Source organism: Euleptes europaea, chromosome 5, assembly GCF_029931775.1.
Source record: "Euleptes europaea isolate rEulEur1 chromosome 5, rEulEur1.hap1, whole genome shotgun sequence".
Classification (NCBI taxonomy): domain Eukaryota; kingdom Metazoa; phylum Chordata; class Lepidosauria; order Squamata; family Sphaerodactylidae; genus Euleptes; species Euleptes europaea.
Genome location: NC_079316.1, coordinates 91,510,851 through 91,655,029, shown reverse-complemented (window position 1 = coordinate 91,655,029; position 144,179 = coordinate 91,510,851). Strand labels below are relative to the sequence as shown.

Genomic DNA, 144,179 nt, shown 5'->3' with positions numbered 1-144,179 from the left:
ACAGAAGGATTCTCTTAATTCTCTTTATGCCCCAGCACAGTTCTGCTCAAAGCTATGCCCTAGATCAGGGGTAGGCAAACTGCGGCTCGAGAGCCGCATGCAGCTCTTTGGCCCCTTGAGTGCGGTTCTGGGCTGCAGGATCGCGGCCGCCCACCTGAGAGAAGCCACCTTCCCTGGGCGCGGGGGGCTGGCTTCCTTCGGCGGAGGATCGGGGCTGCACGTCGCGGTGGAGGAGAGTCTGGCATCCCTTCCCTGCCCCAGCCAGGCTCTGCATGCACGCAGAAGTCCCTCAAAAGCTATCCACCTTTCCGCCAGCCCAGAGCCGCCACCGTGCCTGGGGGGGGCGGATCTTTGCAACGTGCTGGCCCGAGCACCGGGGAGAAGGAGGGAGGCCCTGATCCAGAACACACACCCCCTCCCCCGCCTTCCTCACCTGCAAGCTCCAGCGTGTCCCCCTCGTGGCCTGCCCTTCCCTTCCGCTGCTGGAGAACACCAGCAAGAGGGGAGGAGGGAGGACACCCCTCCGCCTTCCTCCTCCTCTTCTTCCTCCTCCTCCTCCTCGGAGGCCGAGGCACTGAGGAGGGGCGGAAGGCAGACCGGCCAGGGAGGGAAGGAAGGAAAGAGCCCAGGCGGTGGCGGCGAAAAGGAGGAGGAGGCCGAAAGGCGAGCGAGGGGAGTCCGAGGCGGCCGGAATGCGCCAGGGCAGCTGCCGAGAGGTCAGTGGGGGTCGGGAAGATGCAAGGCCATTGTTCACATTAAGTGTTTGTCAGTCATTGTCATGATTTAATTTTATGGATACCTTACTTACAATTTCATTTTTATCAATCAATAAGATCATTATTAAGTATGATATCAAGTTTTATTCAGTGTACCTATAGTTTAATTAAGACTTAATTAAATTAATTAAAGACTTTAATTAAAACTTTAATTAAAGTTTATTAAGTTAATAAACAGTGTTATAGTTCTTCACACAACGCGTGGTTAAATGGTGGGACTCCCTGCCCCAGTAGGTGGTGATGGCTGCCAACTTGGAGGGCTTTAAGAGGGGAGTGGACCTGTTCATGGAGGAGAGGGCTATCCATGGCTACTAATCAAAATGGATACTAGTCATGATGCATGCCTATTCTCTCCAGGATCAGAGGAGCAGGTCTATTATATCAGGTGCCATGGAACGCAGGCAGGACAATGATGCTGCACTGGTCTTGCTGGTGAGCTTCCTGGAAACACCTGGTTGGCCACTGTGGGAACAGACTGCTGGACTTGAAGGGGCTTGGTCTGATCCAGCATGGCCTTTCTTATGTTCTCATGTGTTTACTGTGTCTGTGAATCTAGAGAAAAGTTTGCTCACATTGTTCACATTAAGTGTTTGTCAGTCATTGTCATGATTTAATTTTATGGATACCTTACTTACTTTTTCCCCTCCTCAGAGGCCATGTCTACCCATTGGCTTTCTTGGCGATAGACCTGGACTCCGAGGAGGGGAAAAAGTCCCCCTTCAGAGGCCAGGCCTACCCATTGGCTTCTATGGGCCTCTGGAGGCCAGGTCTACTGCCAAGAAAGCCAATGGGTAGACCTGGCCTCCCAATGGGACTCAGCCGGAGGCCAGGTCTACCAATAGGCTTTTATGGCTGTAGACCAGGCCTCCAGACGAGGACTCCAGACAGGGAGGGGGAAATGGCAGGGACTTACAATTTAATTTTTATCAATAAATAAGATCACTATTAAGTATGATATCATGTTTTATTCAGTGTACCTATAGTTTAATTAAGACTTAAAACTTTAATTAAAGTTTATTAAATTAATAAATAGCGTAAATAGTATAAACCTATATAGTTTAAATTTAAGAAATTTGGCTCTCAAAAGAAATCTCAATCGTTGTACTGTTGATATTTGGCTCTTTTGACTAATGACTTTGCCGACCCCTGCCCTAGATGTAATTAAAGACAACACAGAATGTCGCAGGATTCCCACTGAAGTGTGAAACCAATAGCAAAACAGAGAGATGATTTCTTGAAGTATCTAGTATAACAGTCCCTGCTCTCTTTAATCATCTCAAAATGATTTCTATCAGGCATTTTTTCTTAAATTGGTGAGATAAAGTAATATAGCAAGTGTGCCCTTGGATTAAAAGAGTTTATTTACACCTCACCTTTCTCACCAGTGAGGACTCAAAGTGGCTCACATCGGTCTCCTCTCCTCCATTCTAACCTCACAATAATTCCCTGTGGCAGGCTGGGGTGAGAATGTCTGACTGGCCCCAAATCTCCCAACAAACATCCATTTCCCAGATCCAACGCTCTGACTAGTATACCACACTGGCTTTATTTCAGTTTTAAGGAGGTTTCTGTGCAGAATGTACCCTGGGTCAGAGATTTACCAAGTGGCGACAGTCCTAACATGGATATTCCTCCATCATCCATCTAAAGCTGTTGTGAGGTACTACAAGAAACTCTGGGCAAGGCAGTGCATAAAAATATTTTTAAAACATACAAATAGATAACTACAACATACTGGGCAGGCATGACTGCCCCATTTATGGATGCATCCCCACATACACACATAATTTCTGAGGAAGAGTCATGTCTGTCATGTTCCACACATGAATAGTACGTAATTCAAGTGTGTGGCTGATGGGGGTGCACACTGCTTTTTAATGCGGTGATGGTTGTCACTACCCAGAAATTGCCTGAATTGTGGTTTTTTACTTTATTGCACATCTTCCTTTTGCCTGGGCAGTCTTTCAGCGAGCTCAATTTTTTTTTTAAATTGCCATCTGGTTTCTGTTCCTCTTTCACTTCTGCTGATTGGAGGATTGGGGGAAAAAAGATCACGGCACACAGATCTCTCACTCTCACCGTTTCAGCCCACACATTCTTGCCACAGTTTTGGAAACTTCAAGCGATCACGAGGAATTCAAAGGCACATTAATCTTCCAATAGCCTTTACCTCCAACAACAATGTTCCGGAAACCAGGAGGTTAAACAAGAGTGTCACTCTGTCCCCAAATATTTATTAAAAATATTTTAACAGTTTTTAACAGTTGTTAGAAAAGCAAAAATGCAGGATGGAATTCGAAAAGCAGATACAATAGGAAGTTAACAGAGGTATAGTTTTATTTTAATAAAATAAATATAAATATTTCCCATGCCTGAAGGACCTTCAAAGCATTAAAATATAACAATCAAAGTATATAAACGTTAAAATATTTGAAGGGATGTCATGTTGATGAGGGAACTAGCTTGTTCTCTGTTGCTCCAGAGACTAGGACACAGAGTAATGGATTTAAACTAAGAGTAAAGCGATTCCACCTAAACATTAGGAAGAACTTTCTGACGGTGAGGGCTGTTCGACAGTGAAGTGCGCTGCCTTGGACGGTGGTAGGGTCCCCGTCTTTGGAGGTCTTTAAGCAGAGGCTGGATGGCCATCTGTCCTAAGTGCTTTGATTGTGGGATCCTGCATGGCAGGGGGTTGGATTGGATGGCCCTTATGGTCTCTTCCAACCATGTGAATTTGTGAACTTGTAAAGGGAAACAAAATATTTTTAAAGTAAATGCTCAATAAAAGCAGAAAAAGAATTCATGTATGCAAATACTCAAAGAGTCTATCTTAGAACTAAGGGAATTAAGACATGCTGAGGCCCTAAGCTATGTTAAGTTTAAGAGGCCCAATAGTAAAAAAAACCCCAAAAGGTAATTTAGTATTTATTTTTTGTATTTAGAGGCATTTCATAATCCAAGGCCCTAAATCATAGCCTACTCAGCTTGCAAGTAAGTCCAGTTCTGCATCCTGGACAAAGGCATGGTTAAACAACAGTGTCTTGACTTGTCATCTAAAAGTAACCAAGGAATGATCTACATTTAGGGTTGCCAACCTCCAGGTGGTACTGGAAATCTCACGCTATTACAGCTGATCTCCAGGCAACAGAGATCAATTCCCCTGGAGAAAATGGACGCTTTGGAAGGTTGACTCCATGGCATTATTCCCCATTGACGTCCCTCCCTCCCCAAACCCTGCTGTCCTCAGGCTCCACCCCCAAAATCTTCAGGTATTTTCCAACCCAAAGCTGGCGACCCTGTCTACATTGTGTGGATGCAACGGTGGCTGAAAAGCATTGCTGGAATCTCAAGTCTGCCTCTGCTGGAGTCTCAAGTTTGCCTCTGCTGATACTCAGACAATTTCATTGCCCCACCTCCCCAGAAACCCAGGGAACCAGTTAAACGGGGTGGGGGGAGGGTATTTCAAAGCAAACATGTCAACTTCCTAAGATAGCTCCTAATTCCAGAGTCTGGCCAGCACTTTCACAAAACCACCAAACATGCAAACAGGAAATTTCCCCAGAACAAACCATTTGGAGCCATCAGTCATCGGTGTGTGTTTTTTAAATCCTCCCCATGTATTGATGTTCCTGCCAATGCTTTCCTTCTTGTTCTGCGGTTGGGTCAGTGACCTGCCCCCTTCTTTGGTAGCAGTTCCCCAATGCATGCTACTGGTTTCATGGACAATCTTCTTTCAGTTTTCTTTATATCCCTGAGAGCTCTTGTACATTATCACCTCCCACCTCTAGATGATGCTTGTAGTTCTCCATGACCCCAGAAAATAAAACAAGTATGCTATTAAAAAGCCAAAGAAGTACATTTGACACGTGCAAGCCAGAGGCTTCATAGTGACAGATAGTTCTCTAAGATGACAGATTTGGTTGTATGCTGCAATCCTTAGACTATGCTTCCCTTTGTATGGTTGCAAGTCTTTGCTCAACCCTGGAGATGGATTAAATGCTGTAAGGCAGGTAGGGTTGCCAGGTGCCTCTTCGCCACCGGTGGGAGTTTTTTGGGGTAGAGCCTGAGTAGGGTGGGGTTTGGGGAGGGGAGGGACTTCAATGCCCTAGAGTCCAATTGCCAAAGCGGCCATTTTCTCCAGGGGAACTCATCTCTATTAGCTGGAGATCAGTTGTAATAGCAGGAGATCTCCAGCTAGTACCTGGAGGTTGGCCACCCTAATTTAGGCAGGGGTTCCCAACATGGTGCCCATGGGCACTATGGTGCCCACCAACACCTTTCCTGATGCCCACCAAGTGTTTTTAGAAAGTGGGTGGGGCCTTCCCAGGAGGGCTTCTGATTGGCCATGGCCAGTCTGATTGGCTGTGCAGATTACAATAATGTTGTTTTGGTGGCAGCTGCCACCACAGTATTGGTTGTATTCTGTCTCTCACGCCTCTTTCCCAGCATATTTTTAAAAATTACTCCTTTTGTCCCCCACACCTGGGCTTCCTGTGTGTGTGTGTGTGGCTCTACCACTGTGGAGCCATTTTGTGGTTGCACCCACCACTTTGAGTAGGGTTGCCAACCTCCAGGTAGTAGTTGGAGATCTCCTGCTATTACAATTGATCTCCAGCCGATAGAGATCAGTCCACCTGGAGAAAATGGCTGCTTTGGCATTGAAGTCCCTCCCCTCCCCAACCCAAACCCCGCCCTCCTCAGGCTCTGCCCCCAAAACCTTCCACCGGTGGCAAAGAGGGACCCGGCAACCTTAACTCTGCGTCAGAATTCGAAAGGTGTCCACGGGCTCAAAAAGGTTAGGGACCACTGCTCTAAGATATGTGGAAGATGTGGGATCTAAATTGGTGCAACAAAACAGGGCCCAACAGGGGCAGCTGAGGACAGATGGACTTTATGAAGGAATAATGGTGCTGATCAAATTTATGGAACACCATTAAAAATGAGAGAAGCCAAACATATATAAATATATCTCTGGGTATCTGTTTTCTTTGGTAAACAAAAGCTTTGCTCTCTCTCTCTCTCAGAATATTTAAAGGCTGCCAGCACCGGGAGGCAGCGATGGTGCCATCTCTGTATCTCTCTGTTTCTTAGATCCAAAGCACCAGGACACGACCTGGGATTCTCTTAATGCAGTGCACATGCATTGCTAAAGATAAAGATGTAATCTTGGGATTTGTGGCCTAGCAACCTTAAATAACAATGGTAGGGCCAATCCCAGGGTTCTTGGCACACGAGGGCAGCCACTTTCAATGACCCCTGTTGTAGTGCTCCACTCTGAGCTCTGGAGCTGCTGGGAAGCCAGAGGGAGGGACCACGGCAGAGTCTGGTGACTGCCTGCTCTCCCTCTCTCCTTCACGGGGGCAGGGTGGGGGGAGTCAGAGTGGGTGAGCCACCCTGCCTGCTATGAAGCCAGAGTGAGGGAGCAGAGGCCGGGAGGGCGGGTCTGGCATCTGCTTGCTCTTCCTTCCTTCCTCCTTTGTAGTAGAAGGTGGGCAGGCTGAGCAGGATGACCTGGGAGGTGGCGCTGGGGCCAGGGACAGCAGCGCTCAATGCTGCTGCCTGCCCCAGCAAGCATCTTTTGTTGCCCCTGGCATCCCCTGCCCTCTGACACTCTAGGCAATTGCCTAGATCTTCCTTATGCACAGGCTGCCTATGGGCATTGGTGTGACATGTAAACAGGATGCTACTACCCTCTATCATATTTTATGCTCTTTTAGACTATAGCTGCTTTGTACTTAGGACATGATGAGGAAGTAGAGTCCATTGGAGGACATGTAGAAATATGCTGAGTTTGGAGGATTGTAAGGCAACCTTTTATAATTAAAGATCCCAACCTTGTCAAAACTCAGAGCAAAAGATTTTTTAAAAGCCAGCATAAGAAAGCCAGTTTGCATAATGCTAGACATCTTAACTATACATCTTAACATTACTCATAATTTATATACTGAATAATAATCCATAATGTTTCTACAGCCCAAACCCTGATTGTTGTGAGTCTGGAATTATTGGCCCACATAAGGTCTCATAATAAGTAATAAATGTACACAGGAGCACCCCAGCGCAAATGTTTTAGTGCACTGACATAAATCTGCATATGGTTCACGCTTGGAATTACTCACAGCTGTTCACCTTTATCATTTCTCTTTCTGTAAGGCATCTGTAAGCAGCACTTTGTTCCCATAAAAATCTTTGCCTGACATTCCCTGCACCCACTGGTTATTCTGTCATCACACTTACCCCTCCAATATACCTTAACTTAAAGATTTCATTTGTTTAAGAGCCTAATATGAAACTGGAGGAGTAAGCTGAAATAGCTAGAAATAAGGGGAAAGCATGTGGAACACAGGTAATAGATCACAGGTATTGCGACTGGTAACTCCTGAGGTTCTTGTACCTTGAACAGAATGGCAGGAGAGAATTTCTGCAACTGCAGATTCTCAAATCAGAATGCTGCATTGACATGAGAAATTGGGCTGTATGAGGTGACATATACCCAAGGTTCTTGAGATATGTTTGGGGTGAAAGAGTTAAATACTCATCCCACCGACCCCACCCCATTTTGCCTCTTGGAAAGCAGAGGGGGAAAGGTGTAATTTGAGCCTTTGAAGGGTAACTCAGATATGCTACACAATCTCCCTTTCAGTCCTCCGCTTTTCCACATCTTTAAAAAGCAAAACTTGGAGCTGCATAAAAATGCTTGCAAACATATGCCAAGCTATCTTAACTATCTATCTGTATATATATTTTTAGACACAAATTGCTACTGAATTTTTAATAACTGTAAATGCAAGATCAGAAGGAACTGAAACAAAGTAAATGGATAGTTCATCCCCATGTGCATCTGTCTCTGTATATTTGCATTACATTGCAGAAGTAAAAGCGAAACCATCCATTTGGTTCCTGTAATTGTTCTTTAATATGCAGCAGTTAGCAGGTGATAATGTTGCACATAATGTCATGAAAAACTTCCTCTACTGACTTCTCATTTTGTGGGTGTGTAAAGTACTGTCAAGTCACAGCTGAGGATCCTGTAGGGCAGTGGTGGCGAACCTATGGCACGCATGCCGGAGGTGACACTCAGAGCCCTCTCTGTGGGCACGTGAGTCGTCGCCCCAGCAGAAATTGCCTGAGTTTGTTCCCCCGGCTGAGGAGGCTGGGGACCAGCAGTGCCTTCCCGGCTCCTCCGGGAAGCGCCGGGCTCCTTCCCAGTGCCTTCTCCGCAGTCGCCGGCTGCGCACTCCAGAAGTGAAGACAACGACGAGCCTTCTGCCGAGGACTGGAAGAGGCGGAGCCGTACGGGGCTGGACCAGGAGTGGGACATCTGGGCGGCCGTCTGCAGCAGGCTGGTTGGTGACTGCAGCACAGGGGGTTGGCGGTGAGGACCGAACGGGGGCCCGCCTGGCGTTTGTGCTGGAGCCAAGCCCTTTGCTTAGCTCGGGTTTCCACTCTGCTCGTTCATACAACCACAGGTGCCTCTGAGTGCGTGCAGAGGGCTGTCCCCACCATCAGCCCCCCCGCATAACAGCCTTTTTTAATTTGTATGAAGATAACGTTGGAAAAAGAACCAAACTGAAGGGGGGGGCTATGCTCCAGCTTCTTTCCTTCCCCCGCTCAGCCGCCCATGCAGGGTTGCCAACCTCCAGGTAGTAGCAGGAGATCTGCTATTTCAGTTCACCTGGAGAAAATGGCTGCTTTGGCAATTGGTCTCTATGGCATTGAAGTCCCTCCCCAAACCCCACCATCCTCAGGCTCCACCCCAGAATCCTCCCACAGGTGGCAAAGAGGGACCTGGCAACCCCTAGTCCCATGTGGACTTCTAGCTGTGTTGGCACTTTGTGATAAATAAGTGGGTTTTGGGTTGCAGTTTGGGCACTCGGTCTCTAAAAGGTTTGCCATCACTGTGAAGGAGCGGACCACTTCCAATAAAAGATTTGTTAACCATATCACTGAGAGATTCTGGCATACTACAATGATTTATATATTGAAAAGATCCGCTTTTTGGCTATAGGACACTCAAAGGGTATACGATAATTAAAAACAATTAATATAAGCACACCACACCTGTTCATCCAGTGCCGGATTTACCTATAAGCTTGGCAAGCTGAAGCCTAAGGCCTCAAAACCTAGGGGGCCTTCGGCCAAAGTATATATTTTTGACACCGTCATAGGCCTTTCTTACACATGCTGTCATAACACACTGTAGTCTCTAAACAGCCCTTCAGTTGTTCCTTGCACTCCATTTCAGAATTCCGGCTTATTCCACAAAAAGGTTTACAAAGTTTGGTTATTGCAAAAGTTTTCCACAGTGTTAATTTTAACATTTATGCTTCCCCCCAATCACTACAGTATTTAACAATAACATCTTATGTCCTTTAGAGGAGGAATTGCAGAATTTTCAACACCAGTCATCATTCTTGGCTTCACTGAATTTTGTTTAAAACACTCATCCATCTTCCTCTAGCCATGATGGTGGGGGGGTTGGGAGGGCCTCACAAGTGGAATAGCCTAGGGCCTCTCTTCATTTAAATCGGGCAGTGTGTTCATCCAAATTTTCTGAAATTCCCCCTCCGAAATCTCTTCTATACTATCAGGTGACCTCCCAAAGCCTTTTAAAAGTATTCATCCTGGCCAGACCAAACACCCACTCCTTGGCAGTTAGGAGGGGAAGGTTCATATGCTTACTTTATTCAGAATGTAATTCACAGTGGGTAGCCGTGTTAGTCTGTCTGCAGTAGTAGAAAAGAGCAAGAGTCCAGTAACACCTTAAAGACTAACAAAAATATTTTCTGGCAGGGTATAAGCTTTGTGAGAAGTGAGCTGTGGCTCAAGAAAACTCATACCCTGCCAGAAAATATTTTTGTTAGTCTTTAAAGTGCTACTGGACTCTTGCTCTTTATTCAGAATGAATCTGTCCCTGTTCCTTAGGCAAGATCGACACAATTGCACATATTCTTTTGGAGTGTCCTTTGTATGCTAATCTCAAGAGGCAGTATATTTTACTGTGTTTGTCAGTTCATTCTGATATATATCCTTATGACCTAGTTACATATCTACTCACTGACAAGGATCCAAGAAGAACTCTAGCAGTTGCAAAACATTTTCTACTCCTTTGTCTGTCGGTTGATAAGTGATTAACAACTATTCACTACTCAAGATTGATGTATCATAGAGCTTTTATTGGATGAAAGGAAAGGAAAGGGAAAAAATGATACAACTCCATCATATATTTTTAAAAACCAGCAGAATCAAGCAGCAGGATTATGAAGAGCCCCCAAACCCACAAACTGAAAAGTGTGTACAGAAAGGTAGATGGGGAAGGGTCTACATAAAAAGCCACAGTGTGGAGCTGCCCTTCTGAATGCGCTGCAATGGGAGGGTGCCCTGGAAGTGAGGGAAACAAAGAGCAACGCTGGCGTCTGGAAGACACACTTTAACAAAGTAGGCTGCATTGCCATATACGATGAAAACAGGCTACATTACTATCCCAGTGAGACTATCCCCATGGAACCCCCAGAACCACCTGGATACTTTTGTAGAGTTGTGCTTTTTTATTTTATTTTGTAGGTCAGAGTTAAGACTCTGGAGCCGTATGTGTGAACACTTGTAGGCTGAGTCAATCCTTTTATCACCGGCTCAGAGGAATGTTCTTATTTGCATGCCTTTGGGCTCTTTCACAAGACCCTCATGGGCTTGTTTTTAAGCATAGCCGTTTCCCCCTGTGCAGGGACTGGATGTACAAATGTAGTTGCATCCATTCCCACACCACAGCCACAAATGAATGGCACACCATTGCCAGCACCAGCTGCTATGGTTTTCTTCATTCAGCAGTTTGAGGGGACACCCTAGATTCGTACGGATGGCTTAAGGAAGGCTGATGCCTGTGGTCAGTTTCTGAAAAATGAACAATTACTTAAAGAAAAGCCGCATAATACTTCAGAACTAACCCAAATGTCACAACAGCATGTAAGCTTTTGAGTTCTCCAGAGCTCTTCATCAGGCCAGATGTTGTATTTGGGGGGGGGGCACAAATAAAAAGGTGATGGTTCAGTCCAAGGTCTTAAGGTCCTGCCTTGCCACTGAAATGTTGATCACATCTGTAGATATGAAATTGTGCCAATGTCAGCTCGCACCCTTGGTCTTCTGGGAAGAAGAATCAAAATATGGAGGCATCATATTGAAAAGACAACCCCCCAGCAGCTGATTAAACATCTAACCCCAGACAAGACACAGAAGTCCATTGTTCACATATTGAGGTTTGTCGTCTCTTTTGCACTCCTATTTCTCTTAAAATTGCTCCAGCAACCTAGTCATAAGCTTTATCTGGCTGCCTTTATAATAACTTGACCTGAAGAGAAGGGGCTGTGGCTCAGATTCAGCCCCTGCATTGGACACATCTGGAGAGCTGCCTGAAAGACCGATTGCCTCACTCAGTATAAGGCACTTTAATAATGTAGCCATTTACGTCTCTGCCAGGAAAAGCCTCACCTTCTACGTTTCTGTGTTTCTGGCTGCTGCTAAAAGGCACAGGAAGAAAGCCAGTACAAAAGGAGGCAGGCAGCAACCAGGGCAGGCTTGGTTTGGATTGTTTACAGCTTCATTCGACTTGACTTAACATAAATAATCTTTTGTATGATTTGACAGCACAGAATACCAAGTCAGTGTCAAAGTCCGCTTCCAGCTTGACCTTTCACTTTTCTTTTTGGGCAATGCCAAGAAAACTGCTGATATTCATAAGCATTCACTATCACAAACCAAAGGCAGAATGAATCCTTTAAACGATACTGCAGATATACAGTGTTGTGTAAATTCAGTCAGTATGACTGGAGCATAAAATAGCAATGTTAAGAAAACACAATTATGCTTTCAGATGTGTGATATATGTTCCAGGCAACAAAAAAGTATCAAGATAAACAAGATTTTTTGGTCTACCTGTTTTCTCCAGGCTGCAGTCATGAATCATAGAGTTGGAAGGGACCACCAGGGTCATCTAGTCCAACCCCCTGCACAATGCAGGAAATTCACAACTACCTCCACCCCCAGTGACCCCCACTACAAGCCGAGAAGATGACCAAGATGCGTTCCCTCTCATCATCTGCTTAAGGTTATAGAATCAGCATTGCTGACAGATGGCCATCTAACCTCTTCTTAAAAACCTTCAGGAAAGGAGAGCTTACCACCTCCCGAGGAAACCTGTTCCACTGAGTAACCGCTCTGTTAGAAAATTCTTCCTAATGTCTAGACGGAAACTCTTTTGATTTAATTTTAACCCGTTGTTTCTGGTCCGACCTTCTGGGGCAACAGAAAACAACTCGGCACCCTCCTCTATGTGACAGCCCTTCAAGTACTTGAAGATGATTATCATATCCCCTCTCAGTCTTCTCCTCTTCAGGCTAAACATACCCAGCTCCTTCAACCTTTCCTCATATGATTTGGTCTCCAGACCCCTCACCATCTTTGTTGCCCTCCTCTGGACACGTTCCAGCTTGTCTACATCTTTCTTAAATTGAACTTGACTTCATGTTGACTCATGGGCAGGAGGGAGAGGAAGGCTAATAAAAGCCCATGGGAGGAATGGGCAGGCACTAATCCAGTTGCCACATTATTGCTGTTTATAAACACACATCATCCATAAGGCCCGGTAAGGATTCTCGGCTTTGTATTCATTGGTGCAGCAAATGAAGAGGCATCAGGAGCAGTCTGGGGAGTAAAAATAGTGAAGGGGCCAGCCAAGTGTTATAGGGTCCACTCAACTCAGCAGTACCAGAACCAGTCATCAACTCACACATTGCTTCCTTCCTCAAAATAGGCAGAAGTGTGGGAGTGGGCAATGGATGAGCTAAAACCAGTCATCATTACCATTGAACGGTCTGAGCCAAGTGGTCCCTGAGGCACTGGCTGAATGGGTGGGGCTTGGGTACCACTGGTTTTCTAAGGTAGTAGTCCATCAGGAAGTTTCCCTATAAATTTAAAGGCCACCCTGACCTGAGAGGCATACACATTGGTAAAGAAGCTGCCACATGGGGAAATTTCTGTGCACATCCCTCGGTCTTTTTTCACCGGACTTTCTTTTCCACCCTGCTCTGCAGTGACTCTGCATTGACTCTTGGAGGTGGTCATTACAAACACCACAGTAGCATGCCACCCCCTTTCATTTTTCTTTACACTTGTACTATAGCTCAATATCAACGCACAAATAATCTTCTTCCCTCTGAAGTCTCACCCTGTTGTCTTGAACTGGTATGCAGAGAATTCACTGTATGGTAGAGTTGAAATGGTCAGGTGGGCAATGAATTCCTGCCTCATTCCAGCCAACTTACAGTTTACAACTTACAACCCTTTTGGGGCAATCTGGACAAAAATTGCCTACACATCAGTGGGGGGGGGGGACAGACTGCTCCAAAATGACAACCACAATTCAACCAACATTAAGCATATTTAGGTCCCTTTGGATTCAAGAGGAGACATGTCTATGAAGTTTTGTATAGTATTGAGACAGAAACTAATGCCCACGTACAAACTTTGGGGAATACACTGTTTCTGTTACTGTAGTACTGGTCTGTGCGCCTCTCACTCTCCTTTAGGCATCAAAATCCTGAATTCTTGACATTTTCTCTCTTTTCCTTCATCAGTAGCTAATGGGGGAAGGTAGTGTAAAGACTTGTGTGCAGATTATATCCATGCATATAGCATGAGAATCAAGGTCTCTGCCCTCCCCCCCTTACTTTGATCATGGTTTAATTACAGATATTTCATTGCATTCCTTTCTTGGATGCCATAATATGTGACAAACTGCGCTGTGGAGCAATGTGTCATTTAAAATTCTGTTGAGCCCAATGTGAGACTGGGGCGTGGAACAGCAATTGTAATCTTTCTTTGTCAGTCTTCCTCAGAGATATATCATGGGCCACGGAGAACACAGACAAACAGCCAAGCCAGAATGGACTGTGGCTGGTGACTTGGCTTTAATGCTCTTTTCTGGTTTCCAAAGACCAAAGTTCAGCTTTATCTTATCATCAGAGACCTCCATGAGGTCATTTTAATCCCATGACCAGCAGGAATGCTATAGATAAAATAAAACCCTCTCTGCAACAATCGCAGGAGACGAATTCAATAGGAAAAGATGCTGGGGCTGCAATGCATTCAGCAGTCACAACAGACGCCCAGGATAGAGATATATTTATCAACTGAAGCTGATTCATTTCGGTGTGCCAAGCCATATGTCATAGAGGAGCAAAGGCAGTAAAAAAAAGTTGGCAACCCCATTCCTTGAAGATAAGAGATTGCTGTGTTAGGCTATGAGGCCAGATAGCAACTCTAGGAATCAGGGAGCTTTCTACAAAAGCCAGTTGGTGATGGAGGCAAGAGGTACTGTGTGCACGAGTTGCCAGCTGATGAGGAAAAAAAGTATGACCTGCTCTTCTGCCTTTACTATTGCCTTGATACAGAGATCAGCAGGTGAATTGTGTTGTAAAAATAAGAATGCTGAGGCCAGAGTTATTATCAACAAAGCTTTATCAAATCTCTTAGTTCCTTTTAAAACAATAAAATCCTATCTCCTTCGTAGTCGACATAGAAAACATTGTTACATTACCAATTAAGGCATGTAGGTGCTGAATAGGGCACGGCACCCACACACTCTCAAGTCAGGCTTTCACTGTCTAGCACAGTGAAAGTAAACAGCCATATACCTAACTTTGTTTCCAGAAAATAAAGCTCATTAACCGGCTCAAACAGAATGACATAATTCAAACTTACATTAACCCTATAATGACTTAATTTAGATCTTGACTATCTCAACAAATTGTTTCATAGCATGGAAAAAACTGCCGGGGTGGATTGGACACTGTGGCCACGAGGAAAAGTCCCAGTGGGCAGATGGCATGGGGAGGCCACCTCTCTCGAGCCCCCTGCTCAACTGGCTGTGGGGGAGAACACTGCCCCAGCTGAGCATAAGCCATTGGCTGCCAGGATGGCACCTCGCCCAAGCAAGTGGAACAGCTGCCATCCAGCCTGTACGACTTGCACAGCTGTGTGACTCACCTGGATAGCAGCAGCCACCTGGTCTTCCCAGGCAGGCAGCCCATGCCAGAGTCGAGCAAGTTGCACACACAGGCCTTCCTCCATCTTTGACGACCCGACATATAGGCCTTGGCAGTAGCAGTGGGGAAGAGCAGGGCTGAAGCACTGCCTGTGAGATCAGCCTAATTGGCAACAGCTGGCTCTGCTACAGCAGCAGGACAAGGTATTTAAGCCATCACTTAGGCTTGGCTGTTGTGCAAGCAACTTGTCACCAATCTCCCTGTGTATGGACCTTGTTTCCTTGCAATACTTCAGATTCCTGGTATCCTGACTTATTGGACTGACCCCGACTCATGCCTTGGACTACCCTTGTTTGTACTGGTATATTGGACTCTGCCTGAACTGTGAAGACCTTGGACTACTTCCCAGACTACGCTTCAAGCCTTTGGCCCTCGCTCTCTGCCTGCAGCATGACAATATATTTTACAGGGTAGGGAGATTCCTACTTCCCTTAATTTTGGCCTGCACCAGTTAAGCAACATTGCACTTTTCACACCAGAAGGGGCTCCCTCTTGGAGTTTTTGGTCAAAAACGCACGATTGCTTTATTCCCTGTTTCAGCCAGGATTCAGCCAGGATCGAAAGCACGTTCGGTGAAATCACATACGTTCGATCCTGGCTGAATCCTGGCTGAAACAGGGAATAATGGAGGCTAAAGCGACATGCGTTTTCACCCATTGTTGTAATGGAATTAAGTGGCCTGGTATTTTTGAGTAGCAAAGCTGAATGTTCATTCAGTCCTTGGCCTTTGCCTCAAGAGGTAGTCAGGCTGCCAATTTTTGAATTAGTTCCTGTGTCTGTTCCTAGAACAGTAGCTTGATCTGCAGCAATTAGCAAGTGGTAATGCAGAGTTCCAAGTCATAGAGAGATGCAGCAGCTGATTGTGGCATATCGGACCTCCTGCTAAAAATGCTGAAGTCATGTTAGTCTTGTAAGAGAAAAAAGACCCAGCTTTGTGGCATTCTAAGGACTAACAGGTTTATAATGGCATTAAAATGACATATTTTATGTATTGTGGTATTATAATGTCATATTATGGTAGATGAAACTGATTCTATACCATAATAAATCTCTTATACTTCAAACTAGGGATTCAGTTCTATCCAAACTGAAAAACAGCCGAATTTAGCCCGATTCGGTGGTTTCTAGTTCAGATAGAACCAAAGTCAAAAAAGGTGGGAAAACGCCGAGCCGAATTCAGTGAGTTCGGGCGGACGCCGGATAAATTCGTACAAATTCGGCGACCCCGAATCAGCATTCTCCCAGGGCGAATAGGTGACCAAGCTGGGTCTTCTTCTGGCCGATCAGTTGTGGATGAGTGTGTGAGCCCGGGCCGCCCAGCGGCCCAGGGAGAGAGAGTGTCTCTGTGTGAGAGAGATCCCCATGCAGTGTGTGTGTGCATGTGCATGGTCCCAGATTGTTGTGTGGCCTGGGGGGGGGGCATTTATGCACGAGAGGTTTTGCTTTGGATTTGCCGCTCTCTAGATGCACATTTTCCCCATCCAAATTCTTAAAACTCAACAATAAGCTCCAATGCAGAGTTTTGAGAATCTGGACAGGGAAAATGTGCACCTAGAGAGCAGCAAATCCAAGGCAAAACCTCCCATGCATAAATGGCCAGAGAGTCTGTGTGTGTGAGTGTGTATTCCTTCCATTTCTGCTGCTCCTGTGCTGATCGTGAGAGATCCTGAGCTGAGCTGACCTGCTGCTGCTTGCTGGAATCAGATTGGATTACTCCTCCTGACCCCTGCTTCTGCTGGAAGAGAAGACATCCACAGTTTTATCCATTTGGGGGCTTTTCTCTATAACCTTTTTTCATGTGTGTGTGTATGTGTGTGTGGGGGATTCTGTGTGGGGGGAGGGAAGGAAGACAAAGGGGGGCTGTTCTGCTGGGGGGGGTTGATTGCCTCTGCGCTAGTGGTTTTTTTTGCTGTTTTCACTGGTTGCCACCTTCGCCTGGAGGTCAGTGTGGGTCGGTGAGTCTCTCTCTCTGGCTGCCCCGTTCTCCTTCTTTTGGAATTTGCGCTTTTTGTCGCGGGGTGTGTGTGTTCTGCTTGGGGGGTTGATTGCCTCTGCGCTAGGGTTTTTTTTTTTTTTTTGCTGTTTTCACTGGTTGCCACCTTTGCCTGGAGGTCAGTGTTGGTCGGTGAGTCTCTCTCTCTGGCTGCCCCATTCTCCTTCGTTTGGAATTTGCGTCTTCTTGTTGCGGGGCGGGGGGTTGATTGTCTCTTTGGGCCGTGTTCATAGAATCCGAGCTGTTGCCTTCTTTTGCACGATAGGGGGGAGCGAATGGCGTGTAGCAGGCGTGCATGTGTGTATGCACCAGTGGTGTCGTGTGCCATACAATGCAGCATCCTGCTTATTCCCCTCTCCCCACCCCCCCGCAGGTGTCCCTGCTCAGGATTTCTCCTTTCCCCTGACAGTGACAGCTCAGCCACATTGTCTCCTCCCTCAACTTCCCCCCCCCCGGTCTTTGTTGTTTTTGGGTGCCCCTGGGGCTGAGGAAGCGGTGACAGGAGGAAGCGAAATGTAGAGGAAAGGGCGGGCAGTCCTGATCCTCCGGCCTGCTTACTTGGAAGTAAGATCCGCGGTGGGGCTTTGTTCCCAAGGTAATTGTAAATTCGGAGCGAATTGTAAACACCTTTTATCACTCTGCAACAATGGGAGGTTTTGCCTTGGATTTGCTGCTCTCTAGATACACATTTCCCCTATCCAAATTTCCAAATCTCAACAATAAGCCCCCCCTGCAGAGTTTTGAGAATTCGGATGGGGGAAATGTGCATCTAGGGAGCAGCAAATCCAAAGCAAAACCTCCCATGCATAAATAGCCAACAACAAACAATGGAAGGTTTTGCCTTGGATTTGCCGCTCTCTAGATGCACATTAAGGATTGCCTGCTCCCATTCATTCCAAAGGGCAGATGGGGGACCCCTTCCAGACCCCATAAGTCGGGACCCCCTGACCCAATCTTCACCAAACTTGGGGGTTCCTGCAAGTAGGGTCCCTCCAAGCTACCCTGAATGTTTGGGACCTCTACCTCAAAAAATGCTTTCCCCAGAGCCGCAGAAAGGCACTAATGTGTTTTTAATGGCTTTAAATGGCTGAATTTATTTGCGAATGCCGAATTTCAAGCCGAATTCCCCAAATCTGAATAGGGGGAGTTCGGAATTCGGCACTTCCTGAATAAAAATGGGCCAAATTTAGCCGAATCCGAATCGAACCAACATTTTTTTTTCAACAACCCTACTTCAAACCAGTACAAGCTTCATTTAAGGGCACAGGAACAGACAAGGTCAGTTTTGTTGTCTGGCCAGTTGGCAACACTATATAAATAAATGTATTTATATATAGTTATTAAAACATTTATATCCTGCCTTTCCTTATTGTTCAAGTCAGCTTACAATGACAGTTAAAAAAGTCCAGAGAATATGCATTTGCCTTTAATAAAACTGACTAAGTGGGTGACTAGGCCAATTCATTTTTCTCTGGCCAATTCATTTTTCAACTCCTCTCCCCTGCCTGGAGTAGAAAGCAGAATGAGGTGGCAGGGTGTTGGGTGGTAGAAGGGGCTGGACAATTTTGGGTGATGGATTCCAGCTCTGATTGTTCATTTGAATAAAAGGTTTCAGGCAAACAGTGTGGTGTGGTGGTTAAGAGCCGCAGGATTCTAATCTGGAGAGCCGGGTTTGATACCCCACTCCTCCACATGAAGCCTGCTTGGTGACCTTGGGCCAGTCACAGTTCTCTCAGAACTCTCTCAGCCCCACCAACCTCACAAGGTGTCTGTTGTAGGGAGGGGAAAGGAAAGTGGATGTAATCTGCTTTGAAACTCCTTAAAGGTAGAGAAAAGCAGGCTATAAAAACCAACTCTTCTTCTTCAAAAGTAGCGCAGCAGGCTAGGGTTGTTAACTCCAGGTCGGGAAATTCCTGGAGATTTGAGGGTGAAACCTGGGGATGGGAGGGACCCTAAACTGGCATAATGCCATAGAATCCACCCTCCAAAGCAGCCATTTTCTCAAGGGGGCAGATCTCTTTAGTCTGGAGATCAGTTATAATTCTGTGAGATCTCCAGGCCCCAACTAGAGGTTGGCCGACCTACAGCAGGGTGAAAAGTTCAGCCCTCTCTCTTTGCTTGCTGTACTGGTTTGCTGTTTGCAGGAAGTTTTTAACAGAAAAATTATCTTCTGTTTTCAGTTTGAAGCTGATCATCTCATTCTCCTGCATGTCTTAACTTGGCCTAGGTTTGTACTGCAGTGTGCTGAGAAGATGGATGAACGAGAAAGAACAGAAAGGGAAAGGGCAGGGCTTTATGTGCCACATTTTACAGTGTGTAAACATTCTCTGGATTGCAGTTGGGCAAGATGGGACACAAAAAGTACTCATCGGCCATTTATGCAAGGGTCAATATTGAAGCTCATTCAAAGCTCTTTTTAAAAATGCGACTTTAAAAATGCCTATTCACGCTCCTGACGCAAAAGGAGAAATTCCATCCACCCCCCACTCGTCTGCTCCTTCGTTCGTTTGCATAGCCATTAGCATGTTCATAGCTAATGCTCCGCTGTTGTTTTGCATGGTCCCCTCTGGTTATTCTTCGCAGCAGAGGCGGAGCAAAGACAAAAGGTCGCGTTAAGTGGGCTCTTTTGTAATGCAAAGCAGGTCTGTGCCGGCTTTGCAGTCACTTCCGGAATGATGGTTCAGCATGCAAAATTCAAAAAAATCTATGGGGCAATTCAGCCTGGAACACGCTGCTAATTACCATGCAAAAATGGCCATCGATATAGCATGTGGTCCAGTTTAGAGATTATTTAATTTAACCATAATAAGGGTGACACATGGTATAAAATGTCTAGAAGGTTACCAACAGTGAGTAGTGGCTAGAAACTGAATGCTCTCAGAAAATGAAATACTTTTTGGTGTGGCACCACTTGTGATAGCAATAGACATGTCAAATCTTTCTGAAATCATATCTTTAACTTGTCTCAACTAACTTTTTTGCACTATGCCTGGTGGTGGTGGAAAGTGTCGCTGCCAAGTTGCAGCTGACTTATGGCAACCCTATGAGGTATTCAAGGCAAGAGATGTTCAGAGGTGGTTTGCCATTGCCTGCCTCTGCGTAGCAACCCTGGAATTCCCTGGTGGTCTCCCATCCAAATACTAACCAAAACAACCCTGCTTAGTTTCCGAGGTCTGACAAGATCAGGCTAGCCTGGGCAATCCAGGTCAGGGCTATGCCTAGATGGTACTTCTCCCAGCAACTGGTGCACTAAACAAAAAAAGCAAGAAACTTAACTCTTGAAAAATTATCAGATCACAGGGAGATTTTAAACTATAATTTGGTTGCATACTACTGTTTAGGCTATAATTCAGAGGTTTTTTTTTTTTTTTTTTTGCTTTTAATGAAGAATCTAGGTGCTCTCATAGCCAGCTTGTTATAGCATTTTCTGTGTACCTCTTTTCAGACGTGATCTGTAGCAGATTCTCCCTCCCCCCCCCATTTACAATATACCTGCAATGCCAGCCATCCACACACCTGGACTGACAAAGCTGTGGGATGTGTAAGATTTTAATTAATTTAATTCTAGCATATTAGAAAAATGTTATTCTTCTATTATATTTGTAAGCTGTGGTTATTTATATAAGTCAGTAAAAAATAGTCCTGTCTAACTTAAACTGAACAAAGCAGGTGATTTTTTTTATCTGGAACAGGGTGGTATAAAAAAACAACATGTGACCACGAAGATGAGATCATAACTGGGATGAACTTAGAAGGAGGAGATATTATAATGGCTCTTGAAATTTGAGGAAACAAAGGGATTCTAAAACGTATAAATATGAGAAACAGGCGGAGCTTGTTAGAGGAAAAGTTTCATTTTGTGGCCTTTGGCTAACATCTTTCCTCTCATTATTTTTTGCTGCAGAAAATAATTAAAAATCTCTTGCTTTCAACCCTGAGGTTGGGTTTCTTTTTATTCAGAATTTAAATCTGTTTAAAGAAATAAATCTTTTTATTTCCAACAAAGCTCTATCAAATCATCCCAGGGCTATGGACACCCTCCTCGCCTCTGTTGTTTTGAAGCTTCTCCTTCTCTAAGTTTAGTTACTTCCTGTTAATTCACACTGGATCTTTTTCCTTTGTGCCATAGCTGATTTGTCTTTTTTATTATCAATTACCAAATGATGATCATGGAAAAATAAAAAGGAGCACACTTTGTAGTCAAAAAGAGAGGCCTTTAAAGGGTTATTTCCCCCTCCCAGTGAAAGGAGTTGATTAAGGATTCACTGAGGAATGGGGCACTGGTACCCTGAGCCAACAGGAAGCGACTAACTAAGAAACTAGGAATGAAGCACCACAAGCAAAATAATATTTAAATATACAATTATGGGAGGGGAATAGAATCTTTGTTGAATGAGTAAAGGGAGCATCATAGTAGGATCTTGACCTTGAGCACAGGCATTGCCAGATGATTATGGAAGACATTGTGCCACCCTTATTTAAACTTGGCTTCAGTAGCACGTTGGAATGTAGAACCACCCTTAACAACCAATTCAAAGTATTCCAACCTCACTGATCCTATTTGTTATCATGGGAATGGACATTTTTTCTTTGCTGTCAAGTCGTAGTCAACCTATGGTGACCCTGTAGGGTTTTCAAGGCAAGATATGTCCAAAAGTGATTTGCCATTGCCTTCCTCTGCATAACGACCCTGAACTTCCTTGGTGGTCTCCCATCCAAATACTAACCAGGGCTAACCCTGCTTAGCTTCCGAGAGCTGCTGAGATAGGCTAGCCTGTAAGGCACATCAATATTATTCTCTCCATTATGTAGATGTGGGATTGCAGCAGAGAGTGCTACTTATCTAAGGCATTTAAGGTGCACATAGCTGAGATGAATTTTGAGCCAAGGACTTCCAGCTAAAAGCTCATACTCTTACCATTTCTTAATGCAGATTTGGCTGTATTTCTCAAACTACCAGTTCTGGAATAAGTTATAAACTCAAATCCTATTAACTTGAATGGAATTTGAACTTGTAAATAAGATCAGGTCTGTAAGATGCTAAAATATGTAGCTACATCTAATATCAGTTAGTTATACAATGAACCGAACACAGCAATTCTGAAAATACATTGCACAATACAGTTTAACTGGAAGGTCCCTACCAGTGAGCTTTTATTGAAGTTTGTGTCAACACCATGTAAGACTCTGATGTGTCTGGATGTCAGCTGACAAAAATCTGAGTCAGGGTGCATGACAGTTTTTGTCCATTTAGAAAATTAATTTTGGGACTGCTTATTCTTTAAAATTGAGAAATTGCAACAGCAGATCTGTTGATGTCCTCATCAGTGTGTAGATGAAAGACTGACAGGAGCCAAAGCTTGTTCCACCATCCCTTTCCCTTGAAGGCATCTGGGAGCTGAGGGAAAGGCAATGGGAAAGGGCTGCCTCTGCTTTTTATACAGAAGGTCCCAGGTTCAATCCCTGGCATCTTCAGTCGATAAAGGATCAGGTAATAGGAAAAGACCTCTACCCAAGACCATGGAGAGCCACTGCCATTATGAATAGACAATACTGACCTTGATAGACCAAGTATAAGGCAGTTTCATGTGTGATATTAACAGAGTAGTAATGGAGTTTATGTAGTGCTGGGGGGCGGGAGGGATGTGATTGACTGAAAGGAGGGGATTTGGCCACTGCTTGGGAGGGGTGATTGTGTTTTCTTTTGTGTGGTATTTTTATTTTAACAAACAAAAATACCACCCCAAAAGCAAACACAAACATCAAAACATTAAAATATAAGCTCAATATAGTAATATATGTGAAACTTGTGATTCAAAATTACCTCTAATATCAACTTCATTGCATTACATTGCTCTTTGTTTACCACCTATTTTTCATATCTATTAACACATTTATTACTTACTTATTACTTAAATCTCTCTCATTTTATCTATATTTAATTCAGTTCTGTTCCAAATCGCTAGGTATGTAACTGGGGGAAAAATCAATTCTGAGATTGGCCTATTGTGTATAATGGGAGGAGGTGATTGCTTGTGGCTGTAGATGGCATTCTGTGCTCAGCTGGGATATTGGGGCAGTGGACGAGGAAGATGTGATACTTCTAGGGGATGTTCTAGGCTGCCTCCCATAGTCTCTATGGTATTTACCATAGAGACCAAGGGAAATTCCTAGAACGGCACTAAGTGGAGGCCATTTTTTTCTCCCACTCTTCAGTACCTCGGGGGTGGGAAATTGGGGCTGAGGGCTAGTAATTCTCTGCCCAGGCAAGTAAATGGGAGGCTTGCTGAAGGACCATCTCTTTCCATATGAACCCCCAAGATAACAAAGGCTTTTGACAGTTGCAGCTATTCATCAAACCAAGAGGAAGTGGCAGGAGCACTTTCTCAGGCAGCTTCATCCCCTTAGAATGCCCCTTCCAGAAAAAGTGAGACAAGCAGGTTCTCTGGCAAATTCTCGTAAGGAATGCAAAATTTGGCCTTTAAAATGTCTTGTTTAAAGCCATGTTAATAAGGTGTCGTGTAAGCGTCCTGTGCAGTATGCCAAGCAGGTCTGAATAGATAAAGTAGAACAGGATAGAGCCGGTATCTGGTCACAACACAGGCCTGCTGAAGAAGACATGCTGCAATTGAAAATACAAACCCAGCAACTGACCAAATATCTCTCTAACACCAAACAAGTCCCTTAAAAAACCAAAGGAGAAACGTGGTAGTCTTCATATGAATAAAACTGGATATTAATTTTAGATCGTGCACTAGATAAAGGTACAATGGAAACCAAGCTGGGGGCAAGAAACCTCATAAGCACTGTCTCTTCCTAAGTGATTTTCCTCTAGCTGTTGCCTTTTGGGGCAGTAAGAGGGCTTGTCCACATGTGCTGTGGTTCTAATCCTAACGGCATGCCACATCCATGGGAACTGAGGAGGACCTGCAACTCAAATGTGATTATGTTACATCTGACACATAAAATGTGAGAAAAGCCTATTTTAAATAAAGGTATTTCCAATAAACAGATGTCGCATTGGTTCAAAATGAATTCTATAGGGAAAGCCATCTAATACCCAGTAAGCTTTATAGCTGAGTGGGGATTTGAACTCGGGTCTTAACTAGTCCTACTCTGACAAACTAAACATATTACTATACCATGCTGGTTCTCACTTCAATTCCATTCTTCCTTTAAGGAGCTCAGGGAGGCTCGCTTGTGCTTCTCAGCTTCCTATTGTGGGACTGCTCTAGACCCCTGCTTAGTTTCAGCAACAGAACTACATGTGCTTTCAGATTATTCTTAGCAATGCTGGCTGTGTGGATGACCTTGACTCCTCCATGATGCCCTCTTCTACGTAAAGCTTGCTCAGTTTGCAGTTGGTGGGTACGCAAGCTCAAATACATAGTTTCCCTGTGGGTTGAACACTCAATGCAATACTATTTGGCAGCACAATACTCCCAAGGCGACCATGCTAGCACAACAGGAAGGATGCTCACATGTTGCATCTGGACCAGCATCTCCATTTCATAGCTACATGCCTACATCAAGCATTATGGCAATGCTTGCCATCAGGTATACCATTAACAGGAACCTGCAGCCAACCACCAGCCACTTGAAAAGTGTATCATACATGTGTTTCCAAATATGTGTTTGTTATAGTTACAGTTTACCTATTTTAGGTGCTTGTGTAAAGCACCTAAGGGTATACATGTGAAATATGCAATGAGTGAAGCAGTCTGCTGGGATCCTTTAATATTCTCAGGAACAACTAAGAGAGATACCAGTGTGGTGTAGTGGTAAAGAGTGGCAGGACTCTAATCTGGAGAACTGGGTTCAATTCCCCACTCCACCTGAAGCCTGCTGGGTGACCTTGGGCCAGTCATTTCTCTCAGAATTCTTTCAGCCCACGCAGAGGCGGGCAATGGCAAACCACCTCCGAACATCCCTTGCCTTGAAAACCCTACAGGGTCGCCATAAGTCAGCTGTGACTTGACGGTGAGCACACACAGCACAAATCAGGGGTGCCTGCACTTGCACAAATACTTGTGGTGGGAAGCAGGAATAGGAATAATGGCATCCACCCACTAGCTCCTACTCACAGCTATTACATTCTGAAAGAAACACATTATTACCAATGATTAATGCATTTGTGACCTCCAGGCTCAGTTTCTATGCCTCAACATATCTGGGACAGAAACCAAAGAAGCTTTAACAGGATAAAAGTGCAGCATAATGGTGTGGTCATCACTCTTTGTTTCACTTCCTAAATTCATACTTTCCCCCTCTTGCCCTTGCAGAAATGGATGAGACAAATTGAAGTTAATTATATTGTGGGGTGACCATTAAGCTCAAGGAACAAAGGTAAACGTGTAATTGGGCTCTGGAACATCTATAATAAGACTGGCAGCAAACTAACCCTTTCCATGCAGCTCATGTTAGCTTTCTTCCCTGGCCCTTTCTCATCCAAGCCATGACTGAAGAAAGAGGAATCAATCAGATGACTTCTAGACTCAGCTCAGGAGGAGGAAGTGGAAAATGGAGAGCAGACCCTAGACAGAAGAGATAGAGACAACAAGCCCTGCTGGGAGGAGCAAAGCTGCTACATGGGAACATGCAGTTCTGCCTAGGAATTATTATAAAGGTTACCTTTGGCCCAGAAATGTATCGCTCATCCTGCCCTAGAGATAACACACAAAAGGCTCTTTCAGCCAATGTGGTCCAGCTCACTGAAGCAAAAACAAAAAAGGCTCTTTGTGTTTAGGGTGATGGCCAGGTCTCCATATTACATAGGAATAGCTGACTTTTAAGAATTAAAAAAAAACTTCCTAGCTGCTCCAGTCGATGATATGTTTGTCTATTCTGACCTCCCCAGTCTACCACTTATGGTGAAATCCCATGCATACCTACTGGGAAAGAAGGCTTCACTGAACTCCAATGGTTGTTGCATACAGTAGTAGCTATTACGTAGTTTGCAATGTGCCATGACCTGGATAGCCCGGACTAGTCTTATCCTGTCACATCTCGGCCGCTAGGCAGGGTTGGCCCTGGCTAGTATTTGGATGGGAGACCTCCAAGGAATGCCAGGGTCATGATGCAGAGGCAGGCATTGGAAAACCACCTCTGAACAACTCTGGCCTTGAAAACCTTGCAGGGTCACCATAGGTCAGCTGTGACTTGATGGCACTTTCCACCACCAGTTTGCATTGTACATAATACTCAGGTTGCAATCCTAAGTGTGCTTAGTGGGGGGTAAGTGTCACCGAGCTCCACGGGACTTATTTCTGACCATACAAGTTTAAGACTGTCTTCTCAGTTGCTTTGAATGAGCAGGCTAGGATTGGGCTGCGTAGCTACAAACTCATGCATCTCCCTGCACTAAAGTCCTACACTAAAGTCTTTACAAACAAATGATGCTCAAGATGACATGTGTGTGTGTGTTAAGTGCCGTCAACTCATGGCGACCCTATGAATCAATGCCCTCTAAAGTGTCCTATCCCTAACAGCCTTGCTCAGATCTTGCAAACTGAGGGCGGTGGCTTCCTTTATTGAGTCAATCCATCTCTCCTCTTTTCCTGCTGCCTTCAACTTTTCCTAGCATGATTGCCTTCTCCAGTGACGCTTGTCTTCTCATAATATGTCCAAAGTATGACAGCCCCAGTTTAGCCATTTTAGCTTCTAGGGTTAGTTCAGGCTTGATTTGAATTAAAACCCACGGATTTATTTGGCAGTCCAGGGTATCCGTCACACTCTCCTCCAACACCACATTTCAAAGGAGTCTACTTTCTTCCTGTCAGCTTTCTTCACTGTCCAGCTCTCACACCCATACATAGTAATAGGGAATATGATGGCATGAATTAACCTGATCTTGGTGGCCAGTGACACATCCTTACACTTAGAACCTTTTCTAGCTCCTTCATGGCTGCCCTTCCCAGTCCCCAATCTCCTTCTGATTCGCTAAGATGACATACACTCTTACTATTAATTGTAGACTGTACATCGCCCTGAACATCATTTCTTTGGAAACACTTCCGAGTTTGGCCAAATGTCACTTGAAGTTGGGCGTGGTTCGCAGCCTTTAAACTACAGCTTAAACTGTGCTTTAGCACTGAGGGGTTCCTAGATTCTCTGAAGCATGACCCTTTTAAATCCTCATGACAAAAAATCTTAGATGAGAAACTGGCGTTGCTGGGCTTCTCGCAGGATATGTTATCAGATCTTGGGAAAACTGGAGCTTTTGCCAAAATTAAAAAGCGTATTAAAGAGCTCGATTATAACAGCACTACTTTTCGTGCTCGTCGCGTCTGTTCATCCCAGTTCTTCGGAATACCCCCTCCACGTGGTCTGCCTGCCTATACATATTATCTGACAACTCCTCGTCTCTGTAGAGCTTTTTGCTTGGCTAGATTGAATGCTAACCCTTCTATGGTAATGCAGGGCAGAATTCTGAATATACCATACTCAGACAGGATCTGCCCTTGCTCTTCTGGCTCTATTGACACATTAGCCCATGCCGCTTTTACGAGGAACTTCAATCGCACTATATTTCCCCCCTTTTAATATACAAATCCAATGCCTCTGTGACTGACATAATGCCTTTTTTACTAAGCGACGGGACCCCAAGGCTACATTGTCAGTGGCAAGATTTGTTTCAGTCCTTATATCCCTCCAACACTAGATATATGCTGCTCAAGATCAATTGATCAAGGAGCTTCTAAGGGATAAAAGGAAAGGAAACACTTCTGAAGAATTTGAAAAAGGAAACCTTATTCGTTCATAATTCACAGTGGGTAGCCGTGTTTGTCTGCAGTAGTAGAAAAGGGTTGGAAATGGAATGTTTTAGTATTAATATCACATCAAATCTCATTTACATTTCTGTATGAAATCATCTTGTAATAATAGAGAATCATTTAATCTTCATCTTCTTTGGTTCTTGTAGGTTATCCGGGTTGTGTAACCGTGGTCTTGGTATTTTCTTTCCTGCTCGGGGGTCGCATAACTAGATTCAGATTCAGATCTGAAGAAGTGAGCTGCGGCTCATGAAAGCTCATACCCTACCAGAAAATATTTTTAATTCACAGAAAATATTTTTGTTAGTCTTTAAGGTGCTACTGGACTCGTGCCCTTTTCTACTAAGGTGCTACTTTAAGGTGCTACTGGACTCGTGCCCTTTTCTACTAAGGTGCTACTTTAAGGTGCTACTGGACTCTTGCCCTTTTCTACTTATTCGTTCAGCACAGTAGAAACAAGACCTTAGATCTGTACCAAAAAAAAAACAACCCACTTTGAGCAATAGGTTCGGGCTGCAGGCTTTCTCCCAAACCCATCTCCATCAATCACAAACTGTTCTCCCCGACCCCCTTTCGCAAGATGAATCAGCGTCAGCCGACCCAGCCAGGAATAGGGCGTGTCGGCGGAAGCGGCACGCATGCGCGAAGAAAGACAGGCTGCGGGGGAGGGAGGGAGGGAGAAGGTCTTAACTTCGGCGCTTGCGCAACAGCAACGGTTTTTGGGGGGAAGGGGCGGGGCGGCCGCGCTCCTCCGCCGGCCCCGCCACTGCGCACGCGCACAAGCGCGTGTTTGTCTGTGGGGCTTGTTATATAGGCGGGCGGGTCAGCTGACGTTCCCGCATTGCAGACGGCGCAGCCAGAGAGAGAGAGAAGCAGGGTCATGGCGCGGTTCGCTTGCTTCCTCCTCGGCTGTTTGGCTGCAGGTGAGGCGGGTCGCTCCTTCCCACCGTGCCCGCAGGCCTAGGCTGCGGTTTGGGTTCCTGCGCAGGAGGCTCCCGGATGTTTCGGCGGGGAGACGGAGCGGGAGAGGCCCTCAGTGGCCTGGGGGGGGGAGGGAGAGCGGGGGAGGTTCGGCGGCGGTTCGGCGGCCCTCCCCCTCCCCGGCGCGTGGAAGGTTCTCGTTCAACTGCCGTGAGGGAGACTTGGCCTAAACCACTTACGCATATGGGGGGGGGGAGTTTTGCCTCGGGTTTGCTGCTCTGTGGACGTACAGTTTCCCCATCTGAATTCTCAAAACTCAAAAGACTGGATTAAAAAAAAAAGATGATTTATACGTTGGGTGTTGTAAATTGATTATTTGGTGGTGTGTTATGTATCATTGTTATGGTTAAATTGATTATTTGGTGTTGTATTATGTATTATGGTTATGGTTAAATTGATTATTTGGTGTTGTATTATGTGTTATGGTTAAATTGATTATTTGGTGTTGTATTATGTATTATTGTTATGGTTAAGCTCAAGACCTTTGGTCGAAGGAGCTAGTAAATAAATGGAAATGGATTAAAAAAAAGATGCTGGAACTGACCGAGATGGCAAAGCTTACAGCATTGATAAATCAGAGTGATAATAAGCAATTTTTGGGGGGAATGGGAGGTATGGAGAATGTACTGTGAAAATTATTTTTTAACGGGACCCTTTAAAGGATACTCTGTGATCTAATCCCTTATTCGTCTAAATTTTTAAAATAGGTATTGTTTTAATAATGTTTGATACGATAAGAGCAGGTTAATTAAAATAACATTGGGATTAGTTCCGTTAGCAAAAGTCTACACAATTTAATGTTAGATGGGAGAGGGGGGAAGTCATTTGATTGGTAAATTAGAAATATTGCTGGGTAAATTAGAAATATTGTTTTTCTTTCTATTATTACTATTATATTTTTTTCTGTTGATATATTAAATGGAAAAATAATAAAAAAAATTATTTTTTAAAAAAGAGAATTCTCAAAACTCTGCATAGGGGCTTATTTTGGAGTTTTGAGAATTCGGATGGGGAAACTGTGCGTCCAGAGAGCGGCAAATCCGAGGCAAAACTCCCCATGCATAAGTGGCCCTAGTCTCTCCCCCCCCCCCCTGCGCATCTCAAAAGGGGTGGCGGTGGGGGAAAACGCAAGTCATTCCCGTGTGAGCTCCGGCGGCGGCCTTGGCAGCATCTTTATTTACTAGCCACGGGGTGTAGCCAGGCTGCCCCCCCGCCTCCCCTTTTTGCTTCCTGCTTCTTAAGAAGTAGAAAAGGGCAAGAGTCCAGTAGCACCTTAAAGACTAACAAAAATATTAAAGACTAAAAAAAATATAAAAGCTCGTACCCTACCACAAAATATTTTTGTTAGTCTTTAAGGTGCTACTGGACTCTTGCCCTTTTCTACTACTGCAGACAGACGTAACACGGCTACCCACTGTGAATTTGCTTCTTAAGAGAAGGGGATTTGACGCCATTGGTGGTCTGGTCGGAAAGCGTGTCCACAGTTTCTAATCCGTTTGCAGATTTCGATCCTTATTTTGCTGTGTTAGAATGAGGTCCAGGTGTCTGTCTCCCTCTTTTTTTTTTTAAACAGGCCTTAGACAGGGGCACGAAGACGATGGCCATCTTTCTACCTTGCTCATTCTAGCATTTCGTGTTCAGTGGCGTGCAGTCTTTTTGCCTGGGAATCATGGTTTCAGCTAAATCTGCTGTCATTGGCTGCCCTCTGTGAATCTGAGGTTCTTTGTTTTAACGCACCCTTTGAATTTGGCAGATGTACAGAATCACAGGACTGGAGGGTATCTAATGAGCCGTTAATTTCAGCTCTCCTGCTAATAGATATACAAACTTTGACCTCTCTTCCTTGCCATGTAGTACAAATAAGTGTTTAGTCAGTGCATCAAAGTGTGTGCATGAAAGGCTTTCTCTGAATGGTGGTGCCTACTGGTGTCTCCAGTACTACTGGGAAGTAGATGCAAAAGACATTTAAGTGAAGTGTCACTGCAGAGCAGTAGCATTGTCTGGCACCTATACCCTTTTATTGCAACCAGATTTGCTTAAGCTACTAGCTCACAACTGTTTTTGTTACTGTATCTGTTCCTGTATTCTTGCACTGCCAATTTCTGGGGGATGTAAGGAACTCTGTTCTAGTTTGCAAAATCTTTCCTGTTGGGATGCAATTCTACACTTCAGATGCAACCATTTCTTTATACAGTAGTTTTATACTGTTTCTGTCCTCCCTGAGACACTTATGGCTAGTTGGAAGGACTGGAATAATCATTTCACTAAAAAGCGAATGTCATATTTTCTTTAAGCTGTGTGGTGAACTCAGGCCCAAGTAGGAACGTAATAACTAGCAATTTGGGATGTTAGTAGGTTGTGCAAATGTCTGTAGAATAAACAACAATGACTTGAAAATATTGTCGAAGGCTTGACTTGCTTCTGAATTCTTCTGGCTTAAATATCCAGATGCTTTTGTATTAATTAAACTGCCTTAGGAATCCAGGCATTTGTTAATATCCTACAGATGAGTTTTCAACTTGCAGAATTACCGTCTCTATGCTGAAAGCATGAATGGGGAAAGTATCTGAAAAGTCTTGTCATAGCATAGCCTTTGGAGATTCTCTAGTATTTATGGCCGCATTGTAATAGTAACATCCAATTTCTTATGACAAAGTCATTACAGCCCTTTATTAAGCCAATGTTGAAAGTTCTGGTTCAGAGTAAAGTGACCTTTTTTTAGGCCCAAGTGCTGAGAAAAATTAATGGTCTGCCTGTTAAGATGGCAGCATGTTGGCAGACAAAACAACAACAATGGGAAGAGATTAGGGTTGTGCTTGGAGCACGCCAGGTGCCAGCAGTGCCACCGTCTCTGGGACTCACTTTGGAGTAGCTGTGCAAATCTGGGAGATCACAAACTTGGGATGTTCCAATACCACCTTTTGCACTGCTTGCCCCAGAAGTTGTGTGAGTGCTTCAGTTTCTTGGGTACAGATATGGCCCTGAGTGCCAAGCAAAATGGGCTGGTGTAGTGCCTTTGGCATGTGTGCTGGAGGTTGTCTATGCCTGTTTCAGAAAGCAGAATTTTTAATTATAGCATATGCTCTGGATCTTGCTTATTTGGGGAATGCTAGCATCTCAGTTGAGCAGAATTTAGGTTAACAATAAGTTCATTTATGCATGGGTTCTTTTACTCATGTTTGCCCCCAGTCTGTCTGGTCTGTCTCAGCTGTTCCTTGGAATTATGCATGAGTTGTCCAACCATTATTGATGACCTTTCTGCCAGCCCTCACAAATCCTGAGACTTCCCGTTCCTCTGTTAACCCGATTCTTCCCTCTCTCCTGAGCTCATCCTGGGTGAAATCCCCATGCTTTAAGGCAAAGTGCGGGACAAGCAAGCTGGGTTTCTCTCACAGCCAGTTACAAAGCAGTGTGTAAAGAGGCAGGAATTCAAATACTTCCTGCTTCCTCAGAGCTCTTTCTGATCCGAAGAAAGGCTTTTTAAAACCAAGGCTTGGATTTCTCTCCCCCCCCCCCCTTTCAGATTGCTCAGTTTTTTGTTCTTAAAATGCTTTTTTATGCAGCCATTGGGTTTGTGTGTGGGGGATTTTCTGTCACTGTAAGATCTACAAAGTAAGCCAATTACAAAGCAGCATTTAAAGGGATGGGGACTTGATTTGAGCTTGGAGACTGCTGGTGCATAGATTCCCAACAGGAAAGTGTGAGTCCAGCGAGCAATGAACCTCAGGTAAAACGTCCATGCATAAACAACCAATAACTTTCTGCCCTGCAGCAACTTGTTAATAAATACTAGGCACTGAAGGTTTGCATTGTACCAAATGTTAAAGATGCAAAACTTGTACATTTGTAAGATATGAGAAGAGAGAAAGATCAAGGATGCGTAAAGCTAGTTACATATGTTATGAAAGGCCCTCCAAAAAACGTCCTGGTCTGAAAAATTGTCTTGTGTGTCAGCCTGTTAGGAAAACAAAGTGTTGGTGGGGTTGGTTCAGAAGGAAGTTTGTGATCGTTTGGGGGACAATAGGCAGGATGGATTTTTGTTGTAGTCATCTGCCAGTGGCCCTTTGAGAGGGACTGTTGTCCAGTTTCTTATGTGCAGTGACTGGCTGTTTTGGCAACTGCCTACAGCACAACTATGTCTTAACACAGGTCTTTATTAATATTCTTTGTCTCTAGAAGCCACCCCAAACAATTTAGGATCCAATTTTTTTTCTGCTTGTTGCTACCATAAAACCTAATCGTAAGCACTGTTCTGTGTAACTTTATCAAAGCTATGACAAAAGGTGTTGTAGTATCTAACCAAATACAAGGTTAGCCATGATTGTCAAGACCTCAACAAATCTAATCTGTAACTGGTAGCCAAACATATTCCAAATTTCTCATAATTTTATTCCTGCTTAAAAAGAATCAATTTAATTGAATATTGGAGCCAGTACTGAAAGCTCCTGGTTAAGGAATGAATTTCTCTGCTGCCTTCAAATCGTGTAAAGATAAGTTTACATATAAGCAGGCACTGATAAGAACTGGCTTAAAAAATAGGCTCAGATCCATATGGATTTTGGTTAACTGAGATGCTGCTTTTCAGGGACTCTGGTAAGCTTGTGAGTAATAGCAAAGGCCCACTCTCTTGTGAATCACTATATAGTGTATGTTCTATTATAAAAGATGTGTCTGAAATCCATTTTCTTCCTCACGAGAGTCCTTTGCTATGAAGGTTCTGGGTTGACTCCAAAGGTTATGTGGAATCACCCAAGTAAGGACTGTAGATGCAGGTAGTTCTAGAGCAGAAGCAGTAACATTTGATAGTATAGAAATACAAGGAAGGGACCAGTAAGTACTTGAGGGGGCATCTCATTTTCTGTGTATTTTGTCCCCGTTATAGTCTCTTTCCCTTCCATGGCAGTCTCCTTATGTGTGTTAAGTGCCGTCAAGTCGCTTCCGACTCACGGCAACCCTATGAATGAAAGTCCTCCAAAATGTCCTATCTTTGACAGCCTTGCTCAGATCTTGCAAAGTCTCCTTATACTCTCCCCCTTTCCTGCTTCTTTCATTTCTTCCTACTTACTGTACCTTTTATCTGCTTCCCTATCTTCGGCTTCCCCTCCTTCCCTCCCCATAGCTGTCTGTCCTTGGGAAAAGCTAAGCTAAGTTGTATGGTGGCCTCCAGCACTGAGGCAAGCTGTGCGTCTAGTGAGTCCCCAGTGGTCACTGTTGCACTTGTCCTGAGTGAATCTTCCATCGGGGGCATGATCGGGGAGAAGGACAGAACAGGGCTGTTCTGGCCTTCAGGTCATAGAAGAGGTCAACCCATGCTTCCCCTCCAATGCCTTTCCTTTACAGAAATCAAGGCTTAGCAATATTGCTGTGGCTGCCTACCAAGCTCCGAAATGGCAATTGAGAACTTAGTGGATATTCTTGTCTTAAAGCTACAGGCATTGGCAGAGAGCCAGTGCACTGGAATGGTTAGTGTCAGACTGTGATCTGGGAGATCCTGGTTTGAATTCCCACTGTGCCATGGAAGCTTGTTAGGTGATCTTGGGCCAGTCACTCTTATCAACCTGCTCTAAGAGGAGTTGTGAGGATAAAATTGAGGAGAGGAAAGTGATGTAAATTGCTTTGAGTCCCCATTGAGGAGAATGGTGGAGTATAAATGAATTGTTTCTGTTATTTTGGGTTTTCAATCCCCTATATAGGATTTTTCTGCAAATTTTGGGACTCCTGTTATCTGTCCCTAGCTCTGTTTTGTGGCTCTCTTCATGCACACGCTGCAGCCTGGGTTGGAATGAGGTAAATGCTATGGAAGATTGTTTTATCCAGGCTCTGTGTTGGGTGAAGATAACCCAGGCTGAGTTACAAGTAGACCATTCTGAAACTATGAAGCATTCTCTGGTGCTTCATAATTTGCACCTAGAGACAGAAAATGGAGGGGGGGGGTTGACACCACATTCTGTCTTGTTTATATCCTGTGTGAGAAGAGAGATGGCTGACTCAAGTCATGTGACTCTGACCTGCAAAAGCTGTAATGCATCATACTGACTTGGGATGGTTATTTTAATATATTCCATTCTGTAAGATATGTGTTCAAATAAGACACATTTAGTAATAAAGCAAATGTAAGGCACAAAGGTGTATTTGCTCTTTATTTCCGGGGACCATTTTTGTGTTGATGGTATGTGTGCCTTTTTTCAGAGGTGGTTTGCCATTGCCTTCGTAAGCATCGTGACCCTGGTATTCCTTACTAGATCAGGCTAGCCTGGGCTATCCAGGTTAGGGTGTGTGTGCCTTCACTGCAGTAAATTTGACTTCTACAAGATACGTCTGGCTTTCTACTCTTTGAGGCTCTGCCAAATCATCCAACTGTTGTGGATTAAGTAAATATTTTATCAAGAAGATGGCTGACAGTTTATATATATACATATTTAAATACCTAGCTTTCAGTTATGTTTTAATGTATATGATTTTGCACCTGCAGAAACCATAAGCAAAGTTATTTGGCTTCTGTTAAAAGCTGCACCCTAAATTCTTACTATACATAACAAGCTCCATTTGGTCTCCCTGAACTTGGCAGAGGCAAAACTTGTCAAGCTGAGTGAGATGTGTCAGGTGTATTTGTAATTGCTGTCTTTGTTTATTTATCTTTTATATTTGTTTTTCCCCTTTTTAAAATAATTTTAAAAAGATATACATAAAGAAAAGACAAAAATGTAATGATAGATGTACACATTAGTTTTTATAAATTGGTTCCAAATATCTAAAAATAAGTCCATGTGCAACTGCCCTCTATATGCCATGCATTCAGATATTGATAGAATTCTAAGATCCTCAATCCATTGATTTACCAGTGGTGGGCTTTTATCTTTATCTTTGTAATATGAGTCTTTTAGCTGTAGTAAGAGCATGGAGGGTCCATTTTCATTGACCATTGGTTAACCTCCAAGAGACAGGCAAATAGTTTAAAAGTACGTAGACATCCTCAAAAATCAGTGAACAGTCTAGTTCAAAATTGATATTAGTAATAACTTCTCAGAAACACCAAATAACTAAACATGCCCAATGCATATGTTTAAGGGACGCGACTGGTGAATTACTATGCCATCAATTAGACAACTCAATCCTTTGCTAAAAATGCTAAGGAATCGCTGTGGTGTCCAGTATATCTTAAACATATTTTTTTTGCTGAATATGTCTCAATTTAAGATCCATGGAGAGAGAAGATAATCAATTGATCCCTCTATCAATCCAAGCCTTCTGTAAAAAGATTTCTTCCCAATGTTTAGATCTGGATTGGCCCATAATGTATGTTTAGCATGTGAAAATGGATCAGATTGATATTATCATGCCATTATACACCATTGTTCTCTAGTTGCAGAAATTGCAAGAGGAATTCAATCTACTCTAGCTTAAGTAGAGCCTAATGACTGTTTAATGTTTTACTATGTTTTAGTTATTTGTGACAGCCAACGGCCATATACAATAAATTTTCTTGGTCTTCGAGCCTAATGCATTCCACTTAGAGAGGGGCACCAGACAAGAGGTCTCCAAAAGAGCCTAAAATGGATAATCCAACTGCAAGGAGTGATCACAATAATTAGTACAAATTAACAAGTATGCCTGATGATAAAACTAAGATCAAGGAAACCAAATCCTTCTTCTTTAAAAGGAAAGTTCATCCTCTTTAAAGAAATCCAAGGTGGTGAGGAACCCCACATGAATTTCCAAAACAATGTATTAATATTATGAATATATCTACAAGGTGTATAGAAAGGAAAGCATGATCATGTACATAATATTCCAAGATAAGTAATGACATCGGAGCACCACAGGCAAATACCATCCATGATTTTTTCTCCCAGTGGTGTCAGCTCAGATTTTGCTGGATTAATTAGTCTCCAAACTTATTAATCGTATCCATTAAAGGAGGAATGGAAGGCTGAGGTTCTGAAATAAATAATAAAAGGTCATCTGCATAAAGAATAGTTTTAAATTCCAAAGAGTTATGTATAAAGCCATGTATATTGTTATTTTATAAGAAGAGAAAGAGGGCAACCCTGTCTAGTACCTCTCTCAAGAGAGAATGGTATGGAAAATATTCCGTTAGTCAGCACCCTGGATCTGGGAGATGGAGAGAGAATTGTAATCCACTTCAGAAACTAGTGAGGAAAACCGAATTTAGTCAATGTAGCAAAGATAAATTTCAGTATTTTTTGTCAAAAGCCTTTTCAGCATAAAGTGAAAGAATAGCAACTTGGATCAGATCTCCTACCATTTAAAGCAATCAAATTAGTGACCATCCTGATGTCATCAGAGCCTTGCCTACCTCATATAAATCCTACCTGATCTACATATACCAAAGTCGTAACAACCTTTTGGAGTCTGTTAGCAAGAATAGCAGTTAATATCTTAGCATCCACATTCATCGAAGAAATAGGCTGAAAATTTGCACACTGAGTGTGGTCTTTGCAGGGTTGAGGAATGACTGTGATATAGGTGTCATGTAATGGCAGTGAGCCAGACTCAAATGTCATTATGCAATTGATAAAGTTTTGGAATTAAGAAATCTGCAAAGGTTTTATACCCTTCTATAGGCAACCCATCTGGTCCTGGAGATGTGTGTGAGACCTTAGTTAAAAAGTGGTGCATATCAAGGGTCTCAATAAATACCAGGAGCACCCTGCGTGATTGTTTCCACGCACAGGCATAAATCTGTACATGGTTTGCATTTAGATTACTGGCATCTAATCTGCTTTATCATTTCCCATTCTGTAAAGCACCTCTAAGCAGCCATTTAGCCTGACATTCCTTTCATATACTGATTATTATAGCATTCCACCTACCCCCCCATATGTTTCTTTTTATTTTTAAAAGAGCCATAGGTTGCAGACGCTTGGGCTATCTAAGCCCTGGCTCAATGCAGGAAATCCAGCATTAGAGCATTGGACTTCTAGTGAGAGAAGAGGTTCCCCGCTCAGTAATTGGCTGTATTGTTTGAATTGCTTTTGCCATTAGAAAACTTATAATGTTCAATAGAGAAGTATCTTCCTATAAATGACATCCATTTGGTTTAGTTCAGCCCCACCTACTTCGCAAGGTGCTTGTTGTGGGGAGAGGAAGGGATCGTGATTTTATCCTGCTTTGAGACTCCTTAAGGTAGAGTAAAGCAGGGTATTAAAAACCAACTCTTCCTCTGCTGTATGAAGTGGCAAACAACAACTTTTTGCTACCTTCCATGTGACAGCCCTTCAGGTATTTGAAGTGAGGATCGTGTCTTCACCTCATTTCTTCTCCGGACTTAGCATGCCTAGTTCCTTCAGCTGTTCTTCGTAGGGCTTGTTTTCCAGATCCCCAGCCATCTTTGTTGCCCTTTTCTGAACCCCATTCCAATTCATCTCTGTTCTTAGCTTCAGGAGTGTTTAGGTCCCATGTGTCTTTATCCATACTAGCATCCTAATCCAACTGTAAATTGCCTGAGTACCTATTTTAACTGGTCAAAGGTTTGAAGCAGAAGGGATTGAAGTCTGTGGCCTACCTTTTGTTGTGAATTATGGAGCATTTGATTTGCAAGTACTTCCACTTGTTTGCTTGTTAGACTTACTTCATTGGTCAGGTGGCAAGCTTAATTTACAGAGGTTACTGTACCTAAAATCCCAGAACTCCTGGCTTACCTGCATTTTACTTTTTCTGGGGTATGAAGCAGCTTTTCAGAAGCAGAGAGATTGCAAAGACAGTCTTTCAGTACAATGAAACAGATTATTCCAGCCTCTGCGTTAGTGTCTTGACTCTCCAAGTTAGAATTTCATCTTTGCATGCAATCAAGATTGGGTTTGATTTTGCCTATAAAAGTTCATCCAGATGTGAAGGCTCAGGGGAAAAAAGGATAAATTAGGAAAAACAGTTCTTATTTTTTTTCTGGTGGAAAAATTTGTGATTTTTTTGTAGCTCTTAAAATTCCTATAAAGTATGTGTTTTTAAATGTTGGAGTGAGTGAAATGTTCTACAGGGTGCAGCAGTTTGAAGCTCTCTTGCTTTAGTACTGGGTGTGTTTTCAATCTTTCTTATAGAAAACAGAGGCATTTATATGTTTATTCCATAAATATGCTGGTGAGTAAAATTTTATGTGCTAAGATATAAACAATTCATATTATTAACTAAGTTATAAACGATGCATACTATATTAAAGCAGCAAAATGGGTTTATATAGATAGGAAAGTAAGCATTGCATGTATTTCAGATTTCCCACACTGTATTTTCCCAGAACAATATTTTTTCTCCTCATGGCTTCAGAATATCTAGAATTTTTACACATGTAGGCCTAGCTGTAAAAGGTAAGGGAAGAGATCCAGGTTTTCTGTGTCCACAGCTTGAGTGTTCAGAAAATCTATCACAACTTCCTTTTGCTTTGAGATTCAGAAAATTTGAAAGATTTGAAGCAGTCTTCAGCCTATGGGTGCTTGTAGCTATGACAAAAATTTCTGTTTTAAGGATCAAGTTGAGAAACGCGGTTTGGTTATTGAAAAGCTGGAGATGTGCTTACTGCTCTCTTGTGAAGACTTGAAGCCTCCTCCCAAGTTTAAAGCTGCATTTGCCTACTGCACAGGGCCACATTGTGGGGATGGGAGCACTAAGATGGAATGGGCAATGAACATAAATGCTCAGATAAAGGGCTGGATGGTTGTTGAGGTATGGTTGGTTGAGGGCTATTTATTCTTAATCTTGCCCTTCCTTCCAGGAGATAGGGGTTTTTACAACAACCCTGTGAGGTAGGAGGGCTGAGTGTGACTGACCCCATGCTAACCAGCAAGGCTTGGGGCAGGATTTGGATTTGAACGCATTTAATTCAGTGTTCTTTCTGCTTTTCTCCTCCACTGAGTGTTCAAGGTGGCTAATGTAATAAGAATTTACAAAAATGCCACTTAAATGAAAATATACAACATCTAGGAATTCTAATCCTGTCTGCAAGTGGCTAGTTCTGCAGCTGTTGTATTTGGCATGAGCATCCTAGTGAACTATAGGATATGGTATGAGGTAATGTTCTGAATTCTGATAAATTGAAGTACTTTTCTAGCATCAGATATTAAGATTATTGCTAGTTTAGTAATTCAGTCACGGTACCTGTGGTAGCACCACTAACTACTCCCTCTAGAGCACTGGTTCCCAACCAGGGATCCATGGACCCCCAGGGGTCCGCGAGAACTAAATTAAGGTCCGCGAAACAAAGTTATAAACCCCTAATAAATTAATATTTTCAATTAAAAGTTCTCTATTATAAAAATATATATATTCAAATATAATTCTAAGTTTAATGTTTAACTAACAGTTATGATTAAAGTTTATTTTCAAATTCCCGGAATTTTTATTTTGAACCTTGGGGTCCCTGCACCGAACAAAAAAGTCCTAGTGGTCCCTGGTCAAAAAAAGGTTGGGAACCACTGCTCTAGAGTCACAGAAGATCTGCAGCAGTATGAACTGGCTGAAACTAGTAACTTGAAACATTGCTTTGACAGCTTCCCATATCATTCTGAGTATTTAATAAACATTGTTCTCCCAAACATAGAGGTTTTCCAAATTCAGATCTTAGAGGTGGTGAGAAACATGCTTTTTAAAAACTTCTTTGTTTGTTGTGCCTTCCTTCTTCTTAGCAGTACAAGAATACAATTTCAGAGGGTAGCTTTGCTAGTATGCAGTAGAACAGCTAGACCCGGGTCTGGTTGCACCACAGAGGCCAACGAGATTTCTGGGGCATGAGCTTTCGCTCCCTTTGTCAGTAGGCATGGGGCTTTCTGATAAAGGGAGCTTTGACTCTTAAAACCTTAGACCCCGAAAATCCTGTTGGTCTCCATGACGGCTACTAGACTTGAACCTAGTTCTAGAGAACAATTATTGACCTATAAAAGTCTGATATAAACCAGCTCCTTTTCTCTAACCTTTCCTTGGTTTCATTGATTCTTGGATTGGTCGCACTGCCTTTGGGCAAAACAAAATCCAGTAACTGTCCCTAGTTTGGTTGCTGCCATAGTGATGTTTGGTTGCTGCCGTAGTGATGTCTTGGTAACAAGCCACAGTTTAACCATCTTTATTTGAGTGCAGCAGCTATTCTTGCCAAATGGCAAACCAAGGTAGATAAAAATCAACAATTTTTTAAAATAAAAAAAATGGATTTTAAAAAATGTTTTTAAAGGGGAAAATCGATCTAAAGATAGTTTAAATAGTTTTCTATTTAAGATGCATTATAGTCCAAATGTTATTCATCATGAATTAAGGATGAGTTTTAAATTATATAGCACAAGACTGTTTCAAATGAGTAATCTGAGCATTTTTAAAAATTCCCACAGCTTTGGCAAATCCCGTCGTATTTCAGAAAGATTGCGCACGAGGCCCTGAAGTATGGTGTGAGAACTTAAAAACAGCATCACATTGTAATGCTGTTAAGCACTGCCAGCAGAATGTCTGGAGCAAGCCTACAGTGGTAAGTGAAGCTGGCAAATGTTGAAAGAGCATATTCAGAACCGTAGCTCATGCAGTCACATGTTGTTCGCATGGAAGGTGAAGAGCTACTGCGACTTGGCCTTTTTACACATGTACGCTAAGCTTGGTGAGTGACTTGAGGAATAAGTACCCAGAGGATTCTGGAAAGCAAGAGCTGGTAGTTGCTAGATAAAGCAGTCCTGTGTGAAAATGAAAGTACATGTCTCTATTGTTTAGCAGTCATAACTTGTCACAACATAAATAATACATACAAGACTGATTTCAGGGGCCCACTACGTTGTTGAACCTTTGGGCACTTTTGGAATTCTGAGAGGAAGTCGTGAGAATAGCCACAAAATGGCTGCCACTGGGACAGGGCCAATCAGAAAAGCTGCTGCTACTAGGCAAGGGTGAAGCGTAAATGTTGGAAGGTTCCAAGCCATTTGCCGTTCCTTGGTGGAAGCAGTGGCTTATAATTGAATATTCCTGGCAGACAGGCAGTGCCTCCCGGGCTTTCCTGAAACCTGTCCTGCACCAAGGAGGAAAGCTTGATCAACTTCTTGCTTTGGGGAAGGTATGGTTTTCATTCCACCAAAAGAAAGAAAGTTTGCTCCCTGTACAGACAGGTGGAGGAGAGGCTTGCAGGCCCAGAGCCGTAAGAAAAATCCATTTATGGACAAGCCAGAGTCATGTGGATGTGACACGATGACTTCAGCACTTCACTAGTTGGTCCTCTGGTTGGAAGCAACACAAGGGGCAGCAAAAGTATGGCCTAAAGTCAACTTGTCTTGCTTTTTAGTTCCTGTTATACTCTTCCTTGCTAGTGAGCAAAAATGTGCAGTCCCCTAAGACCTGCTCCATCTTTCACTTTCAGCCTTGTAAGCTAAACAGTCTTTTAAAAAACAAACTCAGTTGACCAGTCCTCTGTGTACTTATGGTTCTGCCTTTCTACACTGTTTAAAATACAAACAAACCCTGGAACACTGCTTTTGCTCTCCTGTACAAGGGAACATATATCCTGCTGCGGTTAATTATTGTACCTTTTTTTCTTGAAGAGCAGGGAAAAACAAAATTGGCTGAAATCATAATGAAGAGAACACTATAGAGGTGGTGATGTTTACATATCCTCTCTATTGTGCTAAAATGGTGGGTTTTCTTTCTTCAGGAAACCATACCTTGTGAATTGTGCAAAGAAGTTGTAACCGTGGTTGGGAAATTCTTAAAGAATAATGACTCAGAGGTAATAATGGTCTTTTTTTTCTTGAAGTGCACCTTGTTTATTTTGATAAAGAGAAACTACAGTACAACAAAACCTAGAGTTTTACTACATACTAACACATGCTCTTTGAAGCAGAATTTACTGACAATATGTGTAGCATCTCCCTGACCTGGATATGCCAGATTTGCCTAATTTCATCAGCTGTCAGAAGCTAAATCAGGTCGACCCTGGCAAGTATTTGGATGGTAGACCTCCAAAGAATACCAGGGGCATGGCGCAGAGGCAAGTAATGGCAGATCACCTCAGAATGTCTCTTGCCTTGAAAACCCCACCAGAGGTCGCCATAAGTCAGATGTAACTTTATGGTAAAAAACAAACATGCCCCCTCCCCCCTCTCTTCGCCCCCCCCCCCACTGTGCAACTGGGTCTGGTCCAGGGCCAGCACTATGCAAGTAGGCCATAGTTTCCCTGGTAAGAGGCAGGTGGGAAGTGAAAGCTGAAGATGGGGGCAGGTAAAGGTAGGTCAGCAGGTGGGTAGGAAGGAGAGAAGGAAGCAGGAAAAGGAGAGAGACTGAAGTGGTGGAAGGGGAAATGAGATGCCCCCTGCACGTCCATGTGGATCCCTGGCTTGTGATATCCTAACTTTGAAGTACCCTGAGTTTTGGGGTGGATGGTTTAAGACCACAAATCTTACCCTATAGTGCCTCTTAGCTTAAGCTTCCTATTGTATAATAGATATGTGAGAATGTAAAGATGGGTGACCATCAAAAAGGCATTATCTTCCATATCTGTTGATAGGTGAAGACTGGCTCTTTCTGGGGCTATTATACAAATCACACCACACCAAAGGGCACTATAGGGTATTATTATTATTATCATTATTATCCTGCCCTATCCCAGCGTTGGTCCTCACTAAACTTTCTGAAGTTAAAACAGCTTGGGTGAAACCCCACTTCTGGTATACTTACTTGATGGGTGTCTATCAGTTGTCAGTGAAGATTTCTTTCTGAGTATGAAAGGTAGGCCAGTTTGTTCTGGAAGAGTTTGTACTAATTTGTTCTGGAAGAGTTTGTACTAATATGCATATCTTATGTCATAGGAAGAAATCAGTGATTACATGAGTAAGGTCTGTGAGTTTCTTCCTGACCAAGGCCTAGTATCTGAATGTAAGGAGATGGTGGATTCGTACCTGCCGAACATTCTGGACATGATTAAGGGGGAGCTTGTAAGTAGACTACAAAAAACTGAAGCCATTCTGCTTTGAGGAAAAAAATTAGACACGCATAGCATTCATATTTTTGCTTGGCTGGACTGTTTTGCCCTGACCTGGATAGCCCAGACTAGCATAATCTCGTCTGATCTCAGAAGCTAAGCAGGGTCAAGCCAGTATTTGGATGGGAGACCTCCAAGGAATACCAGGGCCGTGAGGCGGAGGCAGGCAATGGCAAATCACCATTGTCTCTTGCCTTGAAAACCCCACCAGGGGTCGCCAGAAGTCAGCTGTGACTAGGCTCAGTTCCTGGGGAGTACTTGGCTGGCTTTTTCTGCATTGGCATAGAAAGTAGGTAAAGACAGAGGAAATTATAATGCCGTCTTTCATTTTTCAGGATAAGCCGGGAGTCGTGTGCAGTGCGCTCACGTTGTGCCAGTCTCTTCAGAAGCACCTGGCATCAGTGAAACTGCAGAAGCAGCTTCAGTCAAACAAGATTCCTGAACTAGACTTCTCTGAACTGGCATCTCCCTTCATAGCTAATGTGCCGCTTCTTCTGTATCCCCAGGACAAGCCCAAAGAAGAGCCTCGGGTGAGAATGTAATGTCTGATCTTGATACCAGGTTATATGCCAGTAGCAATTTCATGAGAATGAACCCAAGCAAATTCTATGCTGGAGCAAAAAAAAAAGGGAATAGAAATTTATATAAAATATACCCAGAGTTCCGACATTGCATAGGATGAGTTAGTGCCACGAAACACAATTTTTCTAGTCAGAGTGTTTGATCTCGAACATTTGAATATGCAATATAAAGCTTTGCTCAAAGCAGGCACTGCGGTGGTTCTGTGTTAAGATTCAGTGGGTTTGCTTCTTGTTACAGGGAAATGGGAATGTATGTAAAGACTGTGTTCAGCTGATAACTGATGTTCAGGAAGCGGTGAAGAGCAATTCAACCTTTGTGCACCTGCTGATTCAGCATGCGCTAGACGAATGTGAACACTTGGAGCCTTCCATGGTTGATCAGGTAATGGACTGGTGACAGACAGATTCAATTGATGTGTCAGTGTGGAAAGTGGGACAGTAACAGATAGCTTGCTCTGTGGAAGGCCGAGGATAGTTTTACTGTTCCACCACTTAGACTAAGTTGTCTTTCTAAGGTCCTTGTGAAGATGGAACATCTCTGGCACAAGTCACACAACAAATAAGCTACAGCTGCCCTAGTTTGTAGCCAAGAGCAGGCTATTGCTTGCAGCTTGGATAAAACAAGGCAGGTTGTGTTATCTCTAAGCTTGAAGGGGAAGCATGTGAGCCTGAGGGTCCCCCAGCTGATTCATCTAATGGCGAACCGCAGCACTGAATCTCATGCCCCTCTTTTGATGGTGACTAAGCTGTCCCGCTTTGCCCCACGAAAAGCCTTATATTTCACAACTGGCATTTCGGAACTACCAGATTTACTTTTGAAGTTGTACAGAGACACACATAATCGTGAGTCAGGTAACTGTGGGTAACAGTGAGGCCAGTGGAACCATGTCATGCATCATGCCCCCCCCCCACACACCCTTGGAACTTACTGCTGCATCCCTGTTCTCAGACACACCAAAAGTTTCCCAGAGGAACAAGTGAGAACACCCAACACCTCAGGTAAAGGCAGTGTTATCACCCCCCAAACATACCCATAGTGCCTAAGGAACCTGATGCTCCCCATCTCCAGAGTGAGTCTTAGGCCAGAGTCTGGAGGAACCATTGGCCAGGAGCCAGGCCCTCCCTCCACCCCAGCAGTGCAGGCGAAGCTGGGTCTTGAAAGGGATAAAGCTGAGCTGCCCCCTTCCCTCCCAGGGTAGGTCCTTTGGCCTGTGGGAAACAGGGTGTGTGTCAGCTAGGGAAGGGGGCTGGTGCGTCAAGGCATGGGAGTACCAAAGGCAAGACTGCCCTGCCTGTTCGACAGATGAGCAGCATAAGGTTGCGCTCTGAGCTGGAGCTGCTGCTGGCCGGTGGGGAGAGCGTTAGCCTGTGGTTATGTAGCCAGCTCCTCCTAAGGGAGAGCTCTACCTGCTTGTCCTGTGGCCAGCGTGGAGTTGGCCAGTCTGGCTGGGAGAGCTGGCAGCAAGGTATTGGTGTCTCTGAGCCTAGCTACCCGTTTTCCAGGTCATTTTGGAGATGGAGAGGCTCCAGGAGATGGGTTTCGCTTGCTCTGTACACAGGGAGCCAGGCTGAAGCTCAGCTGCCTTCAGCAGAGGCTTGTGGTAACTGGCTACAGAGCTCTTTTCTAAGGCAGCTGAGAATGGCCTGGCCTCTTCCATACCTCCTCCTGGTGTGCTGATCTTCTCAGTCACCAGGCTGCTGATGGCTTGCTGAGTCAAGTCAAGTAGCCTTTATTGGCATAAGATAAAGTGTATAAAAGAAAATACATAAAATCCATACCGTACAAGAAACTCCATAGTTTTTACAGTAAAATCAATTTAAGGTGCATTAGACTCGCTGAGTCTCACCTTGCTTAGGACAGGTGAAGATGCCAGTTAAAGATGAGCTGGGTGGCTCTTCGACCCTTAGAAGGCAGCCCTTCCCTGGATGGTTCTTTGTTTTTGCTCTGGCTAGAGGGGTGTTGGTAGTACAGCACAAGCCTGTGCCAGATAAAAAAATCTAGACAAGTGGGGGGGGGGCATACTTGACCCCAAGCACTGAAATTGGGTAATCTGCAGCCTGAACCTTTTCGTGACGGGAGCCTAAGCCTGTTTAAATTCAAGGACAGTCAATCCTGCCTGGGACTGAACTGTTGAAGAAGAATTTAGTACAGAAGGCTGCACTCATGCCACTTCACAAAGCAACAGGTTTTGGGGAACCCTCGACTACTCTGTCCGCTGATGGACAGTGTTCTGAACTCTGCCCCAACAGATAGGTGGACTGTATTAGAGCCAGGTGCTATTGTGGGGCAGACCCCCTAGCTCTGGTCAAGGTCTCTTGTGGACCACCTAACTGCTTGAGTTACCTTGTGCTTGATATTTGCTGTTGCCTGTGGAAATATTTACCAATTATCATATCTTCCTTTTTCCTCCTCCAATAGTGCAAAGATTACATCTCCCAGTATTCAGACCTGGCTATTCAGTTATTTGTGCAGATGGTAAGATGAATATTGCACACATTTTTAATGACTATACCTTGTGTTTTGAAGAGCTGTCTCGGTTAATTAAACTACACGAATGTTGGTACTGTCAGAACTAATATGGGTGACATAATATAGAATTAATATCATTAATTTGAATAATAATTACTCCAGGGGCTAAAATTCTAAACCTTCTGTAGAAGAATCACTTTTTGATACAATACTTCCCCCCTCTCAGATGACTTATTATATAGCCACTTAAATAAAAGACACTCTCACCAGTTGAGAGGCTGTCTCTAGGTATATGGAAGCAAGAATAGACTTCAAAATATGAAGGAAGAAATTGAATAGCATTGAGGTGTTTGGGTTCTCCTATTTTTGTGAGTGTTCTGAGATTCTGTCTGGATTGGCTAAGTGTTCAGTTCATTCTTATTAATGAATGCCTGGTGAGCATGGTCTCTAGTAAGACTTCCTTTCTGCTGTGAAATCTCCTGTGCACCATTTGGTGTGATTGGTTTGTTTCCCATTTCTAACTATTGTCTTCCTTTTTCTCCATTCTGTCAACAGCAGGAACAGGTATGTGAGAGCCTGCTTGTAGAACCTTGCTCTTTTTAACCTGAAAAACTAGTTTAATTTCTGGCTAACATAGGTGTGTGTGTATGTGCGTACGTTTGTGTGTGGTTTGGCAGAGTTCGGCTTTGACAGATACAAGGAATTGAGGGGGGACTGCAAAGATGAACTTTCATTTAAGAGCCTGCTGAAATTTTGCTCTGAGGCTGTTCTGCAGTTTGGAATTAAAAGTTAAGCCTGTAAGGCTACTTAAAAATATCAGCACTCTAAAGTGCCCCAGAAAGGCGGTGAACTTAAAACTCCATGGATAACACTTAGTGAGCAGAGCTTTTTGCACCCACATGATGTAATTTGAGACTATAAAAATGGACTACAATTTCCTGAAGGCCTTGCGTCTGTCATGGTTGTTGCATGTGTTTAGTATTGCTGTAGTTTTACATTAGAGTGCTGGTGGCAGTGCATGAAGCAACGTGGGAGGGGAAAGCAGTTATTGCCTCTGGCATGCCCTTTGCTTTTGCATGAGAAAGTTATTAGCAGGCTGCTTAAAACACTGGAGCTACATACCTCATATGAAGCATGATGCTATGGAAAGCAAAATGCATGCTACGTTTTGACCTCTGACTGTAGCAGGAGAATGGGAAAGCCTGCTTTGAAAAGTGCCTTCAGGGCTAGGCTAGAAGGGAAGCATTTAGAGATTGTTGCTCCTTTCACAAAGGACTTCTGGAAACATCCATGTTTGACTTCTGTTACACTGGAGTGACAAAACTTGGTCGGAAGTTGTTGCATATTTTGGCAACGTACGCTAAAACTACAGAATCCTCTCCTTCTGAAGCATGCTTTTAGAATTGTTTGAGTCTGCGTACCGTTTGGTACTTTCGGTTTGATGTATCTTGAGTAATGCTTTTTCCCCAAGAAAGGAAACAAAAATGTGCATACTTGAGAATGCTAGCAAGAGTCCTGAAAAAGATGGTCTTCAAGAAATATCTGTAATCTCATTCATAATGTCCATCTGATGTTGTAAATCTTCCTTTTAAAATGATTGATTATTAGTACTACTTATATTAATGATATTTAAAGTAAAGTAAGCATAATTAGGCTGAGCATAAAATTTCACATGGGATGCATATCACCTTCAAAGAACAAACTACAAACAAGTGTAGAAATTGAGGATAGCTGGCCATCGTTTAACTGTAACAAAGCAGGGGAAGTAGATTCATTATAAGAGCAAAACCTGCAGCAGCACTCCTATAAACTCAAAACGGCAAAAGTGCTACGAAGTTCATCAGAGCTGTGTGCATAACATATCTCGGGACAGTGCGAGCAGTAGAGAAGTTCTGCTCAGTACTGCTTCAGATTATAGGTTATGCTCCTTTTTGAATATCTTTTGACACAATTTCCCAAATTCTGAAGACTCTGAAAGCCAAAACTGCATTCTAGTACCTGGCTGGATTGTGGTGGTCTCCTGCTATAAAGTACCGTATTTTTCGCTCCATAAGTCGCACTTTTTTCCTCCTCAAAAGTGAGGGGAAATGTCTGTGCGTCTTATGGAGTGAATGTGTGTGTTAACTTACCTTTATCCAGTGGCGGGCTCCCTCGGCGCTGGTGACCTCTCCTCCCCTGCCGATGTCAGCTCCCAGAGCGCTCATTCAAACCGCCCACAGGAAAGCATTACTCAATGCGATTTTCACATTGAGCATCGCGGAAACGCCTCTAGTGGAGCAAATGGCTTTGGATCAGGCCACGGCAGCAGCCTGTCCGCGGGAGAGTCCCGTGGCCCTGCCCGGCGGCCGCCTCTTCCTTCGCCCTCCCCTGCCCAGAAAGCCAGCAGCCCCCCCCCCCGTTCGGAGGCCAAGGCAGCAGCTAAGGGCGCCTTTGGGACGGCTCTCGTGTCTGCGCCAAAAGTCCCGGCGTTTGGGCAAGAGGAGGAGGGGGGAAACAGGCTTTGCGCCGATCCTGTGCACCTGCGCCTCGCCTCCCCTGGCCCTCCGACAGACAGCCGCGGGAGCGAGCCGGGCAGGGCTCGGGCGGTCTCCAAAGAAGGCAGGGAACCTTGAGGGCCTGATCCTCTGGGACGTTCTCCTGCGCAGCTCCCCCACCCGCGCGCTGGCGCAAGAGGCGCTCCCGACGGATGGGGCGCAAAGGCGCGACCTCCGCTCCTGCAAACTCGGGACCTTCCTACTCCCAGCCGATGGACGCCCTCCCTCCCATCCGTTGAGGGAGACTGCGTTTGGCGGGGGGGGGCTGGGCTTTGCTCAGAGGGTTAGGGTCAGGGGCTGGGCTTTGCCGTCGCCCTTCTGCCTCCCCCCCCCGGAAGAGACCCCGCCACCGTTTTCCTTGCTGGGCGAGGGGAGAGCGCCGCCACCTGCGATCCAAGCGGCTGAGTCGACTCTTTGCCACCCCTCCCTTGGAAAGTCTGAACTCCCTCCACACAGAACTGGGGAGGGGGGCGCCGGCAGGGTTGCTCTCTTTCTGCCACTCTCTCCCCCCCCCACCCGCAAGCTTGTGCCTGAGTAAAGGGGGGGGGCTCCACAAAGCAGGGGTTGTTCCACAAGCCGCAGAAGGCCAGCGCCTGCTCCCAAGGGGCTGCTCTCTGGGGCCACCACATGTTGGGCTTTGGGCCGAAACCACGGGAGGTTTTGCTGCCTTGGCTTTGCCACTCTCTAGATTAGTATTTTCCCCATCTGAATTCTCAAAACTGCATGGGGGCTTATTTTTGAGTTTTGAGAATTTGGCTGGGGGAAATGTGCATTTAGAGAGCTGCAAACCCAAGGCAAAACCTCCCCTGTGTTTTCGCCCTTTGACTTCACTGTTAAAAGGTGCTCTCTCTGGTTCTGGCAGTAATGAAGAGGAAGAGTTGGTTTGTCTGTGCCGACTTTCTTTACCACTTAAGGCAGAATCAAAGCGGCTGACAATCACCTTCCCCTCCCCTCCTGTGAGGTAGGTGGGGCTGAGAGAGCTCTAAGAGAGCTGTGACTAGCCCAAGGTCAGCCAGCTGGCTTTGCATGATGGTTCTTAATGCCACTGTTGACTGCTGTTCACTTTACATGGTTGAAATATTCTAATATACCGGTAGCTTATTAAATAGTTTAGTACACTATTTGATTCAGAATATATTTTTTCTTGTTTTCCTCCTCTAAAAACTAGGTGCATCTTATGGTCAGATGCGTCTTATGGAGCGAAAAATACGTGTGTATTGGTAGTTCCCAGGCTTCTGTGTAAACCAAGAAAAGTGGGGCCTTTCTGATAAGAGTGAAGCTCATTATCTTCATAAAGCATTAAGTGGTTGGGGAGTTATAACGTAGTTCTTGAAGAGTACAGTATATATTATAACTTCCACGCTAGTTGTGATCACCCATGGCTTTAGTATCCAGCTGTATGATTAATATAGGTCTTGGGGCTTCAGCAAGTAACTGGTTTTCTATAAGCATTGCCTTGGCATCATAGAGAACAAGCTGGATTTCCTAGTCCATATGTTCCCATTAAAGGAAAAGAAAGGTACCCCTTTTCCTTTAAAGGGCTGTCAACTCTTCCACCCCCTTTCACACAGCTATGATTCAGATGAGATGCTCTGTGAACCTAATTAAGTGTTAAAAGTTGGAAATCTGAGAACTGTGTGAACAGACTGCTGGACTTGATGGGCCTTGGTCTGATCCAGCAGGGCTTTTCTTATGTTCTTAACTCAGTCTTGTTAACTTAATACTGTACAAACGTTGGGGTTACCGCACTTTGTATTCCCAGCAATGTATTAAGAGTTTGAAAATGTTGTAAAAAACATCGCTTTAAAAGGGTTTTTGGATACCACGGCTTATAAATGGTTGGAAGACGTCTTCACAGCTAAAGGGGCCAAACAAAGTGTGAACAGTATTTTTTATAACGTTTTCAAACTCTTAATACGTCGCTAGGAATACAAGTTCGGTAACCCCCTTTAAATGAAAGTAATGAGGCATGGACAGGTATGATATCTCCTTTGGTTCACAGTTCTGAAGTATGTAGCTTTTAAAATCGCTTGCCTAAATATGTTCTAGGTCAAGCTATACTTCTGCTTTTACTGCACAATTCAGTTGCTTTTGGGAACTCTGTTGTATGTTTGCTTGAGTTGCCACAAGTAGCATAGTCTGAACAGCCTTGGTGGTGGAGTTCTGAAGACTCATCGCTTACATAACGTGGTGGTCAACGCTGAGTGGTCTTCCTTTCCTGTTACCCACATAGGAATAATGTGTACCTGTTTTGTCTGTGTCCCTAGTCACCACAGTCCTTATGTGGCATGGTTGGATTGTGTTCTTCTCTGAAGTCTGTGCCTCTCCAGACACTGGTGCCAGCTAAAGCCATCCATGAAGTAAAGGTAGAACCCCTTGAGGTAAGATGTGTCTTCTAGTAATGTGTATAATTTGGTATGCGTGAGGTAATCTTTTATGGTTTTACTTCTTCCTTTTATCCCTTAGAAGCTCCTTGATCAATTACTTCTATAGAAAGTGGTGGGGCGATCCTTTTCACTGAATGGAGTAGGATTATTGCACAATTAGCTTACTTCAAACTTTGTTTGAATAGTCAAACAAATCTTCAAATCTTCTGTTTAATAGTCATACCATTAGAATGACATGGTGTGTTCCTTCTAACATGATTCTCTCAAGTAGACTTGGATCCCACAATTCATCAGCTGAAGGCACTAGTGGGTGGAGAATGCTCACTATTCTCTCCCCCCTGCCCCGAGTCTCTTTCAACCTCTAGAAGGGTTCTTTGGGGTTGCAGGATGGTTGTAGACAAACACATGGGTTTGATAGAAGGCAATCAGGAGGGTGAGGGTGGCAACATCACACCTCTGTTAGTAGAGCTGTGTTTGCAGAAGGGGCTACTGTGCCTGCCCCATCCCTCTGCCATTGTGGCTGTTTGTCTATGCTGGTTCCACACCACCCGACATAATATTGCCGGAGGTCAGAAGGGACTGCCACAACATAGCAAAAATCACATCTTCTGCTGATTAATTTCCAAAAACCAAGGAAGTATATTTTGAGTCCAGAGGGCCTGCTGCTGAATAGTTGCCTCTCTTCCTCCCCTACCTGTACACAAAGGGAAGCTTTTCTTGATCCTAGTCTGTTTGCAAATATAGGTCCTCCATAGTACCTTAAGAGTCTAATACAAAGCCTTTGGCCTTATACCCTGTATAGCTTTTGCACTACAGAGCTTATCTGCTTAAAGACAAAAGGGGAAATTATGAAAGCTGAGTTTTTGTTCAGAAAACTGAGCCAGGTGCAAGACAATTAAATGTCCTTTCCTGGCAGGCAGTTGTAAACACTCTTCATTGATCACAATAATACAAGTTCTGTTTACTGTGCTTGGTAGTCATACTTTCCCCATGGCTGAGTCCATACAAAAGAAGGGGTTTTCAGTAAAACTCTTAAACTTATAAAAACTGTAATACATCCATACAACAAAAAATCTTAATTGCCCTCTGAGCAACCAGAATAAATATAAAGTAATTAGAAACCGCCAGCAAACAAAAACCCTCAGAACAATGCCAAAAACTGTCATTGCCTTGGTCAAGCATTTTGCTGAAAAAGAGTCTTTACTTTATTGCTTTCAAAGTAACAGATGAAGTCAAAGGCACATCCCTGGGGAGAGAATATTGAAATCTTGGTGTCACTACCAAGAATACCCTGTCTTTAATTGACAAACCACTTGCCAAAGCTCTAGCTGGTGGTGGAGCATGGCCTCTCTGGCTGACCTCGGTGCATGGGTGAGCGTAAGATGCAGAAAGTGATGACTGGGACTAAGATGCCACAGCCAGTTTAAGGCTTTAAAGATTAATCCAGCATTTCGAATTGATCCTAGAAAAAAAAAACAGAAGCCATTTTTAAGCTAGCTGAAGCTGGTCGCATGGTCAAAGGAGCTTGTTCCTGTCGGCAGATGGGCAGTGGCGCTTGGAGCTATAGCTTGCAAGAATTTTCAGAGGCAGCCCTTAAAAACTGTTCCTTCAGAGAAGAATACAGCCCCATCCAGCACAGGCTAAATCTCACTTCTTTGAACAGTTGAAACCCACCCTCATCCAGCCTGTAATTGATTCAGGCATTACTTAAGCAAATGTGCAGCCTCTTTAGGATTAAATGAAATGGGTAGAGCTGGGTATCTGCATGTTGGTGTCCCTGGACCCCCAGAATGCCTGATGCTGCTATTCTGCCATGGCAGCTCCATGTAGATTTGCAGAAGACAGAATCCTGGGGACTCCCCCCCCCCCCCAGCCTGCACTGAAGTGCGCCGGCACTCCTAGCACCAACATGGTTTGTCTCTAAATGGGAACACAATATTAAAGGGCTGAAGTATTTAATGTAAAATAGGAATTAAATACAAACAGGCTTATTTCGATACTTGTGGAGTATTAAAGTCTGATTTAAACAGTTTAAATGTCTATTGCCATATAGACTTTACAGTGTGATGGTATACTTGGGCTAGTGTTGTATTGCATTTCATGTTTTAGTTTTTGAAGGTCTCTCCCGGGTGTAAGTGCTTGGTTAGATGCTAATTCCTTCTTTGTAACTTTGATATGCAGAATAGCCTGAGTCAAGCGGAATCTTTCTCTCTTTGTGACGCTTGTAAGATAATGGTGGAAGAGGTGGCCAGCCTTCTAGAAAGCAATAGGACTGAGGTATGTGTAAAACATCAAACCATCCTTTGGCTAGGGGCAGAAGTGCCTTTTTGCATTAAATATACTGACCACACCTTGCTGTCTAGGGAGCGTATGGCAAATGTTCCACAAAAGCAGTTGCCATTATGAAGGAAGTCTGTCTTCTTGACAGTTACCTTTCTGAGGCAAAGGAACCTTCCACACTGTGCTTTTGAAAGTGTTCTGGCTGTAGGTCTGCAGCCAGTTTTAGGTTGTTTTCAGCTTGGTGCTGTTCTGTCCCTCAAAGCTACTTCAGATGGTTTTTTTTCTTTTTTGTCCTGATAGCTTTTCAGCAAGAAAGCGTAACACCCCCCTTTGCCCCTGATTTTGTACTAATGTGGCTTATTCTCAAGTAACTGTTTACCAGATTGCAGCCTTGAACATATGGAGCTGTCTTATACCGAGATAGGCCACACTGGTCCAGGCAGCCCAGCAATGGCTGCTCAGAACAGTGGTAGGATTACTTAGGAAGCCGTAGGTGACTCGTTAGTGTTCCAAAGCAGATCATTTAACTCCTGACGGGAGGTACACCTTAAGAATGTTTTAGGTTCGTTAAGGTTGTTATACATAGGTAATACTCAGGTATTAGATAACCTTCTTCCATTTTAAGCTTTTATTAAAGCATAGCTATTGCATTCTTAACATTGACTTAAATTGATAGAAAATTATACCACCCATCATTGTTAAATAGATAATTAAAAGAGAGCATTTATGAGACCTTAAAAGTATCTTACCCTAAAGATATGCAGGTCTTGATCAATTCAGCTTCCAATATTTATACGATTTTATCATCTCCTGACAGTAGTTAACTGACCCACTTGATAAGAGTGAAATTCTTAGCTAACTCACTATCTTATAACTTCAAACACCATACAGGGTTATCTATACTTAAAATGTCGTCTTCAAATATAAAAACTATTGGTTCATTCTTGCTACTCTTTATCTTAACAAAGTCTATTGAAAAATAGTGATTACAAGGTTCTCATACATATGAATATCTTTTGGCCGTCAACCAGTACAGCCATCTTTGAATCATACCTTCACTTCCGTGAAGTTGAACATTCTTGCAGTTCTCAGGTGCTTCTGCACCTTGGCCTCAATAAAATATATTGATAATTGGATAGATGGCTTCTAATCTACACAAGGCTGTATAATTGTGTTACTACTTATTCATCTCCAAAGCTATTCTATTTGGGATTTCTGAACTCCCTTTTGGACATCTTTAGCTGGGAAGACTGACTAGTTTTATTTTTGTGCACAGAGACATCTTCCAATTAGTTTGGTCAAGTCTAGCAACACTGTCCCCCCCCCCCCCAAATATTCCTGGCTATATCCATAACAGGATCACAAAACTAGAAATGTCTTAGCCACAGATCATTTCCTGCCCTGCTACCTGGAGGTCCCAGTGCCTGAGCTTAGGAACTTTCTGTATACAAAGCAGGTGTTCTACCCCTAAGTGCCCCCTCTCCCCCAAATTTGGACTCTGAACTCGTGCCAGTAAAATATGCTGGTGTTTAAAGTGCCACAGTATTCCATGTTCTTGGAAACTTGTTTGTCCTGTTCACTCTTGTAATACGTTCTTTTGGACAAGAATTTACACTAAACATTGTACTGGCCTTTTAATAACACGTATATGGTCCATATTTTCAAAGCAGGACATGTATTTTTTAGTATAAACACCACTCCAAATGTAGGTTTTACAGATGTCTTCATTTTGTAAAAAAAATTCATTTACCAGAAAGTTGTTTATGTCACCTCACCATGTTTGAACATGAGTAAATTATCTGCTGACTAAATATTAAGAATTTGAAAAAGCAAGCTGGCCAAGATACAAAATTAGTTGTGGCTTAGAAGTACGTCATTTCAGGTATTCATAAATTTAGACATGACTGAAGATGGTGAGTTTAAATTTGAAGAATAGTTTTCCTAAGGTCCAGCTAGTATAGGAATTATCTTGCAAGTTGTATTATGGTAGGGTTGAGCTCTGCATGAGGCTTTGTAGAAGCCAGTTACTGGCAGGGTTGCCCTGTGTTAACAGTTGGCACTGAACACTTGAATCTCTTGGTCATAATAAAGGGGCAGCACATGTTATGATCCATTATTTATTTATTACATTTTTACCCCACTCTCCCCAACCCGATGGTCGGGCTCAGAGCAGCTGCCATGGAACTTAAAACAGGCATGACTTTGTGAAACCATGGATTGTATCTGTAAGAAATGGCTGATCTTCACTGCCTGTTTTTTAGATGAAGTCGTCGGAATAAAGCCAATCAAGCTTTATTTGTAACATGTAGAGTGTGGCTTTCAAGTGGCCTTTCTTAAAGTGAACCAGTGCTGTTTGACAGCCCCGTGCTCTAAACCATGTATGTGCCCTTTTCCAGTATGTTTAGTTTGCTTTGCTGAGGATTGAAGGGCAGGTGGTGGTGCAGTGATTCCCCTGGGTTCTTGTGTTCTATGCCCTATATTGTGCAGGAAAAATAAAGTCTTCCGTTTCCTTAGATAGCATTAATGTGCCAGGCTTTGTATTCTTTTAGTGGTGTATTTTAATGTACATTAAGCAGCCTTTTGAGTTCCATGTCGAAGGCATTAGAAAAGTGGGATTAAGTTAGATGAGGAGCCGTCTACATTCTGCTTAACATAAGATACAAGAGTAGCTTCTTGACTTTTGCCACGCAAATGGCTTTAGAAATCTGTTTTAACTTGAACAGGACAAATCAGAGGGTGTCCCTTATCAAACTTATAAATATTAAACAAAACACACTTTGTTACTATTTCTCTGTACCAGGAGGAAATGGTACATGGAATGGAGGAAGTCTGTTCAGTGCTACCTGAAAAAATGAGAGATGAGTGCAAGAGCTTTGTGGAAGTCTATGGCAGGGCCATCATTGATATGCTGTTGGAGGCAACTGATCCCAAATTGGTGTGCGTTATGCTGAAGTGTTGTGCAAACAAGGCTATTCCTGCTGGTAAGAATTTAAATAACACAATACAATGGGTTGACTACATTTGGGGGCGGGAGCAGATTTGTGTTGAAATTGTGATCATAACTTGACTTTCTGAATTCTCAGAGATAATTGCTCCAGTGCAAGCCCAGGCTGGTGACGTTTGTGATGTGTGCAAAATGGTTGTAGCCTATTTGGACAAACAACTGGAGAAGAATGCTACGACTGCTGAAATTGAGGCAGCTCTGGAAAAAGTCTGCAGCATGTTGCCACAGTCTTACTGCGACCAGGTAAAATAGTTAATGGAAAGGGTTAAAATGGGTGTGGGTTAAATTGAAGTGCCACTTTGGTAATACAGATCTCAAGGAAATGCCATGTTTAAGTTCACTCTGGGCAGAAACTTGCTGCTAAATGTACTATAACCCCTGCCCAATGTATATCGGTGAAGCTTCGAACACAAACTAGAGTTGGAGTGTGGTATCTAACCTGAGCAAGAGGTGATAATTGCCCAACAGGAATGATCTTTGGCTAGAATTCCTATATCTGAGCAACTAATTTTTAATTATAGTAATATGCTCATGGTAGACTAAGAATAAGACAAGTACAAATAGGATAAGAGAGCATGGAAGTGGGTTTAAAGATGAGTAGCCTAGGCACCTTTATAGCAGTATCTCAGTGAGAGTCCTGGGGCAAAAAAAGTATTGAACAGGTATATTAGAGGTCTCTTTATCAAAAACATTTAACTTTAATTCAAATATGGCTTTATGGAGTGGAGAATTTATTATTATTTGGCAGAATTTATGTTGGTAAGCTTACCTTGCGTACTATATGGCCAAAATCAACCTGCCAACTTCAAAAAATCTGACGGGAGGGGATGAGGCAGTAACTGAAGACATGAAGGGGAGCCAGGCAGTTTGTAGAATGCCTTGTTGGTTTATTTGATTAGCAATATGACTTGGGCAAAAGAGCATTTGACTAGAAAGCCACATTTGCAGCTTTCGATATAGCAACTTGTTTGACCCATTTAACAGTACAAGAAATATAGGGAAATGTTTGCTGTCGTCGCTGAATGGCTGCAGTTCTAAAGTCTCTGAGCAGTTCAGCATCTCCTTTGGGACACAGATATCTGCTGATATCTCCTGACTATAGAACAGCTTGTATGTTTGACTTGGGGGCTGGAAAGCACCTTCTGATTCAGATAACAGAAGTATTTCAAATTTTTCTGTGGGAGGAGTTTTTTTCTAGGAGGAAATGCTGTTTGAAAATCAGACAGATGTGATGCATTCCATGGCTCTGAAGCGTATCATAAGCAGCGGCCCAGTTGTGCATCATGCTGGGAGTGATGTGGAAATGAAGATCTTTTAAGATAGCTTTGGATGTCTCATGCTACACTTTCTCAACAGAGAAGCTAAACGTTCGCTTTGTTGCAGTACTGCGTCTTACACAATCCAGCCAAAACTAATTTCTAAATCTCATTAGTGTGGAAGAGTTTAGCATGTTACATCCTTTACTGAAATCAGTGGGACTTGAATATGGTTCACATCAGCAGGGTGGTATTATGCAACAGCTGGCTCTGGTATTGTTATATTGCCTGTGTCCCATGATGGAGTAGCAGAGGATCCTGTCTCAATCTTTCTCTCCCCCCCCCCCTTAAACAGTGTGATCAGTTCGTGGAGCAGTATGAACCAATGGCTGTGCAGCTTTTGGCAGAAATGATGGATCCTGCTTTTGTGTGTTCTGTAAGTATCACAGCTAGAATGACTATTCATAGACTTCACTCAAAATGGTGGCTATTACATAAATACCAGCACTGCAGTTAAACACAAAATTCCAGTATTTCCAATTTAGTAGTTCTTTATTCAAACAGTTATATGTAGAATAATTTCCTGAAAAGACACAAGGCTACTGTTTTGTGTCATGAAGCTTTTTCGAAATAGAGTGTCAAGGCAAAACTCAAGACTTCTTCCAAGCGAAATTGACATGTTAATGCAGGCGCCGGCTACCTTTTTAAATTAATGAGCCAAAGTGTCAAAATTCAGAGCACGGGGATCAAAGAAGTAGTTTAAGAGCTCATTTACACATCTGAAATTAATTTTTAACTTTACAGATAATTGACACATTTGATAATCCATAAAGCTTCTGCAACTCAAAAACAGGTGATTGGGTGTCCTTTTATTGGGAAATAGCGCACATGAGGTCTCATATAAATGTATCCTGGCTTATCCTGCACCATTAAGTGCTCTGGCAATGTTTACCTTTATCTGTTCCCATTCTGTAAAGCATATCTAAGAAGTTCTTTAGTCCCATAAAAAACCTTTGCTGGTCATTTGGTTCACCTTCCTGGCATCTCACATACCCTTTCAATATACCTTAACCTTAAAAGATTAGATCTTTCTCTTTCAAAGAGCCATTTGGGGTTCCATACTGGCTCTAGAGCCACAGGTGACAGACTTGTGGGCTAATGTTTTGGGGCTCTTGGAAAGAGAGGAAAATGGAAGCCTGTTAACTTTTCTTGAGCACATGGCAGGTTCGTAGTCCATTAAAAATGGGGCCATGTAGCAACTTAAACTAATATACTGAAGCATAACCTTTTCTGATCTAAAACCCACTTTGTTAGGGATTCTATATGATTATTTCTAAGATACTACAAAACACTTTATTTGTATTGGCTGCAACAGACTCAATAGAATTTGTATCTCAGTGAAAAGGTATTTGCATAGTACAGAATCTCCCTCCTGGGAGCTGAGGATGGCATACGTGGTCCTCCCTTCTCCATGTTATTCTAACAGCCCTGTGGAGAGGTGGGTTAAGCTGAGGGTGAGAGTGGTCCAGGGTCACCGGCTAAGCTTTTCCCTTCTTTCATTTTACAGAAACTTGGTGTTTGTGCGGCATCCACACAGCCCCTGTTGGGATCAGAAAAGTGTGTCTGGGGACCTGGCTATTGGTGTAAGAACATGGAGACAGCCGCTAAGTGCAATGTAAGTACACTGGGTTTCTCACGTTTTGCAGAGAGCCAATGTCTCTGGCTTCTGTTTTTACTACTATGACCTGAGAACAAAAATGTCATTTTCAATTGGGAATCAGGCTAATTCTGACCTTCTCTTCTTCCTGTCTCCTAGGCTGTCGAGCACTGCAAACGTCATGTGTGGAACTAGGAAAAAAAACTCTTGCATGGGCAATTTTTTTCTTGAAGAAAACAAGAGGGGAGGGTTTGGCTGGCAGAACTAAACCCCGGTGTCCTTATTTCCTCCCCCCTCAAAATCTCAAGTACCTTTTTGTGATTTTCTTTGGCGTAGCAGTGCTACTATTGTGGAATGGTCCACAATGTTGATCTGATGCCATTTTCTGACTCCAGTTCTTAGTTCCTTTATGGTACATGAAATGCGGTAATTTAGCAAAGTTGTTCAGTTAGCTGAGTGCCTTTGAAAGTAGAAGTAAACTAAAGGCACCACAGCCTTGTGTCTGACCTTAAAAATCAGTGAGTAATTTTTTTAAGGGCACACTTGCTTATGGATGGGTTGCTAGAGTGCCAGTCATTACAAGTGGGTATCATTTCAGCTCTCATTTTACCCAGTTACTGGGTAGAAGAACCCCCTTAAATTCAATCCTGCTTGCTGGGATAAAGCTGCATCAGCCCTGGAAGTTGCCAGTGGAAGAGCAGTTTCTTAAATATGTCTGTAGTATAGCTAAGGCTGCGTCTCCAACTCACTGTGAACTTGTTGATGTGTGGCCTGAGCTGAAGTGTATTGGATTGGGTGGACAATATCCAATGTAGCGAATACAAATAACCATGGGAAGCTGATGCAGCAGGCAGCACTCGTTCCTCTGAGAGCCACACAGTAGCAAGCCTTACACTTTGTTTAGAGTTCAGGATGGGGGGGCACCCTTTCATTTAAAAACTTAAATAGCTTGAAAACAAAGACGGACATATTTAAACTAAAAACTCGAAACAGTGTGCCTGGTGTGTTGTTGCTGACTTGTGGAGCACGCAGCTAGCTCTCTTGCTAACATGTACATTGACTGAAAAGGTAGAAAAGTTTGCAGACATGAGGTATACGGTTGCTAAGTTAATTATTCTTCCCTATCTGAGTTTTCAGAATAGCCACAAGATTCTGTTTCTGGCACTTCCTGGCATTGGAACCCATCCTTTTCTAGCAGTACATTCTTACAGTCTGCGCCCTCTTGCATGAGTAACCGTTCTTTGGTGTAGTGCTAGAGGTACCTTGAAATGTTTAGAAGCAGAGTGCCATGTTAGCAGTACACATCTTGACCCTGCTTGACCTTTTGAGTTTAGGGCGGTATTGGCTCTGGCCTGTGTAGTGCCACTGATGTTAGTGCAAGGAGCAGATGTCATTTCAGTCCCAAGCAGTGGCTTGTGTTGAACTCCATGCAAGTCAACACTTCTGAAGCCTCTATAATAGCATGTGGGTGAAGGCAGTTTTTAGGGACCACATAATGCCCCTGAACCTCTGAGTGCATAGCTGTTTAACCAGTTCATTTTAGTTATGCATATTTTGAACAACTTAAAAGAAACCCTAGAGAAGAGATTGAATATTCCAGCACATTAAGGACATGGGAACTTGGGAGACTTGGCTTGTGGAATCAAGATGGGACTCATTCTGATGGCAGCAAACTAATAATTGCTTCAAATTAATTCCAGCAAAGTAATTGCCACGTGGCTTCCTTTTTTATTCTTCCTACAAGCATTTGGTGAGGGCATTGACCTGATTTTTTTGTTTAAACTACTGCTGTTTGGTTCAAAGTTTTTAACTCAAAAGCAAGCAGTTGCTGTGTTTCCTTGTCATATTATTGCAAATGTCAACATTGACAACAACAGCATCCTGTGCTCCTACAGAGGAAACATTTTCTGCTTAGAAATGATGGCCTTTTTGCTGTAGAGGCCGTGGAACATTTGATGGACTGTGTACTAGATGCCACTTTTTCTTGGCTAGAATTTCTACTGGTGTGTGTGCATTTTCTTTGTAGGAAATACTTGGCATAATCTCATGGGACAAGGATCATCGGAACTGGGGGGCGGGGTCTGTCTTCATTTCTGCTTGTGTATTAGCATATCTGTTTTTATTTTCACATTCTAGATGTGGACTGGGGAAAATAAGCTGTTGCGTTAACAAACCACTGTTTTTTGCACTAAAGCTTCTGTAATTTAACAATAAATATGTATCTGTAAACCTGTCTACTGTGTGAATTTTTAAATTTTTTATTTATTTTACATAATAAAAAGATACAGTGAAAATTAGAAATAGGTAAAACAGTACAGAAAAACTGGGATGACTACTACGCATAACAATATTTAACAAATTCATACCAAGGGCATAATTAAACTACAGTAACATGAGCAAGCTTATAATATATAATAGGAAACATCTCTATACTTCAAAAGAGTTACAAAAATTCAATAGTAGCTTAACTAATAGGTACGTCATATAGCAAGTTCAACCGATAAAGGGAATCTGTATGATATATCTCAAAAAGTCCTTTTCTATTTTTTCCCACACAACTTCATAATTGTCTAGTTTTTTTTATGACTAGTTAGATTTATTCTCAAATATTTGGGTCTGCAATCATGGTATACCCTGTGATTTCTCAGTTCTCTGCTTGTTTTGATAGGAAAAAAAGACAGCAATAATTTTAATTTTTTTAATTTTATAGCTTGAGTAGACCTGAATTCTTCAATTTGGTTCATTATGGATGTATCAACTATTGAGGGTCTGAGGTAGTCTGCGTAACTTCATCTGCATAACTTTTCATTTTAAACTCTTCTACTACTAAACCTTTAATTCTAGAGTCTTGTCTAATGTTTGCTAGTACTTATAGCACTAAATTGAATAATTATAGTGATAAATGACATTCTTGTCTTGTTCCCGTGTTTACTTGAAGTCTTTCAGTAAAGACCCCATTTAACAATCTTGGCAGTTTGATTGGAATATATGCTCTGTATCCAATTCAAAAATCTTGAGCCACGTTTTAAAGATACTATTGTTTTCATTTAAAAAGACCATGGGATATTATCAAAAGCTTTCTCCGCATCCAAAAACAAACGCCGATTTCTTCATGTAATAAGAGATTGTCATTTCACCTTCTACTCTGTGAATTTTTTAAGTACATTTTAGGAACTATCTTCCTGGCGCTGATAACCTGACCACAGTTTCCCCCTGCTGGAAGCTCCTAGAGTAGCCTAAATAAAACATAGTTCTGGAGCAATTCTGTAAACGAAAGTGTATGTTGCCTATAGTTCTCAGCAGAGTATGTACTGTTATGGTTAACATTTTAAAATTTGATCCTGTGTTGAAAAGGGTGTAAACAAATTGAGAAGGAAACCAGTGAGTCTTGAACAACTTAAATTCTAATAATCCCTGGCACATGCTTGGTAAGGGAGCACATGAACTCCCTGTACCACTTGCAGGGAGAGCTGAGGGGGACAATAATACTCTTGCCTGTTGCAGGCTTGTCATAATTAGAGTTTTTGAATGCTTGGAGGCTCCTTCCTGAGATACCAGGAGTGTGCAGTAGTACTACCTTCTACTTTGCTGTTCCAACATTTGTTTTATATTCAATCCTAGAACAGCAGCACCTGCTACAAGCTGAACAAGGGACAGAAGTCTAGGGACAACAACTGTTGACCAAGATTGCAGCTTCACACTGTAGTCCTCTCTTTCTTGATAACTTAGCCAGGATTCATTAATCTACTAGCAGGTGGAGTATGGACTTCCCCTTCAATCTTTGGAAAGGTGTCCAGATGGGTTTGATAACCCCAGAGATCAAATATGGAGCAAACTGCAGAGAAGGAGAAGGGTTTAAAACTGCGCCCTCCTCCACATGCACCTCTCTGCCAATAAGAGGGGCCAGCTTCATTCCCTTTGACAAGCATGGATGCTTGTCGTTGTGGGATTTGTGACCACAGGGACCATCTTGGTGACTGGAAGGGATTGCTGGAGGTCATGGCAAAAATTGCATCCACAAGCACCTTTCACTGACCACTGGTTTCAATTTCTGGATGAAGCCACAGTAATCTCGTGTATTCATGCTTTAAGCATACATGTTTCAAACGGGTCATAATTTGCAAACCTACATCAGATGAAAACTGAAACCTACCAGCCTAAAATAGTATACAGTATGTTGCAAATTATGGCTGGCTTATATAATGTCTTGCCATCTTCCTTTCCTAAAAACAACCGAGTGGCTACTGTGTTATGATAACAATTTATTAAAATGGCCCATGGCAGGAATTTGAAAAACTGTTCTCTATTTTTCTTCTCACTGGCAGAAAGATCTGAATTTTAACTAAGTTACCTGAAGAGGCCAACAATAGTGTAGGTAGCTGTTTGAACTAGATGAAGAAGAGACCAAACTTCATGGCTTGAACGACTCAGTTTCTTGCTACAATAATGAAGACAAAGAAAAGCAGCACCTTATGAGCTGGCAGGGACTGGCTATTATGTGGGAAGTCCAGGTTCTCACTCGGAGTGCTTCTGCTCCTATGTATTATGTGCGGTTAATTACATTGGCCTAGGGTTGGGTGTGGTAAATGGTACTTGTGAAACGTCTGAGGTGTGGGTGGCAGTCTCCATCCTGCTGCCTGTTGCAGGACTGCTCATTGTGTACAAGAGGCACCAGCTTACCTGTCCTCACAGTTGAAGCTGTCATTCACACCAAGAGCATGGAAGGCTTGTGGAAAGGCTGTGTGCTGCTGATAGCACTCTGCTTGACTTCTTACCAAGGTAAGGGCAGACCTTTTATCTTTGGGAGCAGAGTGTAGAATGCTTCTGTGCGAGGACAAAGCTGAGAGAGAGTGTGTGTTGTCATCTTGTAAAGGGTAATGAATTAGCAGGAAGAACAAGCTGTCTTTTGGTTTACTCTTCTGAGAAAGAAATAGGATGTTTGACCAGCTGCAGTAAAAAGCTTGTAGTACAGGGTGAAAAAGAAGGCTCGGTGTCTTGGTAGACATGGATATTGTCTGCACAAGAAGGACCCAGATGGGCATTTTTACCAAGCTGCAAAAAGAAGGCTTGTGTAGGCAAGCAGAATGTCTTGGATTCATTCTCTTTGTACCTTAATTCTACTTCTGTAACTAACAAATATGCTCCAGTATATTCCACAGCTTGTTATAGACTAGACATCAAACTTTCAGGCTGATGCTTTAGTATGGTATGAGAGGAAGGGGAAGGTCAGTAGTTGCCTGTTTAGAGATGAAGCTCACTACACTCTAAATTACATACCCAATTTGGATGTGATTTCTGCCCTCTTCTTGCACTAGTGAGAATACAGTTTAACTCTTGACTTCATCTTCAGTCACATTTGAGTTTTTGTACTTGCTAGTCCAGCCCAGAGTAGCATAGAATCTGCACTCTCAGTTTCCTTCCACTTGACAATTGGAAAAGGGGGGGGGACTACTTTAGTTGCAGAAGAGCAAACTACCTGATTTTAATACAGATATTAAATGTGTAGACTCTTTTCTGCTTGCTTATGTAGCCTTGTCAAACCAGTTCTCAGTTACAAGGCGTCTTGGCTTCAAGGCAGGACTTGCACACAGCTGGCTTTGGGTGATAAGGCAACGCATAGGCCGATGTTGGGCAGGTTTTCAGAAACAGGCTTGTGTTAAGAGGAAAGCTAGGCTCACTTTGAAGAGCAAATGGGTAGACTTGGACCTCAACTTCTCAAAAGGCATGTTTGTGTTTGGAGCTGAACTCAATCCTCATCTTGGTTGCTTTTTTATCCTTGGTAATTGAGGCAACACTGAGTATTTGGGGAACAGGTTTGTCTTTGCACTTTTACCTTTGTGCCAGAATTCATACTAGCTTATGACTTCGCAGCTGGCCTTCATGGAACCAGGACAGCTCCAAATGGCATTTCCTGTGAAAAGCACTGGTGCCAGCCTCATCTGCATTGTGTGTCTGTGACAAGTGCTGACCCACCTCTCTGTGTCTGTATTGCTTGCACCTCTCCAGGTTCTGTTAACTGGAGTTTAAGAAACTGTCTTGCTCGCTGTAGAAAACACAATCCCTGTGTTAAGTAGAGCTGTTCTAAGATTATTGAACAGTATAAGGAGGTGGTAGGTAATATCAAGCAAAGGCTGCTGCCACTTAAATATCTTTCAAGGCTGCCCCTCGCCCAACAAAGTCGGTTTAAGATAGAATAACTACATTAAAGCAGAATTCACAGTAGCAACTCCCTCAATGCTTTTTCTTCTCTTCAAGAAGGTAAGAACTATTACAGAGACATAAATGTCCTAATGCCATTGTCTGTTTAACCCCACAAAGAGGAGAAACGTAGTGTAGAACTGCCTTCTTAAGGGTATTGGTGTGTAGGGAAATACAGGTTGTTTAACACTGGGGCTTAACTACTTTGAGAACTGCTGCTCTAGCGTCCAAACTTCAGCCACCTAAGGGTCACCATTGTGATTAACTTTGCAGGCTCTAAGACTTCTCTTTCCTTCTTGACTGGTACACACCACATCCTGGAGAGCCCTTTTTTCAAAGTATATATAATGGCAGACTACATGAAGGATTAACACCCCCTGTCATAAAGCCATGTAGTAAGAGCCTGGTCAGCTGCACTTCAAAAGCAATTTTTTGAAATGTGTGGTCAGGTCAAATTCTGCAGAGTCATAACTGTTAATCTATCGCCTCTGACTGAAAAGGTCTTCATGCCGGACACGGCATAGAACCTCTTTGAAACCATTGAGATGAAGGGAAGCTCAATGGGGGCTGGGAAGGTTCTGGATAAAAATTTCACTTTTGGATCCTGTCATCAGCATTCAGCTCCTCAAGCAGCTTTCCGACCTACCGAGAGGAGTTTTTTTTTTTTTGCCAACTCCTCCTGCCGCAGACATCCGCTTTGCCCCCCCCCCCCGCTGTTCCTTCAATCCACCAACCTGAAGCAGTGCAGTTTGGAGAGGGGAGGGGATAAAGAAGGATACAGGGAGAAGGTGTTACCTTCCTTGAGCACAACTCTGGTCGGGCTGCTTGGGATCGAAGCCTTGCAGCGGCTCATAGAAACAAAACAGATTAGCATCTCACACAACCTGCACTTCTGGTACTCAACTGAAAACTGCCATTGGCTGATACTGCCTATGGACACAGAGTAGGGTGTGTCTGCCTGAAATCCTTTGCGTTGGCAAATGGAATGAAAGCCAGTTCAATCTTCTGCTGGAAGTAACTACATCAGGACCGTATCTCCTTGATGCCACTCGGCTTCTGGGCATTCACAGGGCTCAGCTGCTTGTTCCCAGGGTACTTTCGGCACATTTTCAGGTTGATGGCTCTAAGGTGATCTGGAAGCTAGGTGACTGCTGGTGACAGCAGCTCTGTAAGCTCCTACCTTTTAAAACAGGTGGTCCTCTTCCCCTGAAGCAGTCTCTGCCCTCTTCCCAGAAGAGGGCTCACCTGTCCCTGCAAAGGATTTGCTGACCTTCTAGAGTACCCTTCCCGGACCCCAGTTTGAGAAATGCTGTTCTAGAGCATAGTCCCTAAGACTTCATAATCCTTATTCTTTCTGTATGGAGGGCTTTTCTTTTGGCTCGGCTAAATGCTTCCCCCTCTGCTGTTTTGGTGGGTAGATTCTGAGGAGTAGATTATGTGCATAGGGGTCTGGGGCAATTGAAACTTCCCCCCATATTTCCTTTGTGTTGACTGCCCCTTTGTGAGGCATGTGGGTAAGTTGGTGATAGTTTAAAAGGTTTTCCTGTTTCCATGCCTTTCTTGCTCACTGGTCCTGATATTACTTCTTTTTTTTGCCATCAAGTCACAGCTGACTTAATGCGACCCCATAAGGTTTCCAAGGCAAGAGGTCCCTACTATTCCTTGAATGTCTCCCATCTGAATTCTTGCCAGGGTTGAGGCTGAGAGTGCGTGACTGGCCCAATGCCTCCCAGCAAGTTTCCATGGCATGGTGGGGATTCGAACCTGGGTTTCCCAGATCCTAGTCCGACACCTTAACCATCACACCACACTGGCTCTCTATTACTTAAGCTGTGGCTAAATTTCTGGCAGCAGTGGCTTCTGTGTGAGGATGGACATAAAGGGTGGTATTGGTAACATTGGTTCTGTCAAGAGAGCCAGTGTGGTGTAGTGGTTAAGAATGGTGGTTTGGAGCAGTGGAGTCTGATCTGGAGAACCGGGTTTGATTTCACACTCATCCACATGAGCGGCTGAGGCTAATCTGGTGAACTGGATTTGTTTCCCCACTCCTCCACTGGGTGACCTTGGACAAGTCATTCTCTCTCGGCCTCACCTACCTCACAGGGTGTCTGTTGTGAGGAGGGGAAGGGAAGGTGATTGTAAGCCAGTTTGATTCTCCCTTAAGTGGCAGAGAAAGTTGGCATATAAAAACCAACTCCTCTTCTTCTGTCCCAAGACCACTGGGTCATTGGATTGTTAAATAAAGATGTTCTCTCTATTCCCAAAAAGTTGCATTTTTCCCATGCTTGGCCACGGCTACCACCCTTTTCTACAAGGTGTAGGCTGAGAGCATTTGGCAAGGCTGGTTCATCATGCCTGACTTGCCTTGAAGGTCTAGGGAAAGAAGTTCTTGTCACACTTGTCATTCCTGGGCAATTCTGAACTATAAATGGGCACACCCCACCTCCTACATCATTGCAACATCAACAGATGCAGTGCTTTGCAAGCTGAATAAGGCTCATCCTTGCCCCCAGGAGATCAGCACTGTTTAGTCAACACATACTAAGCCTAGTGAGATCAAAAGATGTGAGTGGGACTTTGGTAATCAAAAGTACTCTAAACACCATAAAACCTTTTAAGGTGATCTGGCATCACCGCTCCCAATTATCAGCCCTGGCCATGCAGGAAAGTTGTTCTGAGCATTTTCTCCATTTATCTTAAAGTTTCTGTCACCCTTCTCAGAGAAGACACAATACGCTCTTCGGATAATTTATTCATGGATAGTTAGTGAGTAGCTTGGCTTGAAAAGCCATTCCACATCTCAGTGTGTTCCCAAGCCTGCTGTCTGCCCTGAACCTCCGTGGCTTCCATTACATTTTTATCCCACTCTTCTTCCAAAGAGCTCAAGGTGGTGCCGTTTGGTGCCCCTCCCTTCCCCATCTTCTTCACAAGCTATGAGGCAGGCTGGGCTGGAAGTGACTGGCCCAGGGTCACCTAGTGTGGCTTCATGGCTGCGTGCAGGGTTTGAATCTAGCTCTTCTGCTCCTGGTCTGGCACCCTAACCCCCTCTACACACTTTGTTGAGTTTTTTCCTTCCTTGTTCCTGGGCCCTTGACCATGACCGGAACAATGCAACTCAACATAGGATTTGCAGTTGATGTCTTAGGTTTGGACTCTTAGTATTGGTAGTTAAGAGGAAGAAGAGTTGGTTTTTATATGCCAACTTTCTCTGCCTCTTCAGGAAGAATCAAACCGGCTTACATTCACCTTCCCTTCCCCTCCCCACAGACACCCTGTGAGGTAGGTGGGTCTGAGAGAAAGCTGTGACTAGCCCAAGGTCACCCAGCTGGCTTCATGTGTAGGAGTGGGGAAACCAACCCGTTTCACCAGATTAGCATCTGCTGCTCATGTGGAGGAGTGGAGAATCAAACCTGGTTCTCCAGATCAGAGTCCACTGCTCCAAATCACTGCTCTCAACCACTACACCATGCTGGCTCTCTTAAGGCCTTGTGGTGGGGACGATGGTTGGGAGGCTTCTTTGGGGGGGGGGGTCTTACTACATTAGTAGGGCCTAAGTCAGGCATGCTATACTATGGGAAGCACTTTGTCCCTGAGCAGTTTCCATCAATAACATCTAGGGACCTCAGGGCGGCATTAGGCCATAGAACAGGAACATCTCATTCTTGGCGATTAAATCAGGTCAGATGCTGTTGGGAGAGAAATGCTTACCTGTGTGACTTTCTACATCCTCATGGTCATGCATAAACTTGATTTCACAAAGCACACATTAGCATGCCAGTGCAATGCCTGCCCAGGCTATCATTCCTCGGCCTGTTACCACTGGATGTGTTAAGAGCCCAGTTTAAATGGAATGCTGGATGTGTGCAAAATTGCTTGCCAGTGCGCTGTCTGTTAAAATAAGTCATGACCACTTCTCAGACAAACTCACAGGAAGACTCTACATGTCCTCAACCAAAAGCAGCTGATGCTTGGGTAGGAGTAGACATGCAAGTAACCAACATGTGGAGGAAGCAGAAAGGACAGATCTTGATCCTCAAATTTGCAATTGAGAAGTGACAGTCAAGCTGACTGTCCTCTGAAGGGAGGTGGTTATAAAAGCTGAATCAGAAACCCAAAACATGGCTGTGAGCTCTTCAGTTCAAAATATGTATATTGCTGTTAGTCTTTTCCTAAAGGTTTACTGGGATTCTCAGTAAATTAAAAGGTAAAGGTCCCCTGTGCAAGCACCGGGTCATTCCTGACCCATGGGGTGACGTCACATCCCGACGTTTCCTAGGCAGACTTTGTTTCTACGGGGTGGTTTGCCAGTGCCTTCCCCAGTCATCTTCCCTTTACCCCCAGCAAGCTGGGTACTCATTTGACTGACCTCAGAAGGATGGAAGGCTGAGTCAACCTTGAGCCGGTTACCTGAAACCAACTTCCGTTGGGATCGAACTCAGGTCATGAGCAGAGCTTGGCTGCAGTACTGCAGCTTACCACTCTGCGCCACGGGGCTCTTAGTTCTCAGTAAATTAGGGGACACAATTAACGTCCCACATCTTAAATGCTTTATGTCCCGTTAGAACTCAACAAATGATGGTGCTGGGAGTTTACAGCTGAACTCAAAAGGCCTTGAACTGTCAGGTTATAGTACTTTGTCCTAAAAGTCTAAATTTATAAGGAATTGAAGAAATCCCAACCACATCAGAAGATGTGCCATTACTCTTCACTAGCTAACACAGGGGCTCCTATGGTAGCCCATGGAGGGGAAAATAATACAGGTATGTGTGCATGTAACCTTTCAAGAGGTTACCATTTGACTCTACTTGGTCACTGATGTTCTGCAATCCTTACAGTCCTTACAGTCCCAATGACAATGAGAGATACTGGTTGCAACCATGTTGCAGATTGGAGGAAATGGTTCATACATTGTGTTTGCAAAAACTGTTGCTCAAGTTGGGGTCATGGATGCATAAGCTCAACATGCTTTCTGCAGTATGTATTGATTATACACTTCAGTCCACAAAAAGCTTCTAGCAGGAAACCCTGGGCACTGCATGATTCCTGTAATTATTATGGCTAAGAGGTCTAAGTGAGCTTGCGAGACTTCTATATGGAGAACAACATAAGGGCTATGGTTTGGTGGCAGAGCAGGTCAGCAGGTCAACCCCAGCAGCTTCAGATAAAAGGTTTAGGTAGTGATCTCCGGCACACCTGGAGAGCTGCTGCTAATCAAACTGACCTTAACTAACTGTAGACAAACTGACCTTAACAGGCCAGTAGTTTGACTGTAGTTTGTGTAAGGCAGCTTCATTTATTCAACTCTTTAGCTTGAGAATGGGATTACTCAGAGCAGATTACAGCAGAAGGACATGTCTACTGGTTGATTCATTCTAGGAGTGGGTGTTGACATTGAAAATAGATTATGATTCTGAATTATTAGATTGCAAATAGCTCTGATTAAGTCCCTTATTCCAAGTCAGCTTCTGGATGCAATTTCAAAGATGCTAAGAGGTAAAGGAAGCAAACTATCCAAAAGAGGCAATTCTAGAAAGCATGAAAGGGTATAAACTAGCATAACAGGCTGGGGAACCCTGTGCTGCAAACCAGCTGTATCTTGGCTCCCATTTGAGCCTGGCATTTTTGCTCAAGGCACACATTACTGTGATGCTGGGCTGATATCTTAAATATCCCTACATGAGAGCTTCTTTCTACCCTGGTTGGTGCTTTTAAGGCATGGGAGAGAAGACCTGGAAAAGAAGGGAAGTGATACTGGCCAACATAAGCTACACCATTCCTTGGCTAATTTAAATAGTACCCACACACCCTTTCCTGGGAAGGCTAGCCAGGGCAAACAGTGGCATATCTTCATTATGATGGAGTAGACCTTTCTATGCCTGTACAATGAGAACAGGCAGATTTCTACCATATGTAAGCATTATTGCAGATGCATCCACTTATCATTAAAACCAAGACAGTATTGAAAACTCTAATTTTATTTTGTTTTGATCCTGCACCAAACTGCTCCAAATCTGAGGACCAAACTAGATGGTGAATGCATCCACGGGTCTGAATCATGGATGCAAATGCTATTTTAAAGCTGAACTTGGCCATTTAAAAAATGCCACAAGGGCTTTATCCTGATCTCTTCTTGCTGCACTGCAGGCCCAATCAGTATTAGGCTGTTAGGGCAATTTTGAATGGCCGATTTTGGCTTTAAAATGGTGTCTGTGTCCACGGGTTAGACCTGTGGGTACTGTAATGTGTAGTTCAGTCCTGAGGTTACTGTTCAAGTGCTGGTAACCTACCTATCTCACAGGGGTGCTAGGATGAAAGTGGAGGGAATGTGGGGTTTAATATAACATCCAGGGAAGCAACAATTTAAGTTTCCCATTATGACAAACTGAAAACTTACTTTCCCATTAAGAAATTGAGGTACAAATGGAATTCTCCAACATCTATAATAATAAGTTATTGATGCAGTATTGAATCCTTTCCTTTCTCCCTTAGAAGCTCCTGGATTCATAAATCTTGGGTGGCATAATTCTAAATCTATTTAAGGGGTATAAGGACTGAGATAAATTTTGCCACTGCCAATGTAACCTTAGGATCGCAGTCAATATATAGGGTATTAACTCAGACAGAGAGGTACTAATCCAATTTGTTAGAAGAGGAATAATATAACTTGATCTTAGATCCTCATAAAAATGACATTCAAGGAGCACGTTCTACTGTGCTGTCCACTTTATCAAGAGGTTCGTTCTAAGTTTATCTCCCCCTGGCTTAGTTGGTATCCCAGCCATACAGGTCAGGAGTACACTAAAATGTTGCTTATAGACGAAAATCCACAGATTACAGTAGGAATGGCTAGGTTTTGTGCAGCGGCCTGAAGAATCCATCAGACGCTGCTGAGAACATCAGTAGGTCAATAATTTTAAAGGGTAGTATATATAGTTTGCAAAGAGTGCAAAAAACTTTTTTTTACTATTTGTATAAACTTGTGGGTAGAGCTTAATACTAAGGGTTTTAGTGGTAAATTGTGAAGAGCTGTGCTGGTCTATGACTGTTTTTAATAAAGACTGATTGATTGACATTCAAGGAGCATGTGTGCTAGAGAATCAATAGAACCAGAAGAACATGGGCAGGTCCTTTCTGAATATGGTAGCTTCATGTATCTACCTTGCATAACCATAGAAAGGGTTAGCATTTAGTCTAGCAAGAAAAAAAGAAAGAAGGAGTCAAGAAATAGGTATAAGCAGGCAAGCAATGTGGAGGAGAAATTCCAAAGAACTGAGACAAGCAAACGGGACAAGCACGAAATGATGTGCTAACATAATCATTTTCTTTAATATGCTTTTTATATCAGAAAAAGCCTCTGATTTCCAAAGATCTTATATCCCACGATGTGCCCATCAGTTACAATTTCTCATATTTTTTTGCCATGAGGATCGATACAAGTCATGTTTCAAAAAAACTAGCTATCCCTCAGAGCTAAAAAAAGAACCTAAATCATAGCTTAAAGGCAAACAACCATGCCCTTGTGTTTCCTGAATTAGAGTGTCTCCACTTTTGTTGGGGGAATTAGTGCGGAGTCAGAGCTTTGCAAGAGGTTGGGTAACCAAGGTCTTAACAGCCTTTGTCTACAATGATAAGCCCTTATGGAAAAGGGCTTATCGTTGTATACAATAAAGAAATGGTTCCAAAGAAATGGATTTTTATTATAAAATGATTTCAAGCACACCAAAATAGCACAAATATACACAATTCATACAAGAGCTCAGAAGTAAAACTATGAATGGGTGGGATTCTAGAGTTAGGGTTCAGGTGATAATTACTGATCTTGAAAAGCGATGTGCAAGTGAAAGCAGCGCTGTAGAGAGGGAAATGGCCAGAATCTCTGGAAAGGAAAAGTGAGAGATGCAAGTAAGGGGTGAGCGCTCAGATCCAAAGACACACAGTATGAATGCCACAAGGGTTAATATTTATACCCATAAATTGGCCCTGGGGCAGTATGAGATAACTGACAATGAAAACATGGACAAAGGGACAAAGAACTTGATTGCTCCTCCAGCAGTCTGAACAAAGAGAGAGATAGAAGATTAATGTGTGTCATGCAAATGAAGGACTGAGTGATCACATTGATTAATTATTGTCGAAGGCTTTCACGGTCAGAGTTCATTGGTTCTTGTAGGTTATCCGGGCTGTGTAACCGTGGTCTTGGAATTTTCTTTCCTGACGTTTCGCCAGCAACTGTGGCAGGCATCTTCAGAGTAGTAACACTGAAGGACAGTGTCTCTCCTTCAGTGTCCTTCAGTGTTACTACTCTGTCACTGTCCTTCAGTGTTACTACTCTGAAGATGCCTGCCACAGTTGCTGGCGAAACGTCAGGAAAGAAAATTCCAAGACCACGGTTACACAGCCCGGATAACCTACATTGATTAATTGCTGGTGATTGCTCTGTATAGATATTACAATGTGGAGAAATGTCAGAGGGGTGTGAGTCAGACTGGAGATGTTTTGCTGAATCTCATCTGAATGTGGCTTGAGGGGCATCAGATATGCAAAGAAAAGCTAGGCTTTTGCTGAATAGCCTTGATTACTGGTGCCAGGAACACTTGATTTAATATGCAAGGGGAAGTTTAATCATCCCCATTGTTAGTCAACCTTTCACACCCAGGGTCAGGAGAAAATGCAAAGTGACCGACTGACATCCATATGCCAAGATGGATTCCAGCTCCCTGGAAGATCGGTTCACCTCAGCATAGGAGTGCCCTGCTCTTGTGCTAACCTTTGGTCCTATGGGCACATTAGGGCACCTCAGGTAGTTGGAGTAGTTGGGCCCCCAACACCTGCTTCAAGAGACATTTGGCCAAACTCAGAATGAAGAACACCACCAGTGACACACCGAGGGGCATTTAACAGCCTCTGTAAAAACTGAAGCAGAGGACAATCTATAGACTTATTAACAGCAGTTATCCAAATAGCAGCACCAAAAAGAATAACTGAAATAGTTTTTAGTTTAAAAATTTGAATAGCTCCAGGGATATATTTTCAACCTTTGGTATAAAAATAATTAGCAATTGCCCCAACACCAGATCAAATGTTTGATTTATAGTGGTTTATTGGGAGACCTTCCATAGAACAATACTCAGGAGGGGGGAATCAGTAATGATCTTTGCAATCCAACTCTTGAACGAGACAAAAGAACTGTGTCGTAAGTGTAAAGCAGAATTGGAATACTATGGTTTGCTAGCTTTGTGGGGTGACAAACCTCTTGAAAATTTGCTGCTAAATCGTTCAAATATAAATCAAACAATAAAGGAGCCAGAAAGCAACCTTGTTGAACCCCCCTAAGCAAATCAAATTTCATACGAATCCTACAGGTTTGCTGTGGTGACCAAGGGGTCAATTCCTTTTGATCAGCACAGCAAACCTGTAGGATTCATATGAAATTGCAGTATGAGCCATAACAATCTTCTATCAATGCTGGAATTTGATAATTTCCTCCAGAGTCTTTCCCTAGGAATAGCACTGAAGGCTCCTTTAAGATCAATGAAATCAGCATATAGAGCATCATTGGGAGGGGAAGAATATTTCTCAGATAAATGTGAAAGTACCAAACAGTGGTCCATGACAGACCATCCTCTTCTAAAACCAATCTGCTCCTAGCCAAGGACATCATTTCACTCAATCCAATCAAGTAATTTCCTTAGCAAGTATGAAGAATATAGTTTGCCCAAGAAGATAATAGGCTGATTGGGCGATAATGATTTTTAAAGATTGGAACTATTATGGTGTGTCTCCATGATTTTGGAATGGCTCCCAAATCATTGATCTGTGTGAAACCAGGAGCAAGACTATCAGCCCACCAACAAGGGTTCACTGTAAACAGTTCATTTGGGATTAAATCAGAACCTGGGGCTTTCCCCCAACGTAGGTGACCGAGGGACTTAATTTAATCAGGGGACACATCCGGCTATGAGTGCAATATAGTAGAGGATACTATGTTACAGATCCTTGATTGTCTGGGGTGTAAGAGAAAGGTTCTTAACTGATTCTTGCTGATATCAAGTATACAGTTGAGTATGGCAAGAAATTTAGCTTCCAATACAGATCTTTGCTCAAACCTTATTTTGTCCAGCAGCCCAAGCAATGGAGGGAAAATTGATTTTAAACAGCCCGTAGCACCATGAAAGGCACCTTAAATAGTAGTTTAGAATTTGAAAGATTAAATGAAAGCATCTTCTATGAGTCTAAAAATATTTGTATAATTTTAAGACTCAGCTCTCCTTCCTTTTGCATTTTAAGACATGGTCTTGGGGGCCTCCTTGCCCTATAATCACAATTTCAGAGTGAATTGCTGTTTGCATACATCTCAAAATTATTTAGTTTAGGTACATTCTTCAATTAATAAAATCTTGAAAAGATGACCTTGCCAGACCTTTTAAAATATAACTGTCGGGGACCATTTTGATATGCCAGATTTCTGGACAGTGGAAGAACTTGTTTCTGCTCAACTGGAAATGTTCTTTAACTGCACTTTCTTCCAAAGTGACGTTGACTGCCAATAGGAGATGCCTCTGCATAAGCAGGACTTTTATTCCACAATGGTGCATACATTAGAGCTAAACGATTTGATGGGCAGGATACAGTCCTTGGAATTTCAGAAAGAGGATTTGAATGACAAAGCCTCACCTTTCACCTCCCAATACTTGGCAAATAGTAGATGTGATCCTCCAGCTACTGGCATTGTGTAAGTTCTGTACCCTTCTCTGGGACTTCCATGCAACCACTGGAACAGGTGCAGGTTGGGCAACTACAGACTTCATTACACTGTCTGCAGTGAGAACACATTTATTAGAGATGGCAGCAGAAACAAAAGTTGGGGTTCGTGTTAGAAATTTATCCTCAAAATACAGATTTGCAACCTGACCTGGAATCTTGCTTGTTTAAGTGGATGTTTCCTTGTGTGATGAGTGAATGAAAAAAAGTTGGACCTTATTAAATGTGGTTGTATGACAATCATCAAATACTAGCTTAAGCTAATGAAATATTTTCAACATGTCACAATAGTTAGCATGCACATGTAGCAAGGTGCTTCATACAAAATATTTCAATATAACCTTTTGTATTTAAGATGGTCTGACTCAAGTTAGAGTACAAAACAGGAAAAACAATGCATTAAACAATAGAAGATGTACATAAAAAAACACAACAACCAAATTACAATTAACCCCCCTAGTGTAATACAAACATGATGTTACACACAATAAACTGAAACCATATTCCCTTTATAAAAACGCTGTCCTGAACCATTCTGTTTTACTAACCTATTGATGGTTAAAGCTCAAAGTATGTGTGATGTAAGACAGGAGATTAAAGATGGTACATCTAATGCTAAAATGCAGGGGAAGGGATTTAGTTATTCCCAGTAACTACCACCGTGGCTCAGTGGTAGAGCATCTGCTTGGCATGCAGAAGTTCCCAGGTTCAATCCCTGGCATCTCCAGTTAAAGGGACTAGGCAAGTAGGTGATGTGAAAGACCTCCGCCTGAGACCCTGGAAACAGACCTCTGCCTGAGATCCTGGAAAGCTGCTGCCAGTCTGAGTAGACAATACTGACTGTGATGAACCAAGGGTCTGATTCAATATAAGACAGCTTCACGTGTTCATATTAGGCTGGTGGACAAAAACAAAGACAGAAAAAGGCACACATAACCACAGTTCCTTCTTACTGAGTGAGGTTTAATTTCTTTCTTTTCTCACTGGACAGCAGTTGGGAAAATGGCCGGCGCGGGGGGGGGGGGACGGTCAGGAAGAGAGAAGGATGAAACCTGTTTCTTCTGCACAATGCCCACCCAATCCAAAATTGGTATCCACAGCTGTTTTTTTAAGTCATAAAAATGTGGCTGAAGATCCCATTACAGGTTCCCGATGTACCTAGCTCAACCCTAAAGTGGCCCTGTGCTTTCTTTCCTAACGTGGGATTTGAGTTGGGCCTTTTGCCCTCTGGCACTCACAATCTTAGATGTCCCAGGTGAATTGATCTCATCCATAAAATGGGTGGAAAATATACATTGAATAGCTGAAAACCCTCTGCTGTGAATTCTGGGTAGTAATTGGGGCTGGGAGATGTTTCAAGTCCAGTAACTCAATGTGCTAGCCCCACATAAGTAGTGTTAAGAGGAAACAAAAGGGTTATTGTGGGGGGAGGGTTAAGGTACTTGAGGATGCTTAAGTAAAATACACAACTAAAGATCTGCAACCAATTTCCTGGGCTGCAGTAGCATGTTTCTCCCAAGGCTCAAACTTTTCCTTTCTTGGTGGTCTACCATCTAAATACTAACCACAGCTGACCCTTCTTAGTGTCCAAGATCTAACAAGATCAGGCTGGCCTGGGCCATCCAGGTCAGGGATTTTATTCATGTAGTACATTTTTAATCCCACCTTTCTTACAGGTGTCCTCCCTGCCTCTATTATATCCTCACAACAACCTTGTTAATGAGGCTAAAAGAGAGTGATTAGCCTCAGGTCACTCAGCTACCATCATGGCTGAATGGGGATTTGAACCTATGTTTCCCAGATCCTAGTCCAATACTTTAATAACTAGACCACACTGGCTTGACAATAGACTATGTCTTTCCCCCTCCCAACAATCTCATTTAGTAATATAATACATGCAGTATTCAGCCATAATTCAGCAGCTCTGAAAAGAACAGGTCTTGGCACTTGGAACAAAATACACATCGGATGGTGGGATCTGGGATCTCCTACAGGTCTTCTGCAAGAGGCACTTGGGTAAGCCCAGAGTTCTGGATTGTGTCAGACTAAAGCTATTACAAAAACCCAAACAGGTTTAGCAATCTTTTTTCTTGGCCTAGATCCATGCCTACACCCAGTATGTTTACTCAGCCATTATGGCAAGCTCAAGCAGAGTTTGCCATACTGACATCCTTGCTTTAAAGTCTCAGCAATCTGAATGAGTCGGAAATGAGTAATCTGATAAGGATTTACACCTTTGCTGGGAGAGGGAGGGGTGGAACCAATCTGTTCGATCCCATTCAGCCGGCAGATGGAAATTGGTGTGGCATCTGATGATGATGATGGTGTCTCTGGCTGTGGCTCACGATGTCACCATAACTGAACAAGCTGCTTTCACCCGGGGCAGTTTACCTCAAGAAAAATCATTAATATTGTCATGGTTAAAGTAATATAGTAACTCCAGAAGAGCAATAAATTATATCAAAGTCAATTAAGGGTCTTGTGTGTGTGTGTGTGCTAAGTGCTGTCAAGTTGCTTCCGACTCATGGTGACCCTATGAACCAATGTTCTCTAAAATGTCCTATCTTTAACAGCCTTGTTCAGGTCTTGCAGATTGAGGGCCGTGGCTTCCTTTATAGAGTCAATACATCTCTTGTTGGGTCTTCCTCTTTTCCTGCTGCCTTCCACTTTTCTGAGCATGATTGTCTTTTCCAGTGACTCTTGTCGTCTCATAATGTGACCAAAGTACGACAGCCTAAGTTTAGTCATTTTAGCTTCTAGGGTCAGTTCAGGCTTGATTTGATCTATAACCCACTAATTTTTTTTTTTTTGGTGGTCCACGGTATCCGTAACACTCTCCTCCAACACCACATTTCAAAGGAATCTACTTTCTTCCTATCCGCTTTCTTCAATGTCCAGCTTTCATATCCATACATACGATGTAACAGGGAATACGATGGCATGAATTAACTTGATCTTGGGTCTTGTAGTATCATAAAAACTTTATGATTAACAAAATTGGAGCATAAACTTTCATTGGATAGAGCCCACTTTGGAAGATGTGGTTTATTATCTGTGTGTGTGTGTGTGTGCAGAGAGAGCATAAGTAAAGGATAGAAGGTGGGTGAGAGGGGGAAGAATTTTCCTATAGCATGACACCAAAAAGGCTATGCCATGAAAGAAAGAGTAGTCTCAAATTATGACGCAGAGCACAAATGAAAATGAAATGCCATCAAAACAGGAAATTTGCCTTTCTGACGCTATCAGGTGGGCTGGAAAGGACCTAGGAGCGACTACCTCAATACAGAACGTCCTTGTGGCTTTTTAAGTATTTCAGGATGCTATTTATTTTGCTTTGTCAAATATGTATTTCCAATTTACATTTTCATTCTTAAAGTTAGATGCCTGAAGCCTGAGCTCTCACCTGGAAATATGTGTGTGGGTAAACTGCCATCAAGTCACAGCCAACATGGCAATCCCTCATGGGGTTTTCAAGGCAAGAGACTTCAGAGGAGGTTTGCCATTGGCTGCCTCTGTGTAGTGACGCTGGACTGCCTTGGTGGTCTCCCATCCAAATACTAACCAGGGCCAAACCTATTTAGCTTCTGAGATCTTACAAGATCAGGCTAACCTGGTCCATTCAGGTCAGGGCCACCTGGAAATATGCGCGTAAAGTGCTGACAAATTACAGCTGACTTCTGGCAATCCGTCATGGGGTTTTCAAGGCTTCAAAGGTGGTTTTCTGTTGGCTGCCTCTGCAAAATGGCCCTGGTATTCCTTGATAGTCTCCCATTCAAATACTAACCAGGGCTGACACTGCTTAGCTTCTGAGATCTTAAGAACATAAGAAAAGCGATGCTGGATCAGACCAAAACCCATCAAGTCCAGTAGTATGTTCACACAGTGGCCAAGCGGGTGCCTCTAGGAAGCCCACAAACAAGACAACTGCACCAGCATTATCCTGCCTGTGTTCCACAGCACCTAATATAAAAGCTATGCTCATCTGATCCTGGAGAGAATAGGTATGCATCATGACCAGTATCCATTTGAACTAGTAGCCATGAATACCCCTCTCCTCCATGAATATGTCCACTCCCCTCGTAAAGCCTTCCAAGGTGGCAGCCAACACCACATCCTGGGGCAGAGAGTTCCACAATTTAACTCTGTGTTGTGTGAATAAATACGTCCTTTTATCAGTTTCGAATCTCTCACCCTCCAGCCTCAGCAGATGACCCCGCATTCTAGTATTATGAGAGAGGGAGAAAAGCTTCTCCCTGTCCACTCTCTCCAAACCATGTATAATTTTATAGACCTCTATCATGTCTCCCCTTAACCACCTTCTTTCCAAGCTAAACAGCTTTAAGAGTTTTAACAGCTCCTCATAGGGCAGTTGCTCTAGTCCTCTGATCATTTTGGTTGCTGTTTTCTGCACCTTCTCAACCTCTGCAATATCCTTTCTTAGGTGTGGTGGCCAGAACTTTACACAGTATTCCAAGTGTGGTCTCACCATAGATTTGTACAAGGGCAGTATGATAGCAGTTTTATTCTCTATTCCCTTTCTAATTATGGCCAGCCTGGAATTTGCCTTTTTCACAGCAGCCACACACTGGGTTGACATCTTCATCGAGTGATCCACTACCACCCCAAGATCCCTTTCTTGGTCTGTCATTGCCAGCACAGATCCCATCAGCGTATATGTGAAGCTGGGATTTTTTGCCCCAATATGCATTACTTTATACTTGCTCACATTGAATGCCATTTGCCATTTTAATGCCCATTCTTGCAGTTTGTAGAGATCCTTTTGGAGCTCTTCACAGTCTGATTTTGTTTTAACCACCCTAAATAATTCTGTGTCATCTGCAAACTTGGCCAGCTTGCTGTTCACCCCCAACTCCAGGTTACTGATGGTCTCTTATGAGATCAGGCTAACCTTGACCATCCAGATCGGGGATACCTGGAAATAAGCTTTGTTAAAACCAAATGGGCTTTACTTTTGAGTCTACACAAACACTACCAGGCTCAGTATCTAGAGTATAAACAACCTACAGTTCTTGGGGCATCTTAAAGACTCAAGTGTAATGCTGCTTAGTTGGCATTTAGGTACAACTCTAACCTTGTCGGACTGGCTCAATGAGGCCTGGGAGGGGCTTGCTTCCTACAGAAAGCCAGTGTCTTTTTGTCCATACTTAAGTACGTTATGAAGCTTACTTTGCCACTTGGGAATGGGCCACATGTTCTGTCTGAATCCTTTACTCTTTTGAATGGAGCTTGTTTTCATCTATCCTCTGAAAAGTGGTGTAAGGTGTGTGTCTTGGATTGCTGGGCCTTCAGGCCTCACTCTGTAATCACGGCCTCACCTGGCCTTATTTGGTTTGCACGTGTGTGTGCATTCTATGAACTGAGAACATGCATCTGATTCTGACAAAGTGGGCTCTACTTCACAAAAGCTTATGTCACAATAAATGTGTTACACTTTAAGATGCTGCACATTCCTTTGTTGGCTGTAATAGCCTAAGGCCAAACTAACTGAGATGCTCAAGTTCTATATATACATCTCCCAAGCATTAAAAAAAAGCAGGCACTTTGGAACATGATTCAGATTGGGACCACAGTCTAAAGGAAGGTTAAGTCTCCTCCCATACCATTTTCCTGAACTGTCATGTCCCTAGGGTTGCCAACCACCAGGTACTAGCTGGAGATCTCCTGCTATTATAGCTGATCTCCAGCTGATAGAGATCCAGTTCACCTGGAGAAAATGGCTGCTTTGGCAATTGGACTCTATGGCATTGAAGTCCCTCCCCTCCCCAAACCCCACCCTCCTCAGGCTCCACTCCCAAAACCTCCCACCAGTGGCGAAGAAGAACCTGGCAACTTTACATGGCCCCTTGGAGCAGCTGGTTGCCCTACTGGGATAAATGTATAGGGACTGATACAGGTCTATACACGGAATGGCCAGCATCTTGTCTGGGTTGGTCTGAACATTTGACCCTTGTGGACTTTATCTATTATTTTATATTAATACATTAACTGAAGGTGATATGCCTCAATTACCTTCAGTTGCCCAATAAAGTAATTCAGGAGAGGTTATCAGGATTAAACGATTCTTTTATTGGATCAATAAAAGAGAAGTGTGTGTGGAAATGCCCTTAAAAGCGTCAGAGCATTCCCACCCAGAACAAAGAACGACATCGTGATTTATAGACTTTAGGATGGAGGGCAGTAATCAGAGTTACGTATAACATCAGAGCCAATACACATTAGATTTGTGTGTGTGTGTGTGTGTGTGTATACAACCATTAGCATATCCTATTAGCGTGGTCTTGAGGCATTTACTTAGGTGGATATATGATCTCTAGTGAAGAAACGAAACTTAACATTCTTATCTGACACACCTGGTGTCTTAAATCACTGGTCTGGGCCTTGTTAAGGCGGCTAGCTGTACCAGCCGAGCAAGGATGATCTCACTGGCACCTGATTAGCAATGGCTGCCAGCTTATGCTAACCCAGTGATCACACACTAGTGAATCTGAACCAAAGATTAATTCTTCACCCCTTATACATGGGGCAGTGCCTTTACATATGTGTGCAGAATATATATATGTGTGTGCCTGGTGCTATGCTCTTATACCTGAGCATAGCACCTTATAAACATGTGAGTATTCATACATGTGAAAGAATATATGTTTTCCCATAAATGAAGTTTATAGGCACTTCAAAGGTAGGGTTGCCAGGTCCCTCTTCGCTACTGGCAGGAGGTTTTTGGAGTGGAGCCTGAGGAGGGTGAGGTTTGGGGAGGGGAGGGACTTCAATGCCATAGAGTCCAATTGCCAAAGCAGCCATTTTCTCCAGGTGAACTGATCTCTATCAGTTGTAATAGCAGGAGATCTCCAGCTACTACCTGGAGGGTGGCAATCCTAACTGAAGGAGATGTACACAGTGGTTAGTCACACTGAAGTCAGTCCACATCACAAGAGGACAGGTTCTGGGGCATTTTGCATATACAGTTTCCAACACAGAGATTAACATTTGCACAGGAAGTAGAACAGGTACTGTAATATATAAAACTCAGAGGATACTTTGGATTGCCTATACAAGTGTTCTTCTCTACATACTTGTATCAGGCAAAACACACTTTCCTCACTTTATACATTGTTACCAGTAGAACAACCTCTGTGCAGGAGTTCAGTCAATTGAACAGAACCTTTTTCAATTCACAAATTGTGCCCCGCAAAACTGTGGAATGCTCTGCTTAAAGAAGCTTCATTGCCCCCGATCATGTAGGTTTTTAGCTGTTAGTGCAACCAGATATTTGTACGTAAGCATGATGTTTAGCAAGTGGCACATGCTTCAGCCAAAATGGAATACTTTTTAAGTCCCCACTGACTTCAACAGGAAAGCAGAGTATGTGCTTAAATCTCTCCCACTGAAACCAACTGGATATCCTTTCCTTCCTTTTACCCAATAAAAGCACTATGATACATTAATCTTGAGCAGTGAATAGTTGTCATTAATCACTTATCACCCAATAGACAAAAGGAGTAAAACAATTTTTTGCTACTGCTAGAGTTCTTTTTGGATCCCTGTCAGCAAATAGATATGTGACTAGGTCTTAAGAATATATATATATATCAGAATGAGCTGCCAAACATGGTGAAATATAATGCCTCCTAAGATTAGCATACAAAGGACATTTCAACAGAATATGTGCAATTGTGTCAATCTTACCTAAGGAACAGGATCAGATTTGTTCTGAATAAGGTAAATGTATGAACTTTCCCCTCATAACTGCCAAGGAGTGGGTGTTTAGTCTGGCCAGGATGAATGCTCTTCAAAGGCTTTGGGAAGTCAACAGATAGGTATAGGAGGGAAGAGATTTTGCAGATTTTGGCTTCGGTGATCAATTAATCTTACATGATTTCTCACCAAAGCAAATGCTGCATGAAAGCCCAGGTCCTGGATGATGTCCAGGTTAACACCAAGACCTAGGAGTTTCCCAAAGACAGTCTTAAACCATATTGACCTATAAGGCTCCTCTTTCAGGAGTGGCAGATAGCCCTCACTGCTCAAATATGACTTGATGAACAATCTAAATGCTTGTAACCAAGCCCTGGCCTCAAGGGAAGGTTGGCTAGTTCTGAACACAGAGCTACGCAATGAGGAATGTTTAATAATTATTGCAAAACAAATAGAGGTGGGTCAGTATTTTCATTTTCTGAAAAAAAAACCTTATGGCTACTCCATAGACAATAATTGGGGCAACTTTTAAATTATAAACTTGAATCGCACCCGAAACATAGTTCCCACCTGCATTTCGGGAAAAAAATTAATATGCTCCCAGCACAGGTTTTTACTTTTTTCTTTGTCAATGACTGATGTGGTCCCCATTTTAGATTAGTTGAAAAAAGAATACCCAAATATTAAAATTCCATCACTCACTGGATTTCTTCACCATTCAGAGTCCATCTGAACACTGAAAGATTTCTTTTTTGGAGAAGACTACTACTTCAGATTTCTGGTAGTTTACTTTCAGGCCTTCCTCAGTGCAATATTCAGATAATTTTTTAAAATGATTTCTGCAGACCAACTCTCATCATCCAAGAGACCAAAACAGTATCGTCAGCATAAAGCAAAACTGAGATATTGCAACTGGCCAATCAGTGGATCCGAGCTTTAAGGTCTTCATGAAGTTGCTGTTTTAATTATTGTTTTAATTGTATTCAATTTTAATATATGTTGTAATATTATGTTAGCTACTCTGAGCCTGGCCTTTGGTAGGGTTGCCAACCTCCAGGTACTAGCTGGAGATCTCCTGCTATTATAACTGATCTCCAGCCGATAGAGATCAGTTCACCTGGAGAAAATGGCCGCTTTAGCCATTGGACTCTATGGCATTGAAGTCCCTCCCCTCCCCTTCCCAAACCATGCCCTCCTCAGGCTTCACCCCAAAAACCTCCTGCCGGTTGCGAAGAGGGACCTGGCAACTCTAGGAGGGGGGGTATAAATTTACTAAAATAAATAAATAATAAATAAATAATGAGCCACAGCAGTCTTTTATCAATTATGGTATGTCGCAGCTTTTCCCAAAGTCTTATCCTAGAGATGGTGTCAAAAACCCTTTTCAGATTGATAAATCCTACATAAAGGAAGATATTTGGGGAATCAGTGTAGTTTTGTATCAGGTGGTATAAAACTTGGCAAAAGGACAAAACTCCTAGGAAGCTAGCCAATGAACCAAGACCAGGTGAGTCAATAAAATAATCAAGCTCCCTTGAAGCCCAAGAAGGTATAATCCCATCTTGGATTAATCCTCTGATGGCCATTCAAGATTACTAAATTCCTTTGGATAACAATAGTCTCCAATCTCAAACTGTTGGCATTGATTACCACGTCTATCGATGATTGGCAAAACTACCAGGGGCTAAGGAAATTTTCATCGTTATGACCATTCAGTTTTTGGATTAAATGGTCATAGTCAGCCCCGATTCTTGCAAGAAAGTATCCCACTAAGAGAAATAAGCTGTTTGAAAAATGGCTTTTAATTTTATTAAATATTTACCATTTGATCCCCATGAAATTGCAGATGGCATACTGCGAATAAAATACTGCAGATGGCATACTGTGGATAAAATTACAGAATGGAACCCCAGTGTAAACTTAACTAAAACAAGATCCTGTTCTACAATAATTTCAGAATCATGGTTGGGCAACACTGTAGAAATTAAACATGCTACCCCTTCTTGGGGACAACATATTATATGTATAGATATATATAGATATATATAGATATATAGGAGGGGGCAACAGTATTATATTAGCTGGCTTCCCTTCCCCCCCTTTTCCTTCCCCTGCCCTTTCCCCCACTTTTCCCTCCTTTTCTCCCTTCTTTTCCCTTCCTCCTTTTCCCTTTTCATCCCTTTCTCGCTCTTCTTCCCCCTTCCCCTCTCCTTGTTAGTTTTGTCTCCATCCAACTGGAGTAGTGAGATCACTGCTGGCTGGTGATTGCTCATTGTCATCTGGGCCTGCCACCATGTGGGAATATTTTTTCCTTTAGGTGGTAATGTAATAGACCACATTATAGGGTGCCCTCAATACTCCCTACTCTCTCTTTAGACTAATATTAAACTGAATTAGGGGCTCTGGCTGTTTACCAAGCTCACTACGGCCTGTTTTCAAAGGGTGTACCATCTATTTGTATTTTCTGGATTTAGCAAATTTAACCGATTTTAATAATTTAAGCTTTGTAATTTATGGTGTTATTCTTTATTATATTGTTGGATTATTTAATGATGGTAGATACCCTGAGCTCAGCCTGGCTGAGGAGGGAGGGTGGGGCAGATATTAAATATACTAGATTGGATTTATATTAGCTCAAATTAGGTTTTATGGTTTTAATTGTATATTACATTAAAATTTTATCTATGTTTGTATTTATATGTTAGCTGCCTTGAGCTTGGCTTTGGTGGGAAAGGGCAGGGTACAAAGAAAAGAAAAGAAAAAGAAACAAACAAGAAATTAAAAACCTGATAAAGTAGAACAGAAAGCAAAGGGCTAGAGCTAAATTAAACAAGGTTAAAATAAAAACTAACCGTGCAATCCTGAAGCGGGGGCTGAAGCGCCAAAGGAGCTGGCTACGTGCCCCTTTGCGCCATGATAAGAGGCATGGACACCAGTGGGGAGGCACAAAAGCTGGCCCTGGGCAGCGATGCAGAAGTGCGGGCAGCAAAATCCCAAAAGCGAGTGCCTGCACTGGCATTGGGGGCTGGGGTGGGCATTCTCAGTGGTGGAGCTGACATTAGTCAGCTCCCAAATCCCTTTTGGCCTGGAAATACCCCTCTATGCTGCAGCGTTGCTGTGCCAATAAAATAGCTGGCATAGCCCCGTGAATCTCAATAAGAGAGTTTCACTTTTTTTTTTTTTGGTGAAAAGGCATTTTAAATTTGTTTTTTTCTGGTCAAGAAGCCTCTCAGGAGGCGGTGCAGCTGTGCCGTCCCTGGCGTTCGACTGTCTACACCCCCTTCAGGAATTGGCTGCTCGATAAATTGAGATAAAAAAAGGAAGCCCCAGATACAGAGCACTGCTTCATAGGGCGAAAACGCGCGGTCGCTTTATCCTCCTTTAATCCCTGTTTTAGCCAGGATCGAACGCGCATTAGGCGAAACGCATGCGTTCGATCGAGGCTGAATCCTGGCTGAAACAGGGATTAAAGGAGGATAAAGCGACCATGCGTTTTCGCCCATAGTGTCCTGTGATAATGCTCCGGAACTGGAAACCAACAATTCACAGTCATCCCTAAAGCCTCCAGCAACCAAAATGATATAAAAGGGCTTAACTTTGAGGAGATCATGTCCAGCATAAAAAAACTGAGGAGTCATAAGAAGGATATCAAACCAACAGTCCAGCACTTGTTATTCCAGTTGTTTCCAATGGGAGATATTTAAGCATGAAATCAGCGGGATTTAAATGTGTTTCTTCATTAACGGATTGTGTGGTGTTTATATATATCGATTACCCTTTTGGCTTTCACACATTTGTATTTGACTTCCTTGTTGTGGAAGGCTTGGAAAGAAGAAATGATTAAAAGGAAAAAAAATGACTTAAAAGTAATATTACTATTTGTAAATTAACCTAAATATTGTCGAAGGCTTTCACGGTCAGAGTTCATTGGTTCTTGTAGGTTATCCGGGCTGTGTGACCGTGGTCTTGGTATTTTCTTTCCTGACGTTTCGCCAGCAGCTGTGGCCGGCGTCTTCAGAGATGCCTGCCACAGCTGCTGAAGATGCCTGCTGAAGATGCCTGCCACAGCTGCTGGCGAAACGTCAGGAAAGAAAATACCAAGACCACGGTCGCACAGCCCGGATAACCTACAAGAACCAACCTTAGTTCTGTTTGGATCAAATCTTCAATGTAAGGGGAGAGAGGGGATTAAAATTTCCTCAGTAGGATTTTGGCCATCAAAAATGAGTCCCTAATACTGTCTGTCACTAGCCCTGGAAGGGGAAAAAGACCAGCAAATGCCTGTCTTCTTTCCCTTCTGGGAAGAACTGTTGGCGGATTTCTCCGAGCCAAGTCTGCTTTGGCCCCAAGAGATGGCATCTCCAAAGAACCTTTGAATCAGTGCTGCATACAACTGCAAAAGGGGTTTTTTTTGGGTGGGCGGAGCAGAATAATAAGAATTGTGCTTTTAAAAAAACCCTCCATGAAAGTAGTGATTTGGTAGGAATATAATGCATGGTGCTGTTTTGTTTGTCACAGACACACTGCAAACTGAAATTACTGTGTATGATAATAACAAGGCAGTAATGTCCGTTAGGCATCAGTGTTTTGGTTTCCAGCTTTCTCCTTAATAACTAGTGATTTGCATACGTACCCTATGATTATATTCTTGCATGCAGTCTGTCCTACTTACTGTTTCCTCTGAGACAGTGAATGGACAGTTCCTCTTCCTCATTTCTAATCTCGGTTTCAAAACTCCCCAGTTGCATGCTTAAGGTAATCTTTTGTGCCTGATTTGTATACATTTTATTTTATCCCTCCATGTAGAGGCTACTAGAATTTGTGGAAATGTACCAAGTACATTCAAGAAAAAAAGTCCTCCCCTCTCACACCCTGCTAAGCCTCATTTAAAAGGGATTGGGATGTAACTACGTCTTCAGATGTAGCTGCAAAGGAGAGGAGCCCCAAACAGGGTGCCTACTGGAAAAGTCCAGTGTTCACTGATGGTAAGCAGCCTTAACCAGATATTGGAAAGACAAGACCGACATTTTAAAATAGTTTATCTGTGTGACGGAGTTAGAACTGATCTCTACAGAGAAGGCAATGAAGCAGGAATGAAGCTGAGGGAATACTTCAGACTGCAAATGGCAGGTGATATATTTGAATGCTCCTTTATGTAAAAACTCCCTGCAAGTAGAAAACTAGTACAGCTGCTTTACTGATTTTTTTGAACTTGTAGGAGGAACTTTAAATAAAGACACTCCCACCTGCAGCCCAAACTAGTTGAACTACACTCTTCCCCGTCACCATTCTTCACTCTGCTGAATATGTAGCCATGGCCTTAAATGAATTTTAGAACCACTCTCCGTCTCCCCAGATAACCTCAGAAAGTTTAGTTCTGTGAGGGTTAGCCAGTTATTGCCAAATGACCTCAGCCCTCTCCTCAGATTACAATTCCCAAGATTCATTGGGAGAAAGCCAAGATAACTAAACTAGAATATAATTTTGTTGTGCAGATACAATGTTGATGCAGGATTTGCTATACTTCAATAAGTTGCCATTTTCTGTCCTTTAGAGTAACACTCTAGAGATCTTGTTCCAGACAAGAATGGTCAGATAAATTGATGCTAGGGTTGCCAACCTCCAAGAATCACCTGGAGATCTTCCGCTATTACAATTGATCTGCAGATGACAGAGACCAGTTCCCTTGGAGAAAATGGCTGCTTTGGAGAACAGACTCTATGGCATTATACCCTGCTTAGGCCCCTCCCTTCCCCAAACTCCACCATCACCAGCTCCACCCCCCAAAATCTCCAGGTATTTCCCAACTCAAAGCAGGCAATCCTAGTTGATGCCAATGTAAATATTCCATCTACATTGGATGCTAAATGTGTCCATAAGTGGCGTACTACAAACTTGCTTCTGTGTTGTGACACAAAAACAAAAGGACATATAGTTCCTTAGGAGTAGGTATCATCAATGAAGGAGAACTCTGAGGTTCAGGATGGATGCAGAGTACTAGGGTTGTGCATATTAGTATCCCAAAATAAAAAACAATTCTGAAAAATACATTTTCTGTATTTTTGTGGGTTTTTTTTAACCTATATGAAAAAAGCCATCTTCTCTCCCCATTACTTACCTGCCTCTGACAGAAATCCAGCTTGCGCCGCCGCTTCTCTGGACTCGGGAGAAGCCATATGGGCTGGATTGCTTTCAGATCCACCTTGCCGGGCTTCTCTGAACCCTGGAAAATCTGGCAGGGGGCATCTGACAGAAATCCAGCCCGCACCGCTTCTCTGGACTCTGGGGTCCAGAGAAGCCCTGTTGGGGGGGTGGATCTGTCCATAATCCAGCCTGCGCCGCTTCTCCAGACTCCAGAGAAGCGGTGCGGGCTGGATTTCTGTCAGATCCTCCCGCTGGGCTTCTCTGGGGTCCAGAGAAGCCCGGTGTGTGTGTGTGTGTGTGGGGACTTGACCATAATCCAGCCCTCACTGCTTCTCCGGAGTCCAGAGAAGTGGTGTGGACTGGATTGCTGTCAGATCTCCCCGCCGAGCCCTGCGTGGGGGATCTGACCAAAATCCAGCCTGCACCGCTTCTCTGGACTCTGGAGAAAGGGCACGAGGTTGATTGATTTCAGATCTGCCCCTCTGGCTTTCTCTGACCCTGAGAAGGTTAGCGGGGCGGAACTGAAATATTTGGGGTTTTCGGCATTTTTGGGGTTCAGGATTATCAAACCCAAATATGTTTTTGAAAAATCTGTGTTTTTGCAGATTTTTTGAAAATTTCTAGGTTTCAGAAACCCGAACCCGATAAATACCAGAAAATAAATATAGCCCTACAGAATACTGGAAAGAGAATAGACACAGGAATGCTAAAATGATGACATTTTGTTGGTTTCCGGTTTGATTTGGGAAATTCGTCAATATCTGCCTACTACTGGTCGGAGCCAGTCCTGCTCCCAGCAGCTGAAAGGGTGGCACAATATAATGGGTGGGGCTAACCACAATTGGAGGTGCATGTTTTAAATTTGGTTGTGAATGAGCATTGTCACACCCTATTGATACACACCAACGAGGAGATCAAACTCACATCTCCCTTGTCACATTCAGTCCTCTGATGACCCATAAAAACCTGTCCTACATACTGATTCATTAGCAGCTGCATTCCTAAGCTGCTCATACAATCAAAATTGCTTTTCATCAGGAAGCTTATCAACAGGAGAAAACAGTGTTTGAAAAAGAGCACAGGAGGGAAACGCTTGTTGCTGATAATTAAGACTTGTTTGCAAAAGGCAGACAGGGAAAAAGATCACCACACATTCAAGACTCCAGAGAGATAGCTTGTTAGGCTGCTGCATCCAAAACAAAAGCTAATAATCTTGTGGCACCTTAAAGACAAGCACATTTGTTCTGAGCATTTTGCCTGATTGCTGTTTAATGCACACATACACACCACTAGGAAATGAACTGCCAAAATTGTGTGTGTGTGTTAAGTGCCATCAAGTCGCTTCCGACTCATGGCGACCCTATGAATTAGGATGATATAATTTACCATCTTACATTTTTTTAGGTGTGAGCATGAAAATAATGGCACAAGATCCATGACCTTTATGATGTCACTAAAGAAATATGCATGAATCAGTTAGCACCTGCTCTGGCTAATTATATCAACACTTTTTTTCGGTGTATATGTATGCATTCGTGACCACAAAAGAAGGCCCATAGGGCCGAAACGCATTTGGTCTTTTATTGTGACTTTGTGGACTATCCATTTTAAACACTAATTAAGTCAGGTTTAATGTGATCTTATTTGTATATTATCAACTTTGAGAAACTCATTTGCACTATATATTGTGTACTGAGGACTCTCTCCTCAATCTGATGACTTTAATTCTGAAGGCTAAATTCAAGGCCTATGTTTTTAGATTTGTATTTTAAGTGCAATATATAATAAACTGATTTATTTTGTTTAATTCGTTTTTATATTGTTTTTGCTCAAACTTCGTTGTACCTAATTCAATTTTTGGGTTGGGTCACTCCCTTTTGATGTATTTAATGGTAATTGGCAATGCCTATTTAGATCTCTGCCCTGACCTGGATGGCCCAGGCTAGCCTGATCTCGTCAGATCTCAGAAGCTAAGCAGGGTCAGCCCTGGTTAGTATTTGGATGGGAGACCAGCAAGAATACCAGGGTAGCTGTGCAGAGGAAGGCACTGGCAAACCACCTCTGTTAGTCTCTTGCCATGAAAACCCCCAAAAGGGGTTGCCATAAGTCGGCTGCGACTTGACTGCACTTTACACCCACACACACATACACATAATGCCGGATACTAGTGTGTCTTTCCTTAATACTTCAGCTAAAACATGAAGCATGATGCAGGGGCTTGAATCTGGTTGGGACCACAGTTAGGGTTGCCAGCTTTGAGTAGGGAAATTCCTGGAGATTTGGGGGTGGAGCCTGGGAAGGATTGAGTTTGGGGAGGGAGCTCAGCAGGAATATAATACAAAAGAGACCACCCTCCAAACTATCCATTTTCTCCAGGAGAGCCAATCAGCAGTAAGTCCAGGAGATCTCTAGGCCCCACTTGGAGATCAGCTGTGATTCCAGGAGATCTCTATGCCCCTCTTGGATGTTGGTAACTCTAACCACATTGCAGGTAGAGGAGGGGCTACTGCCTCCTCCCCATGCCACTTTCCTCTTCTGAAATGGCCCTGAGGGCATTGTTTTAGTTACCATGGGGAACCTGCAGCTGGTATGCCCATTGGTACTACGTACTGAACACGTGATACCTAGGTATGATAACACAGAAAGTACGAAAGCATGAGAGACTTCAGTGAGAAGGTGGAAGGTTATATTTGGGTTTTTTTCCTGCCCTTTATTCTCAGGATAAATTTCATGTCAGTATGAATTCATCAATTTCCATCTGTAGCACAGTTTCAATCCAGTTTCTCACAATTCCAAATAAAATACTTGGGGAACGGTTTGTGTGTGAAAGGGCGGTGGTCTTTTCCACACCCTAGCACAAAAATACAATTCCTATGGTAGCAGAAGGGAAGCCATGATAGTAGGGTTGCCTCCATCTAGGTGGGGCCTGGAGATCTCCCAGAATTACATCTGATCTCCAGATGACAGAAACCAGTTCCCCTGGAGGAAATGCCTTTAGACGGTGGATATGGCATTATACCCTGCTAAGGTCCCTCCCCTCCCCAGGCTCCACCCTTAAATCTGTAGGGTTTTCCCAACCCAGACTTGGCAACCCTACATGATATTCATTGCAAACTGGCTGAAATATGAGGAGTAGCTATGTCTCTCAGCTAAGTGCTGGGAAGAACCATCTTCAGTGTGGAAGTCCTGCCTGCAGGCTTTGATCTGGGAAGCCCTTCACCTAGAAAGCACAGTATAAATATGGGTGCAAATGCACCATAATAGTATAAAATACGTAAATACTGCATAGACTGGAAAGAAAACTTCCCCTCTGTTCGTCCTCCCTTGAAATTATGCTGAAGGAAACATGCCCACCAACTATTCTCCATAGGTTTTAAAATAAATGTATTCATTCCACTTTGCTGCACGGGAAGCTGACTATTCAGTATTTTTAAGACAGGGAAAAACATCTGACAGGTATCCCCACTTAGATTTTGCTATAAGAGAGAACCCCTCAGAGCAGTTTGTGGCAGTGATTAATAGCGCCTCCAAGTTTAACCAGATCTAGACTATTTAAAAAAGTTAAAGCTTGCAAGGTCAGCCCTACTGGCTCATAAACATTTAACTCATGACATTTCACACTCTAGTTTCCTATGGCTGTGCAGCTCCGGACTGGGTCTTGTTTTTATACAACACACAATACAACAAGGAATTTAAACTCAAGGTTGTGAGTTCCTCAGACCCTAGTAAAGTCTGCAGCCCTTATGACTAAGGCAACTGCCTTGAAAATGACAGCAGCACTTGCTGAAGGATCAGAACCCATGTCAGACATCTAAAATACAGGGCTAGAAATAAGGCAGTGGTGCCAATACGACTCCTCAACTACATGCAGTTCCCTGGGAGCACACAATCTTAAGGCAGCTGAAGGGCAGAATTCACACAAAATGGCAACTGCACATATGGGGAAGATCAAGGGTATTGTGTGCTCCTGTTACACGCGGTGGAAGTGCCCAAAAAAAGGGCTCACAACTCATCTTTCCCAGTTTCGGCTGGTGTAGTTGCATTGCATAAATATGTGGTATGAGTGTGATGCTTCTGGTTAACTGCCGGAGCACAGCATGGTGCCTAGCACCCGCACAAGGAACCATTATTCATATATATATATATATATATATATATATATATATATATATATATATACACACACACACACACACACACACACACACACACACACATATATATATAAATGGGTTGCCAACCTCCAGGTACGTTGCCAACCTCCAGGTACTAGCTGGAGATCTCCTGCTATTACCCCTGATCTCCAGCCGATAGAAATCAGTTCACCTGGAGAAAATGGCTGCTTTGGCAATTGGACTCTATGGCATTGAAGTCCCTCCCCTCCCCAAACCCCACCTTTCTCAGCCTCCACCCCAAAACCTCTCACCAGTGGCGAAGAGGGACCTTATATATATTATATATATAATTATAATTAACTATAATTAACTATATAATTAATTATAAAATTAATTATAATTATAAAAACTATAATTAAAAAAATTCATACCCCCCACCTTTCTGCACTCATCGTGGCCACCCATGTGTTGCCCTAACCTGCACACATGGCTCTGAACATATGTGATAGTAACTTTAATGCATGAGACTTTCCTTTGCTCCTTGTGATGTGGGTGAAGAGTCAACAGACCAGTTTTCTATAAACTGTGGAATCCCCAAACCAAATCTAAATACGATTGCCAGCTGACCAGGCAGAAAACTCTTTTATCAGTGGCTCCATCTTCAGAAATCAGTGGGTACAAGAGCATCTTGAAGGCTGGCCACATCTAATTACTGTCTAAATAACCATCAACTCAATGAGAAGCAACATGAAGTCGCTAATTACTAACAAACAGCTATTCCTCCCCAACATCAAATTTGTGCTGAGTACTTAGGCTTTAATTACAAGACTAAGAAGGAAAACAAGCTTGAGGAATCAAAGCAAAGGTTTTCCTAGCTAGCTGGATTTATAAAGGAACATTCTGTGCGAAGGGAAAGAGAGATTAACAAAGGCATCATCTGAAAAACATTAATTAGTACAAAACCTTGCTTTTTAAAATCACACTAACAAAGAACAAGGATGTTGTTGCTTAGCTGGTAAAAAAAAAATTGTGGTGCTTTTTGAAAGACCGCTTTAATGCCCTGGTGGTCACATAGTATTTGCAGATGATGTGCAATTGCCTTTCTGGGTTATCCAGACAAGAATACTTAGATTTAGTTAAGAAGGGTCTTACCTGGATGGCCCAGGCTACCCTGATCTCACCAGATCTCAGAAGCTAAGCAGGGTCGGCCCTGCTCAGTATTTGGATGGGACACCACCAAGGAATACCAGGGGTCGGTATGCAGAGGAAGGCAATGGTAAACCATCTCTGTCTCTTGCCTTGAAAACCCTATTGGGTTGCCATAAGTCGACTGCAACTTGATGACACTTTACACACATGTATAGTTGAGAAGGTGTAGCTTAATTTCTGGAATAGGCTTCCTTAAATTAAAGTGGCAACACTAGGGCTGCCAACTTACCCGAAATATATATTGAACCTACTTCTGTGTCTTTAACACAAACTTGAGCTACAAAAATATACAGGTAAGGCTTTTGATCACATGGTGATGAGGATAAGAATCTGGCTGCTAATGTCTATAGTTTAAACTGCCAGTAGAGGCACAAGAGCAGGGGCTGGTAAACAGCATGCAATGCTAGGTGGTCTCTATGACTGCCTTGCAAGAGGTGGGCAGAGAAGACGCTGTTTGGCAGACAGATCTTTAGTAGAAAAGGCTTCCTTCACCATTTTTCTCCATGCCAGGAAGAGTTTCAGCTGGTGATTTCTGCCCATTAAAAGAATGCTGAAGGCTAACAGCCTTTTTTCATGAAAACAAAAAGATCATCATGAACCAAAGGAGCAAATGTAAGAGTAGCCTCATTGTCAGCAATTGTGGAGGATGAGTCAGGGTGCCACTACTTTCCCCTGTTGCCACGCCTTTAAGTGCACTTTGATCTGAAGGCACCAGCAGGTGATAAATGCCTATCTTCCTGCCTTGGAAAAGGGTGCAGTGCTAAATATACCTATTTAAAAGTAAGTTCCATTGAGAACAATGGAGCTTACATCAAAGGCTAGGATCAGGCTGGAAGTATAATAATACCATGGACAGGCAGGTGCTAATAACTTGAAATTGCCATAGGAGTTAGCTATATTAAACAGAGTTGCGATTCTTTTTTTAAAAAATAATTTTTTTATTATTTTTCCAAAATTATTAATTACATAGTTTAACAAGAACATAAACAGTAAAAAGTAAAAACAAATAGGTAACATTGTTAAAAATATTTATATATAATCAAGAATTATTGACTTCCCCTATACCTCCCTTCATCTTGTGATAAATTAGTAATCTCTTTTGCACAGAATTCTAATCCTGATACTATTGTTAATATTTATTGATCTCTTTGACATTTATATTTTTCAAAGAAAAAAAGATTAATAGTTAGTAATATTATATAAAGGAAAGAAAAAAGAAAAAAGGGAATAAGAATAAAAGGAAAAAGAGAAATAGTAAATCTCACTAATAATAAATGGATTAGTATAATAAAAAGCATTTGATTATTTCCATTAAAAATTAATTATTTTGTAAGTTCTCCATTTCTCCCTAACACTCATTTAATACATATTTGTTTTTCTAGTAAATTGATATCATATATAGTTCTATTTCCATTATAACCAATCCTTTTAACCGGTTCCTTTTCGATCTTATCCAGAAGAGAAACTAAACTCTTTTAAATTAATCCCTTTGTTTGGAATTTCCAGCATTTCTTTCTTTTCCACATTAGCAGTAATTGTCAAAGAGCATCCTTGGAGGTTGTTGGTAAAGTCTCTTCTGCAGATAGATAATTTCCATAGTAAATCCATGTTGCAATATCTTCCATCCCAAATTCAAAGAAAAAGATCCTGAGAGCCCCAGTTTTTCTACTCATTAAGTCCTCCAAGCAGGTGTTGAAAAGTTCATCAAGCAGATTAAGGAGACAGAGGTCAAAATCACTCACTTTCAAATCCATTTTGTCAGATGGGCTATTGCAGATTGTTTATTGTAATTCCTCGTTTCCTTTGCAAGGTTCTCTTCATCTCTCTTGTCGACTAGAGGGCCCTCTAGTATCTCCTCTGATCTCATTGTGATAATTTGGGTTTTTATGTCTTTAAGATTGTCTGAGATGATGTCCAGTTTTTGATTAATAAATTGAAATGAAGTGTTCATCAAAGCAGAGAGTCGTTCCATCTGTGTAATCAGATATTCCATGGTTGCTACTTCTGAAAATTCCTGTTGAAACTCAGTTAATAAAATCCAGGCAAATTCCACTGTAGTAAATAACAAGGAGGTGCTGCAGGAATCAGGGTTGTAGACCTTCCATCTTCTATGTGGTCAGGAACTTGGGAAATATTTGCCAGTTGCACACTAATACCACACTTCCGATTCCAAGTTCTCTGGCTCTCTCGCGATGATAGATTGTTTACAGGAAGGACGTGGCAGAAAGGCTTTGTTTAGTTAGAAAGACTACTCCGGGGTGGGGGAGATTTCCACTCCTCCCTCTCCTTTATACATAGTAAGTCCTGATTGGCAACTGAAGCGTCTTTCAAAGATCTTAGTTGTTATGTCTTCCCACTGATTAAATTGATAAGATTCCTGCCGGGTTATCTGATCTTTTCTTGTTTTAAAGAGTCATTTAAACATTTGGTGGGGAGTTATGGATTCGACAAATGTATTTAGCAATCTCCTGGGACTTCCAAATCCAGGTAAAACAAAAGAGTTCTTTTAAACATACTCAGATTTTAGGAGAGTAGGTATTCTTGCTTCTGTATAGTTGCTAGATGGTAATAGATAGGGGAGAGCGAAGCTTAAAATTCCAAAGAGACATCTGCGGCGATTTATTACCTCTCAAGCTGGCAGGACTGCTACTGAATCTCCGAGGTCGTAAAACTCAGAGAGTTCAGGAGTCAAACCGCTCTTCATCGGCTGCAGGAGATTTCCTGATACCAGTTCCACTATTTAGGAATCGGGAGGGGCGCGTTGACACCCCTATTTAAGATGTTTCTTGGTTCCCCTCCGGGAGCCCTCGGGGAGACGAGTGCTTCGCTCAGCTGCCCTAGCGGAAGTCAACACAGTTGCAATTCTGATACATTAATCTCCATTTTTTTTAAATAATAAAATTTATTACAGCCTTAAAAAAGGAACAATACAATCCAAACATCAACCAAAACATATAGAAGTTTAAAACACATAAAACATATAAAACATACAATATTCCCTAACAAGCAATCACTTTATGAACCACCACCATCTAGACTTTTAAGTATATTTTCCATTCTAGAAATGTTAGGACTCCATACTTCTTCTAAATCCTCTATGTTTTTGTCATTTTGTTAATAAGTCAATGTAATCAAAACATAGGTCTCTTTCACTTTATCAAACCAACTAATTAAATCTGGTGAATTTTTTCCTTTCTAACATCTAGCAAAATTCACTGTTGCTATTGTTAACATAGGAGCCCCGTGGCGCAGAGTGTTAAGCTGCAGTACTGCAGTCAAAAGCTCTGCTCAAGACCTGAGTTCGATCCCGACGGAAGTCGGTTTCAGGTAGCCGGCTCAAGGTTGACTCAGCCTTCCATCCTTCCGAGGTCGGTCAAATGAGTACCCAGCTTGCTGGGGGTAAAGGGAAGATGACTGGGGAAGGCGACGGCAAACCACCCCACAAACAAAGTCTGCCTAGAAAACGTCGGGATGTGACGTCTCCCCATGGGTCAGGAATGACCCGGTGCTTGCACAGGGGACCTTTACCTTTTTTTTTTTATTGTTAACATGCGGAGGATTATATCGAGATATTTCTTATGCATGATCAGTAGACAATTTAATAAAATTGTTTCTGCTTATTAGTCTCCATTTATATGAATCTCCTTTCATTATGGTGACTATGGAATTTCCATTGTGTTCAGTTATGTATTAAATGACTCCTTAAGTAAGAAGGCTTTAACAATACAGTTGCCACATTTTTATTAGTTGTATTCCTGCACCTTTCATAGCAGCTTTAGCTGCAGACAATAGTAGGAAAATGCCAGAAAATGCTTCAGCTGCTGATTCCTCCAGATCAAAAGGCAATTAAAGGCACTAAAGCAAGCAAGGTAAAATTTTGTCTGGTCAACTAATTACCCTAAAGCAGGGCTATGCATTTAAGATACCCCCCCAATCCCAAATTTATCTAACAAATAAATTATACACATTCTTCAGTTTCATGTGCGATATCACATAAGTTATAGGGTACTCTAGTGATTAAATAATTTTGCAGCTAATCCTAAGTGTCCCTGCTTGTGCTATACTCTGAGCCTACGTCCTTCCATTCTAAACCTAACACTGTGTCTATTAGCTTAATAAGGTAGAAACAGATTCCATGAAGGGAAACAGTTTTCCCCCCTTCTTTCATGATGGGTCAAAAATACCTTCCCACTGTGCAGCTTAAGCCTAATTTTTCTTTTCCAACTTGTTGACAGCTACTGCAAGTCCTCTGTCCTGGGAGAAAGAGTGTGTAGAAAGTCCAGAAACATGGTGTCAGGATTTCCCAACGGCATTGAAATGTGGGACCTTGGATCACTGTCAACAAATGATGAATACCTTCCCTAAGGTGAGTGCACCGTTCAGGGATGCTTTGCCAATCATCTTCCTATGCAGTGGCTATTTCGCAAGGTGGGGGACACTTTGGAGACCACAGTCCATGGCTTCCACCTATCTTCCTTCACTGCCTCTCACCACCTCTGTGTAGGGTTGCCAGCAGCCTGGAGAAAAAACATCCTGACTTTCAATAGAGGCTTAGATCATTTATGCATTTGTACTTTCACTCACATTCACCCCCTTTCTGTCTCGGTTGTTCCTTGGAGTTATGCATGAGTTTTCCATCCATTAGTGATGACCTCGCTGCCAGCCCTCACAATGTTCAGGTCTTCCCATTCCTCTGTTAACCTGACTCTTCCCTCTTCCCTGAGCAAAGCCTGGGTGAAATCCCCATGCAGAAGGCAAAGTGAGGGCCATGCAAGCTTGGCTTTGCTCACAGACAATTACAAGGCAGCATGTCCAGAGGTGGGGATTGAAATAGTTCCTGCTTCCTTGGAGCTCTTTCTGAGCACAAGAAAGACTTTTTAAAACCAAGGCTTGGATTTCTCTCCCCCCCCCCCCCCCGCTTTCAGATTGCTCTGGGTTTTTTTTGTTTGTTTTTTTGGTTCTTAAATGCTTTTTTACGTGGCAATTGGGTTTTGGGGGAATTTTCTCTCACAGTAAACACTACAAGTAAGCCAGTTACAAAGCAGCATTTTAAGGGGCAGGGACTTGATTTGAGCCGGGAGACTGCTGGTTCATAGATTCCCAACAGGAAAGTGTGGGTCCAGGAAAGTGTGGCATTGGCCAGCTGAAGCTTTTCGGGGCAGGGAGGTAAATACCATCACCTGGTAAATTACATCTCATTAAGCCTCTATTAAAAGGACACGCTTCCTCAAGACCGTAGGCAAACCTATCTTTACTGGATGCCTCCATTTTTAGAAGCCAATGGTCCATCCTTCCTTGTTCTTTGGGAATCCTTAATCATAATGTGGCAAGCCACACATGCCCAGTAGGACTTCCCAAACTCTTGATTCCACTCATGAGACTTTGGGAAGTTCTGTTGGCCATGGTCACGGGTGCTATGCTTGAAGATGCTTGGCTGTTGGATCCTGCTTCACAGACCCACTCCAACATAAGGTTCCACTATTGGACTTACTCAGAACGATTGGGCCCCATCCCTGAGCCCATTAAAATCTCTGGGGTCCACTCCTGGGCCCTGACCAGGAACCAGAATGTCTTGTTTTATTTTCAAGAGTTTAAACTTGGAAGTTAAGCACAGTCTTCTCCCACATACCTAGGGTGTGAGAGAACTCCCAAGGCAAAGAGGTGTGGCTCCTAGGATAGTCATTAAAGGAAATGTTGGGATGTTTCTGAAAGCGTAACTATGCAGGTCTTCCTGTAGAGGGGGAAAACACTGGTTGTAGGAGTTTCTGACAGGACCGCTGTGCCTTTGGCAGGGTGAGATTGGTAAATTCAGCAGTGGATCTTATCCCAACACGGAGATGTGATTTTTTAAATATAATTTTTATTTATTTTTTAATTCAAATACGGGATACAAAAAGGAAAAAAGGGAGGGGATAAGGGAAATCTGTCTGATGTAAACAAACATGGTTTTGGTCTCATAAATTCAAAAGCATTTTACATTTTCAAACTATTAATTATCAAGCATTTTCATTGATCTAGTACGTTTACTAGATGGATGGCCCAGGCTAGCCTGATCTCGTCAGATCGTCAGAAGCTAAGCAGGGTCAGCCCTGGTTAGTATTTGGATGGGAGACCACCAAGGAATAATACCAGGGTTGCTGTGCAGAGGAAGGCACTGGCAAACCACCTCTGTTAAGTCTCTTGCCATTAAAAACCCAAAAGGGGTCGCCATAAGTCAGCTGCGACTTGAAGGCACTTTACACACACACACAGTATGTTTACATTTATCTGATTGTATATTCTAGTTTCTTATAGTATATTTATCTATTAATCTGCTAACATATAAGTATAAAATGGTTGCCATTTTTCGTTAAACTGTTCTATTAACTCATTATAAGTAGGATTCGTCATAAAAGTCATTCTGGCCATGTTTGCATAGTTGAGATGTGATGATGGGAAAATTTCACAAGCTGAATTCCTGCCTCTTATGCAGCTGTCACGGGCACAGCTGCCCTGTCAGAAAAAAAAGGTGGCAGTCAACATGGCTAGGATAATCATATGGTGCAAGAAATTAAGAAAAGAAGCAATTCTCAGCTGGTTATTGGGAAAGGAAAAAAAACTGTACATGAAGAGCAATTTCTCAGGGGGGAAAGCCCCTTTTCTTCCCAGGAAGACTATGTACAACCATCTGGCCATGAATTTAGACATCTCAGTGAGTTATGGGGCGGGGATACTTCAGCCGGCCAGACTAAAGAACATAAAGTAACTTTTTTGTTCTCATTCCCCACCTCCCACAAACAGTGAGCACACATATATCCATAACCATACCCAAAGTTTGTAATTTCTATTTTTGGAATTTACTGGCCTATGTTTTTATCTTAATGACTGCATATTTTATGTACCTTTTGTAACAATTGTAACAGTACTTATGCCATTAAAGGTTTTTCATTCATTCATTCATAACCATACATTTTCCTGTGCAAATACATCCTGGGCTCTGTTTGGTCTGACTTGGAAAATAAATAAATCAAAATTTTGCCTCAAAGAAAGCTGTATAAATTATGTAAATGCAGTAAGGTAAAGAGGTAAAGGGCCACTACCTCCTTTCCCCCTCCTCCTCAGGAGCAATCCGCTCCCTCTTTGGGTCCTAAGAGTTAACCATATTGTCTCAGCACTATGGTTACCAGGCATGGCCAGGCAACAAGTAGGAAACCTGGAGGGGGGGCACTTGGGGGGGGGCACTGTCAACGACAGCATGACAGGATGACCATAGAGTTTCCAGCAAGTCCTAGAGATTGCTGACATCACTTCTGGGTTCCTCCAACCAGAAGTGATGCCATGCTGTTTGCCTGACATTGGTGTGGCCATTAATATTTTTTTCTCCCTCTGCTGCCCAGAGCATTTGGGGGCCCAACCTAGGAAGTGTGGGGTTTAGGGAGGGGAGGGACCTTAGCAAGTTATAAAGTCATAGAGTCCTCCTTCGAAAGCAGCCATTTTCTCCAGGGAACTGATCTCTGTAGTCTGTAAGTCTGGGAGAACTTCAGGCAACCCTGCATCAGCACACACCCGCACACAATAACAAGTCACTCTTTACACACAATAACAAGTCACTCTTTGCAGTCTTAAGGGCCAGCCATATGCTTTTATTCTTAACTTCAATAATGCACTTCAATAATGCACTTGGCTCCAACTCTGTTTAGGATTACGCTGCAGATCTCTTATCCATCCCCATTCGATTCTGAATTTCTTATTTCTGTTGTTTTTACCTGAAAATCTCCACTTCAATCTCATAACTCCCTTGTGTGAAGCAGGTCTTGTGATTCTTAATGTTCAAAGTGTTTTTTATTTGCTTGTTTTAATGTGGGAGGTAAAAAATGTGAAATGCCTTGATCCATCAGCTGCCAGATACTGTGTATTACAAAATATTGTTCCAGGCTTTCACGGTCAGAGTTCATTGGTTCTTGTAGGTTATCCGGGCTGTGTGACCGTGGTCTTGGTATTTTCTTTCCTGACGTTTCGCCAGCAGCTGTGGCAGGCATCTTCAGACCACGGTCACACAGCCTGGATAACCTACAAGAACCAATGAACTGTGTATTACATTTTAATCCTGTTCCTCCAAGGAGCACGGGTTACACAGTTCCTCCCTCTTCCATATTAAATATGATAACATGTCGGCTATGAAATGCTCTCAGTATTATTGTCAATAGATGTCCACAGTCAATGGGTATCAACTATAATTCTGGCAGCAAATTAATTTCATTTTGCATAAACAAAGTGCTGTGTGATTCCCTCAAGTAATTCTCTTCTCTTCCCCAGTTCTCCTTTAGATGTTCTATATGTAAACTTGTTGTGGTCATGGTAGCAAAAGTCCTACAAGACAATGCCACAGATGTAAGTACACCACATTTTTTCCCATTTAGGTGAAAATATAATAATTTATTATTAGGTCTATGACCGCAGTCTTGGACCAAGGGAGGAAGAAAGGAAGGGAGGGGAAGATGAGGGAGGATGGGAAGCATGATACATAGTATAATACAGTCTTAAGTTAACGATGCTAAAAATTAGGCCAATAAATAAAATTCCTAACTAAAATAAACTGGGGGCGGAGCGAACTGACTAAAAGTTGCCAGAAGTAGGTGTTGAGAGTTCTTTCTTCTTAAGAGCAGCCACTCTGGCCAAAAAGAGGGCAACATTTGATGTGGCGGCAACATTAGTTGAGTCGCCAAGCAAAAAAGGCAATACCCAGGCATGTAGAGAGAGGTTCAAGCTGGTGAGGATTGGAGCAATAAGAGCATCTCTATCTTGAGACCAGCGAGGACAGTGGAGCATCAAATGGTCCAACGTTTCAATTTCGCCCATGTTAAGGTATCCCGGTATATCTGCCCAACATGACCATGGATGGAAAGGCATTTAAACGAGCTAAAAGGAGAGCCCGACGATGTGAAAAGATTGAAACTGTAGAGTGGAACTCTGGAAGCTTCTCTGGTGTGGGGAGTCCCAAGACCAGACCGGACCAAGTACTTCTGGCCCTCCCAACCGTACTGGCCCAATCTAACTCCTTCAATCTCTTCAAGCTCTTCAAGCTTTTCCCATTTAATGAACACAAGGTAGAGGAGGGAAGATAGCCCGGTCTGCTCTGGTGTTTTTAACAACAGTTGCAGAACTCTGCTCGGAGATTACTGTGAGTTAACACTTGCAGATTAAGCTATTATTAAAGAGGACACATACAAAAAAACATTCAAAAGCTGGCAACCCTAGTGAAGGTATTCACCAGAGTTACAACTTCTGTTTGAATAAATGAGCCTGTCATGTAATATTTTTTTCATGTGATTATTTACTTATTATAGGCAAGGATACTCTAGATAATTTATGCCCTGGAGCTGATGTTTGAAGTGTTTAAATTTGAAATTTGGAGGGGGGGCCTCACAAATTGTCTGTAATCTTTCCTGAATCTATGGTAACCTAAAACAAAACAATGGCTCATAATGCTCCTTTAATTTTTTTTTTTCCTTAGGAAAGAATCTCTAAGACGCTGGAGATGGGATGCCAGTATCTTCCCTTCCAAGACTGGGCAGTCAAATGCAAGAAGTTGATAGACACTGGAGTGATAATTCTGGTTGAACTTGGAAAACAAGTGCAGGTAAATGGATTACAAGAGTGATCCCCATCGCAGTGCCTGTGGGTGCCCGGCAACTGCAATGCGTTTCTTGGCCCCCATTTGCTTCTTCAAGAAAGCATCACTTCCACAAAGCCAACAGCCAGTCCTGGCTTTCTTCCACCTCTCTGGAGCAACAAGTTCTTCAGCAGAGCCCTGGAGGAGCCACCTTTGTGTCTGCAAGGAGCGCCCATTCAGAAATAGCATCCACCATTGCAGGAACCTCCCAACATTTCGTGATTGCCCTTAGCACTCCATGACAGCTATTTTGTGAGTGCCTCCTGTGGTGACCATTTTGCAGTGGCTAGGTTTGTCTCTCCCAGTCTCAGCCCCTATTGCCTGCCCTTGAGAAACTGAGGTGTGGGAGAAAAATGACCGGAAAATGGCCGTCCTGTTCAAATGAGCGGTGGGAGAAAATGGGGGGGGGGGACCTCAGCAACATGTCAATATTATTTCCAGCTGAAACCTATATTATCAGATTTTGCTCTCTGTTATTGATCTCTATGGTTTTTGCCATAGAGGTTGGCAAAATCCTAGGTTGTTGGTGACAATTTCCTTTTTCCAAGGCCCCACCTCCAAGGTCTTTGAGCAGTTCCAGACATACATCTGGAAACCCTATGAATGCTGCCTTTGTTGAGAGTGCTAAGAATTCTGTTAGGCCTTCCCCTATCACAAAACGGCAACTCTCGGAGCTCTGCGGGAAGAGGAAATGACGCCTGAAGTATAGGCACTTATTGAGTTGCATGCAAACAGTGGCAGTACTTTTTTTGGTGTGTTTGTCTACAATTTGCTTGTTTAATCTCAGTTCTGGTACATGTATGTTAAAATATACCCCAAATTGAACAATCTGTTACATTGTGTCTGGTTTTATTCATCTGTCCAGAAAATATTTTTTACTCTATTATTTGAAACATTCTTATTTATAACCTGTACTGATTGCCTTATAATATCCTTTGATATTTTTTTTGAATAACCAGAATCGCCCAAGAAAGTTAAGCTTGTTGCAGTATAAAGATTTCTTCCAACAAGGAGTTTTGTGGTCATTTAAGTTAAAAACAGTTTTATGGGAACCTGCCTTGTGCTTATCATGGAATGTTGCCAAGTGCTCTAGGTGGATCTGGAGCCAGTTTTTAGTAGACTGAAAGTCCCAAGACCAACCTTTATTTTCTTCCACAGTTGCCTCTGTCTGGCCAAGCAGGTATTGCAGATTTTGAAGCTGTAAAATAATCTGTAAAACCTGTTTGACCAAAGGTGGTAGTGAGATGAGAGGGTGCGCCACAGGAAACAAATTCTCTGCTCTACCACTTTCAGGGGGTTTTTTTTGGTGCGGGGGAAATCATCTGTCTCCAACAACTTCACATTGGAAAAAAATGGAGCCTTGCATGGACAGTATTGTGTATAAACTTGCATATACTGGTGATGTCATGGAAAACTTTGTCTCTCTATTGCTCTCTCTAGAATAGGCCTGAAATAGTGTGCATCGCTTTCAGGATTTGCAATGCGAAAGAAACCCCCCAAGGAGCTCTGAAGTTCCAGAAGCCATTGGAGCCCAATGGAGAGCCTGAACTGGACTTCCCCCAAATTACGTCTCCTTTCATAGCTAATGTGCCTCTTCTCCTTTATCCTCAAGAGGAGACTCAGGTGAGGATGCAATGTGGGCTTGATCGACTCCTCCATCCAAAACTCTGTGCACAGGAGGTAGGAAGGAATGGCCTTTAGAAGTAGGGTTGCCAATCTCCAAGTACTAGCTGGAGATCTCCTGCTATTACAACTGATATCCAGCTGATAGAGGTCACTTCACCTGGAGAAAATGGCTGCTTTGGCAATTGGACTCTATGGCATTGAAGTCCCTCCCCTCCCCAAACCCGTCCTCCTCAGGCTCCACCCCAAAAACCTCCCGCCGGTGGTGAAGAGGGACCTGGCAACCCTAGAAGGGATGGGGGGGGGGCTTCATAGGGTTGCCATTTGCCCAGTGGCAATGGGCAATCTCCTGCCCCCATTCTCAGGCTCCTTCCCTTGCTAAATTTAGTGGCAGGAGAAAAAATAGGGGAGGGGAATGATGTTGATGGTGATGCTGTAGGAATTAATGTGTAATTGAGAAAGACCATTAAACTGTATGAGAAAGACCATAGTGATTGATAGGGTTGCCAGCCTCCAGGTATTTGAGAGAAAAAATAGTACTAGGCAAATAATTATGCAAACATAAATAGTTTAGTGACAAGTGAAAAGTGCAAACGTAACACACAAAGACAAACGGGTTGTACTGTCAAGCAGCAAACAAGACAACTATTTACACAAGCTTAGCTTCCAACAGGAGCCAACATATAACTCTTTTTCAATTGTCTTAGTGGTCCTGCAGGACTCTCTATATCATACAGTCTCTGAAATAGACAAAAGTGACTGCAGAAGATGTCTATTTCAGAGACTGTATGATATAGAGAGTCCTGCGGGACCACTAAGACAATTGAAAAAGAGTTATATGTTGGCTCCTGTTGGGAGCTAAGCTTGTGTAAATAGTTGTCTTGTTTGCTGCTTGACAGTACAACCCGTTTGTCTTTGTGTGTTACGTTTGCACTTTTCACTTGTCACTAAACTATTTATGTTTGCATAATTATTTGCCTAGTACTATTTTTCTCTCTCAAGTTGTTTGGTTAGTACTAAGTGCCTATTTCTCTAGCCTCCAGGTATTAGCTGGAGATCTGTTATTACAACTGATCTCCAACTGAAAGAGATCAGTTTACCTGGAGAAAATAGCCACTTTGGCAATTGGACTCCATGGCATTGAAGCCCCTCACCTCCCCAAACCCCACCCTCCTCAGGCTCCGCTCCCAAAACCTCTTGCCAGTGGCAAAGAGGCAACCCTAGTGATTGATAGAATTCCAACAGCATCACCCAGAAGTGGCATCACAGCCAACAGCCCTCCACCCAGAAGTGATGTCAGTTCCTCCATCCTGCTCTTAGAATTTCCTGAATCCTTACAGTCGAGACAGTAGAGATTGCGGGAATTCCTAGAGTGGCTTGGAGGAAGCAACATCACCACCTTCAACTCCACCCTCCCTAAGCACTGCCCCCCAGCTCTCCCAAACATTTGCTGGAGCAGGGCTGGCAAGCCCCCCAGCTCTCTGTCCATTGCTTCTAGGTTTTTTCTCCCATTATCAGATCCAGGATGAGAGAAAAAGGGCTGAAGGCAGGAGATGGGAGGAAAGAATTCCCATCACCCACATACCCCTTTTGGATGCTAAAGTTAGGTTCCTGTGCCCTGCTTTGTATGTGAATGGGGCAGACATATGACCATCAAACAGCATGACTGACCCAACTGCATCTAATTTAGACCTATGCTACACAATGTATTACATGGGAATGGGCCTTTATATTTTCAGCAGGGACAGGCAATTGCATTTTGTAAGTGGGATAAACATTGCTAGCCTATGGGGGGAATCCCTGATACAGAACTTGCACCTCCCCTGCCTGAAGCACTGTGCATAAGCTCTCATGCTGCTTCTGGCATGGCTAAACGCCTTGTGTAAGCTCACATAAATACATGCTCTTTGTGCAAATAGCCATGGCCTAGGGTTGCCAACCTCCAGGTGGGAGTTGGAGATTACAACTGATTGCCATCAGCCAAAGCTAGCCATGGTAGGGGGTGGTAGGCAGGGAATGTTATTACATATTGGAGCACCCATTTCTTGATTTTTACTGGCCATGAGAAGAGAATAGAACATACTGCATCCAGTCCACTGTGAAAAATAGCAAGCAGGCAGAATATTTGAGTGGTAGAATTTGGGCAAGATGGCAGCATCCTGTCTCGGTTTCCTCCCTTATCAAACCTTTACCTTTAAACAGGCTCCACAGACACAACATTTTTTCTCCTTTTTAACAGGGAAACTTGTGCCACATTATTTTCTAAGCAGATGTTTTCTTCATTTTCTCACCTTATGTTTGTTCTGGCAGGAGAGAGGAGATTCCTGCAGAGAGTGCGAAAAGGTAGTCGCTGATATGAAGGAAGCCATGAAGAGCAGTCCCTTCTTTGTTCAGTCCTTAGCTGCTTATGCCAAACAACACTGTGAAAATCTGGGGTCTGCCTTGGCTGATGAGGTAATGGGGTTACTGTGTCACTCAAGTGATAAAGCAATATTTAACATGCCAACATAGCCAGGAGCTTTCTAAGACATTTGGTTGGTGTCTGGTGGCAATTGCTGATGTCCCTGTCTGAAGACTTCACATCGGCACCAGAATGGAAGGAGGCCAGAACGTGTTGTTTTACCAACAATAGGACTGCATAATATTTCTTATTTCTAATCACTGTGCAATAACTGCATTTCTACAATGTGTTGTCTCTCCTATCTCATGGTGGTGGTAGTGGTGGTAGTGCCATCAAGTCACAGCTGACTAATGGTGCCCTTGTATATTTTTCAAGGCATTTGCCAACCATAACCAGGCAAATGCTACCCTAGTAGCAGTAGAACTGGTTCTGTTCCTGCTCTTCACTCATCTCTTGCTACAGTGTGTGTGGGGGTCCTCAGTTGGAGGAGGAATTCTAGCAGATTTGCAACCCCTCCACTGGGAGATGTTCCCTTTCAGCAATGGAAATAAATCATAGAACCCAACCAAATGATTTTTAAAGTCAGAGCAGAACATTTCCAGCCTGTGTCTGCACAAGTCATTCTCCTTTAGTGATAGTGTATATCACACAGGTTTGGCCTAGCAGTTACAAGAACATGATAATGGAAGTTGTTGGTTCAGATCTCATCTCTTGTGGCATTAAGCAAGCTACTTTCAGCGCACATACACACCCCATCTTCAATATGGGAATAATAACACTGTTCTATTCTACAGGTCTATTGTAAACATTACTGTGATAATGAATGTAAACTGCTTTGAATGCTTGAAGTGCTATAGAAATGCCAAGTATTATTATACTCTGTATCTTTGATCACAATGCTATGACAAGCCAGTCAAAATACAATGCAGTTTGAGGAAACTTGCCCATTCAGGAGTGCATGTAGAATTTTCTACAGTATGGCATCAGTGACTACATGTATAGTGGAGATGACTGGCTGGTGCTTATGGTTAGTAATTGGTGGAATTGTTTTTCTTCCCTAGTGTAAGAAGTACGTCTTTGAATATGCACATGTTTTTATCCAGCTGCTGACAGAATCCTTGGTAAGTGTGGTTCTTTGCTTATTTAATTAAAACATTATCCTGCCATTCTACTAAAAACTATGCTGCCATTCTACTAAAAAATTATCCTACCATTATAAGGCATTCAGAATCTTACAATAAAACTCAACGCTCTAAATCAATGACATCCAAAGATGTAACAGAAGGAGCACTAAAACAATTGAGAAAGAAGCAGTTGTCTTTGGTCAATATGTGATTAAAAATATAAGTAAACAGGGTACACTCTGCCTGAAGCCAGGCAAGTTTGACTGGAGAGGAACTTCTGTCCCTGGGGTGCCATCACAGAAAAGGCCCTTTTTACAATGTCTACCTGCTTAACCTCTGTAATGGAAAACTTCTCAAGCATACAAGTTTCTTGGCTTTCTGCAGGCTGTTTGAAGACAGCACAGTCACTCTGGCTGAATTTCATGGCAGTACCTAGTAAACTTCAGGATGTGACATCACCCCATGGGTCAGTAATGACCCGGTGCTTGCACAGGGGACTACCTTTATCTACCTTTACAGTCATAAAATGGAAAAAAATTGTATTATTTTGAATGCTGTTAGGTATTCTAGAGAGCTGATTGCTATTCATAGATGCAATTGACATAGGAAATAATGAGATTTAGATAACTATGGATTGTACAACAGATATATAGTGCCTGGGAGGAATTGTGGAAGGGGTGGAATAATTTGGAAATCCCACTCCCAGGTCCAAAAAGCTCACTCCAGGGGCTTCTCTTAAGCCTTGCCCCTTTTCTCCTTTAACCAACTATCAACTGTTAATTTACAAAGTCATATTTCCTGATTCAGATTCAGATTGTTTATTTACGGCCCTTAGCCAGATAAAACTAGAAACATGGACTAAAATATTCTTACAAACAAAGAATTGCAGTCCGAGTCTTATAACACTTAAAAAGAGAAATTACAGCCGAGACACATCTGCCAATTGGGCTAAGAGACTGTTCTATGGCATCGAATTTTCATTGCTGCTGAGCAAATTTCGCAACCTGTAAAGTGATTGAAGGATTATCCCCTTGTAGGAGCAACTCAATCCTTTCTCCTGCCCTGTCAGGTCCCATTCTCAATAAGAGGGGCTCAATACTCTTAGAACGGGGCAATGTGTAAAAATTACAGTTCAGGAGGGTGTTCTCAATAGTTTCTAAGTCCCCTGATTTACAGGGGCAAAATCTCTCCTCCCTCGGTATCTTCTTAAATTTTCCCTCTAGCATAGCAGAGGGTAGTCATATTTCCTGAATTCTTGGAGAATCCCCAGAGCCTGTAGAGATGCCTAGATTGTCTGTGGGATGCCCCATGGTGCAGCTTTTATCAACCTAACTAGGGATCAGACTCTTTACAAATAGATGGAAAGTATTTGGAAAGATAACAAATAACTAATTCATGGTAAAGTTTGCAATGCAATCCTAAACCATGCAATCCTAAACAGTATTATGTCTGAGCCAGTCAACTTCAGTGGATTTTGAAGGGTATAGTTCGGTTTAGGGCTGCATGGCTAACACTGACCTCTTGATTTTATGTTTGGCCATTTATACAGGGCTGTTTCCCCACGGTCACCCCCGCCGACGGCTCTGATGCTTCATTTTGATTATGTATGCCTTTCCCAACTGTCAGAGGTCGCCTTGTGCTCCAAGTGCGTTTCCACGCGTTCTGCCCAGGTTTTCTGTATTCTGGCTCAAACAGCATCTGGAAAACATGGGCAAAACTCGTGGAAACGCACAGGGAGCCCGAGGCAGCCTGATGGGTGTAAAAGGCATGCATAATCAAAACGAAGCATCAGAACACAGTGGGGTGACCTTGAGGGAAACAGCCCTGAATAAATGGTCTTTGCCTGACATGCCTTCCAGCATTTAGCTATCTGTATGCAAGAGGTTAAAGTTTCTCCCACTGATCCTGAAGTTCTCATCACCTTGCCCCCAGAATATAACCCACAATGATAATTGTAGCAAAGCCAGATAAGAACCCGCTGGCACTTTAAAAACGAACGTGAAAAGTGGCCTTAAGTTTGCTTGAGCTAGAATGTCTGATGCAGCCTGGAGTGTTTCCACTCGGGATCCTGGCTTTGGCCCATGGATTTCCAGTCACTGATGCAGATCCCAAGGCACATGTATTGTATAATGATATGTTATTATTTACAAATAGTAAAGAATCCAATTAATGTCTGAGTATCAATGCAGTACTATAGTGGATCAATTTTTCCCTGTTGGAATAGGCAGCACCTTCTTTGCTATTAAGGAAGATTCACACCTTCCAAGGGTGGTGTTTTAATCACTGTTGAAAAAGCATAGGATAATCTGACACCATCCTATGTAAATTCACAAGGGAATAGGTGCATAGTTAAACCATAATATAGTGAAAATGGGTGCTAATTTTTTAAGGATGGGCTAGCCTGTAGAATTTACTCTCGGGATTCTAATGGTTTTAACTGTTGTCTCTTTCTTTCCTCTTGCCCCTTTTGTCGCTGATCACAGGACCAGGTATGTGAGAATATTGCCTTGTAATTGTGTTTTGGTTTTCTCTCACGGGAATCCTTGAGCTGCATCATCCTGTAGGCTGGACAAACCACTGCAGCCCTCTTTGACAGAAGGACATGGGACCCTGGGAGTTTCATGAATGGAGCTCCCAGGTTTTATTCGATTTACTTGTAGGTTGAGGGAGGCTGAAAGTTGCTTATAAAGACAGGTTATGGTATCATTCCTGCTCCTACTGCTAAATGCAGAGGTGAAAGCATCAACGGACGTCATGGGGTGGGGGTTATGATGAGCACTCTCCAAGGGCCCCACTGAAGTTTCCTCCTTGCAAGATGAAGTTTCCTGTCCTTCCACTAACTGCCTGCCTGGAACGACCACCACCACCACCGGCCCTAGCTGAACATTTCATAAGTCACAGCCCTCCTTATGCTGACAGCACATTAAAACTTAATTGGAAGGAAACGTTCTAATTATTTTAAGCAAACAAAAAAGCACCAGAGCAAAGTAATTAAGTGTGCCGATTCAGTTAATGTATCTGAATAGTTTACTTCTACTATAGAATTGTGTGTGTGTGTGTGTGTGTGTGTATGTGTGTGTGTGTGTGTGTAAAGTGTTGTCAAGTCGCAGCCAACTTATGGCGACCCCTTCTGGGGTTTTCAAGGCAAGAGGCTATAGAATTGGGGGTTGGCTTTTACAGAACTCCAGTAGAGAATGCAGGATTCTGCCCCAGCACACCACCTTGCTTGAGAAAAATGGTGCAGATTAAAAACGGGTCCTCTGGATTCAGGTTTTCCCAGTCACTAGGCACATTCATTGTATTGTAAATTCCAAATGAAACTCAGTGGATCACACAATGTTCTTAGGGGTAAGAAAATATGATCGGCTTCAAGCTATGTCCACTCAAAGGGAACCTGTAGAACAGAGGGTGATCTGGCATGCCATTTACCCCATAATCCCCACTGACTGCAGATGTCACACTTAAGTTTGCAGTTAAGTGAAAAGCTTATTGCCCCTCACCTAACAAACTAGGATCTTAAAACAACCAGATTTAGAAACTGGGGGGAGGGACTAATTCTAGTTAACCTGTACACCTGCTTTCTTATGTAACAGGTAACCAAAGTTAGTATTTAGCTGCAGTTCTTAGCATGAGAAGGGGGCGGAGTGTGACACGTGTACAAGCCCAGCAATGAGGCAGATTCATGCAGATTTTTTTTTTTTAAAAAAACCAAACCACCTGAAGGCCTCAATATATGTTTTAATGTCTAGACCAAGTCCCTTGGGCAAGATTGGCCCTATATCCTTCCACAACAGACCCATGCCTCTTACAAAAAGGAGAGGAGTCTAGATTGGACGCTTAGTTTCGTGTCTGTTTTAAAAGTCATGTTAAAAAATGCCCGGGTCAAATGTGCATTCTAGGGAAAAAAATAAGCAAGTCACATAAGTTCTCGAGTTGCTGATTGGCACATGGTTCTTTTTTTAGTGATTCTGCCTCTGGTTCTGTTTGAAGGGAGGGGGGCCGAGAGGGTGGTGGGGCAGTCTGTAGCAGTTGGAGCTGACGGTTGAGCACTGTGTTCACCCGCTGTGGCATGCTTTCGGCTTTTCCAGAGGGGGCAGAGAGAGTTTGGGGCGAAGGACTGTGGTTGGTGTCACCTCAAGAACTGGACGACCTCTATTTATCCAGAAATTCTGAGGGAAAGAGCCAAAGGGGGGGAAAGGGGAGCTGTTTGCATATTTAGGCGGATTAGTGTTCCTTTATTAAGACCCTGCTTTCAAAACAAGAAGGGGTGAGACATTTGTTGTCATGTGGTAATAGTTTTCCTTTTCCTGTTAATTCAGATCTCTTCTTGGGTTTGTTTTAGATTTAATTGGGATTATTGAGATTATTCCTGTTATTCCAATTCCTATATATTGACTTGCCTGTGATGTGAATAAAAACCCTGAACACTTTAGATCAGCGGTACTCAAGGTGGGAACCAACTACCAACCACAATCCCCACCTGGCAAGGACCTTGCCCACTTTCCTGAAACAGGTGCCACATTAGGGAACAGGGCACAGAAGAGCCATGGGTGCGTCCTGAGTGCCACTGCATGAGTACCACTGCTTTACACTAAAGAATTGATCTGTATTTGGGTCACCTACATGTCAAAATATGTTCAGAGAACACATATGCACACCCTGTGCGTGTTAAGTTAAAGTAGCATGAGACACTGAAGTTTGGAATCGTTTCCCCTCCTTTTAGCAACCAAAGGCTATTTGCACTGAAGCGGGATTCTGCAACTCTGCACAGTCTCAACCTATTCATACTTTGGTGTCAAACGACCACCTTCATGAATTGTATGCAGCGCTGGCTGAAGAGGTAAGAGTAATGAACCTTCCAACCACTCTGACTAGGAAACAGAGGATCCTAGAGAGCTATTTGCATATGAAGTGTGGTAGAATTGCCACTGAATTTTACCTAAAGCAAAATCCAGAGCAAATTTGGATTCTCCTGCTTGGGTAAAACATCAGAGAAATTTTGAGAGAAGCAAAATGAGTTTTGATAAAATTAATTTCTTAGTATGGTTCTGCACATCTCTAGAATTCTATCTAATGCAAAAGTCAAGGCGAATGTAGAGGTTCCTTCACAGGCCAAACATCTAAGGAGGTTTTGATAAGACTAATGAAGTTTCTCTGAAAGCAGGAGTTGCACATTTCCTTAGCAAATGAGTTTCCGGATGCCTTATCCGTACAAGATAAATTTCCCATTGACTTTAAAAGGGAATGTGTTGGATGCTGCTCTTTCATTGTGTGTGTGTGTGTGGGCGGACTGTCTCAAAGAAAGAGTCAGCAAAGTTGAGCATGCTTCGATTCATTTCAGTGAGCAACATTTAAGTATGCACTTGCTTCTGCTGAAATTAGCCAGGGACTCAGGCCATTTATGCTTTGGAGGGCTTGCCGCTCTGCAGATGCACGGTTTTCTGATCCGAATGTTCTAAACCCTATGCATGGGGGCTTATTGCCCCAAAGAATTTCTAGGAGTAGCAAGAGTAAATTCCATCAATGAAGAAATCACCATGAAAATGTGGACCGTCAGAGGGGCGCTGATGTCCAGCAGGTCCCGAGCCACAGCAGCCATCGCCCAATGCCCCTTGTTGGCTTTTGGGGCCCTCCTCCCCTCAGCTGTTTGGCACTATGGTTGCCCAGGCCGGGGAGAGCACTGCCGGGCGTGTTCTTGTGGCAGCGTGTGTTGGGGCTTGCCCAGCTGAAACTGACCAGAGAAACCAGAGAGGATGCCTATGAGGCAGGGGGCAGGGGGAACAGGCAGCAGTGGCGGCCATGGAATGGGAAGTCTCCAGCAAGGAGCACAGTAGGGTTTTTTTTTGTTTTATTTTTAAAACAGCATTGCAAAACAAACAAAAAACCTCCAATGCTGTGGCTTCCCACTGGAGGCTTCCTGCCCCATGGCTGCCACCGCTGTCTCACCTGCCTGCCCATACGTCACCAGCCCCCACCAGCCCAGCAGTGGGATTCTTTCATTTGATTTTCATAGTTCCCAGAGATGTTAACACGCTGCTGAAACTGACCTGAGAGGACGCCTATGGGGGGGTGGGGGTGGAAGCCAGCTCCCTTCCCAAGATCTTAACACTCCTGACCAAAATGGTTTCTCTGGGAGGGCTTGGATGAGGGCAGGACGAGCAAGAAAGGGCGGGGGAAGAGAAAACCAAAGTTGAGATTATTTACGGAAATTGCTTCGATTAACTTCACTTTGGGATAGAGGCAGAATTTAAATTAATTATAAAACAGGTCCCTGAAACTGCAGGACAAGTAAGTGCAGCCACGAAGTCACTTCTGAAGGTCAGAAAAATCATGAATAACTCAAAAGCCCTGAAGCACTCCTATGGGGATTGCATGGCTAATAACCAAGTATAAAAGGCCTCAAAGCCCTTCATTTTGGGTAGATTATGCCAAGTCTATTTCAGAAGATGTCCAGAAGTACCGTGATCTATTAAAGTAACTTTTTTTTTATAAATGTCTGTCTGCAAATGATCTCTGTCTGCCTTGAAGGCTACAACTAATATTTTGGAATAAAGCTTACTGTCTCCGCTGATGCAGGGACAGTCCCTGGAGCTCTCGTGCACTTCAGTTTTCCTGATTTTTCAGGCCATGTCCAAGAAAAGCATCAGTTTTAGGGTGACAAGAAGGAGTTTACCTTCACCTTGTTCCCTCTCTTGGTCCTCCCAGGCACCTCTCCCTTCTCTCTCTGCCCCTTGGAGGCCAGGCCGATCCCTGCCACGTGGTCAGGTGAGGGGTGGGGGCTGCAAGATTCCAGGGATCCTTCTTTGGTCCCAGCCACGGGAAGGCAGAGCAGAGGGTGCAGCTGGGCCAGCCCCACCTGGCCACAGTTGAGAGAGTGGCCCTCCCCCTCAAGCCCACCAAAGGCACCTCCAGACTTGCACTGCCGAGTGGTCTCTGGTGAGCTACCAGTGGTTTGGGCAACATAATGCTACATTTGTATTTTATTTTTTATTTGTATTTTTGTATTTTATTTTTTGATAAAACACTAATATTTTAGTGTTTTATCAATAAATAGCACTGGAAAACAAACAAACACTGTGGCTTCCTGGTAGAGGCTTCCTTCCCACGGCTGCCACTACTGCATCAGTTGTCCTCCTCCCGCCACCTCCCAGACCCTGCCTCCTCATGCTGCTCCTCTCCCTGGGTTATGCTGCTCACCCTTGCCAGCTCTCTTCTTGCTCTGGGGGTGCCGCAGTGCCCATGTGAGAGAGCGGGCAGGAGAGGAAAGGAGAAGCAGAACGGAGGGCTCTGAAACTGGGGGCACTTGTGTGAATCTGAAAAGCAGCCTGAAAAAGTTTCAGCATTGAGTGTTAAAATCTTGGAGCATGTGGGGGGTGGGGGGGAGAGAAAAAGACAAAGGTTAACCCCTCCTGAAATAAAACATGTCTACGATTTTCCTTTCTTTGCGCATCTCTGATTTGTTTTTGCAAACAATCCTCTCGCAAAGTCTTCTGTTCCATGGCTAAAAAGGTAAAGGTCCCCTGTGCAAGCACCGGGTCATTCCTGACCCATGGGCTGATGTCACATCCCGACGTTTCCTAGGCAGACTTTGTTTGCGAGGTGGTTTGCCAGTGCCTTCCCCAGTCATCTTCCCTTTACCCCCAGCAAGCTGGGTACTCATTTGAACGACCTTGGAAGGATGGGAGGCTGAGTCAACCTTGAGCCGGCTACCTGAAACCAACTTCCGTCGGGATCAAACTCAGGTCATGAGCAGAGCTTGGACTGCAGTACTGCAACTTACCACTCTGTGCCATGGGGCTCCATGGCTACTGCCTTTCTATGGCTATTGCATTAAAAAAAATCAAATGCAAGAATCCTGCAGCAGGGCTGACTGGGGTTGGTGACATATTTTTTAAAAAAACTTACAGCCAATTACATAGTAGCGTTTTCAGGGGGGAGGGACTCTGGCAGTCCGCATTTTCACTGGTGATTTCTTCATTTTAGAATTTTGCTCCTGGTGCTCCTGGAAATTCTTCTGGGCTATAGACCCCCATGCATAGGGTTTTGATCATTCAGATCAGAAAACTGTGCAGCTAGAGCCCAGCAAATCCAACACACATTTCCTCTGCATAAATGGCCGATGTGTTACATCATTGAGGGAAACCAGTCAGTTTTAAAGGGAGGCAGTATTTCCTTAAAAGGTGTATGCTTTCAAACTCTTCAAAGATAATCTCTGAAAAACTGCCCAAAGCGGAAGGAACAAAAACACCCTTTGATGCTACTGCTGTTTATGAAAATTTTGCTTTCAGTTTAGCCTTAATAAATAAGATTTGCCTATACTATTGTTGCTTATTTTTTCATTTTAAAGAAAGGGGTGTTTAATTAATTTTTAAAACATGCATCTTGCAGCAAGCTCTAAGGCAAGAAGATCCCTTTTTGGTGTGTGGCATGTGCAAGAAAATGGTTGAGGCAGCAGAGAATCTGCTGGAGAACAATGTGACAGAAGTAAGTAAGGTTGAAAAGGCATCTGTTGGTCTGGAGGGCCAGGCCCAGGGGACTCCACCTCCCCCTTCTTTTTTTTGAAGCCTGAACCATTGTCATTACACTAGAAGAGGGGATAAGAGTATTGAATTGTACCATACATACATTTTCTCATTGCTTCCATTTTGGGGATATTACTCACAGACTGCCTTCAGCAAAGACTTTTATTTTAGCGAGCATTTGGTATGGAAACACAGCTGAGTTAAGGATGTCCGGACACAAAGGGGGACAGGGATATGCAGGGGGGGAAAAGGAACATAATTTGAGGAGACCAAACCAGTTAATGGTTAGAATGTTAAACTGGGATCTGGAGATTTAGGTTCAAGTCCTAACTGCCATGAATTTCACTAGTGAATCTGGCTCTGTCACATTTTCAACCTATCTCTTAGGGTTCTTCTGAGGATAAAAGGGGTATAGGAGGCATTAAATATGCTGAGCTCCTTCAAGGAACAGTGGGATACAGTGGGAAGTAGTATGCCCCAATTTTTCTCCGACTATCTTTTTTCACCTCTGCATAACAAACTGCATCTGTCAAAATACCTACTCTTAGACAATATTCATGCGTATTGGCTTGTTAAATGGCTTTGTTTTTAATATCGTGGTGATTTTAATTGTAAACCGCCTTGCACAATGCTCTGAAGAGGTGGCATAGAAATATCCTAAATAAATAAATAAGGCCTCCTGACCATCTTTGCTTCTTGCTACTGTAGCTGGGGTTTTTAGATCAGTCGCAACTCTTCTACCTTGATTATTTGTGAAGGACGAGATTGCTGTCCTTCCCCAAGGTGCAGCATTTGCACCGCATTCCTAGGTAATTTTTCCATTTCCTTCTGCCATATATTGTTCTGCTTTTATGTTCCAGGAGGAAATAGTCCGTGGAATGATGAAAATCTGCTATGTGCTGCCTCATGAGCTCTTAGCTGAGTGCAAGGACTTCGTTGACTCCTATGGGAAGGCTGTTGTTGTTATGCTCCTAGATGCAACTAAACCTGAAGCTGTGTGTATCATGCTACGATTCTGCCCCAAAGACATCTCTTTGCTCACTGGTAGGTCCTTCATATGACGTACTCATCTTTTCTTGGCATGATGTCACATTTTTGTGGCTTGGGGTGAAGGTATTGACAGGTGCGTTTCCCAGGCTGCAAAACTCTCCAACGGTTTCTTGTTTCTCCTCAGAGATGTTAGCTCTGCAGCAGCTAGCGAACTACCTTGCGAAATATAATGACAGTGAATTCTGCCATGTATGTACAATTCTCATTAAATATGTTGATGAGACACTGGAGAGGAATGAAACACAGGCACACATTGGAACTGTGCTTTCTAGAGGCTGCCAATTGCTGCCAGAAGCTTTGGTGTATCCGGTAAGTATGTTACATTATTATGAGAGAATATAAGGGCTGCAGAGCTGGGGAACTTGGGTAGGGGGAGGATGTACAGCTCTCCTTTCCCCCATTCTCTTACTACTGTACTAGTATAAAAATATATTTCTGTGGCACACATACATATGCTTATCCTGGGAGCAAGTGGTGAAGGATGCTATTTCCTTAAAATACTCTTAATATGAGGCCCAAGCTACACATTACATTTTACACATGTTCGCCTCGGGACTTGCAGCAGGACTTCAGCCGCGAGTTCTGTGTAGGAACTCACTTCTAAAGTGCCGCAGAGCCCTGATTCATGGAGCACAGTGTGTAAAAGGAGGGCTCCAGCCTTTCCCCTTTGCCATTTGCCTGACACAAAATGGCCCTGGGGGGTTTATTTGCCCCATTATGGGGCTGCATGTGCACTGAAACTTAGCATGTTCAGCCTCCCCCCAGGGCCTATAACATGCACCGAGGGCCATTTCGAATTGAAAAAAAGGCATGTGGAGGAAGACTGGGGGGCCATTCTTCCCCCCACACCATGGTCCCAATCTGAATCAGATTGTTACAGTGCTTTAGAACCTGCACTTTAGAACCTGCTGCCAATCCCCATTAGGATCATGTGTTAAATGTAACATGTAGTTTGGGCGTGAGATAATCTGTAACAGATCTTGGTTCCTTTTAGAGTTGCCATTGAGTTTTGCCTAAAGTGAAATTTCAAGATGAATTTTGAGGTTCCCACTTGAATAACAAATTCAATGAGAACTGAGAAAGTCAAAAAGAGTTTGGATAAGGCTGGTGACATTTCTTCGCAGGATTCTGCATGTTCCTAGGAATTCAGCTATGGAAACAAAGGTTTATTCCTATGACCCCCAAACATGGCACCCACCAATATGTTTTCTGGCACCCACTTTCTTCCCTAAAGCAATAAGCCAACTCTAGCTTTCCTCTGCTTCACTGGAGCAGATGTGCTTCTTTGGTCAGTTGTTGTTTGTGAATCCTTGTGTGTGCCTGTATTTATGCTCCCTTGTTGCTATTTTGCTATGCCAATAAAGGTGTCTGATTCTGAATCAGATGTGCTTCAGCAGAGCCCAGGAGGCATCACCTTTGTGTCTGCAGGGAACAACCATTGGGAATGGTTCTCTCCATCCCAGGAGAAAACTTGGCTTGGAGCTTCCCAACATTTTGTGATTGGTCTCAGCACCCATGGTAGAAATGTTGCGGTGGTGCCCCCCTACCTGTTCTCAAAATTCCACAGGCTCAAGAAGAAAAAGATTGGGGGACTTCCCAGTTTAAAAAATAGACTCTGTTCCTCTCAGTTTGCTGCATGTAGCAAAGGACTGACCGCCCCCCTTTTTTTTGCTTTGTTACAGTGTGATCAGCTTGTGGAGCAATATGAACCAGCTGCCGTCCGCCTTCTGATTCAGGTCATGGAACCAACCTTTGTATGCACTGTAAGTGATGTCATAAAGGTAGTTTACACTCAGTGGAGAGAAGCAGTTTAGTTCTTGGAGTTTAGCCAGGCTTCCAAACCCTGTGAAGTGATGAGTAGATTCTGTTGTTCTACGTAGGTGAAAGGAATAAAACAACCATATTTCTTTGCCATAATCAAAATGTAAGAGTGTAGATGAAAGTGTTGGGCTGATTTTTCTGTTTCTATGGGGATGTTTGACCTACACCAAGAAATCTGCTTTGGCATAAAAGAAATAGCCAGTGGTTGGGTAACTTCAGCACTGTAGTAAAGCTGCTTCTTGCAGGATCTTCTTTTGTCTAAACTACATACTCCATCTTATATTGGAGGGACTAAAACAATCTCATCAGATCTCAGAATGTGTGTGGGGTTGGTCCTGGTTAGTACATGGATGGGAGACCACCAAGGAAGTTCAGGGTTGCCACTCAGAGGCAGGTAATGTCAAACCACCTCTGAATGTCTCTTGCCTTGAAAACCACCTCTGAATGTCTCTTGCCTTGAATGTCTCTGGCACTTACAAACACACACACACACACACAAACATATATCATGGCAACCCAAAAAGCAATCTATGATGTTGTAATGACCTGTCTGCCTTTGGTACGGGTTCAATAATGGATAAAAGCTTGTCAGATCACACAGCTCTTTAAAAGGTGTGATGCTGTACACCGCTTGCAGAATTAGAGGGAGATTGTGAACTTGGTTTACCAATCTGGGTGTTGGGCAACAGCTATGTGGAATGGCAGCAGTGCTGAATATAGCCAAAGAAACAGAAAGCAGAACCATAAACCATTAAATTCCTGGCCAGGAGTGATATTACTTCAGAACAGCCTGCCTGTGTGCCTTCTTGTTTCCCATCTGCTGTATCTGTATATTTGCAGATGAATGGCTATTACAAAAATGGCACAAATTTTTAGTATTCACTCTCCTCACAAGGAAACTGACCCTGTAAAGTTGTTGTGGAACTTTCTACTACTTAGAGAATTGGGAAACAACATGAAGTTGAAGGAGAGTAGGAAGAGCAGAACTGAATAGATGTAATTGCCATTTTTATGCTATCTGCTCTTTCACCACATAGAAAATAGGAGCCTGTCCTGAATCCCGTCTTTTGGGCATGCAAGCCTGTGCCCGGGGCCCTTCCTACTGGTGCCTGAACACAGAGACTGCAGCTCAGTGCCAGGTAAGTAGGAAGAGATTTCCCAAGGAATAAAGGAGTATTGAATGTGCTATGCAATAAAACAGAAGGGGCAAAAAACAACAACAATTATTGGACCTGCTTGAAGATTGACTGGATGATATCAATGAAACAAAGCCAAGGCAGAGAGAAACAAAGGGCAAAATCAAATATCAAATTACCTATACTCATTGATTTGTAAGCAGGATTCCTTTGTGGAGCAAGGGTGCTGAGCTCATAGCATTCCTTGAAACTCTCCTTTAACTTCCTATGGCTTGAATAAGCCACACTGACCCAGCAATATCTTTCAAGAATGAGTGCTCTAACTGGTACACTGAGCTTCCCCACATGAAATGGCTTCCCCATTAATTTTAAAGGAATAGCCAATCTCTCCAACCCCTCGGGATGATTCCCAGAGAGTTAATTTGTGTAAAAATAGGAGCAAGTAATTTACTCCACCAGACTGGGTCAACAAATAATAGTTCTGAGGAGATCAGATCCGGACCTGGGGCTTTGTTGGGTTTTAGTTGTTTTATTAAGGGGACAATCTCATCAGGTGTTACTGTGGGCCAAGGTTCCAATTGGGTGCTATAAAAGTTTACGGGATGATTGTCTAAAGAGGAGTCTGCATAAAGTGAAGCAAAATATTGAGTCCAGTTTGACTCAGAAATGGAATTGGACATACTAACTTCTATGTTTTGATTAGCATTTATAATGCTCCAGAATAGCCTTGAGTCATTGCTATTGGCAGCTGAGATTAGGAGTTCCCAGTCTTTATGATAGCCAATCTTGCAATGAACATTCCTTTATACATCTGGAGTAGTTTCCTGCATTGAAAAAGAAGATCCATGTGCACGTTAGAATGGCATGGAACAATAGACTAAGGCAAGTATGCTTAAAATTATATGTCCATAACAGTTGAGCCACACGGTTACATTGCTCTGTAAAGATCTGGAACAATTTGTCCCATTAATGTCAAATGAGATGGGCCTTGAGGCAGCTTTAGTTGCACACATTCAGTAGTCCCATAACTATGATGTGCCTTTACATAAAACACATCCATTCAGTTCAATGGGGCCTGGACAAAAACTGTAAGGCACGTCTGGATGCCTGTTTGTATCCGTTTCAGCTGTGCATGTGAAAGCCTGCTTTGCTATACAAATGTCTCACTGGATAACAGCACATGTAATTTAAACTAAATGATTAATTAAAAGGAAAATTAATGGACCATAAATCTCACTAATTGTCAGACAATCAGCCAACCCTTGAAATTCTAATGCATCTTGAGGTTCCTGGCCCCTTTGGCATATTTTGTGTCATCAGTTGTGATATGAATAGTGGAAACGGCCTTTCCTTCACTAGTCCTCTTATTTTTCTTACAGGCCACTGAATACTGCAGACGTCACATATGGAACTAGAAGAAGCCTGTTCAGTGGGTGAACATTGCTTTTGTTTGAAATCCTGGGATTTGGTGGGGTTGAGAAAGAGAGATATCTAAAGCTTGGAAGGACCCCATATTTCTTTTCTACCTTTGGTTTCATTTGGCTCCCCACTGGATGTTTGCACTGCTCAAGGGGGAAAGAATCTCTTTGTATTCTTTGTTAATGATGCTGTAAAACACCATACATTTAGTTTCATCTTTTTGAGCTATGGTGAAGAAGGGATGGAGGTGGAGGGTAGAATGTGTGGCATGCATTCAGGGAGGTGATAATTTCTACATAACATGTTTTAATGTGAACAAATTGCCTTATTATTAATTCTAACCCCCCCCCAACAAAACATTAACTATGATAACATGCTGAGAGCCCACAAGGAATCATGAGAGATGGGAATCATTTAGACCTCCCTACCCCACCCCGCCAATCTCCTCCTAGTTTATGGCCATTTTCACACCATTCACTTATAGCAAATTATCCTCTTGGGTGTTTTGCAAGGTTTGGCAGCGTATCCAAAATTTCTGTCTGCATGTCGCCTCTTTTGCCATTGTATTTGTTCTACCAGATAAAGTTTTTACCCTGTCCACACTTTCCTGAAAAAGAACAATGTGTTCTTTCCCCCCCGTGGGAGCATGGTGTCATTTGTAACATTGCAGGGCACTCCCCCCTCTTCCCTTCTTTGCTTTTGTTGTTGCGCATGCATTCTAATGATGGTGTGATGGTGTGTTGAGACTGGCTGCCGTCTCACTGGATTCCTTTTTTGAATTGTTTATTGTATCACGTTGCCATTTTTCAATGTAATTCTTGTATCACATTGCCATTTTGAGAATCACCACATTTTCACGGCATGTAAAAAGGTCAATTTTCTCAAAATGGATGCCACGACCCTAACCACAATCTCCATGCTGGCACATTCCACCACCACCCCAAACAATCACAGAGTCGCCAGCCTCTCCGGTATTACATTTGCGCTCTTGATGGATGGCAGCCTACAGAGTTCATTTTTAAGCATTTCTCTCCCTTCAGTCTCCGAGGATAAAACCTGGCCATAGGATTGTTTTATGTGGAAACAACATCACAGAAGAAATCATGGCCATGCCCCCTTCACAATCTGACGGTGATAATGTCACAATTTCCAGCGGTGAAAATGTAATGAGCAACGAGATGCATGGACAGGAAATAAGATAATCAGCGAGGGGGTGTTAGTCAAAATACAATTAATTTTTTTTAAAAAAGAGCAGAGGAAATGGGAGGGAGAGGAGAATGCTGTCCTTGGAATTGTTTGGTGTGGGAACCATAACAGGGAACGCTACATCATACTCCTTTCATGGGTTCTGTCTCCTACGAAATGGAGTAAGCAGCAAAATCAACTAGGGGGGTTAGTCCAATACTCCCAAGGTCCTTCACAAGTTGAAATACATTAAATTAAAATAAATTAAAAGCAGGGAAATGGTTGGCGGGCAGGGAGGGGGAAGGGAAGGGAAATGGGCAACAAAGTGGGTGTGGACAATGGAGAGGTGGAGAAATGACTGGCGTCCCAAACTTGTCCCCATCTCAGGGGAAGTTGTCTTGGAAACAGAGTAAAGGGAAACATCATCATATAGGTGTTGGTTGAAAACACAGATTAAACGGTTGGAAAATGTATCCTATACCAAACGTAGGGGAAATGGTGTGGACACAAAAAGATAAAACGTTTCATTAAATGTTACAAATAATTAGTGCGGAAATGGCCTATCTCCCCAACTTTCTCCCCTTTAACTGACTCTCAACTGCATATTTAAGCACGGCTTTTTGAATTTTTGTTTTTGTTAACTTAAAAGATTAGATAATATTTTTCTGCATATTTTGGGAGTTTGTAGAAATCCATATATGTGTTTGGATGGCCTACTTTTGCTGCTTTTGGGATCATAACAGAGACAAGTCACTTTAATATTAATATAATATAGTTCCCTTGGAAAATATTCTGAAGAGTTGCCTGGAAAGAATGAATTGTTGCTGTGATTGTACATGTGAAGTGTGTGTGTGTGTGTGTGTGTGTGTGTGTGTGAGTCACTACTTTTATTTGGAGGGCTTAAATATGGAATTGTTGCTGTGATTGTACATGTGAAGTGTGTGTGTGTGTGTGTGTGTGTGTGAGTCACTACTTTTATTTGGAGGGCTTAAATATGGATTCAGCCTTTTTTCTTTGGGATGCATGCACATGTTTGCTCCAACTCTAGTCACCCCCAAATAAAGATGTACACTTCCTGCTGTATCAAAACTGTGTGCAGCCACTCCCGTATGCATGGTGAACTACACCACATGGGGACACATTTACACTGAATGCATGTGTGTTCCCTTACATAGATCTCATAGCCTGACTGAGGTGATTAGGTAGCCTGGGCTTTAGATTAATTAGGACAGATTTTTTCCAGTTGCAATAAGTCTGTTCAAGCTTCTAAAAAAGATGTGTATTTAAAAAAAAACCATCAAGGTAATGAGCAATTACTGTTCCTTTTCGATGTTGAGCAGCAAACAAAAGAGCAGGTGTTTCATTTGGTTTTCTTCTGTAAAGTAGGAGAAGTGGCAAATCCTCAGCAGACCAACCACCAAGTATTAAGCAGTATTACCTACATTCTAGGATTAATATTTTGTGTAGGACTTATTGGTACCTGTTTAAAAAAACAAATTCCACTGGCTTAATTTATTACAACTGGCAATTTCAGAGACATGCAGAAGGATAGCCTCTAAAAGATATCACTATAAGATAACACATTTGTTGGTAAGCACTGAACATATGAATCTATTAGGTGCGTAGAAGAGAGAGTTTAGTAGTCATAGCTTGTCAATGAGATAGTAATGCAGTAGTGGAAAAAAATTGCCGTTCACTGAAATTCCCTCTTCTGCACAGCTATTAAGATACAAAAGCCTGTTCTTTGAGGCTGTGTTCCATTGCCTATATGGGGGGCATACTCTAATCTTTTTTGTATCTTTGCATTTTCCCTATTTAGGGTTTGTCTGATATATAAACTTGCAATCCACCCCCCTTGCTCAATATACATGGTGAGCACACATGCAATTGCTCTTATAAGAACATTATCTTCAGCATTTTACCGAAGCTCCTGTAATTACAAAACATTAAAGAATGATTATGGACTTCTTCTCTGCACTTGTTTTTGTTAAACTGTATATTAGGGTCTTAAATACTTTTAAAAGGCTACTGTCTTTATGTCTAACACATTGATCCCTCAGCCCAGGGGTGCAGTAGTGCCCACCAATGTGTTTCCAGGCGCCCACTTGCTTCCTCAGTCTTGGGGACAAAATCAAAAGGTCTTGAGTGGTACAGAAAAACAAGCAAACAAGGAGCTCTGGTGTCTCCTTGCCAGCTGGGTAGGAGCCATAAATACAGACTTCCCTAAGCTGCGGGGCTTGGACCCCCTCCTGTCGCCCGCACAGCTAGCAAATCCTCCCCTTTCTTTGGAAACAGCATCTCTTTCCCAAAGCAGAGAGCACTCCTGGCTTTCCCCCAGCTCCTTCTTGCAGCAGGTTCTTAAGAAGAAAGAGCCCAGGAGGCCTCCTCCGTGAATCTGCAGGAAGCTGCAGTTGAAAGCAGCTGCCTTGGAGGACGCTTAGAATCAAAGTATCAAAGAAGAGGAAGGGGAAGAGGAAGAAGAGTTGTTTTTTTTATATGCCGACTTTCTCTACCATTTAAGGAAGACTCAAACTGGCTTACACTCCCCTTCCCCTCCCTACAACAGACAACCTGTGAGGTAGGTGGGGCTGAGAGAGTGTGACTAGCCCAAGGTCAGCCAGCTGGCTTCATGTGTAGGAGTGGCGAAACAAATCCAGTTCACCAGATCAACGTCCGCCACTCATGTGGAGGAGTAGGGAATCAAACCCGGTCCTCCAGATCACCGTTCCAAACCACCACTCTTAACCAACTACACCACACTGGCTGTCATAGAGTCAGAATGGGCCATACAGGCCATCTAGTCCAACCTCCTGCTCAATGCAGGATCAGCCTAGAGCATCCCTGACATGTGTTTGTCCAGCCTTATCTAGGAACCTCCCAACATTTTGTAGTGGCTTGTCCAACTGAGGTAGTCATTTGGCAATTGGCTCCACCCTATGACACTCATTTGGTGGTTAACTGCTCACTTCCCTTTCTCAAAGTTCTAAGTGTGCCCACAATCTCAGAAACTGGCTAGGGTGTGGTTGAACTGTGGCTAAGGCATGGCTAATGTGTGGCTAGTGTGGCAGCTAAACCATAGTTACAGTGAGACTAATGCATGGCTAAAATGAGAGCCAGAGTGATGTATTGGTTAAGGTGTTGGACTAGGATCTGGGAAACCCATGTTTGAATCCTAACTCTGCCATGGAAACGTGCTGGGCGATCTTGGGCCAGTCACACACTCTCAGCATCGACCCTAGCAAGTATTTGGATGGAAGACGTCCAAGGAATACCAGGGTCGTGACATGTAGGCAATCGCAAACCACCTCTGCATGTCTCTTGCCTTGAAAAGTCAGCTGTGACTTGACAGCCAAAAAAAAGGTGTTGTTAATGTGTGTCTGAAGCATGGCTGAAGTGGCTAATGCATGGCTGAACCGCAGGTAATGAGTAAGTGTGGCCAGGTTATGCAGTGTGGCTGGATTGTAGCTAACGTGTGGCTAGCTTGTGGTTGGAGTATGTTTAGTACGTGGTTGGAATGAGGTTAATGCATGGTTAGAGTGCAGTTAAATTGCTGAACAGTTGGAGTGTGGCTGATGCATGGTTCAAGTGTGGCTATTGTACAGCTAATGCATGATTAATGTGCGGTTCAAGTAAAGCTGAAACATGGCTAAAATGTTGCTGAAACATGGGTGGGGCATGGCTAATGTATGGCAGGTACTGTGTCACTAATGCATGCTTAGTGTATGGCTAATGTGTGGTTGGAGTGTGGTTAATGCACAGCTAATGCATGGCTAAAATGTGGATAGTGTATTGCTACAGTGTGACCAATGTGTAGACGAAGCATGGCTAAGTGTGGGTGAATTGCAGCGGTGTGGCTATAACCACACTCCAGCCATGCTTTAGCCATGTAATTAATGTGCCTGGGGTGTGGCAAAAGGGCAGTTAATGTGTGGCTGAAGCATGAGTGATGTGGTTAATGCATGGTTAAGGTGTGGTTCAGCTGTATTCAACATGTTGTTACAGTGTGGCCAAGGTTTGCCTGATGCAAAACTGAAGTGTGGCTGAACGATAGCTAAAGGATGGCTGAATTGCAGCTAACATGGTTAAAGTGAGAATAGTGAGTCCTTAAAGCGTGGATATGTCTTTGGTTTAAAATCACAAGCCTGAGAACTGTGCAACAAACTATATATGTGCAGCCAAGGTTGGGACTATTTTTTAACGAAAAGCTCAGAGCACGGCGGAAGGGGGGGGGGACGGTACTTCATAGGAAAGAAGTTAAGTATTTGCTAGGTCCAAGCAAGACTTAAAGATATTTGATTGTGGACTGTGGATAAAACGACAGCATGGAATTTGACATCTGGAGAATATAATTGTTTAGCTTGTAAAAGCAGATTTCTAATCCATGGTTGCAGAGAATGTTTTGGAAAACATGGCAGTGAAAACCCGGAATTCAGAAGAAGAAGAGAGGCTTTCATTAGTCAGGAAGTGAAGCCACAATTAAGAGAAAGTTAAGCACATTCCATCCCCATTAAAATCAATGGGACTCCACTAACTATGCTCAAATTTGTCTTGATGGCATCTTAAGGCTTCAGTAGCCTACACAGTTCATGGTCTGCTTCTCGTGTCTTTGTCCTTATCTCTAACAGTGCTACTAGGCATCTGAATCTTCATGTCTTGCTTCTCCTTTGCTACATTCTTTTGGCACCCTCCTAGTTTGGCAAACCCTTTGAAACCCTGAATCATGAAAGTGGAATGATGTAAAGGTTGCTTAATTTGCATAATTTATTCAAACGAAAGAATTTTTATCTCTATTTTGTGCATCATAAACACAGCCCTGAATAAGGCACACTTATAATTCCCCTCCTTGATGGTTCTATGGAAAGGGAATGTACATGCTGGTACACTGATGAGCACAGCTATTGCTCCGATTTCTCTGCTCGTAAGGGAATGCACTGGAAACAATGCTTAAGTCAAGAACATCTGTGTGATAATTAGGGTAGAAAAGATAAAACACAGATTAACCAAATTCATGAATAGTGTATTTCTGGTTCTTTTGACAGACCATTCCAAAAACTCTCAACAATTTACTGTTTGAAACCAAAATAATTTAAAAAAAAAATTACACACAAACACTCTACATTCAGAACCCGAATTAATGTCACTCTGTTTGTTGTGTTGCTGTGGTGTTTTGGTAAGCCAGCAAAATGGAGAAATGGCTTCAGGGTTGTTGTTTTCCCTTCTGGAAAAGTGACAACTCAGATTAATGCCAAACATTTATGGGGCTTCCTGAAGTTAATCACCTGTGTGAATTGATAGTCCCAGGGTCATTTTAGCTACATCCGGTTGGCAGCCATCTTTCCCCTCCACCCTGGTAGAATAAGTTCCTGGTCCATGGCTGGTGGCAAACATAATGATGTAATCCAGGACGGGATGGGGAGCCGAGTCAACTCCGCTAATGGGACATGGCACCATGATTATTGCAATTCTAGCCTTAGGTTTATACCTCAGGACCTCCCACACATCTCTTTTTAACACTTTATATTTAAAAATAAAATTTTTTAAAAATTATGAGCATAATGATGTGAGTGCCTGGCAAAAGCAAACAGTCCTGAGAACCTCCCCCGCCCTGGGGCTAGGCTCCCCAAGGCTGCCGTAACAAAACAGTTGGCTATCTTGGCCAGATTTATTCTGGGACAGGTGATGGCCTGGCACGGACTACCTCGGGCCCTGGATTTTTTCCCCTGCCATACTTGTCCCTTGGTCAGCGTTTTCCCTCTGGTGGCAACAGTCTGCACGGGCCCAGGCTTCCTTGGAGCGCTACACCAGTGACGCCACTTCTAGTCATAGCTCCGTGATCTCCAGGGGGCTCTCCATGATCACATCCCTCATCTTGTGCATAGGAGTGGATTTGGCAGACTCCGTGCGGGCGTTTCTGTCACAGTATGCCCCGCCATCTGCAGTCAGAGTCTCCAAAGAGCGGCCCAGCACTTTCTGGTCATCTTCAGGAAGGCTATTGAGGTCAGAGGTTAGCAGAGTTCCTGTGCTGCCGTGGACCACGTGGATACCGTCAGGTCCCTTGAGCTCAATGGGCTGCTTGTGCCGGAACCGAAGGCTCCCCTGGCTTGGACTCCTTTGGTCGTCGTCATCATCGAGATCATTCTGGATCAGCTGGAAAAGATCCACATTAAAATCAACACATCGCATTGGAGTTCTTCCCTTCTCCAGCCTATCTGATTACGTTGTTTTCAGTTGCAGGCGCATTTCCTTCCTCGGCTAATTTGGAACCAGCATGAAGGTCTCTTATTAGATCTTTAAGCGCCTTAGTCTATAACCAGCCTTCCTCATCAAGATATTCCTGTGCACTCAGATGTGAATACTTATGAATTTAACCTGCTGACTTCTTTCCAATTAGAAGAGCAGATCTCTATGTACAAAAGAAAGTGCACATGGATTTGCTTTCTTCACTGATATCAGTGGAAAAGCCATTACAGGCTGGAGGATTCCACACAAGGGTTGGAGCTCTCACTCTCAGAAGAGATTACTGGACTGGGCTGCATGCCTTGGATAATTCCTGGAAAAAATGTATGGCTCTCTTCAAGACAATCTTATTTGTTCTTTGTATTAGTGTAGAAGCTGGATGTTTTAACTGGTGACCCTGCTATTTTCATTGATGCATACCTCCCACAAAGAGCTTAACAGCTGAACTAATGCAGTTCAGTAGCCTTTTTAAGACTGGTTTTTCAACAGTAGCTTTTTAAAAAGCCAAATAAGCAAAATGTGGTAGTTTCTGCACCAAATTTCACAGGAAGGGTGTGATTTAGGTTCTTTGACAAAGCTAAGCATTACCAAATTGTGCCCCCACAACCAGATATAAGCTACTTGGAGCTACTTAGAGAACAACAGAATATAATAGCAGCAATGGCAAAAACAACAAATCCACTGTGCTTTTTTGCTTTTTAAAAACAAAGCAGACAGGGAGATCTGTATAGATAGATGGTCAGAGAAAGGATGGGTGTGACTTCTTCATTTCAGTAAGCAAGAAACAGGAATGGAACGAGCAGAATTAAACACAAAGGCCACAATCTAGCACCAACCATAGCTTCTTCACCTCTTTGTCCACCCAGTACAAAGCGTATAATTAAAAAAGAGGTGCAGAGATAGAAATTGAGGGGGTGGGAGAGAAGGTTGGGGATAAGATGGAAAAATTAGATTAGGGAAGACGGATTTTTTTTAAAAAAAGAAAAAACCCTGAAAGACTTAAGTGTGAGTCCAAAGGAAATGGACAAGCTGTAACTGGTATTCTTCAGGCGGTCATCTGGTCAGCCACACTGATGGGAACGCAAGCCTGCACAGTGTACTGTTCAGAACCTTTGAGAGCTAAGCCAGAGTGAGATTTTAGCAATTGACACACTCACCATAGAGGTAGGATGATTTACTCATGCCTAATGTTGGGGGTGGTGGTGGTGGCCCTGACTTGGATGGCCCAGGCTAGCCTGATCTCGTCAGATCTCAGAAGCTAAGCAGGGTCAGCCCTGGTTAGTATTTGGATGGGGGACCACCAAGGAATACCAGGGTTGCTGTGCAGAGGAAGGCACTGGCAAACCACCTCTGTTAGTCTCTTGCCATGAAAACCCCCCAAAAGGGGTTGCCATAAGTCAGCTGCAACTTGACGGCACTTTACACACACACACACACACACACACACACACACACACACACAATGGTGTGTGTGGGGGTAGCATTTCCTACTCAGTTCTTCCAAACGTCACAGCAGGGGGAAAAACCACACCTGTCATGTGGAACGTGGGCAGAACATGACTGAACAATGAGCTATAATTACAGGAAGACAGACTCCCAGCCACAGGCGGGAAGGGCCATTTGTGCTGATTTGGGGCAACTGGGCCCAGCACAGACTGTCAGCCAGTCAGCTCTCAAGCAGCTTCCTGCAGCCTGCCACAGAGGTTGGCCCATCATGGAATGAGTGGGGTGTGCAGACCTGTAGGCAGCAGGCTTGTCCTGGTACACAGCTCGGATTGAAAGGAGCAGGCTGAGGAGGTGCTTGGCCAAGAGAAGGTCGCATTTGCTCCCATTACTAGAACATAGGACAAAGGTGCAGTCTGCCAGCATCTCTTCTATCTGCTGCTCCTGGCTGATGGCACTCCCACCCCACCCCTGGAGGAAAGGCAGCCCAGAGTGCAAGGCACCATGAGATTAATAAGTATCCTGTGAAAGGGCAGTGCTACATGGATGTGGGGGGATTTTGGTGTGCTAGCTACTAACAAAGCCTTATGCTGCTAAGTGATGTTTGGGGACGGTGGGGGTAGAGTTGCCAGGCTTGAGTTTCCATCCGTATGATGCACAAAGACCACAAAGAAGAAGTCTAGTAGGCAGGAAGACAACTCAAGAGCATGGGATACAGCTGAGCTCAATTAGAATTTGAAGTCCTGCCTACATGCAAGTAGGAGGCATACCCTGCATACTCTTCTCCAACAAAAGTAGCTCCCCTGAAAATTCTTTATTCTTTAGCGACAATTCTAACCACAGCGTTAAATGCTTTCAATGAATTTATACATGCTCAGCTCTCTAGAACTGTGAGCAAGGAAAGAGAAGCATTTCTCTACTTTTGCCCTTCAGAGAGCAAAAGTAGTGAGCAAATAATAATCTGCCTTTCTTCCCTCTTCACAAGGCTTCTTTATCCTAGTTAAAAATAACTATCCTTGCAGAACTGTTATTTAAACAGCCCCCTATCTTAGGTCATAAATAATGTCAGTCTCTCACCTTCAGCCTTCAGCACTTTGTTTTGCATTGTTTCCATCCCTCACTGCTGACAGTCTGGTGGCTCCCCATAAAGTCCCCTGGACGTATTAGTGAGCTGCAACATTTCCTTTGTGAATCACTGATCTAGGACTTCCTCTACCTCTGCCTTACCCATACGATACTTATATGCACTTTTCAAAGTCTGGCTACCTCATGTGTTTGAGTGTTTGATACTCTTGCATCTGAAGAAGCCAACAGCAAGGCAAAGGATCTCAGTTGTGCAGAGAAAGTGTGCACAGGCTTGAAATGGTAAGTGCCAAGGAAATAGGACACAAGTGGCTTAAGCACTGATTGTTCTGTTATATTAATCCTCTGCAGCCCGATGCTTAGAGCCACAGAAAAAATAGCTGTTCTATAGAGAAGGCTACAGCTTTGAAAAGAACACACATATAATCCCAGAGGGCACAACAAGCATTTTTCAGTGCACACAGACTCTACCTCGGAGACCGAGGACTGGTCCCCCTGACCCGTGGTGGCTTTATGCACCATCCGCTCGGCGAGTAGTCTTTTCAGCCGCAAATAGTCATCCAGTACTACCTTTAAGAGAGAGCCCTGGAAGGACGGAGGGAATGGGTGCGAAGAAGTTACACAGGGACCTTTGCCATCTGTTCCTGAAACTTACCTCAGTTAAGAAATCCACTTAAGAGAGTATCCAAAGCAAACCATGCATTTCTTCTCCATAAAAAATTATGGAGAAACGAATGGCCCTCAGGACCGCTGAAGTTTAAAAGGAAAACTTTTGAATCACATCTGGTATAATCCTACTTTAAATACTATATTTGTCACAATGCATTCATCTCAACAAATGGTAATCTGAACATTGATTGCTGATTAGAGACTGAAATTGGATGGCTATTGTTCCTAGTTAAATATACATATGCCAAACAATTTCAGGGAACATTACCCTAGAAAAAGGCTGCCGCTATTGTAATGTATCCTGAGGAGATTGTATCTCTCAGAACGCCACCATGGAAAGAGACTTAATTGGCCATAAACCTGTACGTTAGTGAGCCAAAATGAACAACGCAAGACAAACTCACCTTGATTGGCCCTTCTCGCATGATCTGGCCTAGCTTGGCAATATTGTCATATTCCTGGATGGCTGCTCTCAAGTAGCGATCATCTGAAGGTTTGGCAGCAGAAGGCTCTCGTCCAAATGTCCCCTAAATAAGGAAAGGCTTTTGAAAACAGTTTCTCATTCAATAAGGCTGAAGGGAAATCCTTCTGCAATCTCTGCTCACTTCCCAGATACCTCTTATAAATCTTTGTCTAAATCATTCTCATTTTTTGCTGGTCATCTCCACTGTAATGTTTAATAACCAAGTGGGAACACAGTAACTTGAACAAAATTTCAGTAACACAGGTATATAAGGGTTTACATTAGTATCAAGAATTTATGTGTGTCAGGTAGAAGGAATACCCAACATCTCTCAGTTTCCATCAAGTATATAATAATCAGCCTTATCAGATTAAATTGGTCCTAACGAATGGGGAAGGCAATGGCAACAGCTTGTAACTTAGACTCAGACACCTTTCTCTTTAAGTGTGGACACCGAGTAAAATAAGGCAGCTGCTTCTCTGCAAAGTAAACCAAACTATCCACTGAGGGAGAGATGGTTGCCTTCTTCCCTTATCACATAACAACTCTCTGTGGAGGTATAGAATCATAGAGTTGGAGGGGACCACCAGGGTCATCAAGTCCAACCCCCTGCACAATGCAGGAAATTCACAACTACCCCCCCACACACCCCTAGTGACCAGAAGATGGCCAAGATGCCGTCCCTCTCATCATCTGCCTAAGGTCACAGAATCAGCATTGCTGACAGATGACCATCTAACCTCTTCTTAAAAATCTCCAGGGAAGGAGAGCTTACCACCTCCCGAGGAAGCCTGTTCCACTGAGGAACCGCTCTGTTAGAAAATTCTTCCTATTGTCTAGACAGAAACTCTTTTGATTTAATTTCAACCCGTTGGTTCTGGTCTGACCTTCTTGGGCAACAGAAAACAACTGTAGATCCTGAGCAAAGCAGCAAGTCAGGTAAACTAATTAGAAGCAAGTTTGGAAAGAAAAATAGCTTGCAAATCGTAGAGAGTGGTGTTTCTATCTTGTAGCCGTCCTACTTCAGCCTCCCTCCACACAGAGAGAATAAAAGTGCCTCCGAGTAAGATTGGAAAAGCTGCTTTTTAGCACTGTCCAAACGATAATACCAAGCTCCAAATGCTACATACAAATTCATCCAACAGTGGGGGAGAGCATGGGCAGAAGACAGTAACAATAAATCAGGTAAATAAAACAAGATAATTAAAATAAATGAGATAAAAAGTAACTTGCAGAGTGAGAGGAACAGCATTAGCAACTCGACACCATCTGGGCTGTTGTCCCCGCCAGGCAATGGCAAACCACCCCATAAACATAGTCTGTCTAGTAAACGTTGTGATGTGACATCACCCCATGGGTCAGTAATGATCTGGTGCTTGCACAGGGGACTATTTTCACCTTTTTTAAAAGCTATCACAATAGCTAATGAATTGTGACTGAGGTATCAGGCCTGGGATAGCATGAGCAGAATGGTTAAGAATTATAAATGATTAAGAAGAAGAGTTGGTTTTTATATGCCAACTTTCTCTACCACTTAAGGGAGAATCAAACCGGCTTACAATCACCTTCCCCTCTCCACAAGAGACACCCTGTGAGGTATGTGGGGCTGAGAAAGCTCTCAAGAGAGCTGTAACTTGCCCAAGGTCACTCAGCTGGCTTTGTGTGTAGGAGTGGGGGAACAAATCCAGTTCACCAGATTAGCCTCCGCTGCTCATGTGGAGGAGTGGGGAATCAAACCCAGTTTTCCACCGCTCCAAGCCACCGCTCTTAACCACTACACCATGCTGGCTCCCTGAGGCATTTTAAAGGGATGATGATGAGGGAAAATGAGGCATTTTAAAGGGATGATGATACTTGATTAGTGACAACTTCTAATTCTCAATCATATTTTCAAGAGCAGTAATGCTACATGTGGGTTTGATTTTCTGTTGTGGTTGCTTGCATGAACTGTAGCCCGATTGAGGGCGATAAATATATACTGACTATATTGTGATTTTAACTCCTGAAAGTAATCAGTTGCCATCTCACATGAGTTCTGGCTGGACTATTCCATAGGTCTGTTATTTCACTTAGGTTCTCAGGAAGATCATCTTCATGCTCAGCTTGTGCTGCCAGCTCCAGGTTTCTGCAGAAAGGGTCTAGCCACACAGGGTTTGCTCTGTAAAGGGAGACACCACATTCAGAATAAAAAAAGCTGGACCATCCAGAGAAGAAGAAGAGTTGGTTTTTATATGCTGACTTTCTCTACAACTTAGGGAAGTATCAAACTAGCTTACAAGCACCTTCCCTTTCCCTCCCCACAACAGACACCCTGTGAGGTAGGTGGGGCTGAGAGAGTGTGACTAGCCCAAGGTCACCCAGCTGGCTTCATGTGTAGGAGAAGGGAAACAAATCCAGTTCACCAGATTAGCCTCCGCTGCTCATGTGGAGGAGCGGGGAATCCAACCCGGTTCTCTAGATTAGAGTCCACCGCTTCAAACCACCGCTCTTAACCACTACACCACGCTGGCTCTCCTTCAAAATCTGGTACACAGTCATGTAAACAACATTTCTGGGAACTTTGAGCATTCCTTTCCAATGCACTCACAAAGAACATTTTAATTGATCTTAAGTAATCACTATCCTCAACGAAAGCATCATCATTGGGCTGTGTCAAACAAGGCTACACTTAACCAGCTGCCGCAGTAGTTGGAGCAGAAAAGGGGTGGATCAGGAAAAGGTCCACTATGTACACATTCCTCCTTTGCTCCACAGAATAACTTTGAGAATTAGAAGTAACTGTTCTTCGTGGCCTTTGTGTATCAGACATATAGGAACCTCAGAACCTTTTAGAGCTAAGAGAAATTTGGTGCTGACTCCAATCACTCTTAGCAACATGCATGCCTTCAATGGGCAGAGATACACCTTCCTGCTAAATTCTTCCTAAAAAGGAACTTTCTCTACAAATAATTTTTCTTTGTGCTAAGTATTGCATTTTTCTTCATTTTTTATTGAACTTGTTTTATGCGTCTGTTTATCCCTTCTAACTTGTGTCAGCTGGATGAATATAACGTTTTTGTTGGAATGAACTGAATGGAATCCCTTTCTTGGATTTCTCCTTGGCATTGGTGGCTTGATCAGGCTGCTTTTTCTGGATTTGTTTTGATCCTGAAATGGTTCACTCAGTCTCTTCTGCAGTCTATGGCCCTTTGCACCATTTTGTTAAAGTGTCAGAATTGGGAGGGAAGCAGCCCACAACCGACAGCCATTCTTTGTGCTTTTTCCATCTTGGCAAGGAAAACAAGGTCAATTTTTCTTTCCATTGCTAACAAGATGGAACTGCAAGCAAGGCGAAAAAGAGTCCCTTGCCTTCGGGCTACTCTGTGGGCATTTTGAGTTAGTGCCCTGTATATATAAAACTAAATACTTTGTAAATAAAAAAACCCACCGATGTTTGAAGACATCATAATCTTTTGCTGTACTGAAGTCTGACAATGGACCAGTTCCCTCCCATCATGCTAAGGACCCTGCTACTTCATCTAATCAAGGGGAAACGAATATAACTTCCTTTCAGTTAATGTGCAAGGGTACTAGTTTTTGAAGTTTCCAAAATTGTTGAAGACTCACCCATCAAAGGAATATTTATTTGTGTTTGGCATATCCATGATATCCATGAAGCCTCGGTTCCCTGTGGAAGACAATGTATGGATTTGCATCAATTGAATTTAGGATTGCCATCCTTTTTATCGTTCCTGCTCCTCTGACTTTAACAGCCCACTCCTCAAAGCTGCTGCGTCTGGGGATGGCTTGGGCGTGGAGGTACTGTGGCACCTCCAAAGAGGTTTGGTGGCTGCCACAGGAAATAAAAGGGCTTTTTTTTTAGGTTAAAAAATGGGGGTGGGGAAGCCCCATAACCAACACCGATGCTGCGCCAACAAAAACCTGGCATAGCACCATTCTTACTGAAGGGGGCTTTCCCGGCCTGAAAGGGGTTAGGAAGCTGCCTCCCAGCAGCTTCGCTCCCTTGAAATGCCCCGGGAATGCCCCTGGGATTCCGGTGGGAGGCTGAGCCAGCATCCTAGGCCTGCGCTGCCACAGCAGTACAGTGGGCCGGCGTTAGTGCCCCAATTCCGGCGTCCATGCCAGTCTTGACAGCACAAGCGGCACAGGTACTGGTGCAAGTGGCACGGACACCAGTGCAAGTGGCACAGACACCGGTGCGGGCCCTTCGGCGTCTCCTAAGCACTGTCGGCCACAAAGCTCAGGAATGGGCTGTAAAACAGCCTGACACACAAAAACATAGCTTGAAAGGCTTTCCTCATTACTCATCTGCATGACATGGAAAGAGTCACAGTTTAAGCCGTATGTCAGTTTGGTGGCTTTTGCCAACCAATGCAACAGGATAACTCCCTACATTCATTAGTAATTATTTTTCATGGGTCAGAAAGAAAATCCCTCAGTATCTCTCACCTGTGGAACCAGCCACAATTGCTTTCAATTTCCTTTTGTGTCTGCAAAACAGTTTAAAACAAGTAAACATTTGAGAAAAAACACACAAGAATTTTATGGTGAAGATTGTTAGTAAGTGTCATGTGAACTTCAGTCCTTTAAAAACATCTCACACAATGCTTCATTTCCTATCAGAAAATGGAAAAACCATTGGTTTAGAACCTTCACTATTAAGGCAATCTTTTGTTCTTCCATCATTAATTTTCCTCTCCTTAATGTTTTTTCTATACCCCACAGTAATTAATTCTCTGTAAGAATCAGATGCGCTAGCATGCCATGATTTTTTTATATTCTGTTCATTTGAGTAACTCCAGCTATTTAAAAATATTCACAATTATAAAATTAAAAATTCTGTTTTCAATTTACAAAGAGATGTTCATCCTCAGGTGACTGATTTCTTTCCATGGCACTATCAATGAGCCACGGTGTATTCCCCACCCATACCCAATACAGCAATCTCTCTTTTGGCCTTAATCAGAAAACTGAGTGCAACAGCTCATGTAGATCCCAACCTGCCTCTCCCAACACCAGTCTTTCCCATTACGTAGATTAGGACTTCACTTTCAGCAGCAGCCAATTTAAGGGCAGCCAGACTAGCCTGATATCGTCAGATCTCAGAAGCTAAGCAGGGTTGGCCCTGCTTAGTATTTGGATGGGCAGCCTCCAAGGAATACCAGGGTCGTGACTGGGGGCTAGCAATGGCAAACCACCTCCAAACGTCTCTTGCCTTGAAAACCCTATGGGGTTGCCATAAGTCTGCTGTGACTTAATTAGGCTTACCAGGTCCCTCTTCTTCTTCGGCGGGAGGTTTCTGGAGTGGAGGGGGGGGGGGTTCGCGCGCTCCCGGAAGTGCTGCATTGCAAAGGGCCAGTTTCCACTCAAACTCCCAGTTTGCGGTGCGGCACTTCCGGGTGTAAAATGCACCACAAGGGGCTGTATTCCACTCAAATGGCCCGTTGTGATGTGTTTTACACCCAGAAGTGCCGCATCGCAACAGGCCTTTACGAGTGGAAACTGGCCCTTTGCAATGCAGCACTTCCGGAAGTGAACCGGAAGTGACCTGTCCCTGCCTGCACAGATTGCCCGCCGATCTTCAGCTGGTCAGCGGGCGGCCAGGTGGATTGGCAGGGGTTTGCCCACCACCACCTGGCACTTGGCAACCCTAGACTTAATGGCACAGAAAAAGTCACCTTAAATCACTATAAAGGAGACATCTTGCCCAGCCCAAAGTTGTGTTTGAGGGAAACTCAGTATATACATCAATTTTCACCCTCTCACTATTTGCCTGTTCAGTGTGGTGAGTGGGGAAAATCAACAGCCGCGGATACTCTGTGGATCTCTGAATTGGAACATTCATCTTCCATGTTCAAGGTATTAAGACATTTATTTATGACTCATGTCCAAAACTGTATCTGAGATCACAAGGCTCACTCATTTTGCTCTACAGTGTACAGGCACTTAAGGTTACTCACGCTGTTCTGTAGTACCAGTTCATGAGGATGAACAACATGGCTGCCAGGAAGAGGAGAATAGCCAGAATGATTATTGCCATCTAGAAATGATAAAAAAACAAACAAAACCAACTATTACAGCAGGGGTGGACTGTCTAGGAGATTCCTGGGCCACTGAAAAAGGGTAAAAGTATCTACTAACTCTGGGATATCGGTATTTGTAGAAATGGTTCTAAGCTGTCCTTGTACTCAGGTCATTGTAAGATCTATAAATAGGAATGAAAGGCAACTCTGTGGTTTATTGGAAGATGCAACTAATCCATGTGGAAAAGGTTCACAGAACATGTCTCACTAATAGGGTTGCCAGGTCTCCACCCACCACCAGCGGGAGCTTTGTTGTGGTGGGACTTGGGGGAGTGATCGGCACAATCACTTCACTGCCGGGGGTAAACCTGGAAGTGATGGTGACACTCTAGCATATTCCTCCAAAAACTCTATGGAAACCATATAGTTTGTGGAGGAATGTGCTAGAGCGTCCCCATCATTTCCAGGTTTACCCCAGATGTTAATCGCCCCGCCCATCAGCCAACTGAGGGGTGGCAGGCAGCTTTCTTAATTGGCAGGCAATTGCTTGCCATTACCTGGTATCTGGCAACCCTACTCACTAACCTTCATTGCATTCCCTTTGCCATCCCACCAAGTTGGACACAACTAATTTATGTAGCGATTGCTACTGTGTTAGGAGCATCACAAAGAGGCAATCTAAGGAAGCACCTATCATGGGGTGGGGGGAGTCAGGAGGGTCATTTGGCCAGGGTCTCACATTCACAGAGGGCCTCAAATTTAGACTTTTGATGTTATCTCCAAATGAGGTTATACATATAACCACACAGATTCACTGACAGGAATGAAAGAAGATGACATTCCTCATACAACTTTGCACTTGTGTCCCATTACTGGGCCACGCTGCCTATAGTACACTGTGAATTAATATTCTCCTCTATTGTTGCTGTCAGCGAGGATGGGAGCTATGCTGGGCCCCAGTGGTGATGGAGAAGGTTGGGAGCTGTGCTTGGCACGGCTCCCTGCCGCCCTCACTGCTGCTGCCACCTGTGCCTCAAAAAATGTCTGGGCCTCTCTCGACCTCTGAGAGGCCCTGATCTAAGGTTGTCTGTTTCTTTCCCTATAAACATTTGTGCTGCATGACAAGCAGGTTAGCTGTATAATATTTGGCTGTTGCATGCTTACTGAAGAGGTAGGGGCCTCTGTTAGGGAAGAAGCTGACAATGCTAAGATAACCATTTAAGAAGGCTCAGTTTCTTCCAGTGTAACTGAATCCAAACTATAAATGTGGGAGACCTCCAGAAAAGCATGGTAGCTGGAAGCTAAGCTAGGCTTCAGGTGTAAAGAGCCCTTCCCTCCATCTTACCTGCAGTGCTGAGAGGTCATCTGGGGCCCTGGCTGTGATGGCTGGTTGCACATCCAAGACATTGTAGTTCCTGAAGAGATTCCGCAGCTGCTCCTTATTTTCATCAATCATCTGTATAACTCTGGACACATATATTTAATTATGAATTTACTGTGCTAAACCAAAACAAAAAAACTTAAAAAGACTTGTTCCTGACAAGGATGATCAACCCTCACCTCCCTGCTATAGTTTCCAGTTCAGTAGACACTGGAAATAGAAATCCACGCCATCAAATAGCATTAAAAGCATATTGGAACAAACCTACCAAGCTTCCTTTTTCCCCACCACAAGGCTCAAAATTCAGGTATAACATCTGTGATGTGGCAGCTAGATATACGAGAACAGGTTTTGTGTCAACCACTACCATGAGATAACAGATAAGAAGTCATTCCATGGAGACTCAATGGTTGTGTGACCCTGAACTAGGTGATTTGATCAAATATTTCTTTGCTGCTTTGATTAATTAGAAATTTTAAGTGGTGGCTAAAAATCAAATAGGCTTCTGAATCTATCAAAAGAAATACTTGTGCCACGTTGCTGTCAAAACTAAAGCAACAGGGGCAAAGACTTTCTGTCCACATAAGCTGAAGTTGCTTACAGTACCATCCTAAACACAGGTACACCCTTCTAAGCTCACTGAAGTCAATGGACTTAGAAGGGTGTAACTCTGTTTAGGGCGGTACTGTTAGGTACTTTCTTGAAACCTATCTGAAGATCATAGACAGAGTGTTCTAATGGGACAAATTGTTGAGTGTGATAGAATCTGTTACTTATGCTAACATCAGAACTGAAGCTACTTTTTGATGTCTGTCAGTTCAAGGGTCCCTTCCTAACTGCTGAAGTTCAGAGTTCCTAGGAAGGGCAACTCTGTAAAAGAACAGCAGGTAAGCTGCCCCCCTCCCCTCACCATGACAGTCTTCCCCCTTTTAAAAGAGCATTGTATAAAATAAAAAATAGTTAGCAACAAGAATTATACATCTATATGTAACATAGTTCTGCCCTTACAGTACTTGCTGGAAACTTCAGATCCCTTCTTAACCATGAAATCATTAGATGGCCTT

The 144,179-nt window shown here is 43.2% G+C and overlaps 3 protein-coding genes across 3 annotated transcripts in view; 2 read left to right on the top strand and 1 right to left on the bottom strand.

Annotated features, from left to right (window-relative positions):
* Positions 1-28,520: 28,520 nt before the first annotated feature.
* Positions 28,521-60,265, top strand: LOC130478365 (prosaposin-like). Its single transcript, XM_056850512.1, has 14 exons — positions 28,521-28,563; positions 40,951-41,084; positions 42,249-42,323; positions 43,402-43,527; positions 43,910-44,104; positions 44,394-44,537; positions 46,575-46,631; positions 51,427-51,540; positions 53,728-53,823; positions 56,627-56,807; positions 56,910-57,073; positions 58,442-58,522; positions 59,654-59,761; positions 59,903-60,265. The coding sequence occupies exons 1-14, from the start codon at positions 28,521-28,523 to the stop codon at positions 59,936-59,938; spliced, it is 1,554 nt and encodes a 517-aa protein (XP_056706490.1). The 3' UTR covers positions 59,939-60,265.
* A 4,149-nt stretch (positions 60,266-64,414) lies between these two features.
* Positions 64,415-124,747, top strand: LOC130478009 (prosaposin-like). The gene is made up of 14 exons (XM_056850118.1): positions 64,415-64,522; positions 100,119-100,249; positions 104,179-104,253; positions 105,377-105,502; positions 106,976-107,158; positions 109,469-109,612; positions 110,621-110,686; positions 115,407-115,523; positions 119,072-119,167; positions 120,066-120,249; positions 120,380-120,564; positions 121,938-122,018; positions 123,114-123,215; positions 124,592-124,747. The coding sequence occupies exons 1-14, from the start codon at positions 64,462-64,464 to the stop codon at positions 124,625-124,627; spliced, it is 1,587 nt and encodes a 528-aa protein (XP_056706096.1). The 5' UTR covers positions 64,415-64,461; the 3' UTR covers positions 124,628-124,747.
* A 6,803-nt stretch (positions 124,748-131,550) lies between these two features.
* The window catches only part of CDH23 (cadherin related 23), a 553,698-nt gene continuing 541,069 nt past the window's right edge, over positions 131,551-144,179 (bottom strand). Inside the window, exons 61-68 of the mRNA XM_056850511.1 lie at positions 143,080-143,200; positions 141,672-141,751; positions 140,161-140,201; positions 139,318-139,378; positions 137,740-137,869; positions 135,653-135,775; positions 135,051-135,164; positions 131,551-131,963 (exon numbers count right to left, since the gene is read on the bottom strand). Of these exons, the coding sequence (XP_056706489.1) occupies positions 131,637-131,963; positions 135,051-135,164; positions 135,653-135,775; positions 137,740-137,869; positions 139,318-139,378; positions 140,161-140,201; positions 141,672-141,751; positions 143,080-143,200 (997 nt within the window). The 3' untranslated portion in view covers positions 131,551-131,636. The remainder of the gene's footprint in view (positions 131,964-135,050; positions 135,165-135,652; positions 135,776-137,739; positions 137,870-139,317; positions 139,379-140,160; positions 140,202-141,671; positions 141,752-143,079; positions 143,201-144,179) is intronic.

Bases quoted from the DNA above. Each gene is read 5' to 3' on its own strand.
- LOC130478365 (XM_056850512.1), top strand. From the start codon at position 28,521: ATGGCGCGGTTCGCTTGCTTCCTCCTCGGCTGTTTGGCTGCAG. The intron at 46,632-51,426 runs GTAAGATGAATA...CTGTGTCCCTAG, and splicing joins TTCAGTTATTTGTGCAGATG to TCACCACAGTCCTTATGTGG. The intron at 56,808-56,909 runs GTAAGAATTTAA...CTGAATTCTCAG, and splicing joins AAACAAGGCTATTCCTGCTG to AGATAATTGCTCCAGTGCAA.
- LOC130478009 (XM_056850118.1), top strand. From the start codon at position 64,462: ATGGAAGGCTTGTGGAAAGGCTGTGTGCTGCTGATAGCACTCTGCTTG. The intron at 105,503-106,975 runs GTAAATGGATTA...TGCTCTCTCTAG, and splicing joins AACTTGGAAAACAAGTGCAG to AATAGGCCTGAAATAGTGTG. The intron at 119,168-120,065 runs GTAAGTAAGGTT...TTTATGTTCCAG, and splicing joins TGGAGAACAATGTGACAGAA to GAGGAAATAGTCCGTGGAAT.